Source organism: Mya arenaria, chromosome 7, assembly GCF_026914265.1.
Source record: "Mya arenaria isolate MELC-2E11 chromosome 7, ASM2691426v1".
Taxonomy (NCBI): domain Eukaryota; kingdom Metazoa; phylum Mollusca; class Bivalvia; order Myida; family Myidae; genus Mya; species Mya arenaria.
In genome coordinates, this window is record NC_069128.1 from 69,462,049 (window position 1) to 69,566,729 (window position 104,681).

At 34.0% G+C, this 104,681-nt stretch overlaps 3 protein-coding genes across 7 annotated transcripts; 2 read left to right on the forward strand and 1 right to left on the reverse strand.

Moving 5' to 3' along the window:
• The first annotated feature begins 2,998 nt into the window (after positions 1–2,998).
• LOC128241380 (EGF-like repeat and discoidin I-like domain-containing protein 3) lies at positions 2,999–12,250 on the forward strand. The gene is made up of 7 exons (XM_052958302.1): positions 2,999–3,129; positions 4,424–4,599; positions 5,915–6,067; positions 9,830–9,968; positions 10,091–10,269; positions 11,605–11,765; positions 12,067–12,250. The coding sequence occupies exons 1-7, from the start codon at positions 3,009–3,011 to the stop codon at positions 12,248–12,250; spliced, it is 1,113 nt and encodes a 370-aa protein (XP_052814262.1). The 5' UTR covers positions 2,999–3,008.
• A 19,709-nt stretch (positions 12,251–31,959) lies between these two features.
• LOC128241815 (EGF-like repeat and discoidin I-like domain-containing protein 3) lies at positions 31,960–42,646 on the forward strand. 4 transcript variants are annotated; one of them, XM_052958908.1, is made up of 9 exons: positions 31,960–32,780; positions 33,503–33,581; positions 34,220–34,384; positions 34,983–35,158; positions 36,633–36,785; positions 38,130–38,268; positions 38,430–38,608; positions 40,639–40,832; positions 42,018–42,646. In XM_052958908.1, exons 1-8 carry the CDS (start codon positions 32,457–32,459, stop codon positions 40,798–40,800), a joined length of 1,377 nt encoding a protein of 458 aa, XP_052814868.1. In that variant the 5' UTR covers positions 31,960–32,456; the 3' UTR covers positions 40,801–40,832; positions 42,018–42,646. The 4 variants fall into 4 exon arrangements, with proteins under 4 accessions (XP_052814868.1, XP_052814866.1, XP_052814865.1 ...); XM_052958906.1 differs by having other exon boundaries at positions 40,639–40,811; XM_052958905.1 differs by having other exon boundaries at positions 40,639–40,792.
• Positions 42,647–75,946: 33,300 nt separating this feature from the next.
• Positions 75,947–88,848, reverse strand: LOC128240781 (hemicentin-1-like). 2 transcript variants are annotated; one of them, XM_052957659.1, is made up of 10 exons: positions 88,812–88,848; positions 88,535–88,558; positions 86,694–86,773; positions 86,150–86,218; positions 85,341–85,470; positions 84,804–84,926; positions 82,328–82,498; positions 81,726–81,896; positions 77,143–77,438; positions 75,947–76,185 (listed from the first exon to the last, which is right to left on the reverse strand). In XM_052957659.1, exons 1-10 carry the CDS (start codon positions 88,834–88,836, stop codon positions 76,090–76,092), a joined length of 1,185 nt encoding a protein of 394 aa, XP_052813619.1. In that variant the 5' UTR covers positions 88,837–88,848; the 3' UTR covers positions 75,947–76,089. The 2 variants fall into 2 exon arrangements, with proteins under 2 accessions (XP_052813619.1, XP_052813618.1); XM_052957658.1 differs by lacking the exon at positions 75,947–76,185 and having other exon boundaries at positions 76,966–77,438.
• Positions 88,849–104,681: the final 15,833 nt, after the last annotated feature.

Below are 104,681 nucleotides of genomic sequence, written 5' to 3' on the forward strand. Positions count from 1 at the left end.
ATGAGCTAGACGCAAGGTGACTGACAAAGAAAATCCCACAATATTGGCGTAGCGTCTTGAGAGATAACACGCAACAAGAATGAGCTATTTAACTTTCTGGTGGATAATTTGTGAAGATGTGTCCAAATTATAGTTAACAGTTGTAGTCACTCAAGAAAATGATGTTGTCTGCAATCAGTCATTAAGTCTTGAAGGACACAAACATTGCAAGAGGAAGCAGCCACATGAATCTTCTTGCATGCAAAACACACAGTAGCAGACGGTTACAAAATCATTATGTTCAAAGCCAGCTTCACAGACGTTCTTGTCATTGCGGTCAATGTTATGTCAATTCTACAGCTTCTTGATGTAGAAAAGCAGCGGGATGCATTTGGTCAAGGATAACACTTGAGATTCCATACATGATACATTGGCCCAGAAATCAAACGGTCTTCTATATTTCCATACTTTTAATAATGTGATGTCGTATCTGCATTCTGTTACAAAGAAAAATAGAGTGCATGCCAAACATGAAATGTATGCTTCTTCTGTTTTTATAAGACTTACCAACAATTGACAAAAAGGATCATAATATTCATGAAAAGTTCGTAGTCACTATGTGATAGTTCTAGCACCACTGATAGTATTGACGAAGCAAGACTGGCATTGTTTGCTCACAAACAAAGGTCATATGAACAAATTCATCTAATGCAAGAAGCTTTTATTCAACATGTTGAGTGTGCTGCATACTAAGCATAAGTTGCACATGGGCCTATCAACTATATGTCAAACGGAAATCGAAAGCCCTGCTGACAAGGGCTTGAAAAAGCACGGTGATATGTGGCAAATATTTTGAATCTATCGATTTAAACTCCCGCGCACAGCTCTGTGTCAATACAATTGTGCAGGCTAGAATGTATTCAAAGTCAGAACTTGTTCTTGAATAAAAAAGAGAAAATAATAGAGAAAAAACTGAAAAAAATAGAAAAAAGCTTATACTTTTTAATGAAACACCTTAAAACATAAATACAAAAAAATACAAAAATAACGTCACTACCAGGGAAATTAATATTTCTATTTTTGTAAATTTTATTTTTTTTAAATATGCATTAAATAGTTTCTGATCAAAACCGGTTTGGTTTGGTCATGCATGTCAAGTGAAATGATAAAAACAGTTATGATTAACTTGAATAGCGGCCATTTTGAAAAAAATAGCGGCCATTTTGAATTTTTCGTGGCTATCGGGATTTTCCGAATATATAGATCCAAAAGAGCCTCCATATTAATTTTGGTGCTTGTACCACAATGTGAACGATTTTATCACTAATCTGCCGGGCTATTAGGAAATACAGTCTTTGCCGATTTCTGGACCATCTGTTGTCTATTCCTGTTAAAGACCAACACGCACTGAAACCTATCATTTCTTCTTACAGACCACCACAATCTGCAGCTGGTGATGACGTTTTAGTATGATTTTACAAACCAACACAAACTTTTACCTATTACCTCTTTTTAAGGCTCTATACAAGTTGTTCCAACGACCCTTTGTAAGAGACCGAAACACAATGTCACTTATGGCCTCTATTTAATGACCAATACACAATGTTTGCTTTAAGATGCACTCTTACTCCCACACATTGATGCCCTTCAACAAATGAAAAACCTAATACTGAGACAACACAGGTAGCGAAGCTATCACCTATTTTTTGTTCATCTGAAAGATAGACGTATGAACAAGAGCCGTATGAGGTTTATAACATATATACTACTATCACCAATGATGTATATTGCCCTTGATTTGTTTTGAATGAATTGGAGCGAGTGTGTCTTAAATGAATGGAGAAATAATAGCACATATAACGAAACATTTCTCACAATTGTTTGTTTGTTCAACCGTTTTCGAGTACAGTGTCGCTTTCTCTTAATGTGCTTAGACGTGTTTATGAATGGTTGCATACTCGGTTATGAAATGTAAAACATGTAAAAGATAAATCTTAAATGTGTGATCCTGTAAAGCGCTCTGTGTTGTTAAATACACTAAAGTTATACGAATTGATCAACTTACGAAATCTGTCAATGGGTTCCTCTAATCTTTAACATTATTTTGTAAAATAAGCGCCTGTTGCGAGATTAATGATGTTGTTTTTTCATGTATATACATTGAGTTGTCGTGTAACTTTTCAATATACATTGGCAAACGTGTAAAGTGTGTTTTTGTTTATTCTATTGCGAATTGCTGTAACGAATGTCTGTTAATTGCTGGGGTTTGCTAAAAGTCATATGGAATATATAACGAAATATGTGATAGAGTTTTGACTCTGTTTTATGCGATAAACATTGTTTACTCGAATTGTGAAGCTTACTTTTATTGTGTACAGACGTTGACTCCAAGTGATATTGTTGAAATAGACGTTGACCTGAATTGATATTGTTGAAATACACGTTGAATGGAAGTGATTTTGTTTAAATAGACGTTGATTTGAATTGATATTCTTTAAATTGTCATTGCAATAAGTTTAAGGGTGTGTGGGTAGATACCTAATAAACGGTTAAATCCTTATAGAGTATGTTTTCACATGAAGTTATACAGTTATTGATACATGAATTTTTCTTTGTACACCGACTTTAAAATACACGTTTTATTTTATTATAAAAAATGTGTGTGTATTTAATTTTAAGATTTAATAAAAACATCAAAAATATGTTTTGGTGTTCATTCGCCGAAACCTCTTTTTCATTAGTTATTATTTCGAGAAATCGTACTTTATATTTCGTGATGATGATGATGATGATGATGATGATGATGATGATGATGGTGGTGTTGGTGTTGGTGGTTGTGGTGATGATGATGATGATGATGATGATGATGATGATGATGATGATGATGGTGGTGGTGGTGGTGTTGGTGTTGGTGGGTGTGGTGGTTGTGATGATGATGATGATGATGATGATGATGATGATGATGATGATGATGATCCATTTTAGATTGCCCACGTTTTAATGATCCAAACGGCGTTGTCAGAGGGAACATGAACAGGAACCAAAGTAAAGTCAGTGTGAAATGTTACTGGAAGATGCTGGATGGAAGATCAACCTATACCACAACATGCGAAGCAGGCACATGGTCGGAAAACCATCGCTGTATTAATGGTAGGTCTGATTAAGTTGAAATATTGTTTGTGGATATTCAGCAGTAAACAGATACTGATCTAAACGGCGATGAAACACGTGTATAAAACAAAGTACAGATTGTATGAACTGTCTTTTAAAAACGAGGGTTGGAATACAATTATATACCACAACATGCGTATCAGGCACATGGTCGGAAAATCATCGCTGTGTTTCGGTAAGTTAGAGACGTTACTAGGTTAACTTCAATTAATTGTAGTGGAGTTTGAACCCACGATAGGTCGGACGCATAACCGATATACAACTCTGACGCCCTCTAGGTCTAGGGAGCTTTTGTATGGATTGGGTAAAAAGAGGACACCTTAACCATTAGATCACATTCGTTCTAATGGGAAACAAACCCAGAAGCTATAGGATGAGCGGCGGACCCCTTGTCTATTAGAACACTCTCATCATAGAAGGGTCGAACCCACAATCAATTTTGTGAGAGAAAATTCAACGCTTATTTCCAAACGGCATATTGCCTTTGTTCATATAATTTATAGCGTTAATGAAAAGATTACAAAATAACTTTGAAAATAAGGAATTTCATAAAAGAGTAGAAAAGACACTCCGGATATCTCAAACTATCGGAGAACTCGAGGTTTTAGCTCGGACCCAGGTGATTTCAAGGTATCGCAGTTTTATTGTATGATTAAATGTTCTTGCAGTTCTAATTGATCAAAAGCAGCAGCTAAAGAATTGGGTTTTTTTACAGTATTTACGCTTTAACGAAATATTTTGATATTAATAAAATAAAGTTAACATTGCAACTTGACATAAATCATGTAAGGTTATTTAGGTAAGGTCAGGTTGACATTATTTTTAATGAAAACTAGCATTCACAACTGTAAAAATCCCTTTAATGAACATATTATAAGGAGGCTACATATTTATTACAGGGCCCCATTTTATTATCGAATCTTAGTTGTAACTTCAATATATAAATCTTAAATCTCTAGCCGCGTCACGAATGTAAAACATGAACATACATATATAAAAAATCCTCAACCAAGTGGTTATTCCTACTACTTGCTAAAGTTCGAAGGTGCAAACATATCTAGTAAAATGATGAAAACATGACACTTAAGTAATTTTAATTAACGCCTACATTGTATTTCTTCATTGAAACGGATCCTGATAAATCATCGATTGCGGATGATAAACTTAGGATTCAATGGGAAACCAGAATGATAAGAGTATTTAATTTTAATGATATTTTCTTGATTATGTCAGTATGATTTTAATACATTTGATAACTTTCTCACCCGAACAGTCTCAACGTGTTCCAACTACATCGGAGCCTTGGTTCCAGACTCATCTCTGACCGCTTCGTCAATGTTCAGACCGGGATGTGCTCCAAATAATTCAAGACTCAATATACAGAAAGAGGGTTATTTGTATGCAGGAGCATGGTGCGCAAATGCAAGCGACCAGAGTCCATATATTCAGGTAAATGAATACATAAGAACTATAAGTGTTTTTGGGAAAACGTACAATCTGCACTCTGACAGATTAAATGTTTTGACTTTTTAATATATTTTGTCTTGGAACGAGCCAATATTTGCGAATATGTTTCGAAAATAGTGATGTAAGACAGATGTCAAAAAAAGATTGCAGGGTTTCATATTTGTGTTAAATAAGTCCCGTTCAATGCATTTTCTTCAAGCATTAGTAACGCTTTTAGCCATAATACATTATTATTCGAACGGAGAATCTGCGATCGGATCTTTGTAGTTGAATTTTTACTAAAAAATTGACTCACCATTGGCTCATATTTTTATCACAAAAAAAAAAAAAAAAGTTGTAAAAACGCTAAATTTGTGAGAGTGCAGCTTTAATATTACGGTAAATTAGAGCATAATGTTCAAGTTATAAGTAATAGTAAGAATATATTGTATTAATGCTTAATGATTAATAAGGGTGGTGCTTGAGGGTTCGAGTTAAACAATCTATCATTATACAGGTACTTCTTTATGTTAGTGCTTAAGATCACAGCTTCAAAAGATCAATGCTTGTAGTTTTATATATGTTTTTTTTATGAATATGCATTACGAACTTATGAAGTATGTTTTTACTGACTGATCGAAACAAGGGTCCGTGGTGTTTAAGGTGAAGTGAAACGTTACGGAACCCTCAAAGTGTCCAAATAGAACTCATAAGTCAACTTTGAACATATACACTATTTCCAGTTCCATGTTTTATTCAGTGATTACAACTAACATAGTTCGAGTAAGACTTTAAACAGTCGCGATCTGGCTAACTCCAGCTTGCCCCCCCCCCCCAAAAAAAAAAAAGTAAAAAAAAAAACTAACTGTAGTACATCAAAGTCAATCTTAAATTCTTGACTCATTAACACACAAAGCGAATGCGTATAAATACTCTGAATATTGGCAATACTGTCATAAACACAATTCAACATCGTATCGTGATTCATGTTTTGAATGGTCACATTCCATTAGACAGCCATATTTTGTTGACATTTAATATGCCCACTATGTGCGCTTAATAATAGTTTATTACTCATTAGTTCTGAATTAGCGTCGGTGCTTATGTGACTATTCAATGTTACCTTGATGATATTAATTGTTAAATCTATGTTAATTATATAAATGTGAAATAAAATAAAAAGGACTCATTTGCTTTACCATTAATAACTAATAATGAGCCACATTATGCGACAGGGGTCTATGATATTTCACTCCAACCGTAGTCCAGCCTACACGTACAAGTAATGTTTAGTAATCTGAATAATCTTCCATTTCAGATGAAACTTAATACGCCAAGTTTTGTTAGAGGAGTTGCAACACAAGGCCGGAACTCGTATAACCCTGCTCAATATGTCACAGCGTACCAGGTGTCCTTCAGTGAAGATTGCAAACATTTTCAATACGTTATGAATGAAACGAACCAACCGATGGTGAGAAATGACATTAATCTTATTAAAAATCTTTATCTGACTAATCTGATCGACATAATATACTCCTGACCCATATATCACGAAAATACTTAAGTCAAATCTCAATCTCAGTCTCAACTCATGTTTCCACATAACAGTATGACATTGTTATAAAAAATACAAATGTTTTACTATTTTCAAAAGCACATTTTCATATATAATATGTTGATTATCATTATTGCTCAATATTTTAAAGAAGTTTATTTTTTTTACAGCACAAAATGAACTTGGGTAAAACACAAAAATAATATATTGGACTCAAATACAATCTTTGCTCTCATTTTTTTTCTATAAAATATTGACCATTTTTTATCGACATAATGAATGAGAGAAAGCGATTTTAAAAAGGGTAAAACATTTACAATTTTGAATCATATGATGCTGTAATTTGATTAAAAGAGTTGAGACTGAGATTGATATTTGATTGAGTATTTTGGTGATATTGGGGCCTGGTACGATATTGGGCCCCTCGTCATCCACCAAACTCCGAAGGCTATCAACAACTGCTCTTAATGATTTTATGTTTTATGAACCGGCTGTCATATCACACAAGGTTTACGTTGAGTCGTTTTTGTTTAAAATTTACCTTGGGTAATTGATAGAAAGACAGATAAGTGGTGAGTAACAATAAACTGTGTACATTTATAGGCTGTAAATTGAACGCAGATGATAGGTTTATGCAACAGTCAATTGTTATCACGACCCCACCAGGTTTGGGGATAAACCGGGGAAAGCGGGGAAAATGGACTGAGTTTTACATTCAAGGTTGCCCCGCAGTGCCGAGTGAATTCGGAGGTTTTGTTAAATATGTACATTATATGCCTTACAACATTGGTTGGACCTAAAGTGAAAGTCCCCGCTGTACCCCTGACCTGAAGGGGGTGGGGGATTGAAATTGACTGGTACATAAAATGCTGTAAAATGAAAGCAAATGAGAGAAGTGAAGTAATTAATGTGTCAGTTTCTCACAAGCACGTAGTGAATTCGAATTTAATCCCTCTAGTCATCAATAATATGAAATAAGGCACTGCCTTAGACGGGCTCTAGGTATGTTATCAACTACAGAAACTGCTAATGCAGTACATTTTTTCTTAGGTAAACAAGTGTCAAAAGCAAAATTCATTTTATATGACATACTATGACTTTGACTACACCAATTAGATTATTAAGGTGCATAACAAGTAAGGTTAAAGCAATGCAAAGCAAATTTAATATTTTAATGTTTGAAAAAACTCATAATAACAAACACAAGTATATTAATTTACCTAATACTGAATATCATAATTACAAGCATTTACAGTACAAATAAATGATTCCTACTTTAAACATAAGAAGGTAAACGAAACAGATTGAGCTTACTTAAAACTAATTATTACAGTTATCTGACAATTAACCTGTACTAAACTATTTTAATATGTAAAACAGCATTGTGTATATTTTAGTTTTTTAAGGTTCTGCAAATAACCTGGAAAAATGGTTTGACCAACTCAGCAGTTTGAAATGAATATAAATTCCATGTAGATGATATTGTTAGCACCATTCCATCATTGAATATAACGATGTATGCAGAAAGTATGAAAATATTTAATTATTTAAAATATGAGTCTTTAAACTGAATTGAATGAAGGCCCTGTATCGCTCATCTAATCCAATACAGATCATCAAGAATAACAAGCTGATCAAGTTCCATGAACATATGGTCATAAATGTGGCCTCTAGAGTGTTAACATGCTTTTCCTATTACTTGACCTGGTGACCTAGTTTTTGACTGCACATGACCAAGATCGAACTTGGCCTAGAGCTAATCAATATAAACATTCTGACCAACTTTCAGGAAGATACAGTCTTAAATGAGACCTCAGGCCTCAATTTCTCGAAACTTCTTAAGTCCCTTATAACCAGATTAAGCTAAACTCACTATTTTTGGTTTTCAATAATTTGGATAATATTTACTTCTTTAAGAGTTTTTATACTTTAGATAGGAATTATCTATATGTTAGTTAAATTTAACCATTTTTCATTTATCAAAATTCCATTCAAGTATGTATTTTGAGTAACTGAAATATTAAAAGCTACTTAAGCCTGTTAAGCTTAAGAAGTTTCGAGAAATTGGGACCTAGAGTATTAACAAGCTTTTCCTTCAATTTGACCAGGTGACCTAGTTTTTGACCACACTTGACCCAGATTCGAACTTGACCTAGAGATTATCAATATTAACATTCTGACCAAGTTTCCTGAAGATACAGTTATAAATGTGACTTCTATAGTGTTAACAAGATTTTCCTTTAATTTGACCAGGTGACCTAGTTTTTCACCGCAGCTGACCCAATATCGAACTCCTCCAAGATTTTATTGAGAGTAACATTCTATCCAAGATTCATTAAGATATTGCCCAAACTGTGACCTCAAGAGTATTAACAGTCAAATTGTTGATGACGGATGACGACGGACAACTACGACGGATGACGGACACAGGGCTATCACAATAGCTCATCTTGAGCACTTTGTGCTCAGGTGAGCTAAAAACAAGCACATATATTATACAACAAAACATTAGTTCTTGTTATTGATACATATATATTTATGTTGTAAACTTGTAATATATGCACAATAAAGCAATTTAACTGTTCACAACATTATCAGAACAAAAATGTACTAAAAATATGCTTACATTAGCTCATTCATAAGCTCATTCAGTTTAAAACTACAAAAAGTATATACTTTGCCAATACACTTAATTGTTCAGAACATATTAGGCTTTGTTTTAATTTTAACAATGTCACTGTATTTTAGACATATTAAATTGCCCCCTCCCCCCAGCAAAAGTTTAGCAGCGTACTGACAAGATGACTGTTATGATGTATTGATCTATTGATAGGGGAATACTCTCCAAGAGAATTGACACATTTCTCTGCATTTGATACATACATGTATGCAATTCTTGTCTCTTATTTCAATTGTTCATGATGATTACAATACTGAAGTCATTGGTCCTAGATACATAAATGATTGCTTTGAATTGCATTATTTAATGGATGGAAAGAAAAATATTCTGATAATAATGGATAAACTGTTTACATCCCCTGTATATATGTACTCAGTTGTTTGTGGAATTGTGTGCTGTTGGTCCATGTTTCGGGTTCGTGATTATCTTAGTGTTATTTGTCTTAGGCCTTGACCATGTGCAATTTTACGGATTTTATGTTTCCTCAGCTTTATGCAAATTTTGATCAGATTTTCAATTTACGTTTTTACTTGATTCAGGATTGTTGGGATGAGAGTGATGTTGTGCACACAAACTGGTTTAAACCCCCCAGTAAATTTACATTTTACTGACCGTTCCAAGGCGGTATCTAACAATTCTTGATAAACATACCTAGATTTTATGTATGTATACACTGCTGTTTGTGGATTTTTGTGCTGTTCTTCTATGTTTCTTGTTTGTGATTTCATGTTCTTTGTCTTTGGCGTTTACCCAGTGCCATTACACCGGGTTTATGTTTAAATGTTTCGCTACTGAGCTTGTTTCTGCAGCTTTTTGCATAAATATTTATATGCTAATCAAATGCTAGCTGAACAGAGAAATAAAATGGTAAATGTGCCAGCTTCTCACAACATATGTTGTTAACACTCATTAAAGCGAGTATTAGTCGCAATAATAAGTATACGAACTGAACACAAGCAGTTTAACACACTGACGATTGTATGGATTTCATGTTTAAGGTATTTGAAGGAAACACTGACAAGGACACGGTAGTTATTCATATGTTCAATCAATGGGTGAAGACAAGTTGTGTTCGAATTTCCCCCAAAAGCTTTTTCGGACATATATCGCTTCGGTTTGACGTCATTGGATGCCCAGGTAAGGCTTAGACGTATTTCGTACCAATATAACTATTGCTTTTTATCTCAGATTATTCGTTTATCAATGTTTAATAACATGAATAAATTATTTAATATTCTATGTTTAACGTGTTATTTCAGACTGGAAAATCATGTTCATTGCAGTCCCTGGCAGAGGGGGACTTGTAGAAGACTGGTTGACAACGGGTAACAACACAACTTCTGACCTATTGTGTTTCTATGAAGGAAATGAACCCAACTGCCCTCTACATTACAGAAACACTTTGGTGGATAACTGGAGAAACCTGGATGTGGCAATGGTAATAAATCATGTTGTTTAAGTTTGGTTGGTGGTCACCAAACCGTACAAATAGATACTGGGGGTTTTCCTCACAACAGAAGTCCACACTCGCGTGTGACATCGTGTCAACGAGAGTGTTTAATATAATGTTGTAAAAACTTGTTTCAAAGTTCTTGCAAAATATTTCAGTCTCATAATATCATGTTTGCAAGATAACATATAAATGATTGTTTTGCTATTGTATGTATTTGGTTCAAGAAGAATATGTCACAAACGGGCTCTTTGTTATATATATACATGCCTAAATTTATGACTTAGGCTAGGCTGTTCCAATACATTGAAACAATATGTAAATAACGGATACTGTAACAGACTGCAACCTGCCATTAGCTATTCGTTTGATACTTTTTACAGCAATGTAGCAATCTATTGCAAACACATATACAATATAAAAAAGGTTTAAGATTGTATGACCAAAGAGTTTCATAATGAAAAGCATCATCGTACTAAAACTGGGAACAAACAAAGAAAACATAATTAAAAATATAAACACAACGTATATTTGCTAAAAAAAATTTCTTAAAATCAATGGACTGAAAGCTAAGTTATGTAAGTATTATTCCATATTCAATTTAAGGTACACTTTTATTCAGAATCAATACATACACATGTATAACAAATATAGATTTTGAGTGATAAACCTTTAACTACTTACTAAATAATGCACTAATGGAAAATATTTATAACTGATATCAAGATTGTGTATGTAACAGCTGAAAATGACAAAATATTAAATGATTGATGAATGATAAAATATTAACTATGATCTATTAAAGTCTCATAAGGTAGAAATTTCATGTGTTATGCACATTTCTTTTAAATTTAACTCTGTATCCTTCGTAAGAACCATTGTGTCCGACATTTTTATATCCTTTTTGGAAAATAAAAATAATAAAATTAAATTGTGGTAAACCTTATGTGGGAGTAAGAGTGCATGTTTTATACATTTTTATGAGGAATTCATCTTCAAAAAACCAGAAGGCAAATACTCTTCAAAGTATTGCCGTTATATCAACGGTTTATATGAGATCCAATACTCATTAGCAAATCGGATTTCGTTTAACTATTAACGATTTTAAAAGCGTTTACACTGTGGTGTTCCTAAGCTTAGATGTCACTGATCAAATATTAACTCTATATGACAAGTTGCTGCCTTCTTATAACACATATTTGTTTATAAATACATAATGCCCTGATGTTTTGAAAGAAAATCATTTTCGAGAGATCAGTTCAAACATATTTCAATCGGATGTCAAACCTAGCTCGATTTTCCTTGACACATTATTGTTTTCAGGTCAAGTATGCTCTATACAAGAACGGAAACGAGGTAGCCTACGTCATATTTAATGCTACCGGAAGTGACGTCACAAGTTGGTTTCAATCTGAAAGAATTCTTAACTCTTCATGGACAGGACTAAGCACAACAGCCGCTTTTCGGGACTTCTCCATTGTTTCGTAAGTTGTTTAATGGTCAATGATTAACTTCTGTCTTGACATCTATGTTAAAGGTTAAATGATTATGAAATATAATAAGGTTATACCATTATTATAATATAGCGTGGATACATTTAAAAGTATGTGGAAACAAACGTTTGCTTTAAACATCGTAGGCTTAACGTTTATGACACATACACACATTACTATTTAGTTAATATCTTTGTTAGTATATCAATAAAACTATAATTCAATTAATCAGTTTTCATTCCTTATTCCCCTATTGTAATATTTATATTACTAAATCTACATATTGATATAGCAAAACCGGGCTACGCCGGTTTGAAATATCAACACAATATGGTGGGTGTGATAACGACAAATATTTCACGTTAACCGTCAACAGACAGATCTGCCCATATGAAGCGTTTGAAACTTATCCCCAGTTCTACTATTCAGTCCTACCGGACGGTGGAAGAGCATCTCAGCAACCAACCGGTAAATAATGTAAATATATAAGGACATCAAAGCAATCGACAGGTATTTTTTATATTAAGCGTCGCAGGAAGCAACCGGTAAATAGTGCTACCAAAAACAAAAAGGGCGTAGTAAACTTTCAGTTACCCTTTAGCAAAACCTCTAATATCAAAATATTTTGAAGTACACAGTTGAAATTCTCGTGTATTTGTCCTTTAATGCAGAAGTTTCTCTAGCTCAACAATGATATATTTTGTATATGTTTCCAGTAGTTCATAACATACACCTGTCGTTATTGTATCCAGCTTTCAAGAAGATGCCCTAGCTAAAAAATAAAACCAATCAATTTTTCTGTAATTAAGAAATCCCCTTTAAACTTGATCCATATCTTTACTGTTTCCTGTAGTTAAACAATTGCCCTCAACCTTTATTCATGTCTTTAATGTTTCCTGTAGTTAAACAATTGCCCTCAACCTTTATTCATGTCTTTAATGTTTCCTGTAGTTAAGAAATTGCCCTCAACCTTTATTCATGTCTTTAATGTTTCCTGTAGTTAAGAAATTGCACTCAACCTTTATTCATGTCTTTAATGTTTCCTGTAGTTTAGAAATCGCACTCAACCTTTATTCATGTCTTTAATGTTTCATGTAGTTGAGAAATTGCCTTCAACCTTTATTCATGTCTTTAATGTTTCCTGTAGTTAAGAAATTGCCCTCAACCTTTATTCATGTCTTTAATGTTTCCTGTAGTTAAGAAATTGCCCTCAACCTTTATTCATGTCTTTAATGTTTCCTGTAGTTAAGAAATTGCCCTCAACCTTTATTCATGTCTTTAATGTTTCCTGTAGTTAAGAAATTGCACTCAACCTTTATTCATGTCTTTAATGTTTCCTGTAGTTAAGAAATTGCACTCAACCTTTATTCATGTCTTTAATGTTTCATGTAGTTAAGAAATTCATGTCATTTTTTGTTTCCTGTAGTTTAGAAATCGCACTGAACCTTTATTCATGTCTTTAATGTTTCATGTAGTTAAGAAATTCATGTCATTTTTTGTTTCCTGTAGTTTAGAAATCGCACTGAACCTTTATTCATGTCTTTAATGTAAAATGTAGTTAAGAAATTGCACTCAACCTTTATTCATGTCTTTAATGTTTCCTGTAGTTAAGAAATTGCACTCAACCTTTATTCATGTCTTTAATGTTTCCTGTAGTTAAGAAATTGCACTCAACCTTTATTCATGTCTTTAATGTTTCCTGTAGTTAAACAATTGCCCTCAACCTTTATTCATGTCTTTAATGTTTCCTGTAGTTAAGAAATTGCCCTCAAGCTTTATTCATGTCTTTAATGTGTCCTGTAGTTCAACAATTGCCCTCAAGTTTATTCATGTCTTTAATGTTTCCTGTAGTTAAACAATTGCCCTCAACCTTTATTCATGTCTTTAATGTTTCCTGTAGTTAAACAATTGCCCTCAACCTTTATTCATGTCTTTAATGTTTCCTGTAGTTAAGAAATTGCCCTCAACCTTTATTCATGTCTTTAATGTTTCCTGTAGTTAAACAATTGCCCTCAACCTTTATTCATGTCTTTAATGTTTCCTGTAGTTAAACAACAATTGCCCTCAAGCTTTATTCATGTCTTTAATGATTCCTGTAGTTAAACAATTGCCCTCAAGCATTATTCAAATCTTTAATGTTTTCTGTAGTTAAACTAATGCTCTCAACCTTTATTCATGTCTTTAATGTTTCCTGTAGTTAAGAAATTGCACTCAACCTTTTATTAAGTTCTATAATGTTTCATGTAGTTAAGAAATTCATGTCTTTTTTGTTTCCTGTAGTTTAGAAATCGCACTCAACCTTTATTCATGTCTTTAATGTTTCCTGTACTTAAGAAATCGCACTCAACCTTTATTCATGTTTCTAATGTTTCCTGTAGTTAAGAAATTGCACTCAACCTTTATTCATGTCTTTAATGTTTCCTGTAGTTACGAAATTGCACTCAACTTTTATTCATGTCTTTAATGTTTCCTGTAGTTAAGAAATTGCACTCAACCTTTATCATTTCTATAATTTTTCATGTAGTTAAGAAATTCATGTCCTTTTTGTTTCCTGTAGTTTAGAAATCGCACTGAACCTTTATTTATGTCTTTAATGTTTCATGTAGTTAAGAAATTGCACTCAACCTTTATTCATTTCTATAATTGTTCATGTAGTTAAGAAATGCATTTCTTTTTTGTTTCCTGTAGTTTAGAAATCGCACTGAACCTTTATTCATGTCTTTAATGTTTCCTGTAGTTAAGAAATTGCACTCAACCTTTATTCATGTCTTTAATGTTTCCTGTAGTTAAGAACTTGCACTCAACCTTTATTCATGTCTTTAATGTTTCATGTAGTTAAGAAATTCATGTCATTTTTTGTTTCCTGTAGTTTAGAAATCGCACTGAACCTTTATTCATGTCTTTAATGTAAAATGTAGTTAAGAAATTGCACTTAACCTTTATTCATGTCTTTAATGTTTCCTGTAGTTAAGAAATTGCCCTCAACCTTTATTCATATCTTTAATGTTTCCTGTAGTTAATAAAACGCACTCAACCTTTATTCATGTCTTTAATGTTTCCTGTAGTTAAGAAATTGCCCTCAACCTTTATTCATGTCTTTAATGTTTCCTGTAGTTAAGAAATTGCACTCAACCTTTATTCATGTCTTTAATGTTTCCTGTAGTTAAGAAATTGCCCTCAATCTTTATTCATGTGTTTAATGTTTCCTGTAGTTAAGAAATTCATGTCCTTTTTTGTTTCCTGTAGTTTAGAAATCGCACTGAACCTTTATTCATGTCTTTAATGTTTCATGTAGTTAAGAAATTGCACTCAACCTTTATTCATTTCTATAATTTTTCATGTAGTTAAGAAATTCATGTCTTTAATGTTTCCTGTAGTTTAGAAATCGCACTGAACCTTTATTCATGTCTTTAATGTTTCATGTAGTTAAGAAATTGCACTCAACCTTTATTCATGTCTTTAATGTTTCCTGTAGTTAAGAAATTGCCCTCAACCTTTATTCATGTCTTTAATGTTTCCTGTAGTTAAGAAATTGCCCTCAACCTTTATTCATGTCTTTAATGTTTCCTGTAGTTTAGAAATTGCACTCAACCTTTATTCATGTCTTTAATGTTTCCTGTATTTAAGAAATTGCACTCAATCTTTATTCATTTCTATAATTTTTCATGTAGTTAAGAAATTCATGTCCTTTTTGGTTTCCTGTAGTTTAGAAATCGCACTGAACCTTTATTCATGTCTTTAATGTTTCATGTAGTTAAGAAATTCATGTCTTTAATGTTTCCTGTAGTTTAGAAATCGCACTCAACCTTTATTCATGTCTTTAATGTTTCCTGTAGTTAAGAAATTGCACTCAACCTTTATTCATGTCTTTAATGTTTCCTGTAGTTAAGAAATTGCCCTCAACCTTTATTCATGTCTTTAATGTTTCCTGTAGTTAAGAAATTGCACTCAACCTTTATTCATTTCTATAAGTTTTCATGTAGTTAAGAAATTCATGTCCTTTTTGGTTTCCTGTAGTTTAGAAATCGCACTGAACCTTTATTCATGTCTTGAATGTTTCATGTAGTTAAGAAATTCATGTCTTTTTTGTTTCCTGTAGTTTAGAAATCGCACTGAATTTTATTCATGTCTTTAATGTTTCATGTAGTTAAGAAATTGCACTCAACTTTTATTAATGTCTTTAATGTTTCCTATAGTTAAGAAACTGCACTCAACCTTTATTCATGTCTTTAATGTTTCCTGTAGTTAAGAAATTGCACTCAACCTTTATTCATGTCTTTAATGTTTCATGTAGTTAAGAAATTGCCCTCAACCTTTATTCATGTCTTTATTGTTTCCTGTAGTTAAGAAATTGTACTCAACCTTTATTCATGTCTTTAATGTTTCCTGTAGTTAAGAGATTGCGCTCAACCTTTTTTCATGTCTTTAACGTTTCATGTAGTTAAGAAATTCATGTTTTTTTTTGTTTCCTGTAGTTTAGAAATCGCACTCAACCTTTATTCATGTCTTTAATGTTTCCTGTAATAATAAAATGCATTCAACATTTATTCATGCCGTTATTGTTTCCTGTAGTTATGATATTGCACTCAACCTTTATTCATGTCTTTAATGTTTCCTGTAATAATAAAATGCATTCAACATTTATTCATGTCGTTATTGTTTTCTATAGTTAAGAAATTGCATTCAACCTTTATTCATGTTTTTTTTTTGTTTCCTGTAGTTTAGAAATTGCACTCAACCTTCATTCATGTTTTTTTTTGTTTCCTGTAGTTTAGAAATTGCACTCAACCTTTATTAATGTCTTTAATGTTTCCTGAAGTGAAGAAATTCCCCTTCTACCTTTATTCATGTCTTAACTGTTTCCTGTAGTTAAGAAATTGCATTCAACCTTTATTCATGTCTTTAATGTGTCCTGTAGTTAAGAAATTGCACTCAACCTTTATTCATGTCTTTAATGTTTCCTGTAGTCAAGAAATTGGACTCAACCTTTATTCATGTCTTAACTGTTTCCTGTAGTTAAGAAATTGCATTCAACCTTTATTCATGTTTCTAATGTTTCCTGTAGTTAAGAAATTGCATTCAACCTTTATTCATGTCTTTAATGTTTCCTGTAGTTAAGAAATTGCCCTCAACCTTTATTCATGTCTTTAATGTTTCCTGTAGTTTAGAAATTGCCCTCAACCTTTATTCATGTCTTTAATGTTTCCTGTAGTTTAGAAATTGCCCTCAACCTTTATTCATGTCTTTAATGTTTCCTGTAGTTAAGAAATTGCACTCAACCTTTATTCATGTCTTTAATGTTTCCTGTAGTTAAGAAATTGCACTCAACCTTTATTCATGTCTTTACTGTTTCCTGTAGTTAAGAAATTGCATTCAACCTTTATTCATGTTTCCAATGTTTCCTGTAGTTAAGAAATTGCCCTCAACCATTATATGTATAGTTTGTGTGTCCGTGTTTCTGTGGTGGCACTAGTTCAACAAATGTTCAGGTAGTGTATGAATCCTGTATTTCAGAAATAGACCTTGCTGATAAGATGGTGATATATGTAGCATTCGACTAGTTTGTTCGACTTTGATGCCCTTCAACAAATGAAAAAGCTACTACAGAGACAACACAGGTAGCTAAGCTATCACCTATTTTTTTGTTCATCTGAAAGATAGACGTATGAACAATAGCCGTATGAGGTTTATAACATATATACTACTATCACCAATGATGTATATTGCCCTTGATTTGTTTTGAATGAATTGGAGCGAGTGTGTCTTAAATAAATGGAGAAATAATAGCACATATAACGAAACAATTCTCACAATTGTTTGTTTGTTCAACCGTTTTCGAGTACAGTGTCGCTTTCTCTTAATGTGCTTAGACGTGTTTATGAATGGTTGCATACTCGATTATGAAATGTAAAACTTGTAAAAGATAAATCTTGTGATGAATAAATATAAATAAGATAAATAAGATGTGTGATCCTGTAAATCGCTCTGTGTTGTTAAATACACTAAAGTTATACGAATGGATCAACTTACGAAATCTGTCAATGGGTTCCTCTATTCGTTAACATTATTTTGTAAGATAAGCGCCTGTTGCGAGATTAATGATGTTGTTTTTTTTTGTATATATACATTGAGTTGTCGTGTAACTTTTCAATATACATTGGCAAACGTGTAAAGTGTGTTTTTGTTTATTCTATCGCGAATTGCTGTAACGAGTGTCTGTTAATTGCTTGGGTTTGCTAAAAGTCAGATGGAATATATAACGAAATATGTGATAGAGTTTCTTTAAGTTTTTACTCTGTTTTATGCGATAAACATCGTTTACTCGAATTGTGAAGCATGCTTTTTTTGTGTACAAATGTTGACTCCAAGTGATATTGTTTGAATAGACGTTGACCTGAATTGATATTGTTGTAATACACGTTGAATGGAAGTGATTTTGTTTAAATAGACGTTGATTTGAATTGATATGCTTTAAATTGTCATTGCAATAAGTTTAAGGGTGTGTGGGTATACCTAACAAACGGTTTAATCCTTATAGAGTATGTTTTCACATGAAGTTATATAGTTATTGATACATGAAATTTTCTTGGTACACCGACTTTAAAATACACGTTTTATTTTATTATAAAAAATGTGTGTGTATTTAATTTTAAGATTTAATAAAAACATCAAAAATATGTTTTGGTGTTCATTCGCCGAAACTTCTTTTTCATTAGTTATTATTTCGAGAAATCGAACGTTATATTTCGTTTTCTTTTTGGTATAGTTCAAGCATTTCATCAGATCCAATAATTAATTGTGCTCATTACTATTGTGTCATTACTTGAAAAGTTCGAGTATTGTGTGAATATCGGTAAGTAGGTGGGTAGCCAATAGTGATTTATTATTTCCTGATATGTGCATTTATTATGTATTTCATTAACACAATGGCATTGGAAATAACCCGACAATAGTATGTCCGGAGTCATTGATCTTGCGATATATGTGGGTAATGTCTATTGCAACAGGTGTACTAAGTTTCCTTTAAAGTGACACTCGTTTTCAAAAGCAGTGCATTCACATGTATAACAAACATACATTTTGAGTGATAAACCTTTAACTGCTTACTAAATAATGCATTAACGAAAACTATTAATTAATGATAACACGGCTGTAACTGTGTATTTAATTGCTGAAAACGCAAAAAATATTAAATGATTGGTGAGTGCTAATTTTTGTGTTTAACTTACGTCTCATAAGGTAGAAATACCATGTTTTCTGTACATTTCTTTTAAATCTAACTCGGTATCCATCATAAGAACCATTACCTTCGACATTAATTAAGTCTTTCTGACATATTCAAATAATTGTAGTAATTCTTATTTGGGAGTAAGAGTGCATCTATAAGTTATCGCGAACATATTTTGAGTTACATGCATAACACAGGTTAAAGTGTTTTCACTATGATGAAACAAAACAACATATGCTTTCATTTTATATACAACAACACGTACAATGTGTACAAATATGTGTAAAATACATATACAGAGTTCCAAATGCATTGGACCAAGGTTTCCACAAGTTGAATATAATTCCTACTCCGGAAGCCGGTTTATAGTTATATCAACACCAACAATGACGGGAAACATCCTCTATTCGAAGCTCTGCCATAAAGACCCTGAGACGCTTCGGGCATTGGCATCGACACAACTTTCACGAGTACATCTTCATTAGTTATATTCTCAGTAAAAACTGAAACAGACATTTTCTGAAATATCGAAATTTGATCTCAAATCTGTAGAAGTAAGTTATTAGTATTTTCAAGAAGTTGTATACAAACAACAAACAGTTTATTTGCTAGAAGGCCACCAGCCCATACAAACATCACACAATACATACATGAAAACTACTTGTGCAAATTAGTGAGCACGGATAAAATAATAGTATCTGTCAAAACATAGAAAAAGTACATTTTGATACAATGACATTGATAACTAATATAAACAATACGATATACTAACAGTCAAAACTTGTAACGAGTATGTAATGTTTATTCCTGGAAAAGTGAATTTCTCTTTTCAAAAGCTGAGTATAAATAGTGAGCAGCTTTTTTCACAACATTTTTAAATGTACACATTTAAGTTCCAAGTTGTTTTCGGCAACACAAACGACAACTTTTCAGGACAGTTACACAAGACGTCATATATGACGCTCAGAGAGTTCTGAAGTGTTGAGAGTTCAACAGCTTGCAATAGTAAAGTGAAAAACTACAAAAACAAGCTCAGTAGACAAACGTTTAAACATAAACCACGTTTAATGGCACTGGGTCTACGCCAAAGACATTGAACACAAAAATAAAAAACAATCACAAAGAAGAAGCATGGAACCACTGCACACAAACTTCACTGTGGTATATACAAGTGTAAACGTGGAAAAAAGACTGAAACTAAATGTTATGTATACTTACAGAATAATGACAAATAGTGCAATTACATTTATTTTTATAACATTTTTGAAGTCAATTGTTTTTAAAGTCCCTTTTATGAGCGATATTTACTGCGTGCCGAGTTTTAAGTATTTCAAATTTAGTCAATCAGGCAAACAAAATATATTCTAAAGTTATAATCTCAATTGCATAATCATCAATTTCGTTTTAACATTTGAACCACTGATCTGGAAAACTTACCTGAGAAACTTGTATTGTCACTTAAATTATTTTGCACGTTGCACTTTGGGCTATAATAGACTGTGCTTTAATAATTGATTATAAATTATCATAAAATCTTTACGTTTCGCTATTGAACCAGACAACAAATGACAATTTTGCAATAAAATACACATTTGAACATCATAACAACCGAATAAAGGAAATGATGGATGGAGGAGTTGCACTTTGAGTATGCATTACAAATGGTAGAAATCTAACCTAACGGAATGAAACATGTGGATCATTTATCAAAAGCGGAAAACAAACATTCACATGTTTAAAGTTTTAATTTGAGTTTAAGTGGTATATGCATATTTAAAAAAATAAAGCTTAGCTTCGCTTATTCTTATTCGTGATGAATTATTTCAGCAGGCTACCTTGCAGACTTACATAAACTGTACTCAGTTCGTTCCTGTCTTGAATTGATTGTTTATTATTATTTGTATAATTCAGAAAATGCTAACCACCATTGCAAAATAAACAGAGAGGCACAAATCACTGAAATAACATCCTTAGCTGCCTACTTGTAACTGATTTGCGAACTTGGTATGGAATTTCCAGCTATGGGCCATCTGGTCCATGCCAGTGATAATTCCGACTTTTTACTGATTTGCAATATGGGCATTCCCCGCATTGCGCCACAAGGTCCACTACATAGAATGCGCAATTTATATAAGTACGGAATTTACCGCTCTGGGCCACGTTTATACAATAGTGAAAGCGACTTCTCGCTACTGCTTTGCGATATGAGTACGGCATTTCCCTCGTTGTGTCTCTAAGTCCAAGCTAGTAATAGTGGCTTTGCGATACTGATTTGCTATTTGGGTATGGTATTTCCTACTTTGCGCCTCCTGGTCCTTGCAAGCGACATCGTCTGCTCGCTAATGATTTTATAACATATTTTGAGTAATTGGTTAATCTTAAATTATATTACATACGAACAGTATCCTTGGCGCGAAATTACGAACAATGTTGTGTGTTGAGACCTGGAGGAAACCAACTTACCGAAATAAGTGGATTATATATTTGTGAATTACTTTCAAAACCTGCAATAGTCAACCTTTGAGTTATAAATAACTTCTAATTGTGTCATGTAAGTCCGATGAATAGTTGGAGCATATGTGATTTACTCTAATGTTAGTCTTATTAATGTACATATTCATTTAGGCGTCATTGAACCATATTGTGCAGACTGAATATCTGATTAGTTTTCATAAACTTTAAAACATTTCAAAGTAAGCAATAGGCACTATATAGGATGAAATGGTAAAGGTTTAGGATAAATCGATGTATGAATTAATCATGTTGCTGAACACTTATGGTGCTCGTACGTTCACGCAAGGGACCCATACAAATCTAACTCACATTACATTAGTTTGTTACCGTAAAATGATAAAAACAAACTCCAAACAAATACATGCAATATGAAAATAAACAATTCCAATAAAAGCTCTCTTTTGTCAAGAACATAATAAGACACATATTTTTAAACATGGTTGATTTTATAGATCCACATCGCGTCATATTTAGGTCAAAGATTTGCAAATGATATTAATTTGTGGTTGAAATTCGTGTTTATTGATATATCTTCGCTTTTAAGACTAAAACATCCGAGTGTCAATTTATACAATTACAGAAGAAAGTTACCCAAATATTGACACGGAAAGATGCTTTAGAATAATTGGACAATAAGAATATAAGGATCGTTATCGGAAAGTTTCATTAAGCCGACCTTCACTAATCAGATTATTTTTCAGAGTAAATACCAAAAATAGCGAAAAGTAATTTTAACTAAATTCGACGCCGGTTTTAGTTAAACATTTGTTGGCGTCTAAATAAACCCAAATGTATTCTTAGTAGGATAAATACTTAACATGTCTGAAACTTGAAATATTTCACGTTTTGAAGCAAATTAGTACATGCGTATACAAATAACTATTCTATAAATATAAAATGAATCACACAGCACTGTAAACGTTGTTCATGCGTAAACAAACCAGTAGTGTTTCGAAACATCACTTATCATTTATTCAGGTGAAAATTAATGCACTTAGATTTGTAAGAGGAATTGCATCACAATGCTGGAAATATGAAAGATTTATTCAATATGTCACGTATTCTTCGGTGCAGATAGCGTTGAGTTACAATAAATTATTGATGAAAAGTACCAACAAATTGCAAATTTTAAAATGTTTGTAATTGAAGAACATTCATAGCTGATTGCCCAGCTTTCCTGAATTATAACAATTGTGTTTACAGTAATTGTAGTATGAACCTCAGTTCAATTATGAACAGCAGAGCAACTGGGATGTCAGGTATTGAATAACATTTCTGCCTCGTTAAATATTGTATTCGGCTTTATCTGCCTCGGCACACGAACTTCATATAAGGCATAACACAATGTTATGGACTGGATTTACATTATGTTCGGTTACAATGAAATTTAAACACTAATCTATTGAGTATATTTTGTTGAATATGTCAAATAATTAAACACATACCTGAATATGGTGTCAGCAGTTGGTTAGGAGTCTGTAGATTAGCGAGAATATTGTGGTAAAAATGTCCCATTCAATACTTACGTGAACAAGTTTAAACCTAAAAAGGTGTAGGTAAAAGTCCCAGAACGGAAATAAAGCAACACCTTATTTATAAGGACACTTGCTCGATATGATAAGCAGCTATGTCAAATCAAGCTATTACCAAAGACACTTTAAAAACTTAACAAAATACACAATGTTACATAATGGTACTTGGTATAAACTTAGGGCGTGTTTGTTGGTTATAAACTGGTTTCGGTTTTATTTCGGTTTCACGAACTGTGCATTTGTTACTTCAAGCCAAACTATCAAAACCGAGTTCGAAACTGCTGAAACCATTGACACCAAAACTGAAACTGGTTTGGTATTAACATAAACGCCCTTAGTTTACATCTTTGTATAGCAAGTTTGTTTTTCATCGACTCTCCTCTACAAACAAGTATCAGAACACTATAGAACACACTTTATTACAGGTAAATTTGATATTTTTTGTGTTAAATCAAGTATCAAATGAATGAAAATCGTAGTTTGAAGTGTGCTACTAAAATTGTTTTAAGCGTAATTCAACAACTTGTAATATTGTCCAAACAGTTTATAGAAGCTTGCAAGCATAAAAAGTACTATAACTAATACATTTTACAATTCTTTTATATGGATAAACTATTTTGACTTAAAAACATATATTTACTTTAATTATATAGCATTATAATGATACATTCACTTTTTTTAATTAAGTTCAATCAATCATAATAAAAGCCATCCGGATTTCGGTTTCCATTCAACGCTTTCAGGTAAAATATGCTCTATACAAGAACATAAACGACTTTATTCACTTATCCATTGTTTCTTTCGTTGATAAATGTTAATGAATATAATATATTAAGAAGATGTGCTTTACAAGCATGGTAATTGTTCTATGATCGTGAAATATAATTAGTGAGGACCTTAATACTAATGATTCATGGATTACTTTAATATTGTATACACAAAAACGTTTAGATTTACGAAAGTAACATAATGGCTAAACCTATATGCATTGAAAAATGTGCATTTCTTGTAAGTATATTTTATAAAACCAGTAATTTCTCATTCCAAATCTACCTAATGTTTTATTATGAAATATTAATTGATTTAGATAATACGGGTGTCGCAGGTTTGCAATAATTGAAGGTCAAGATAGCTGTTCAGATGATATACATTTCATTGCCTTTAGAAGTAAGTTCATTGAATGACTTGAATAGTTTGAAAGCTTTAACAATAGGCAATATCAAATATTGCAACAATTAAGCAAAACAATTTTGATCAACTACGCAAATATTCATTACGGTATCGACCTATGTAAAATATTAATTTATGCAATGCTGTATGAATTACGTCACGGCGAATCAATGTACGGAAATTTTCGCAATATCTAAGACATAAAAAGTGCTGCCGTATGTCAACTAAACATATGGTGCGTGCATAAGAGATTGACGTTGCATTCAATGTACTGACTGCTTTTAAGTCACACATATCACATATTGTATTATACGTATTTGGAGCATTGCCGGTCTGGGGTGTTGTGTGGCTTATGCTCCTGGCCACATTGAGCTTTAAATTTGACGTTCTGCAATTGGTCGCCAGCGTCCGCGGTTTCATCAATAATACAATGGGAATAGCCTAACTGAAAATACCCAAACAAAATAGCAGAAAGGGACAAGGCTATACATTAATTGAAATAATCCTGTTTTTCTGAGCAATTACATATATGACAAGGATATATGTTTATATTTCAAACCAAAAGCGGAGTTGAATATTGGCGGTGTTTTATAATTATAATACAAACTAATTGATAAATCTTAAAAACATTTTTTCTACAGCGTCTTGGTTGACAAGAACATTTGACCATTTGGGCGTATTGACTGAATATCAATGGGAGTGGTGTATTGCAACAAAACCAAGGTGACGCGCACTGCCTCATGTCGGCCTCTATAAGTCATCGCTATTACACAGACATTTGTTTTATGGCCACAACTGACGTTATACCTTGTTCAAAATAGGTTTTATCTCCCTTTCAGATTCTTAATTCATCTTTAATCTGCTCGGATCATGCTTGGAACTTGTACCAATAAGGCGCGGGCACATCTTAAAATCTCTTAAACCACCACATAGGCAGATGCTCAGATGCTTTATGCTAACACATATTCCAGAGATAATTTTCAATTATTTTTTTTTCAGAATCACGTTCGTGTCTTGCAGTGCATTTTTAGTGACTTAAGATTGGTAACAATGCAAAACAAATCCGATAGTTGTATTCAGATTTGAATAATGTATCGTTTCAGTGTCGGAATAACACCGTACCGGTGTCGGAATAATACCGTACACAAGGTAGACACAGATTATCTTTCAACTGTGAAAAGCTGCCAAAATACACCTTATTCACAGTTTTGTATTGATTGGTTGTTTTGGGCGTTCGAAAGAATTCTGATAAGTAAATATTTTTTTTTTACTCACGAAATCAGAGTGAGTAAACAGGGTTACATGTGTTTAATTTGCCTTATGTTCATGGCTTTATGACCATTAATTAGATGGCAAGCGATTCAGGAAACAATAACACACATGACGAATCAGGCACCTGCCGACGCAAGTCTAGTCAGTATGGATTTATTTGATTTTCACAAAATTGTATTTCCTGTTTAAATTATTCAGCGAACATTATGAGTGAATGCTTTTGTGAGGGTGCACAATTGTCATTAATGAAATTATTCCTGATTGATAGGATAACATAGCTTTTGCAATTACCTAGCAACTTCACATTACTGGGGATTTTCCACAAGGCTGTACTTGCATTTCAACTTTCTAATTTATTTATATGTTTTGTTTAAATTAGCAATTTGGATTAAAACGTTCAATCACATTTATTTGCCTTAAACCAATTGCTATTTAAACTATTGACTAAACATTTATAGCAACGCAATAATTGAAAACAACCTAATGTTAACAGTATTAAAACATATACTAATTATTCCTTACCTTGCTGACTTGAGTTACTACATAAGTATCTTAAGGAACAAAACCATAATGTTTTATTGCTAAAAGCGTTACTAACGGTTTAAGGAAAATGCATAAAACATCAATTTTTTAACTTTGATATGAAGATCTACGATCTGATTTTGTCAGCAGTCTTATATCACTGGTTTCCATGCATTTTCGCATAAATTGGCTAGTTCAAAGACAAAACATTAAAATGTTGTCAAAGCGTTCAATCTGTGAGAGTGTAAAAATCCAAGAGTCGTCTCTTTTGGGGGTATGATTTAATGGTACTAATGATCTCTTTATCTGTGCACCATAAAAACATATAGCCCGAAGTCACGAATATTTATCTTCCAGTTTTCAAAATTATATTAACACGAAAATAAATGCAAATATGTACTATAGGAAAGTTAATTTATTATGTTTGTTAAATATGTGAATGTTATAAGATACTTGGTAAATTTCTCCAACAGAACAATAATTATTGACATATTTGCCTTAAAGCTGCACTCTCACAGATGATAGGTTTAAAATATTTTTTGGCTTGAAAATAGCGAATTTTGCTTAAATATCTGCAAACCAACAATATGAGATTGCTGACAACAATTAGGAAAGTAGATTTTCATACTTCTGTTAGAAAATTAATGCTTTATCGCTTAAACCGTTACCAACGACTGTAATCTCGAAGTGGGCTTGAGAGCGCGATAGGAAAACAACACATACTGTATACTCCACTCAGAAAATATAATATATAATATTATGAAGAGCAGTCAGTGGTGGGTTAGCATTGGTAACTGTAATAGTTGTTCATTTAAATGTACAATTCTTTTACGTTGTTGAACTTATTTTAGTGAATCAATATAATGTTATGACTGTGTTCCAATACAATATGTATCGCTTAGAATGGCTGGTAATAAAAAGATAATATTTATATGAAAAACTATAGAAACAAGCCCATTAGCAAAACTCTTAAACACAAACCACATTTAATGGCACAGGGTAAACGCCAAGGACAAATAACACAAAATTCAAAAACAATAAAACAAGGAACAACAGCACAAAACTCCACAAACAACATAATGCATATATACAAAAAAACTAGGTATGTTTATCAAGGATTGTTAGGTACCGCATTGTAACGGTCAGTGAAATGCAAATTAAATGTTAAATTAGCCTTGCGTTACAGGTGTTCATAAATGTGACCTTCTTTTCAGCTAGGCTGAATTCCGAATACGCTTACGCGCATGAGGGCTCTTATTTATGGGGAGATTATGATGTTCAATACAGACCGTTGTCCTGTGTTGCCAAGTTTGTGGTGTTGAGTCGTGTTTGTTGTCCGATAGCTTTCTTTCTTTAATTACGCTCAACACATTAAACATGTGGATAGAGGTAAACATGATATAATGTGATATAATAATAATATAAAAAACAACAACTAATAAACCCGGTTTTTTAGGGTCAGTTGTTAGTGCATAATATATTTAAATATAAAAAGACATAATATAGCATAACTAATTATAGCCGAAGTACTCATCATCTTTAAAATTCTAGGTTATATTGCCAAGATGGTTTCGCAATGTTTTAAATACAAAATATATTAATTTGCTTGTGAGTATTAGCTTTTGACAATCATTCTCATACATTATCCTATGGAAGGTTATAATATTGACATAATTTCTATGAATAGCTGGTAAATATTTCATTCATTCATTTGCAAAGTGGGCGCCTTTAAGAATGTAATGACCTTCATCGCCAATGTCATTTAATTTACATTAAAAGTACATTATCGGTCATTTCTTTTAATACCATTCCAGCGACCAGTCTAAACGGGCAAATAATTATTGAAAAGTCTGAAATGTATGAGCAGCTGGATAAACATTTCTGGAATTGAACTTTAAAATTAAAACTAATGATCCGTTTTGAAAATCCAATACTTTAATTTTTACAGTACTTTTCCAAGATTGCTTATTTTGATCATTTAGGGAATTTTCAAAACGAATTTACAAAGATTCCTTTGTACTGTCAAAGTACTGGTTTTGCCATATAAAACTAAGCCAATATTCATAAAAAAATTCTTAACATTGTCTAGCCACATATAAAGCCTATTATTTCTAATTGACTCATTATACAGAAGTTATTCAATATCGACGATAAATTGTATAAAATGTAGTTACCAAAATCCTATAATCGGTTATTAATAACAATACTACTTTGGAATCTTCCTAAGTCGCCATACAGCACAATATGATGTGTACCTGTCTTTACTTTTAAAACATGCTTTATACAATCAGTTTGATTTTTTTAATTGTGCTAAGGTCTCCAAATCCCCACACTTCACAGCCATATAACAAAATTGGTACAACAGTATCAAACAATTTCAATTGGCAATCAATTTGTAAATCAAAATTTCTTATTTTAACATACAGACTAAATACAGCTGACAATCAATGTGCCTTTCAAAAAGCTCATTGTTAATGTTTAATATAGTACTAAAATAAACACAGCTCATTATTGAGGGTCTCAACACACCCTTCCCAAAGAGACTAGTTGATGTTTTCAACAACAGATACAAGGGGGTAACATAACTTGATAAGTATTTTCAATCACTATTAATTCCTCGGCAATTATATAAGGCCTCTCCACCATTTAGTAATTGTCAGTATAAAAATATTCCATTTAAATCATAAACATGTACATAGATCACCCTCAAACTGAGCATGCCACAGCCTGATCCGTGAAAGATAAGATTGAATATATCTCTCTTGGATATTTACTAACCAGGAAAAACCTCTTTTATCTTTTATAAATGATCAAGGAAACCTGTATTCGTAACATGCACGAAACACGTTTAAATGTTATTTTCATTATAACCCTCTAAATATCAGACAACAAATACATCTCAACATGCTCAATTTAGCAAATACAAAATAACTATCGAAAAAAACATTCAACTATAAGGAGTTTATGTCACATAAAAACAACAACAAATGAACTTGATTAAACGGCACCAAGAGCCGTCTCGGTAAAAATGACCACCGCTCACCAAATTCCACTTAACAACGTCACTTTTCCACGCATTACAAACGCCCCATATACTAAAGACCAAACCAGCTTTTTTGAGATAAACATTTTCCTCTCTACGGTGTAACGAGGAGAACTTTACATAAAGAGCTGGAATCGTGCCTTACGGTTCTTCCTTATTACATATAAAAACATATGTATTTTATTATACGCTATGCATTGTGTCCGGTTTAATATAACCTATTATTTGTGTATTGTACATATGTAATATAGCATAGCTCAGTTTATATCCGTTTGCTAAGAACATTGTTAATCTGACTGTTTGTATACAACCTTATGGGAGAAAGAAATGCATAATGGACGGTCACAAAGCAAAAGTGGGTGGGGAGGGTAAAAACTAAAACTTTTCTACAATCCTTGTGTGGGAGTGAAACCTTTATTCTTTGTGACATGTTTTCGGGAAGTAGAGAGTTATACAAACTTAACAGAACAAGATTTTATCATATTTTGGATCTAAAAGCTTTCACATTATTTCAGAAAAGTCTGTCGACATTATTGCTATGTTTTTTTATGTCAAAATGCCCCAGACTTCCTATTCAACAATGCCTTGTGAGTTCTTGATGATATATTGTCAAATAAGAAAGTTTTTCAGAATAATAATAAAAAATTGTGGATGAAATTTATTTCCGGGTTACAAAAATACATGTATCTTTTCTAAAATAGCTGCAATCAACACAAAGCCCCAAAACATTGTTGATTGGGCATTTCCGATAAATTTGATTCACAAACAAATTATTTCTGTATTAAGACATTTCCGAGAAAACGTTAATGTGTTTTGATTGGAAATCTGATAAAATATTGTTTCGTTAAAACTGCTGAACTCCTAATTACAGCTTTTCATGTTACAACGGATATATGAATCATTCTTGTAAAATATTGAACCTCAAAACTAATTTAATCGACTTTTGCAATTAGAAATAATTCAGCAAGTCTTGCGTTATTTCTCATTTTTTATAATAAAGATTCACTTGATTTCAAATAGTTCAATTTCCATCAAAATCTGAAAAGAAAAACGTGACATTTCCTTTTGAATTGTTTTTCATATTCTTAAATACATTATAATTATAAGACAAATCGTGACGGAATCTGTACAAACAGCTACAGGTTAGTTTTGTTTATCATAACGGGAGAGCTGACACAAATGCTGTTGACAACTTCAGACCAAATCTGGTATATCGATTATAATTGACAGTTATTGTTCAATTAATATGTTTGTGTTTTTTTATCTGTATACAATACATCCTCACAATTATATGCAACGAAATAAGACTCAGTATAAAGAAAGAAACATTAACATAACGAAGTTTAAGTTCTATACAAATAATGGTAGATACAAATGTCAATATAACTAAAACATAAATAATCATACAAGCTTGCTTTGCTTTTTAAAAAAAACAGGATGCGTGTATCTGGTCAAAAATTACGTTTGGAAACAGGATGATGTTGACCGCAACGTGTCAATAGAGAAGATGGACAATGTTGATTATGTGTTAATACTTTAAGAGACATTGAAGATGGGTTTCATTTTGTTTTAAAATGTGATTGACATTAGGAAACGTTATATAAGCAAGAATTACACTAATAAGAAATTTGATTACAAATACTATTCTTTAATTACACTTGCATGTCTTAGCATGTTTTGATTCTGAATCATTTGTGTTTGTATAGCAACCTTTTATGCTATCATGATTTGTGTTGTTGAGATACATTATGTTTAAATCCAAATAAATCATATTTCTGTTCTGTTCTGTGCATATAACGTTTTGGCGTTACGGTTTCCACAGTACACAATACACAATACACAGTTATAGAAAATAAGTGACATCGACGTTATGCGCTGTCCAATGACAACACGTCGTTTAGCGGTATAATCAATGACGTTGATAGAAACATTATGAGAGAAAAAACAAACAAAGAAAACACCTAGGGTTAGGTTAGGGTAACGGACATAGAAACTGTTATCTTCAGTTTCAACTTGCGTTGCAATATCATCCTTAGACATGAGTGGACACACTTTTGGTAGGAATAATTGGCCAAAAACAGTTTTATACTTAAAAATATTTTAACACACTTGCTTCGTTTGGTCTGTATGTCTTGTAAACATACTTGTATTATGATCACACGTGATAAAATTATAATTGGTGTTTGAAATCGCAATCCAATTACCAATTGTTATGTTGCGACCTTTTTCCTTTCATTATAACTCAGGTTAAAATCCTGTAGGTTAATTTGTTTTCTTGCTGATGATGAAACTTTGAAAAATAAACTGCATGACCTTTGAATACAACATGTTCTTGTATTATTCTCTATATTTGACGTAGTTGAGATCACAAATGCATGGAATACAGACATGGACGGCAATGCCATTAAACACAATGGACTAACTCAACTCACAATGCAGGTTCATTTTGTATTTACAATGATTTAATTATGGGTAGTTAACACTGCGAGCCGAGCTTCAGGGAACTTAAAAGTGTTTTATCATGCAAAGAGACAGTATCCAATGCTGTAGTCACATGTTAATTAGCATACATGATAATTAATTATTCTAACTTGCACAATCAAGTTGTAAATGAAAAATAATTAACGATGCCAGTATTAATAACATTTTAAATAGAATTCATCTGTGGAACACGGCATTAAATGACAAGTTTCAATTTAAACACAAACGAACGCGTTATCAGCTGTATAAATAATTTACAAGATGAAATAATTGCTTTGGGACTTCGCATTACAACTGCATTGTTTACCATTGCAAACAGTTAAACAAAGCGAGCAAACCCTTATCAGAAATGGTAAACCAAAACCTTGATGAAAGAAACTGAGTTGCAGCAGCATTTGTTACCATTTGTTAGAAGAAAGGGACTCGAACGCTGCCGTATAATGTGTGCTTGAAAAGTGATTTTGAAAATATCGAAAACAATATTTTTGAATGATGTCGTAAGCTTAGAACCACATACAGGATGCAGGAGTTGGAAATTGATGTGAAATTAACTTAATCCCAACCTTAAATTAAAATAAAAAAGTTATGTCAAAAATGGATAACATTTAAAGGAATTGTTTCTTATGTTTTATATACTGAAACATTAATGTTTGGTTTGCGGTATTCGACTGACCTTAAAGGGGTGAACGGTAAGCCATAAGCTGATATTTGGTACACTACGGTAAGCCATTGGTTGATATGCGGAACAAAGAAAGTAATAGAAAGAGGGGAAGGGAATACATACACTCTCTTGTAATAACTTCGAAAGTGATGTAGAAGTAAGAAATACGTACCCTTTGGTTCACTTATGAATGACATTAGATATAATTTCCTTATTCGGGTAATATAAGGAAGACAAGGAATAACCTCCTTCAACGAAAATGACAGCTTATCCGAAATATCGCACAATACTTTGTCTTTGGAATATTTTTGTCTGGTTAAGTATCTACCATGTGCTTGGAATTCATTTTGACGCGTGTTTAGACGAAAACTATCCGGACGGGACAATCTTTGTGAAGGTTTCACTTGAACAATGCAAAGAACATTGTGCGGTCCGTAACTGGTGCAAGGTTCTAGCCTACCGTCGCCTGTTTACCCTTTGTACGCTGTACAGGGAGGAGGACATTATATCCAAACTTGATGGAGATGAAGAAATGAAAGTCAAGTCTTGTGTATATATTACACGCGAGGAACTTAATCTTCAGGTTTGTTTTAACACATGTTGAAGAATAATTACAACTATAATTTTTGTTCCTCGCTACATGTGCGAACTAACCATCTTATAGTTTTGGGCATAAATCATTTTAAGCATTACCGACGGGGAAAAAATATTGAATCCTCACATCATTCGGAATTCTAACGCACGCTTATTACTATATATGTTATGCTTATTGTTTAATTCGCGTTATATTGTTATATATGGTACAAAGAAGGGGAAAACAAAACAAAATTATTGAGCATGGTACTTCAATCGAACATTGACGAATATAGGTACGGCAATATCTTGCTTACTTAGCGCATTTGAAGCCGCTTATAGTGTCATGATATTCCATTAAATCGTGTCTCAGGTTTTAGTGTCAGTACATACAATTGAATCATGTCGGTGGTAAAAGTGTCATCACATACCATAAAATTGTGCCACAAGTAATAGTGTCATAACATACCGTTGAATCGTGTCACCGGTAATAGTGTCATTACATACCACTGAATCGTGTCACCGGTAATAGAGTCATTACATACCACTGAATCGTGTTGCATCTCACAATGACAGATATGCCCAATGTCGTAGTCAGCGATTTAAAATGTGATTCAGAAAAAAACAAAACTGTTAATTGTTTTGTCATATCGATATTTGTTTTTACATATCGTTCAAAAACAAATTTTGGCCAAGATTACAGCTATATAACACTTTTTTTGTAAATTACAGGAATCATTGACCTGTGACAATCTTTGTCCAAGTTATCCTGCTACATGCGATATTGCAGACCAGAAGTGTTACAAAGATGGTACGTAGAGTTGTAACATCTACATTTTTCTCTGTCCTTTCTCCTTATTGGTGAAACATATGATTCATTACAATTAAGTTCTACATATATGCAAACAGAACTCTGTCAACCCTGAAACTATTGTAGGGTTAAAGGCAATCACTGTACCACAAATCAACTATTGTTTAACTATATAAATAGCTAGATATATTACATTTTGTACTTTTATAACGTAGGACATATGTCATCAATATACCACAAGAGAACATTTTCCGGCGTGTGATATTTAATTTAATTGAAACTATTGAAACATGTAGGGTTTAACCAACATCCTTTCCAAAGTCCAAAAGCAACGACAAAGTAAAAAGGTTCGATTAAAGCAACTTCGATCGTACACGTGATTGATTGTTTAAACCTTGTGTATTTATTCTGCTTAAAATTGAATAGGAAGGAATGTGCAAAAAAATGATAAAAAATCACTAAAAGGATGAAATACGACACCAAGAAAAAACAAATATCAAAACATCGTAGTCAATAAATTGTTGAGTAACAAGGCTTCCATTAAAATCCCAAAATTTGTGGTGGTAGTGATGATGATGATGATGATGATGATGATGATGATATCTACTATAAAAAAATCGTACTTTAATCCATTTTAGATTGCCCACGTTTTAATGATCCAAACGGCGTTGTCAGAGGGAACATGAACAGGAACCAAAGTAAAGTCAGTGTGAAATGTAACTGGAAGATGCTGGATGGAAGATCAACCTATACCACAACATGCGAAGCAGGCACATGGTCGGAAAACCATCGCTGTATTAATGGTAGGTCTGATTAACTTTTTACGTCTTTACGCTTACGTATTTACGCTTTAACTAAATAATTAATTGAAAATAAAAATAAAGTTAACATTGCAACTTGACATAAATAATGTAAGGTTATTTATGTAAGGCCAAGTTGACTTTATTTTTAATGCAAACTAGCATTCACAACTGTAAAAATCCCTTTAATGAACATATTATAAAGAGGCTACATACTTATTTCAGGGCCCCATTTCATGACAGAATCTTAGTTGTAACTTCAATATATTAATCTTAAATCCCTAACCCCGGCACGAATGTAAAACATAAAAATAAATATATAAACATCCTCAACTAAGTATTTATTTTTAATAATTGCTTAAGTTCGAAGTTGTAAACATATCTAGTCAAATGATGTAAAAATGACCCTTAGATAATTTCAGTTAACGACTACATTGTATTTCTGTATTTAAACGGATCCTGATAAATCATCGATTGCGGTTGATAAACTCCTTAAGTCTCAATGAGAACACCCGATTTATCAGAGTATTTAATGTTAATGATATTTTCTTGATTCTGTCAGTATGATTTTAATACATTTAATAATTTTTCACCCGAACAGTCTCAACGTGTTCCAACTACATCGGAGCCTTGGTTCCAGACTCATCTCTGACCGCTTCGTCAATGTTCAGACCGGGATGTGCTCCAAATAATTCAAGACTCAATATACAGGAAGAGGGTGATTTGCATGCAGGAGCATGGTGCGCAAATGCAAGCGACCAGAGTCCATATATTCAGGTAAATGAATACATAAGAACTATAAATGTTTTTTGGAAAACGTACAATCTGCACTCTGACAGATTAAATGTCGTGAGTGTTTTATATATTTTGTCTTGGAACGAGCCAATTTTTTCGAATATGTTTCGAAAATAGTGATGTAAGACAGATGTCAAAAAAAGATTGCAGGGTTTCATATTTATGTTTAATAAGTCCTGTTCAATGAATTTTTCTTCAAGCATTAGTGACGCTTTAAGCCATAATACACTATTTTTCGAAAGGGTTTCTGCGATCAGATCTTTGTAGTTGGATATTTACTCAAAAATTAGCTCACCATTAGCTCACCATTGGCTTACCATTGGCTCATAGTTTTCACAAAAAATAAAAAAGTTGTAAAAACGCTAAATTTGTGAGAGTGCAGCTTTAATATTACGCTAAAATACATGTTAAAGTTCACGTTATAAGTATTAGTAAGAATATATAGTATTAATTCTTAATGATTAATTAGGGTGGTGCTTGAGGGTTCGAGTTGAACAATTTATCATGATACAGGTTCTTCTTTATGTTAGTGCTTAAGATCACAGCTACAAAAGTTCAATGCTTGTAATATTATATATGGTGCATGTTTTGTTTTTATGAATATGCATTACAAACTTATGAAGTATGTTTTTACTGACTGATGGAAACAAGGGTCTGTGGTGTTTAAGGTGAAACGAAATGCTACTGAACTCTCAAAGTGTCCAAATAGAACTCATAAGTCAACTTTTAACATAGACACTATTTCCAGTTACATGTTTTATTCACTGATTTCAACTAACGTAGTTCGAGTAAGACTTTAAACAGTCGCGATCTGGCTAACTCAAGCTTGTCCCCCTAAAAACCTAACTGTAGTTCATCTTAGTCCATCTCAAATTCTTGACTCACTAACACACAAAGCGAATGCGTATAAATACTCTGAATATTGGCAATACTGTCATAAACACAATTCAACATCGTATACATTTTGACACACATAATAACTAACCTAAGCTTATTAAAGCTTTTATAGCTATTAAACGATACATTTCGTGTAAAAATAGCATTGTTTTATACACATGTATACAATGAACTGTCAACAATCCTTTACTATAAGAGTTTATGTTATGATTAATGTTTTGAATGGTCACATTCCATGAGACAGCCATTTGTTGTTGACAATTATATGCCCACGATGTGCGCTTATTAATATTTTATAACTCATTAGTTCTGAATTAACGTCGGTGCTAATGTGACAATTCAATGTAACCTTGATGATATGTATTGTTAAATCTATATTAATTAAATAAATGTAAAATAAAATAAAAATTGAACTTTAAAAAGGACTCTGTTGCTTTACCCATTAATAACCAATAATAACCCATATTATGCGACAGGGGTCTATGGTATTTCACTCCAAACGTCGTACAGCGTACACGTACCAGTAGTGTTTAGAAATCTGAATAATCTTCCATTTCAGATAAAACTTAATACGCCAAGTTTTGTTAGAGGAGTTGCAACACAAGGCCGGAATTTTTATGACCCTGCTCAATATGTCACAGAGTACCAGGTGTCCTTCAGTGAAGATTGCGAAGATTTTCAGGACGTTATGAATGAAACGAACCAACCAATGGTGAGAAATGACAATACTCTTATCAAAAATCTTTATCTTACTAAACTGATCGACATAATATACTCCTGACCCACACACATATCACTAAAATACTTAAGTCAAATCTCAATCTCAGTCTCAACTCATGTTTCCACATAACAGTATGACATTGTTATAACAAATACAAATGTTTTACTATTTTCAAAAGCACATTCTCACATATAATATGTTGATTATCATGATTGCTCAATATTCTAAAAAAGTTTATTTTTTACATCACAAAATGAACTTGGGTAAAACACAAAAATAATAAATTGGACTCAAGTACAATTTTTGCTCTCATTTTTTCTATAAAATATTGATCTATTGGACAATCATATGATGCTGTAATTTGATAAAAAGAGTTGAGACTGAGATTGATATTTGATTGCGTATTTTGATGATATTTGGGCCTGGTACGATATTGGGCCACTCGTCATCCACCAAACTCCGAAGGCTATCAACAACTGCTCTTGATGATTTTATGTTTTATGAACCGGCTGACATATCACACAAGGTTTACGTTAAGTCGGGATTGTTTAAAATTTATCTTGGGTAATTGATAGAAAGACAGATAAGTGGTGAGTAACAATAAACTGTGTACATTTATAGGCTGTAATTTGAACGCAGATGATAGGTTTATGCAACAGTCAATTGTTATCACGACCCCACCAGGTCTGGGGGATAAACCGGGGATAGCGGGGAAAATGGACTGAGATTTACATTCTAGGTTGCCCTGCAGTGCCGAGTGAATGCGGAGGTTTTGTTAAATATGTACATTATAATATGCCTTACAACATTGGTTGGACCTAAAGTGAAAGTCCCCGCTGTACCCCGGACCTGAAAGGGGTGGGGGATTGAAATTGACTGGTACATAAAATGCTATAAAATGAAAGCAAGTGAGAGAAGTGAAGTAATTAATGTGTCAGTTTCTCACAAGCATGTAGTGAATTCGAATTTAATCCCTCTAGTCATCAATAATATTTCTTATTTGAAAATATATCATCAAAAACTCACAAGAGGTAGTCTGGGGCATTATGACACAATAATGAAGTAATAATGTCGAAAGACTTTCTGAAATAATGTGATTTAAGTTATATAGTTTTAATGTTTGACCTTTATCACCCAATTCTGCACTGTGGCCGGCCCTTAAATTGCATTGGGTAATGAATAGAAAGAAAATGAAAGCAGTTGATAAAAGTGAAGTAAGTTATGTGTCAGTTTCTCACCAAAAATGTCTTCAAATTCAATCCCTCTTGTTATCAGTATTCGGTTCAGAAAATGAACACAAATGTGTTCACACAATGGCAATTTTCAATGTTTAAGATATTCGAAGGCAACACTGACAAGGACACGGTAGTTATTCATATGTTCGAGCATTGGGTGAAAACAAGATGTGTTCGAATTTCCCCAAAAAGCCATGTCCGACATATATCGCTTCGGTTTGACGTCATTGGATGCCCAGGTAACGCTGAAACGTATTTTGTACCAATATAACTACTGCATTTTCTACGATAAAACGTTTATTAACGTTTTATAACATATTTCTGGTTCGAGAGTATAAACAAGATACATTATATAAGATTATAACATATTATAAATGTTATGTTTAGTTTGCTCTTTCAGACTGGAATGTCATGTTCATTGGGATACCTAGCAGAGGGGGACTTGTAGAAGACTGGTTGACTACCGGTTTCAACACGACTTCAGATCTATCTTGTTTCTATGAAGGAAATGAACACAACTGCTCTCTTCATTACAGAAATCCGTTGGTGGATAAGTGGACAGAACTGCATGTATCAATGGTAGTAAAATATGTTGTTCGAGCTAAGATGGTGGTCACCAAGTCGCACAAATGGGTTTACTCCGGGTACTCCGGTTTCCCCCAAAACAGAAGCCCACTCTCACGTGACAAGGGGTGTAACATCGTGTCAACGAGAATGAATAATATCATGTCATAAAAATCTCCTTCAAAGTCATTGAAAAAATATGTCAGTCTACTAATATCATGTCATAAAATCTCCTTCAAAGTCATTGAAAAATATGTCAGTCTACTAATATCATGTCATAAAAATCTCCTTCAAAGTCATTGAAAAATATGTCAGTCTACTAATATCATGTCATAAAATCTCCTTCAACGTCATTGAAAAATATGTCAGTCTACTAATATCATGTCATAAAATCTCCTTCAAAGTCATTGAAAAATATGTCAGTCTACTAATATCATGTCATAAAATCTCCTTCAAAGTCATTGAAAAATATGTCAGTCTACTAATATCATGTCATAAAATCTCCTTCAAAGTCATTGAAAAATATGTCAGTCTACTAATATCATGTCATAAAATCTCCTTCAAAGTCATTGAAAAATATGTCAGTCTACTAATATCATGTCATAAAATCTCCTTCAAAGTCATTGAAAAATATGTCAGTCTACTAATATCATGTTTGCTAGATTACATGTGTATGTTTGTTTTGCTGTTTTATTGTATTTAGTTATCGAAAGACATGTCGGAAACAAATCTGTATTATAGAGGGCTGCTAGGCTCGTCCAATACATCGAGTCCTATAAACGCATTTAGTAGTTAGTTTGGTAGAGATTCGACTACTGTACTTGTTTCTATAATTTTCCATCTTAATATTGGTGTCTGTAATAACGAAAGGCTGGTGTGTTGATGATGTCTGACTCTTAGCAAAACGTTGTTGGTTAATAGCCCATTAGTACAATATCTCAAAATGATAATCCTGATGTTAATAGCTCGAAACGACATTTATCAGCAAATAGCTATATTATTAATCGAGTTGTATAGAAGAACGATGTAGAATCCCCCCCTTCCCCGGATACTTTAATAGAATGCACCAACTAGCCATTAGCTATAAGTTGAGTATTTTTTACAGCAATGTAACAATCCATTGCATACATATATTACATGAAATGCAGTGCTCAGTTTAGAATGTTCATCAAACAGATATGTTTGCGAACTTACAAAAATTAAAGACATATCGAAATATGCATACATTTGACAAAGATAAAACTTCTTGCTGCCTATACGCGAGAACGCGGCTGAATCCACATGATTCTGACAAAAATAAAAATAATAAAAAATAGTCAAAGTTGACTAGATGATCCTATAACTGTCCATTTTCCTAAAACAAGTACCTCAAAACGCCCAAAATGTACCAGATTGTACCATGGTTTTCAAATATTTCCGAGAGGGCATCCCGCACGGACCCCCTCCCCATAATGCACTATAATGAATCCACATGAATAGAGGGCTAGCTACGCCCTTGGTCATATTTATTGGACTCGACGTAAAATCTGCTCAAACTGAAATGCATAATTTTACGCCAGTTTAGTAATATTTCCCCTTCATATCAACATGAGTATATATATTTAATCGCGAATACAATATCTTGCAAACTTCAGTAAAATGTCACTGTAACGCCCATCTCATTTATATTCATGAAATATATGCACAACTTTAAACAACCATTGCTACTTCAGCTGATATATTATTAAAATGATTTATATACATTTCGATCCGTTTAATCAATCAGAAGAAAAATTAGCAATCCTGATTACGGTTTTCCTTCAGTGCTTTCAATATCGTTAACACTAATGTGTTCCTTAAGCTTAAATGTCACTGATCAATTCTTAACTCAAAATGATAAATCGCTATCTTCTTTTTACACATATTTGTATTGCAAACTTAAAGCAACCATAATGCCATGATGTTTTGACGAAAAATCATTTTGGAGAGATCAGTTCAAACATTTTTTAATCAGATGTCAAACCCAGTCCTGAGCTCGAGTTTCCTTGACACATTATTGCTTTCAGGTCAAGTATGCTCTGTACAAGAACGGAAACGAGGTAGCCTACGTCATATTTAATGCTACCGGAAGTAACGTCACAAGTTGGTTTCAATCTGAAAGAATTCTAAACTCTTCATGGACTGGACTTAGCGCAACAGCCGATTTTATTGAAGCAACTGGTATATAATTTGTATACAAGTACGTCTCAGTAACCAACCGGTAAATAGTTTATATAGACAGGCATTTCAGGGACCGACCGGTAAACGGTTTATATCGAAAAACCTCTTAGTAACCAACTTTTAAATATTTTATATAGAACGGCCTTCTGATAACCAACTGGTAGACAGTCTTTATATAAAAGGCATCTCAGTTACCAACCGGTTATTAATGTATATAGAAAGGCATCTCAGTAGCCAATGTGTTTATAGTTTATATATAAGGGCACCACAGCATCCAATGGGTAAATCATTTATATATACGAGCATCACAGTATCCAATGGGTTAATCATTTATATATACGGGCATCACAACATCCAATGGATAAATCATTTATATATACGAGCATCACAGTATCCAATGGGTTAATCATTTATATATACGGGCATCACAACATCCAATGGATAAATCATTTATATATACGAGCATCACAGTATCCAATGGGTAAATCATTTATATATACGAGCATCACAATATCCCATGGGTTTACCATTTATGATAACGGCAGAAAGGTGCTACGAAAAAAAAACAGGGTGAAGCACCCATTCCCTAACTCCTTAGATAAACCTCTACTAACAAAGGATTAACAAGTACACAATTGCAATGTTCGTGTATTTGTCCTTTAATTAAAAAGTTTGTCTAGCGCAAAAATTGTATTTTTGTATATGTTTCTTGTATTTCAGCAAATGACGTAGTTCGACAATAATAAATGTCGTTTATATGTTCTGTTGACCTATAAATCGTATACGTGGTCTGTATTTTAGCAATTGACCTTAATCAAAAACTGTATTTGTCGTTCATGTGTGCTATCTTCGCCAATTGACCTAACTCATCAATTGTACATGTCGTATCTGTTTTCTGTCTTTCGAAGTTGAACTATTTATTGACCTTGCTCAACAATTTAACGTACGGTATAAATGTCCTTTATTTAAAAAAAAATATTTTATTTAAAAGTTCATCACCTGTCCTCAATGTGTCCGATTTCCAAGCATATGCCCTACCTCGATAATTAAGCCAGTCGTTTCCTGTTGTTAAGAAGTGGCCCTCAACCACAATACGTGTATTTTATGTGTCCTGTAGTTTAGAAATGCCCCCAACCATTGACAAAAAAGTTTCTGTGTCTGTGTGTGTTTCGTAAATTGCCCCTTGTCAACAAATGTACAGATTGTGTATGATACTGTATTTCAGAAATGGACCTTGCCGATAAGGTGGTGATATATGTAGCCTTTGACTAGTTCAATCGACATGGTTGCCCTTAAGCAAAAGAAAAAAAGCGTCTTCCTAGACAACACCAGAAGCCCATCTGTCATCTATCTTTTGTCCACCAGAATAAAATACGTATGGACTACAGCCGTACACTTATTATTGCACATAAACAACTAACATCAATAATGTATTTTGTCTTTAGATAGTTTACGATTGAGTGTTGCATGCGTATTTGGAACGAGTGTATCTCAATCTAAAAGAAAATGAAAAAAATATTAAAGGGTCTTTTAAAAAATTACATTATGTTGTTTGTTCCACTGAGTTTTCGAGTAAATTGGCAATTTCTGTTATTGTGTACAGACTTTATTGGTTGCATATTCGATAATGAAATGTTACTCTTGTATATTTTTCTTTTTATTATCCGTGCTGTTTAAAAAGACGTTTGCCTGAAGTGATATTGTTTAAAAAGACATTGACTTGAAGTGATATTGTTTAAATAGACGTTGACCTGAAGTGATATTGTTTAAATAGACGTTGACTTGAAGTGATATTGTTTAAATAGACGTTGACTTGAAGTGATATTGTTTAAATAGACGATGAATGGAAGTGATATTGTTTAAATAGACATTGATTTGAAGTGATATTGTTTAAATAGACGATAAATGGAAGTGATATTGTTTAAATAGACATTGACCTGAAGTGATATTGTTTAAATAGACGTTGACCTGAAGTGATATTGTTTAAATAGACGATGAATGGAAGTGATATTGTTTAAATAGACGTTGACCTGAAGTGATATTGTTTAAATAGACGATGAATGGAAGTGATATTGTTTAAATAGACGATGAATGGAAGTGATATTGTTTAAATAGACGATGAATGGAAGTGATATTGTTTAAATAGACATTGACCTGAAGTGATATTGTTTAAATAGACGATGAATGGAAGTGATATTGTTTAAATAGACGATGAATGGAATTGATATTGTTTAAATAGACGATGAATGGAAGTGATATTGTTTAAATAGATGATGAATGGAAGTGATATTGTTTAAATAGACATTGACCTGAAGTGATATTGTTTAAATAGACGATGAATGGAAGTGATATTGTTTAAATAGACGATGAATGGAAGTGATATTGTTTAAATAGACGATGAATGGAAGTGATATTGTCTAAATAGACGTTGAGTGGATACCAGATATACGATTAAATTTCACAAGGGTATGTACTCACATGAAATTATACAATTATTTGTACATGCACTTTCCTTGAACACCAACTCTATTAACCATGTTTTGATTTATCATTAAGAATACCTGTGTTTGTAGGCGATTTTGAGATTTAATAAAATTATTAAAAAACACATTTTGATATAAATTGGCCAAATCATTGAACATAACCATCCATCCATATTTACACCTGAAGTTCCATTCTTTCAATGAACTGCTTTTCGGCAACTGCGGTTATCATTCAATGAACGCAACATCTTCGGATATGTTCGGATCGCAATTTATCGCATAAAAATATACATGGACATTTTTGTTATTATTTGTATTGTGTCAGCAGGTGCGGTAAAATATAACTCAACATTTTAAAACAGTGATAAATTATGATATGTTAGGTGTATCGTTGCCATACGTTTTTCAATTTTACGTTTTAAAGTTATTTAAAGTGGTTGATCTTTTCCCGCGTTATTGTGTCGACATTTGATAAAACGTTTCCGGTTACAGTCGGGTGGTTCTATTTACAGAATGGGTAAGAAAGGATTACTGAAAGTTTTTTTTCAATGAAATTGAAACATTAATCCCGCAATTTATTCCTTAAATGGTCGACACACTGAAAGGCTTTCTTTATTGAAATGAAGTAATTTTTTAACAATTCATGAATGAAATATTGCACTATTGGTGTAAATATAAGTAATGAATTGCGGTATTGATGTCATTATCGGGGATATGAACGCAATTGGGCTGGTCAAAGTGTGTGGAGTCCGAAGAACTCAACGCATGACCAGCCCAATTGCGTTCATACCCCGATAATGACATCAATCCCCCAATTCATTCCTTAAATGGTCGACATTTTCACCAACATTTCGTCAACTGAAAATTATATTTAACATTGAACCTGATATTTTGAAGTAAAAACTCCAAGTTACTGAGTGCAAACCCGTATTTGCATTGGAGATTTGATGCACAAAAGTGATTTTTAAATAGTTAATGGTTTTGAAAAAACAACAACATTTAGTTTATATTCATTTTGAATCTGGTTTTATTTCACAAGCACATCATCGGATCAGATCATTAGTTTTGTTTCCTTACTCGAAAAGTAAACTTGTCTTTGGCAAAGAGTCTAAAGGTCCCGTTTTCTCGACATTTCTTAAGCGTGACCAGCTTGTTACATATAGCCAATTTTCTTCCATTTAATTTTTATGTTACTAAGATGTGGTAATGATTATCATAATGAAAAAATCCGATCAGACCAGAGCGCTGAGTGATTCACTACAGAAGTTAAACCATAACCAAAAACAGCGAGCTTATTGTTATCCTGTTCAAATAGACTTAAGATGTTTATAAAAATTAGAGTCAATTTATACATTCAATTTTTCATCATAAACTAACACTGCAATCAATGATTAACACGTCTACAATGATATCGGAGGCTCTAATAATGTATACACATTCATTTTATTACAAATACTACGGAGGCTGTCATAACGTACACACTGTCAATTCACGCAAATACTACTAACGCTGTTATAACTTTTATATGCGAATCCCTACTGATGTTGTTTTAACGTTTACCCTTTTATTATTATGTAAATACTACCGAGGCTGTCATAACTACGCACTTGATTTATATACGTACTCATGTTGTTTTAACGTACACACATTTATTATTATAACAATACTACCGAGGCTGTTATAACAAACACCTTCAAGTTACAAAAAAAATACCACCGACCGGTTGTAACGTACAAAATAATGCGAATATTAACTTATATGAAAGTATGCTGTATATGTGATCTGGTAACATGTGTACCTAGTTTAGTCATTATGAAAGTATGCTGTATATGTGGTCTGGTAACATGTGTACCTAGTTTAGTCATTATGAAAGTATGCTGTATATGTGATCTGGTAACATGTGTACCTAGTTTAGTCATTATGAAAGTATGCTGTATATGTGATCTGGTAACATGTGTACCTAGTTTAGTCATTATGAAAGTATGCTGTATATGTGATCTGGTAACATGTGTACCTAGTTTAGTCATTATGAAAGTATGCTGTATATGTGATCTGGTAACATGTGTACCTAGTTTAGTCATTATGAAAGTATGCTGTATATGTGATCTGGTAACATGTGTACCTAGTTTAGTCATTATGAAAGTATGCTGTACATGTGATCTGGTAACATGTGTACCCAGTTTAGTCATTATGAAAGTATGCTGTATATGTGATCTGATAACATGTGTACCTAGTTTAGTCATTATGAAAGTATGCTGTATATGTGATCTGGTAACATTTGTACTTAGTTTAGTCGTTATGAAAGTATGCTGTATAAGAGATCTGGAAACATGTGTACCTAGTCTAGTCGTTATGAAAGTATGCTGTATATGTGGTCTGGTAACATGTGTACCTAGTATAATCATTATGAAAGAATGCTGTATATGTGGTCTGGTAACATGTGTACCTAGTGTAGACAATATGAAAGTATGCTGTATATGTGATCTGGTAACATGTGTACCTAGTTTAGTCATTATGAAAGTATGCTGTATATGTGGTCTGGTAACATGTGTACCTAGTTTAGTCATTATGAAAGTATGCTGTATATGTGGTCTGGTAACATGTGTACCTAGTTTAGTCATTATGAAAGTATGCTGTATATGTGATCTGGTAACATGTGTACCTAGTTTAGTCATATGAAAGTATGCTGTATATGTGATCTGGTAACATGTGTACCTAGTCTAGTCATTATGAAAGTATGCTGTATATGTGGTCTGGTAACATGTGTACCTAGTTTAGTCATTATGAAAGTATGCTGTATATGTGGTCTGGTAACATGTGTACCTAGTTTAGTCATTATGAAAGCATGCTGTATATGTGGTCTGGTAACATGTGCACCTAGTTTAGTCATGATGAAAGTATGCTGTATATGTGACCTGGAAAAATGTGTACCTAGTCTAGTCATTATGAAAGTATGCTGTATATGTGGTCTGGTAATATGTGTAACTAGTTTAGTCATTATGAAAGTATGCTGTATATGTGGTCTGGTAACATGTGTACCTAGTTTAGTCATTATGAAAGTATGTTGTATATGTGGTCTGGTAACATGTGTAACTAGTTTAGTCATTATGAAAGTATGCTGTATATGTGATCTGGTAACATGTGTACCTAGTTTAGTCATTATGAAAGTATGCTGTATATGTGATCTGGTAACATGTGTACCTAGTTTAGTCATTATGAAAGTATGCTGTATATGTGATCTGGTAACATGTGTACCTAGTTTAGTCATTATGAAAGTATGCTGTATATGTGATCTGGAAACATGTCTACCTAGTTTAGTCATTATGAAAGTATGTTGTATATGTGATCTGGTAACATGTGTTCCTAGTTTAGTCATTATGAAAGTATACTGTATATGTTATCTGGTAACATGTGTACCTAGTTTAGTCATTATGAAAGTATGCTGTCTATGTTATCTGGTAACATGTGTACCTAGTTTAGTCATTATGAAAGTATGTTGTATATGTGATCTGGTAACATGTGTACCTAGTTTAGTCATTATGAAAGTATGCTGTATATGTTATCTGGTAACATGTGTACCTAGTTTAGTCATTATGAAAGTATGTTGTATATGTGATCTGGTAACACGTGTACCTAGTTTAGTCATTATGAAAGTATGCTGTATATGTTATCTGGTAACATGTGTACCTAGTTTAGTCATTATGAAAGTATGTTGTATATGTGGTCTGGTTACATGTGTACCCAGTCTAGTCATTATGAAAGTATGCTGTATATGTGGTCTGGTAACATGTGTACCCTGTCTAGTCATTATGAAAGTATGCTGTATATGTGGTCTGGTAACATGTGTCCCCAGTCTAGTCATTATGAAATTATTCTGTATATGTGGTCTGGTAACATGTGTACCTAGTTTAGTCATTATGAAAGTATGCTGTATATGTGGTCTGGTAACATGTGTACCTAGTTTAGTCATTATGAAAGTATGCTGTATATGTGGTCTGGTAACATGTGTACCTAGTTTAGTCATTATGAAAGTATGCTGTATATGTGGTCTGGTAACATGTGTACCCAGTCTAGTCATTATGAAAGTATGCTGTATATCTGATCTGGTAACATGTGTACCTAGTTTAGTCATTATGAAAGTATGCTGTATATCTGATCTGGTTACATGTGTACCCAGTCAAGTCATTATGAAAGTATGCTGTATATGTGGTCTGGTTACATGTGTACCCAGTCTAGTCATTATAAAATTATGCTGTATATGTGGTCTGGTAACATGTGTACCCAGTCTAGTCATTATGAAAGTATGCTGTATATGTGGTCTGGTAACATGTGTCCCAAGTCTAGTCATTATGAAATTATTCTGTATATGTGGTCTGGTAACATGTGTACCCAGTCTAGTCAATGAATGTATGCTGTATATATGATCAGGTAACATGTGTACCATGTTTAGTCATAATAAAAGTATGCTGTTCATTGTAGTAAACTGTAGATGCTTCTTATTACCTCACAGTAATAAAATCTCGCTGTAAAAATAAATAGACCATTAAACTCGTTGAGCCACTAGACCCGGTTGATTTCAATTGCCATATACTTATAATATTAACACTTTAATATAAGACAATGGTTCATATAATATGCAAGTGTTTTCAGAAAAAATCCATTACATATGGTAATGGTCTAGTACGAACTTTCAAATAATGTAGGATTTAGTCTTCTCATCACAGTACAATCATTCTTAGGCGACTGTACTTATTTATATTTTAAAGCACTTGACTTACAAAGTAAAGTAGGCTGCCTTATTCGTACCTGTTTATTGCCCGCGGAGAGCTAAATTTCTCTAAGCAAAGTCTTTGTTATTTGGGTACCATAATCGATTTTAGTTCGACCGCGCTGACCGTACAGTGATAGTTTGTATATAATCGTATGTTGTTTGCAGCATGTTTAGAAGGATTGCCATTTTTCGGAATGTAAATATTATTTTGCGACAACGAGGATCAAAGTATAACAAAATCGTATACAATTCTAAATTCTAATACCGGTTTTCTTCATCTATAATTGTTTTTAGAGAAGAGTTGTCTTTGGTTGGAAAATAACTCAAGAAGACAGTGTTTATTACATAAAAATAAGCAACATTTAAATAAGGTTTCTATCTTGGAGTGCGTGTGTGGCGTAACACTTTTAAATTCCTTTGTTTTATGATTGTGTTTCCGCGTTGATAAATTTATACGTATTTTCGTGAGAGGAAGTCCGGATCTTTGCTCCATTATTAGTTCGTAAACACGTTTTAATTAAGGCAAGAATACATTGTATTCACGACGAAAAATTCCTTACTATTAATGTTTTTAAGATCTAGAAACAATTAGTTTTTTTAAAGTATATTCATCCATAGACTCACATTAATTATTAGAGAAAAAAAGCCTCCAATAAAAGGTTACTTTAACATCATACCATAGTCCTAATTTGATATATCGGACCAGTTTCAGAAGTCAACGAGTTGTACATTAGTATCTGCAGTTCTTAACTCTCAGTTATATTTAACATAACATCTGACCCATTTCAAGTCAAGCATTAAAGATAATGAGTGCAGTAACAGTTTCGAAACAAAACAAGAACAAAAAATAAAATCATATTTAATAAAAATCTGATTTTATTTTACAACCAGATTATCGGAACATATCTTTACGTTTGATTCCAAAGTTTTTGGTGTCTTAGGACCCGATTCCAACAGTTCCTAAACGCATCCATCTTTAACAGCTTTTTCAATGAGGATAAACTTCTTAATTGATCTTGATGATCATAAATAAAAACAACTATTTCCCACGATTATCATAAAGTTTATATTCGATCAAAGAAGAAGAGCTGGATTTAGGATTTACATATTAGACTGACTATACCATTACTTAGACAGTGAGCTTCTTGTTATCCTGTTAAAATGGATTAATGATACGTAAATACTACCGAGGCTGTCAAAACGTACCCACTTCTATTATTTGCAGATACTACCGAGGCAGTCATAACGTACACACATTCATTATTTGCAGATACTACCGAGGCAGTCATAACATACACACATTCATTATTTGCAGATACTACTGAGGCAGTCACAACATTCACACATTCATTATTTGCAGATACTACCAAGACAGTCATAACATACACACATTCATTATACGCAGATACTACCGAGGCTGTTATAACATACACACATTCATTATTCGCAGATACTACCGAGGCTGTTATAACATACACACATTCATTATTCGCAGATACTACCGAGGCAGTTATAACATACACACATTCATTATTCGCAGATACTACCGAGGCTGTTATAACATACACACATTCATTATACGCAGGTACTACCGAGGCAGTCATAACATACACACATTCATTATTCGCAGATACTACCGAGGCAGTCATAACATACACACATTCATTATTCGCAGATACTACCGAGGCAGTCATAACATACACACATTCATTATTCGCAGATACTACCGAGGCAGTTATAACATACACACATTCGTTATACGCAGATACTACAGAGGCTGTCATAACGTACCCACATTCATTATTCGCAGATACTACCGAGGTTGTCATAGCGTTCATACTTACGTTATATGTAAAGCCTGGCCTTACTTATTGTAATGCCATACAAAGGTCAGTTGGCAATTAAGGCCCCTCTCACCTTTCGCCATCCTGTATCCGACAAAGCTGATTTTCAATGCTGAAACCAGTCTGAATAAATGCGCCGCGGAGCGTCTGGTAAACTCGAAAAAAATAATTTGAGCACTGCTCGATAAATGGTAAAGTTAAAGTTTTGAGGTTTTGATATACATTGCGTTTTTGACCTGGTAACGTGTGTTCAAAGTTTAGTTATTATACAAGAACTTGCTACTAATCGTGGTAAAATATATATGCTTCTCATTGTCTCACAGTATTAAAATCTCGCAGTTAGATAAATAGACCATGGAACTCATTGAGACACTAAGCCCGGTTGATTTCACTTACCATTTATTTTTAATAACCACCTTTAAGTATACACACTGTATCATGTTATAATCACATGTTTTTAGAACGATCCATTAAGCTCCAACATGAACCTTTAAATTATGTAGGAGCTATTCTTTTCATCACTGAACAATCATCATCGGCCGACGTTAATACAATATACTAATTTATCTTTTAGAGCACTTGACTTACAATTTTAGTAATCTGCCTAATTCATAAGTGTTCATTCAGAGAGCAATAGTTCTCTATGTCTCCAGTCTTTATATCGGGATACACTTATGTGTATATATGTGTGTTATAGCTTAGGCGCTGGCCGTACAGCGATCATTTGTTTATTAGTGAAAGCTATTTGCATGTTAAAACGGATCGCTTTTACAGATTGTAAATAGTTATGTACGGTAACGAAGAATACATATACAATTCTCACATCAGAAATCGTCAACTTTCGTTGGTGGTGAAAACTGACAAATAAGTGTTCATTTACAGTAATATCAGCCACATATATTTTTTTATTATATATATGTTTTCTCTTTTGGAGTGCGTGTGTGGCAAACTCATTTTAACTTATTTTTTCATAACTGTGTTGCCACGTCGATAATATAAATAAATATGTTCGTAAGAGGTAGTCAAGCTCTATATTCCTTGATAATTTTGTGTGCACTTTTTAATCAAGGCGAAACAAAAGTGTACAAAAAGTGTGTCACTCTCAAAAAAAATACAAATGTGGTGTTCACTGTTGTTAAATTGTCGAAATGCGCGGATCTGTGTTCTTTAAGAAGTTGGTGTCAACTCATGAGTTACAGACGACATTTCCAACTCTGTGTTTTGTACATGGATCAAAGTATTCTTCAACAAGACACTACAGTTTACGAAGAACATAGCGCTTGCGAATTTTACTTCCGTCACGAACTTGGTACTCAGGTCAGTTCATAGTTTATACAAATATACGTTTATACCTACTCAATTAAAGCTAAGACAATATAATCGAAAATATTTAATGCAAGGAAACACAAATGTGCAAAAAATGTTTGCGCGATTAAGATAACTGAATTGTTAGCAACAAAACAGTATATGTATACTAATAAGTTCGCCCGTCCTTTTTTACACTCAATCCATCGATTTGCTCTTATCTTTTCAACAGAATTGGAATTTCAGTGGTTCGTTATAAGCTTTTCCTTTAATGCGATCTATAATGTTCACATTTGAGTTTGCTCAAACTATTTGCTTAAAAATATGCAAAACCCTGAGACCTGAACAGGTCAAACGTGCATCCATAATTTTATTTCAAAATTTAAAAGTAAAGAAGCATAGTTAGGAAATATTAGTGTGTGTTGTATACCAGCGTACTAAAGAAACTGTGTATATGAAACAAATCTGTTCTTCAATAACCCCAAAACAATAGTTTTCAAAGATGACTTACTTCTGAAAAGTGTAACAAACATTTATGTTGTACCACCCTGTATCATCTTTGAATTTATGTCTCAAACAGACGAGGAAGCATCATGTAATAATCCAGACGCTATACCTTATTTTAGACATATTTTGAATAAGGCAAAGTTTTTTTTCCGTAAGTATATTACCATAAGCCATGTCAATGAGGAGGTGTTGACAGAAGCCATATCAATGAGGAGGTGTTGACAGAAGCCATGTCAATGAGGAGGTGTTGACAGAAGCCATATCAATGAGGAGGTGTTGACAGAAGCCATGTCAATGAGGAGGTGTTGACAGAAGCCATGTCAATGAGGAGGTGTTGACAGAAGCCATGTCAATGAGGAGGTGTTGACAGTAGGGCAAAAACAGCCTCAATAAAACAGACATAAAGTGAGGTTAACTTTTTCGGTCCTGCACCTGACGCCTTCAAGTTGTTAAGTTTGTATTGGGCACAATGGAAAATATTATTCTGTATGTTTCCCCTAATAAAGTTAGGTCAACATATTCCGTCCTGCACCTGACGCCTTACAGTGGTTAAGTTTGTGTTGGGCATAATGGAAAATATTATTCTGTATGTTTCCCCTAATAAAGTTAGGTCAACGCATTCCGTCCTGCACCTGACGCCTTCAAGTGGTTAAGTTTGTGTTGGGCACAATGGAAAATATTATTCTGTATGTTTCCCCTAATAAAGTTAGGTCAACGTATTCCGTCCTGCACCTGACGCCTTACAGTGGTAAAGTTTGTGTTGGGCACAATGGAAAATATTATTCTGTATGTTTCCCCTAATAAAGTTAGGTCAACGTATTCCGTCCTGCACCTGACGCCTTCAAGTGGTTAAGTTTGTGTTGGGCAGAAAGGAAAATATTATTCTGTATGTTTCCCCTAATAAAGATAGGTCAACGTATTCCGTCCTGCACCTGACGCCTTCAAGTGGTTAAGTTTGTGTTGGGCACAATAGAAAATATTATTCTGTATGTTTCCCCTAATAAAGTTAGGTCAACGTATTCCGTCCTGCATCTGACGCCTTACAGTGGTAAAGTTTGTGTTGGGCACAATGGAAAATATTATTCTGTATGTTTCCCCTAATAAAGTTAGGTCAACGTATTCCGTCCTGCATCTGACGCCTTCAAGTGGTAAAGTTTGTGTTGGGCACAATGGAAAATATTATTCTGTATGTTTCCCCTAATAAAGTTAGGTCAACGTATTCCGTCCTGCATCTGACGCCTTACAGTGGTAAAGTTGTTGTTGGGCATAATGGAAAATACTATTCTGTATGTTTCCCCTAATAAAGTTAGGTCAACGTATTCCGTCCTGCATCTGACGCCTTACAGTGGTAAAGTTGTTGTTGGGCATAATGGAAAATACTATTCTTTATGTTTCCCCTAATAAAGTGAGGTTAACTTATATTGTCCTGCACCTGACGCCTACAAGTGGTTAAGTTTGTATTTGGCACAATGGAAAATATAATACTGTATGTTTCCTCTTTTAAAATAAGTCAACTTATTGGAACACATTATTGTTAACGTTTCCTCTTTCGAAAGTCAGACTACTTATTCCGTTTTTCACCAGACTCCTTATATTAGTATAACTCTTGTTGGCCTAAATGGAACTTGTGACAAAGTAAATTCATCCATTCTTGGTAAACTGAATAAATATAGTTAGAGTTCACCAATTACGGCTTAAATTGAAAAAGAAATATTTATGAAGTGCTTTTTAAGTTTGTTCCATATTAATCATGGCAAAAATTAATTGAAGTACTTGTTATACTGATTTGAAGATATAAAGTGCTTTTATGCTTTGACGCGTTGATTCAGTTATGAATTATTTAAAGAGCAAATGGAATTGGCAAGGATTCACAATTTAAAAGGCGTTGGTGTTTAAATTCGAACATATATACCACAAGGACCTCTCATTTAGGAGTAGGAAACCAACATATATACCACAAGGACCTCTCATTTAGGAGTAGAAAACCAACATATATACCACAAGGACCTCTCATTTAGGAGTAGGAAACCAACATATATACCACAAGGACCTCTCATTTAGGAGTAGGAAACCAACATATATACCTCAAGGACCTCTCATTTAGGAGTAGGAAACCAACATATATGCCACAAGGACCTCTCATTTAGGCGACGGACATGAACACATATAAGGACATCTCAATTAGGAGTCGCCCATCAACATATATACCTCAAGGACCTCTCATTTAGGAGTCGCCCATCAACATATATAATTTAGGAGACGCCCATCAACATATATAACTCAAGGACCTCTCATTTAGGAGACGCCCATCAACATATATACCTCAAGGACCTCTCAGTTAGGAGTCGCCCATCAACATATATAACTCAAGGACCTCTCATTTAGGAGTCGCCCATCAACATATATAACTCAAGGACCTCTCATTTAGGAGACGCCCATCAACATATATACCTCAAGGACCTCTCAGTTAGGAGTCGCCCACCAACATATATACCTCAAGGACCTCTCATTTAGGAGTCGCCCACCAACATATATATCTCAAGGACCTCTCATTTAGGAGTCGCCCATCAACATATATATCTCAAGGACCTCTCAGTTAGGAGTCGCCCACCAACATATATACCTCAAGGACCTCTCAGTTAGGAGTCGCCCATCAACATATATACCTCAAGGACCTCTCAGTTAGGAGTCGCCCACCAACATATATACCTCAAGGACCTCTCAGTTAGGAGTCGCCCATCAACATATATATCTCAAGGACCTCTCATTTAGGAGTCGCCCACAAACATATATATCTCAAGGACCTCTCAGTTATGAGTCGCCCCACCAACATATATACCTCAAGGACCTCTCAGTTAGGAGTCGCCCATCAACATATATACCTCAAGGACCTCTCAGTTAGGAGTCGCCCATCAACATATATTCCTCAAGGACCTCTCATTTAGGAGTCGCCCACCAACATATATATCTCAAGGACCTCTCAGTTAGGAGTCGCCCATCAACATATATACCTCAAGGACCTCTCATTTAGGAGTCGCCCACAAACATATATATCTCAAGGACATCTCAGTTATGAGTCGCCCACCAACATATATACCTCAAGGACCTCTCAGTTAGGAGTCGCCCATCAACATATATACCTCAAGGACCTCTCAGTTAGGAGTCGCCCATCAACATATATTCCTCAAGGACCTCTCAGTTAGGAGTCGCCCATCAACATATATAACTCAAGGACCTCTCAGTTAGGAGTCGCCCATCAACATATATACCTCAAGGACCTCTCAGTTAGGAGTCGCCCATCAACATATATACCTCAAGGACCTCTCAGTTAGGAGTCGCCCATCAACATATATACCTCAAGGACCTCTCAGTTAGGAGTCGCCCACCAACATATATACCTCAAGGACCTCTCAGTTAGGAGTCGCCCACCAACATATATACCTCAAGGACCTCTCAGTTAGGAGTCGCCCATCAACATATATACCTCAAGGACCTCTCAGTTAGGAGTCGCCCATCAACATATATACCTCAAGGACCTCTCAGTTAGGAGTCGCCCATCAACATATATATCTCAAGGACCTCTCATTTAGGAGTCGCCCATCAACATATATACCTCAAGGACCTCTCAGTTAGGAGTCGCCCACCAACATATATACCTCAAGGACCTCTCATTTAGGAGTCGCCCATCAACATATATATCTCAAGGACCTCTCAGGAGTCGCCCACCAACATATATATCTCAAGGACCTCTCAGTTAGGAGTCGCCCACCAACATATATATCTCAAGGACCTCTCAGTTAGGAGTCGCCCACCAACATATATACCTCAAGGACCTCTCAGTTAGGAGTCGCCCATCAACATATATACCTCAAGGACCTCTCAGTTAGGAGTCGCCCACCAACATATATACCTCAAGGACCTCTCAGTTAGGAGTCGCCCATCAACATATATACCTCAAGGACCTCTCAGTTAGGAGTCGCCCATCAACATATATACCTCAAGGACCTCTCAGTTAGGAGTCGCCCATCAACATATATACCTCAAGGACCTCTCAGTTAGGAGTCGCCCACCAACATATATACCTCAAGGACCTCTCAGTTAGGTGTCGCCCACCAACATATATATCTCAAGGACCTCTCATTTAGGAGACGGACATGAACACATATAAAGACCTCTCAGTTAGGAGTCGACCAGCAACATATATATCTCAAGGACCTCTCATTTAGGAGTCGGACACCAACATATATATCTCAAGGACCTCTCATTTAGGAGTCGGACACCAACATATATATCTCAAGGACCTCTCATTTAGGAGTCGCCCATCAACATATATTCCTCAAGGACCTCTCATTTAGGAGTCGGACACCAACATATATATCTCAAGGACCTCTCATTTAGACGTCGGACAACAACATATATATACCACAAGATCCTATCAGATAGGAGACGGACATGAACACATATAAAGGCCTCTCAATTAGGAGTCGACCACCAACATAAATACCACAAGAATCAGACAGGAGACGGCCACTAACATTTTAACCACCAAGACCTTTTCATCATCATAAACCTCCTACAAAGGAGACCTACACTAACGTATATGTAAACTCTTACATATATGACCATTCACGACTGGTTAAGAGGGATCTCGTGACTTGAAATATATTCCTTACATCTCTTGTTATTTTAAAACCTAGAAACAAAACAAATAAAATTACGACAAAACAAAATCGTCGCTTCACACTTTGTTTTGATGTGTGGGCGACACTTCTAAAGGTGACGTTACTTTTGTTCGCTAATTTATGATCAGTTTATCAGAAACAATCATACGAGCGTATAAGTGTAACCACGAGATGTTTCTGGTTGAGTATATGAAAAATGGTGTTTTTAAGGGTTTTACTTTAGTTAGACTCGAGATGAAGCCTATGGTAAAAGAGGATAACTTTACATTAAGATGTTCTTTGAAGTTACGTTCGTAAAAATGATGCAAATATTAAATTTGAATAACATTTCGTGGTACAGTTCAATGAATTGTAAGAACAAGTTAACAATAAAATAAAACTCTTAACGTTGTAAAATATATATTGACAATTTAAATTATCATTGATTATATTTGATTTTGTTAATCGCCAAAAAATGTACAAACTTTTATATATTTTTATCTTGATTACATGCCAACAACTGACTATTTAGCAAATGGAAAAAATGAATGCTACCGATAATATTTATTCCAATTCCAATTCTTGTCTAAAGGTCATCATTTCTTATAGAAATTGTCTTTGGGGATAGATAAGCCACTTCAATTGTCTTTAGTATCTTTTTGTCCGTGATTTCTGTTAGTTCTGTATCAAATGTTTATGACTCATCATAGTGTCTAATAAAAGTATAAGTTATTCAAATAGAAATGCAAATAAATTACGTAAAAAACAGTAGTAATATGCTCGCGACGAAGCGATATGTTGATTAATTAAAATCCCCTAGTATCTGGGAACAAAAAAGTCAAACCAACATGGCCTCAAGGAATATGGCATATATGTAATAGCGAAACAATAACTGTGGTATAGTAAATAGATATAGCAGAAAAGCCTTTTAGTATACAATTACTTCCTGGTGGTTTGTGTAACAGCCAAACCTGTTGTCTCGAGTAGGAGTGAACATATGAACTGTTGACCGTGGCCCATGGGTAACATTTTTGAATGTCATTCACGACACCAAGGGGGATCAGGTTTTACTTTTATTAAATAGCCATGATTCAACTGTTATAATTTTATCAGACGGTTATCTAAACACAAAACAATGTTAATGGTTTATTATCTTGTCAAAGTTTTGTTGACAAAGTGTTAAGAATATTGAAGAACCTTAAAGATTAGCTGTCTTTAAATCGAAATCCGTCGACGCAATAGCACGAGGTAGGGAAACGGTGTGCATTCTTTACCGGGTAATAGTTCAATCAAAGACAAATTGAAAGCTTTCATATAAAATAGTAAAGTATAACTGACTTGTATTTATATAACCATGCAGGTAATGATATATATCTCTAATTAAAGGTACAAATCTCCCATTGAATAAAACCACTCAGTGTGTACATGCAATACAATCCCAAGCAATCCATAGTGTAACGTATACTATACTACTGTGACCTATTACAGAGCTGAGTGACAACCACTTATTTATGGCTATACATCACGTGATAACATTACAAGAAAATAAAGAAATCAGGAAATGATAGTTAAAAAAGTACATACAATTAAAATTGGTGTGTACATCGCATTGAATCATTTAACTGATGTATCACATCGCTCATTACACTTTTGTCTTTCACTGTTTTTGTGCATTTTCTAAATTCGAAATATTGGATCTGTCTTTCACGTAACGTGGGTATATTCATCTAACAGTACTTCACATGCTTAATAAACACACTCTACATGTGGAAACCAGTGTGCGCTTGTCTTAGAATGTAACGCCATATATGTTATAAACCGTCGAGACTTCTCCGATAGAGACGAAAACAAACATTTATATTACCAGTTATTATGTATTCATCCAAATTTCAGTACAGTTTATATAATTATAGATAAAAAACACACCAAGAAATGTCGATTGAAAACAGATTTGGTTGACCGAGTACTTTTCGTGAGATACAATGAACTGTCACTTATGAGCTTTACTGAACGTCTATGAACTTTCCAGACCAACACACTGACCCCTTCAATGGACAACATGTAACAAATATTTATATGAAAAACTTAAACAGCGAACTCAGTAGCCTATGTTTTAACATGAACCCCGTTTAATGGAACAGGGTAAACGCCAAAGACATAGAGCACACACACAAAACAAATCACAAACAAGAAACATGGACCAACAGCACTAACCCCAACAAACAACACAGTGAGTATAAACAATATATAAAATAAGGTATGTTTATCAAGGATTGTTAGGTACCGCCTTCAAACGGTTAGACAAATGTAAATTTACTGGAAAATTAAACCAGGTTTCGTGCACAAACCTCACTTCTATCCAAACAATCCTGAATAAAGTCAAATCTTAAAAGGTGAATCTTATCATAGTTTGCAAAGTATGCATAGTGAAAGTCACCTTTGGCATTCGTGACAGTCACCTATGGCCTCCGTGACCTGCAAACTGTCACTTCAAACCACCCTTGACAAACACTCTGTCCTGCATTGTCTTTCCTGGCCGACAAGCTGTCAGCTTTGACTTTTTGACATACACAGTCTCACCTTCCCTGACCGAGCTTCTGTATTTGATAACCTTTCCTTGCAGACACACAGTCACCTCCTGACCAAGACATTGTCAATTTTGACCTATGCTGCCTAATATTTTGTCATCTATAACCTTCCTTGCCGAAAAACTGTCACCTACGACATTCCTTGACCAACAAAGTTTCATCTATGCCCTTCCTTGATAACCACATTGTCTCTTAAGATATTCACTGACAGAAACATTGTCACTCATGACCTTTACTCACCGACACACTGTCACCTACGATAATACATGTGAAGAACCACTGTGACATTTTCTGACCTACATACCGTCATGTCAGACATTTTCTGACAGACATCCTCTATGATATGTCCTTCACTGACAAACAGGAAATAATCTACACACTTTCAGCTTTTGTGTCTTCTATTACACCTACACATTTCATCTCATTAAAAGAATAACCAAACCGCCACGAAGACAACTTGTCACCTATAGCATTTGAATAATTTTTCACCTTCTATAAAAACCAACATAAACTATCGCTTAAAATATTTTCTAAGAGACTAAGGCACACTGTCACTGATCACCATTTTACATAATTCCCTCTTTAAACGACCAGTACCACACTGTCCCCAAATATCATTTTTAAGTACTTAATGACCTACAAAAACTGTCACCTATAACCTCTTCTTAAAGACCAACGCAGAATGTTACCTTAAACCTCTTCAAAGAGGCAAACACACACTTTCACCTATGGACTCTACTCAAAAACCAACACAGAATGTTACCAAAAACCCTCTTCAAAGAGACCAACACATACTGTCACCTATGGTATTTACTTGTCACACTGTCACATATAGGCTCTACTTAAAGACCAGCACAGACTGTCACCTAAAACCCATTAAAAGAGACCAACACTCACTGTCATCTATATGCCCTATTTATAGTCCAGCAAAGACTGTTACCTAAAACCTCTTAAAAGAGACCAACACATACTGTCACCTATGGGCTCTACCGAAATACCAACACAGACTGTTACCTATAACCTCTTAAAAGAGACCAACACACACTGTCACCTATGGGCTCTACTTAAAGACCAACATACACTGTCACCTATGGGCTCTACTTAAAAACCAACACACACTGTCACCTATGGGCTCTACTTAAAGACCAACACACACTGTCACCTATGGGCTCTACTTAAAGACCAACATACACTGTCACCTATGGGCTCTACTTAAAGACCAACATACACTGTCACCTATGGGCTGTACTTAAAGACCAAAACAGACCATCACATAGGTGCTCTACCTAAAGTCCAACAAATACTGTTACCTAAAGCCTATTCAAAGAGGCTAACGTACACTGCCATCTATAGGCTCCTTTTAAAGATCAAAACAGACGTTCACATAGGTGCTCTACCTAAAGTCAAACACAGACTGTAACCTAAAGCCTATTCAAAGAGGCTTACGTACAATCTCACCTATGATTCCTGGTCAACGACAAATACACACTGTCTTCTATGATTCCTGATCAACGACAAATACACAATCTCACCTATGATTTCTGATCAACGACAAGTTTACACTGTCTTCTATGATTCCTGATCAACGACAAATACACACTGTCTTCTATGATTCCTGGTCAACGACAAATACACACTGTCTTCTATGACTCCTGATCAACGACAAATACACACTGTCTTCTATGACTCCTGATCAACGACAAATACACACTCTCTTCTATGACTCCTGGTCAACGACAAATACACACTGTCTTCTATGACTCCTGGTCAACGACAAATACACACTGTCTTCTATGACTCCTGATCAACGACAAATACACACTGTCTTCTATGACTCCTGATCAACGACAAATACACACTGTCTTCTATGATTCCTGGTCAACGACAAATACACACTGTCTTCTATGACTCCTGATCAACGACAAATACACACTGTCTTCTATGACTCCTGGTCAACGACAAATACACACTGTCTTCTATGACTCCTGGTCAACGACAAATACACACTGTCTTCTATGACTCCTGATCAACGACAAATACACACTGTCTTCTATGACTCCTGGTCAACGACAAATACACACTGTCTTCTATGACTCCTGATCAACGACAAATACACACTGTCTTCTATGACTCCTGGTCAACGACAAATACACACTGTCTTCTATGACTCCTGATCAACGACAAATACACACTGTCTTCTATGACTCCTGGTCAACGACAAATACACACTGTCTTCTATGACACCTGGTCAACGACAAATACACACTGTCTTTTATGACTCCTGGTCAACGACAAATACACACTGTCTTCTATGACTCCTGGTCAACGACAAATACACACTGTCTTCTATGACTCCTGGTCAACGACAAATACACACTGTCTTCTATGACTCCTGGTCAACGACAAATACACACTGTCTTCTATGACTCCTGATCAACGACAAATACACACTGTCTTCTATGACTCCTGGTCAACGACAAATACACACTGTCTTCTATGACTCCTGATCAACGACAAATACACACTGTCTTCTATGACTCCTGATCAACGACAAATACACACTGTCTTCTATGACTCCTGGTCAACGACAAATACACACTGTCTTCTATGACTCCTGGTCAACGACAAATACACACTGTCTTCTATGACTCCTGATCAACGACAAATACACACTGTCTTCTATGACTCCTGATCAACGACAAATACACACTGTCTTCTATGACTCCTGGTCAATGACAAATACACACTGTCTTCTATGACTCCTGATCAACGACAAATACACACTGTCTTCTATGACTCCTGATCAACGACAAATACACACTGTCTTCTATGACTCCTGATCAACGACAAATACACACTCTCTTCTATGACTCCTGATCAACGACAAATACACACTGTCTTCTATGACTCCTGGTCAATGACAAATACACACTGTCTTTTATGACTTTTTTCTTTCATTCATATTGTCGTCTATGCATTTGTCTTTTAAGACCAATAAAAACTAATTTTGAGAATTCAAGTGGTGTTATCTACTATGACCAAGACAATGCTTGTTGATTGCAATTCATATAATCGTGTTTTATTATGTTTGTTTATCAGTATATTCTCTCATCAAACTTGACACATGGCAAATAATGGGTTGCTGACTGAGATTAAGTGCTACAAACACATGGGATAAAACATGTGTGTAATTTGCATTGATGAATGCTGTATGAACAAGAGGCATGTTTACATTTGTATCCTTACAGTATCATCTTTGCTTAAAACTACAATACAATTTGGCCCGAATTACCTACTTGTTTCAAGCCCATATGTCGTTATTTGTATACAACGGGAGCTTAATTGTTGAAGGACATTCAAGGTCTTATAAATATGTAATTCATTACGCAGTATCCATATATAATCATCTTTACTTCAGACTCTATCAAAACTAAGTTGACCGACGTGCCTTGGCACGTTTTAATGCATCCCTTTATGCTTGATAATATTCTATGTTCCAGTGTGTTCACCATTCAGTGACCCTTACGGCGTAATCAGCGGAAATTTGCGTGTCGACAAAAGTGTGGTCAAGGTTGACTGCGATTTCAAGGCGTTGGATGGCAGGACGGGCTGTTACAGTACATGTGAGGCTGGTACTTGGACAGAAACGAATCTTTGCCTTCCAGGTAATTGTCTGATACATGCTGAATAATTTAAATAAACACTTACAAAACATCCCCTTACGACCTACTCACTGTCACATGTCACCTATTCTAAAACCCTTACAGACCGCCCGCTACGAACTTCTCACTGTCACATGTGATCTCTTATTAAACACGTACAACATGTCAAATATGACATTTTCACTGTCACATGTGACCTCTTATAAAACATCGCCTTAAGACCTTCTCACTGTCTTAAACACGCACAAAATGTCACCTATGACCTCTTCTAAAAGATCCCTATATGAGCTCTTTAAAGCACATATTGTAAACTTAGATCTCATTGTAAAGATCAGCATGGACTGTCAAATATAACATCGTTATATAGAACAGCACAAACTGTCACTAATTACGACCTCTTCCATACTGATATCAAGTGTGATGAAACTGTGTGGTAAAACATGTGTTAAATTCCATTTCAAAAAATGCTTACTTTAAGTGTCTTATTGGCTTTTACATCTTTTCATTTTGCTCTAAGTTAACTGTCCCGAATGTATAAACCGTTTCAACACCGCGACTGGAACTTAATAAGTGAAGAAGCTATATTTTGTATTACGCATACCCCATACTGTGTTATCTATGATTCAGCCTGTTTCAATACTACGTGGATCGGCTTGCCTTGAAAAGTTTAAATACATTCCTTTATGCTTTCTTAGTTTCCGATGCCACCTGTAATGCATGTATGGGTCCGTTCGTCCCTGATAGCGCGCTTACTGCAAGTTCCGCTTTGGACTGGTTTCATGGTACGGCCAGGGCAAGACTCCATACGAAGGAAAGCTATATTAATGGGCAAGTTTATAGAGGAGCATGGTCAGCTGCAATAATCGACCGAAACCAGTATATTCAGGTACGGTTTACTTTACATCTGATAAAGTATAAGCTAATTTTGTGATGAGAGATTAATTTCTGTACCGCTATGGTACGTAACCAATGGGTCAACAGAACATGTAGGTTAAACATTTCATAATTGTGAGTGAAATCGTGAGGTCGTGTGGTAGACGTCTAAAATGTACACATCACAGTTATGTTCAGATAACAAAACCGAGTGTAATGACGTTGTGATAAGCTTACGTAACATACACCATCAAATGTTTTTATGTACTTAACCAGACTGAGTGGAATTTCAATGATGCTGAGAAAAGCTTAAACAACTTTCACCATCACAAGTATGTTAAAGTACCAAACAAGATGGCGCGTAAATCCATGACGTTGTGGTAAGCTTAAACATTATATACCATGGCATGTGTGTTCAGGTACATAACAAGACTGAGTTGAATTCCTATGACGTTGTGATAGGCTAAAACAACATACACCTTTACAAAGTATGTTCAGGTACTTAACAAGACTGAGTGGAATTCCTATGACGTTGTGGTAAGCTATAACAACATACACCAACACAAGTATGTTCGGAAACTTTACTAGACTGAGCAGAATTTCTATGATGCTCTGATAAGGTAGAACAACATACACCATCATATGTGTGTTCAGGTACCTTAAAAGACTTAGTGGAATTCCTAGGACGCTGTTAAGTACCAAATTAACATACACCATAACAAGTATGTTCAGATATTTAACAAGACTAAGTGGAATTCATATAACGTTGTGATAAGCTATAATAACATACACCATCACCTGTATGTTCAGGACCTTTACAAGATGAGTGGAATTCGTATGTCGCTTTGATAAGGTAAAACAACATACACCATCACAATAATGCTCAGTTACATAACAAGACTGAGTGGAAGAATTCCTCTGACGTTGTGATAAGCTGCAACATCATGCACCATACCAAGTGGGTTTGTGTACTTAACAAAATTAAGTTAAATTCCTGTGACATTGCGATGAGCTTAGACAACATACACCATCACAAGAATGTTCGTGTACTTAACAGGACTGAGTGGAATTACTATCTCTACATAAACCATCACAAGTATATTCAGGTATTTTACAAGAGTGCGTGGTATTACTCATTTTGTTAAAGATGCTACCTTACTCCTAAATAAAATTTACCACAATTAATACATTTGCTTTAATATACCAAAGAGAATGATTAAATGTAAAAAACAATGGTTTTTATGAAGGATATCATGTTTATTTTGAAAGAAATATGCATAAAACACGGTATTTCTACATCATGTGACAATAGTAAATCGCAGTAAATCTTTTAGCATTCACCAATCATTTAAGAAAAATTGCGCTTTCAGTTATTAAATACACGGTTACAATAGTAATTATCAGTAATAAATATTTTCCATAAATGTATTATTAAGTGAGAAGTAAAAGGCTTATCAGTCAATTTATGTGTTTTGTTTTACAGGGGTTTGTATTGATTTTGAATAAGAGTGTCACAGCATCATTAGTATGTTCACGTGTTTAGTAGTAGTCCGTGGAGGTTTCTTGTCGGTGTGGTTTGCATCAGTAGAGGTTGAAAGGACAAAGAAACATTCACGACAAATGATCAAATATTATATAAAAATACCCCTCAATGTAATATTAGTTTATTGTTTTATACGGATACCGATATTTATTACCTTTAAGAAAATTTCAACGTTAAGTTTTTTTCCAACTTGTGTGATATAATGCTACAACCTATTACCATCAAATTGCATTCATATATCTGCGTTTTCATAACAAATTTTCAAATGGGCGAATGCGATATGCTTGTGTTATTATCGTTATGATGTATTATCTTTATACTTTACAGCTTCATTCAAGATAAAAACTATATCCGCAAATTATATTATGTTTCAGATGAAGTTATCATCGAGCAGTTTTGTAACAGGTGTCTCAACCCAAGGACGCAATAACGTCATTGACAGTGTTTACGTACAGCGTGTAACATCGTACCGAGTCCTCTACAGTCAAGATTGTACAGTGTTCAAATATGTGGCGGGCGAAAACAATTCACCGCGTGTAAGTATTATGTGAACAGGAATGTTGAGTTGATTTTTTTAATCTGTTGTTGACGAAAATTACAACGAACAAGTTTGGATGGATGTGTTTAATATAAGTGTTCAAATTTGAAGGCAACGAAAACGATTTACCACTGTATGTTTAATGTGTAGACAAAAGTTAAAATTGAATGTTTTTTAACGAGTCGTAAATATAATGGTTTGATAACTATCATATTGTTGCAATAAGGTAAATTAAATCCAGTTGAGTGCATTACATGTACAAACACGTCATTGAAAAGATACACTAAAGAATTATTTGTGTCAGAGTTAAAGAGAAAACTAAATAGACAAAAAATAAGTATATTGTATCATCTTGTATCATTTTCACGAAATATTTAAAAAATAAACGTAGGCCAAGTAGAACAGATATTTGAACAATGAAAGTTGATTTTTTGTAAATTTATTGTGGTACTTCATATGGTAAAACATTAATAAAAGTATGCTGGAGGGTGTTTTTCTGTGTTATTTGTGTACATGCTTGTTTACTGTAGGGCGGAGCTATGACCAGGCAATAAATTACAACTATATTTCAATACCGTTAGCGCTCTGCATTGCTTGCATTGGCGGTGTTAACGTGTGTATTTCCTGCTCGATTCGGCCCTTACCATATACCCGATCCGAGTGATAATAACACTTTGACATACTTCGAAATAATCCATTGTTGAATATGCTTTCCTGTTTGCCTAGGTGTTCCCTGGAAACTCTGATACCGACACGGTGGTAAAGCATATGTTCGAACGACCATTGATTGCTAGATGCATACGAATCAACCCTCTTTCATGGCGTAATTATATTTCTATGAGATTCGATGTCATCGGCTGCCCAGGTATGTATTACTTATGTTCTAGCAGTCAACTCTATAACATTGCTGTGAATATACGTATTGTTTCATGATTGATTGATTCATTCATTTATTTAAACATTCATTGATTTATTCATTGATATAAAAGTTGTGTGATAGAGATTATTATTATACTACGTTTATCATTTTTTGCATTCATCCCTTACCACAAATAGTAACATGTTCTTGCTGAAAATGAATCAAATCATATCAAACATGTGCTGTTAGTTTTGTCTATTATCCGAACTAATGTGCGAAGTTAATCGACAAGATTCGGAAAATGTGCGCAAACTACCCAATTCAATCTTATAATCATCATTTACATAAAAACGCTTTGGGAAATAATAAGTCTACATAAATAACTAGTCGATTAGTCAAAAATTCCAGAAATTATCTAATCCTTTCCAGACTGGTCAGTTGCATTCATTGGTGTACCAGGTATTGGGGGTGATTTCTACGAGTCATGGACATCTGGAGATATGGCGACGAAAGATTTGAGCTGTTTTCTCGGCGTAACACAGCAACACTGCCCTCTGCACTACAGAAATGCCTTAATCAACAATTGGAATGAGCTTGGCGTAACAATGGTATGTGGTATGTTTGCCTTAGAGCATTTGATGCAAGAAATGTACAGTTAGTAATATATGAGCATACATATATGTATATAGATATATAGGTACTTTCCTAAAATTAAACATTGTGAGTTTTACCTGAATTAATTATTTATTGTATTGCAAGTTACTGTCCTTTAGCTGTATTTTACTACATGTACATAATCATGGGCTTATGTCTAATGTATATCTCCATAACTACCGCTTGGAGGCGAAAAAGGGCAAACACTATAAATATTATATCATATAACATGATAATGCATATCTTGAACGGTACATGTGATAACATAACCAATGCTGAAGTTGAAATAAAGTTGCTGAATAAAGATGAAAAAATAAAAGTTTAAATCCATACGAAATACCGTGCAAAAATTATTGTCCGTTATATCGCAGGAAATGTTGAAATAGGCGTTATTTTGGCAGTTTTTTTAACTGGAAAATTTGTGCCCGCCTTTCTTTTAATTTAAAAGAAAATCAAGTCCTAAAGTGTTTTTTTTTTTATATTTACCTAAATCATATTTTTCTGAGTTTCTTTTCATAATAAACAGTCAAATGAGTAAAACATGATAATGCTTTAAAAAATAAACATTTATTTCGCATCAATGTATATTGCGCTCCTTTAAATAAATTGAACTTTTTTGTTTTAAACTATGTCATAGTGATGAAAACTTTTTGCAACAGTGTTCTTTAATTAACTCGAATAAATGGCAGTTTAATAAGCAAAAAGGCAAATGCTCAGGTTTGGCTAGAACATTATATTCATATATATATATATTAATTGCTTGAAAACGATTAACAAGTTATACACATTCTTATAAATAACGTCCATGTGCTATAAAGATTTGTTGAGTGGACGATAAACAATCTACGAGTGTCTATTCTGTACTATTGCAGGTCAAATATGCTCTTTACAAGGACGGAAATGAAGTTGGTTACATCATCTTTAATGCAATCGGAAGTGATGTCATGAATTGGTTTGATATCAACCGGGTTCTAGACTCTTCTTGGTCAGGCTTGACAAAGACGACAGCAATGTTACATTTCTCCATATATGGGTAGGTTGTTTATGCTTGTTTGGTTTTGTCTCGTATTTCTTGTTATCAACTTGGTTAGTGCTCTGCCTATTGTGGTTCAAATCAATGAAAATGCGGTTCTTTCAAATATTATCGACAACAAGCGTGTCTGAAAATATGGCACGAGGAGGTGTTTGTACTGAACTATTACCTTATCTCAATGGTCTGAGGTCATGGTTTGAGGTAATGTGTATAACCTCATGTCGGAGAGGATGGCCTGCCTTTATAAGAGGGTATATTCGTCGTGTCTGTACTCTGTATTACTCTATGTCGGGCGGCCCGCATTTAACTATAAGGTCCGGATTCGTATCTGTCCTTTCTGTTCTCTGTATTACCTTATGTCGAACGTTCTTCGGTTATTCGTCCGAGTTTACAGTTTCTTTTCCCGGTAATACCTCATGTCGACGGTCTGCCTTTAATCGTCATGGTTCGTATTTTCTGTACCTTGTAAACTCTTTTCCCGGGCGGTCTACATGTATTCGCCAAGGTTCGTTTATCCCTTATCGGTATAACGTTTCTTCTATGGTCTGCCTTTATTATACATGGTTCGTATTTTCTGTCTTCGGTATAACCTAATTTTGGATGGTCTGACTTTATTCAACATGGTTCGTTTTCTCTGTACTCTGTATTTTTTATGTCGGTCTCTCTTCACTCGAGATTGTTTGTATTTTCTCAATTGTATGAATAACCTTTTGTCGATCGGTGTGCATTTATTCTTCATGGTTAGAGTTATCTATCTCTGTTTAATTTCATGTTGACGGCCTGTATTCATTCCACGTCGTTTGTATTTTTCTTAATCGGTATTCCTCCCCAAATTTATGTCGTACCTTAATGTCTTCTATTTTCCGATTCAGATGAATATTCCGATAAATAACTGAAACATTTAAACATGCAAACAGGTTATCCACTTGATATATACGTTACGGGGCTAGGAGGTGACCCGATATGGGATATACCGGGCGCAAAAAACACCTTTGTAAGGTTCGAGCTTCGCTCTCACTCGATATAGTCTCATTTGCCCCGTATATCACATATCGAGTCACCTACTAACTACGTACTTTATAATGCAAAACAGTCTGCCTTTATTTCTTATGGTTGAATTTATATATCTCTGTATAACTTTATGTCGGACGGCCTGCATGTATTCCTCCTAGTTCGTATATTTTTCCCTGTATTATCTCATGCCAGATGAATTGCATTTATTCAACATGGTATGTTTTTCTACACTTGATATTATAACCTTATGTCGGTTCGACTGCCTACATTATACAGGGTCAGAATATGTATCCTCATATTTTCGGTCTCGGTTGCAATATCTAATTAATTTCATGTGAACCTACATGTAATAGGATATAATAATAGAAGACCATCTATTTATTGTATTTATCAAGTATATTAGTTATACATATTAATATATTTTGTTCTTATCATTGGATGATTTTCGAGCTTATGCAAATTAGACTTTCTAAATTAAGATCCAACTTAAGGTTTCGATAATGTGACAATACAACTTTATTTTTTTTAAATAGTACGTTTATACACATGTCATATTTAGGAATAGCATACCTTTCTTAATTTTCTTTATTACTGTTTGCTTGATTTACAGAAATATATATAAAAAAATCAGGAATATAACTCCTTTAAAGTGCAGTATAATTTAAAAACTAGTACAGTCTCCTTAGGACTACTAACGTTATAGAGATAATCCATTTTAATGGTCTGAAAGTAGGTAAAAGGTCAAGGCCACAAATATACTTGTTTTGAATGCCAATTTATGAAACGTTAGTCGAAATTTAATCGAGAACGGGTGACCCTCAGATCAAAGACCAGGTTTGATAGCAATTTGGTCCATTGGAAGACTACGTCTAGTTTGCACAACACTCACAATCATATAAAGCATGTATTCATCCCAGATGATATTAAAATCTGTCGGTTATTAAAAAGAAATATACATTCTTGTTAATCTTGGTTGCCAACAATCGCATAAACAATTATCGGAAGGCGAATCATTTTAGCAATATTTAATGTTTCCTGAAACTGTTATGCCACTTTTAATATTCAATGATTATTTTTGAGCAACTTCAATATTCGACATGTTCCGTATAGCGATTATGTGTGTCAATCTTCTTTAATTTATTAATGTCATTTGTTTCAGAGGCTGATTTTGCTGACCGGATAATGATTTACCTGGCAATAGATAAAAGAGATAATGGCAGAGAGTTTAGTATGATCACATAATGATTTACAAGGCAATTGATAACAATTCACCTGGCCAGTGATAAGAGAGAGGATGAAACAGAGCTTCATAAGGTTGACTGGATAATGATTCACATCCCCATCAATAACAATTAACCTGACAATTGAGAAGAGAGAGAATGAAACAGAGCTTCATAAGGTTGACTGGATAATGATTTACCTGCAATTAAAATGAAGGCTGGTGAAATGCAGTTTGATATTATTACATGTATAGGTACTTTCTGTTGGTATTTGAAATTAGGAAATGTTTTGCAAAGTGTTTATTCTCTCTGTATCGTCATTTGTTCAATAACGTAGCTTCAACTACATGATGACCTAGATTAATAAATAACATGTTTTCCCTTATGAAATTTCAAGCATGAATTCATTGATCAATATTTATTTTGAATATTTTTTTTCATGCTTTTCGATGAAATATGGGGTTTTACCAGTGATATAACAACAGTGAAAATTTTCACTGCAAAATAAGGAGTGAAAATATCAACTTTCAGAACTACTTTAAATTCCTTTGTTGTTACATGTACTTGCCTTAATCAAAACAGAACACTGGACTTCAATAAATTATGTCAAAAAATGTTTAAAAAAAGAAAGAAATGTTTTATAAATTTAAATAAATATATAATTGGAAATTAACAACTTACCGTTTATTACCGGTTATCCCGTTTATCAAACATTTTACTGATCTTTGAAGCTGAATGTTCGAACATTTGCTTTCATACCAAACAAATTACAGACAAAAACAACTGTTCGAACATAGATAAAATTTTATATCATCGTTCAAATGTATTTTGAACTGTTAACCATTGTAGTACGTAAAATGAGCTTCCTGGAGAATTCACACAACAATTTACAGATAGATCCAATATTTTTTACCCCACCCACACCTCAAAATGTGTCAACAAACTAGCGTGGCATTTACTCTTTATCTGGAAAACAAACATTTTAAAGCGAAACAGACTGGTCTCTGACAGCAAGATGACTAAATATTAACTTACTATAAAAACACGCGTACATGCAGTCTTAAACTTAGAAGAATGGTTAAAATCCAATGAGTATCCACATTTGTTTTGCTAACACATTTGACCTTCCAATTTTCCATTCTTTAAACAGCAGCGTAGTAATTTGGTTATGTATTTATGCCCATCTTAAAATAAAAAGTGTTTTCATTATTTTTGGAACATATGTGCACAAATAATACTTCATTGTTTACTGTTCATAAAGCTTTGAAATAAAAAACGAGCGAATATTAAGCTATAAGAATGAAACGCAGAGAACTATTTCTCAGCAAACCGAAAGTAGAAAAAACGACAGCTATAATTATGCATGAGGGGCGACCCACGGGTAGCGGCGTAAAGCCCACCCTTTTCAAAAAAGGGGGTAATTCACAAATAAATAAAAAAACAAACAAATAAAACTCCGAAAATAAGCATAAAAGAAACAGAAAATTTGTTTATTTCAGTGTAAGATCGTATTTTATTTCACGAGTGTCATAGAAAAACATATTTTCACGAGTGTGTCCTCTATATATTTTTTTTGTAATTTACTTTTCTTATAGAATATTGAATTTATATTGGTTCTGTTTAAAAATGGATATATATTTTTTCATGATTATTGTAGTTTGTTCGGGGTCACTTTCATTGCTAAATAAGACAACTACTCACTGATCTTCGGTTCTGGATAAAACTAATGTTTCTTCAAAATATCTAAAATTCTACAGCTAGAAGACCATTTTTGTGGATCCGATTTATTTTGAATAATTATGTTAGTATTGTCGGGTATGATCAATATACATACACTTTGTATAATATTTCAGGTGGCTCGAAGTATGTGATCATTAATGATATTGTTTGATCTTTTCTTTTTCACATAGCATTTTTTAAATTATGTTTTCTAAAACTGTCTATAAATAACTTTTGTTGTTGCTATTTTTAAAATGAATTGCTGGGTTGTTTCATCCCTATCTTGTTGACCGGACATGTTTTACCTGACATATATTTAGAAAGTGGTTGAAATATAAGATAGTAAATATATATTCAAGAGAGGATGAAATAGATGATAGGTAACATGTTTCAAACAGAGGATGAAACATTAGACAGTTAATATGTACTAGAGAGAGAGGATGAAACAAAAGATAGTTCAATTATATTAGAGAGAGAGGATGAAACATAAGATAGTTCAATTTTATTAGAGTGAAGATGAAACATAAGATAGTTCAATTATATAAGAGGAGAGGATGAAACATAAGATAGTTCAATTGTATAAGAGACAGGATGAAACATAAGATAGTTCAATTGTATTAGAAAAAGTATAAAACAAAATGTAGCTTATATGTATTAGAAAGGGTATGGCACATAACAAGTGTATATGTATTCGAGATATTCACTTTAAAAGGACTCTTTAAATTACAACCTGTTTTATCTCTGTGCCGATGTTTTAGCATTTTTATAAGCAGTTCTTTTACATCTTACATTTACATATTAAAATATTTATATCCAAGTCTGACCATATAAAATGTTAATTTGAGTGCATAACATCATAGAATGTTTATAACGTCATTGTCATTAACTGTGTGTAATTGAGATTTGAATGATTTAAAAAATAGATATTTTGTTTTATATTTCGAATGTTCAGTAACTTTACTCACTAAGTTATACAATCGACATTTAGTATTGAGTTTCAACTTCAGCTTTGCCATAATCATGTCATCAAATAATAGTCTATGTCATTGATAAGTATCTTCTTACATAAATGACATTTTGGTGCTTCCAATTCTTCATTTATTCATTTATTCTAGTACCACTAAGTTGATTGCTTTGTTTGGTATGTCTCTTTCATTCATAAGTTTAGTTTATCAAATGTGGGAATAATTTTGTTTTGTATTTTGACATCTTCATGGTTTGTTGTATGATTAGAACAGAACATACTTTTAGTTGTACTTATTTCATTATGCCATTCTCTGAAGTGTAGAATTACTTCAGGTTTTTATTTATTTAAGCATTTTGTATGTATGCCATTAATTCTGAATGGAAAATTTATTTAAATGTATAAGTGTGTACATTTTGCTCCCTTCTTCTCATGGTTATACATGTATATTAATTGCCTATGTTAAGCTAGTATAAATTTGCATATTTACTCAACCATGTACATTGTTTTTTATTTATGCAACCGTACCTTTTTGATTATTATATTGGCTCTTCTGTATTTGGTTATTTATCCGTTGTATATATCCGTGTGTACAAATCATAAGTAATGCCTCTTACATCGGTATCAGGAAATGTTGGTCTGAAGACGTAACAGTGAGATCCTGTCTTAAATTGTTGTAGTGTCAGCGCAAATGCTACATTAAAACGTTCATTGTAGCCATATGACATTGGCCCATCAAACAGTCATTGGTAGTTTACGCCGGCCTTAGTTAAATTGTTGCAGACTCCCATTTGCTTCTCAAATGCTAATTGGTAGTGTAATGACATTGACCAATCAAGCTCTCATATACGTCATATTGCGATATCTGGGTTTGTAATGGTTTTAATCAAGTAGATCAATATTACATATGAAATAACATATGTCTAGCAAATAAGCATTGATGGCTTCAAATGCCCATTCATTGTGAGATTGCATGATGGTTAATAGACAATGGTCTCTAAAACATTTCTTCAGTGTATCAATCACAGCTCATGGCGACTCGCGGCAAAGGTCTTCCATACATTTATGGCAACTTACTGACAACGACTTTATATTGCACACTTACATGACACCCTCCAGTTTCTATTTAATATTTTCATTGGTTGCAACATGGCCGTCGTCTCTTAAATAACAACCTTCGTTAACACTGCGTCATTGTTCATTGTTAGCGATTGGACACTGGTCCAACACCACACGTTAATTGGTAGCAATTTGCCATTGGCATAAAACAACAAGTAAATTGCTAGCGATTGGACTGGTTGACAAAACCAGCGCGCTCATTGGTAGCAATTGTGACATTGTTTTAAAGCAACACGCTCTTTGGTAGCGATATAACACTGATCCGAAACAACACGCTCATTGGTAGAAATGCGACATTGGTCCAAAACAAGACGCCCATTGGTAGCGATGTGACACTTGTTCAAACTAACACGTTTATTTGTAGCGATGTGACATTGACTTTGTTCCAAAACACCACGTTCATTTGTAGCGATGCGACATTGTTCCAAAACAACACGCTCTTTATAAGTGATTAGACATTGGTCCGACACAACACGCTCATTGAAAGCGATGCAATATTGGTCCAAAATAGCATGCTCATTGGTAGCGATGAGACATTGTTCCAAAAGAACACGCTTATTTGTGGCGAAGTGACATTGGTCCAAACTAACACGTTCATTCGAAGCGATGTGACATTGTTCCAATACAACACGCACATTGGTAGCGATGTGACATTGGTCCAAACTAACACGTTTATTTGTTGCGAAGTGACGTTGTTCCAAACTAACACGCTCATTGGTAGCGATGCGACATTGTTCCAAAACAACACGCTCATTTGTAGCGATGTGACATTGTTCCAAAACAACACGCTCATTGGTAGCGATGCGACATTGTTCCAAAACAACACGCCCATTGCTAGCGCTGTGACATTGTTCCAAAACAACACGCTCATTAGTAGCGATGCGACATTGTTCCAAAACAACACGCTCATTGGTAGCGCTGTGACATTGTTCCAAAACAACACGCTCATTAGTAGCGATGTGACATTGTTCCAAAACAACACGCTCATTAGTAGCGATATGACATTGTTACAAAACAACACGCTCATTGGTAGCGCTGTGACATTGTTCCAAAACAACACGCTCATTTGTAGTGCTGTCACATTGTTCCAAAACAACACGCTCATTAGTAGCGATATGAAATTGTTCCAAAACAACACGCTCATTAGTAGCGATATGACATTGTTCCAAAACAACACGCTCATTAGTAGCGATGTGACATTGTTCCAAAACAACACGCTCATTAGTAGCGATGTGACATTGTTCCAAAACAACACGCTCATTAGTAGCGACATGACATTGTTACAAAACAACACGCTCATTTGTAGCGATGCGACATTGTTCCAAAACAACACGCTCATTGGTAGCGATGTGACATTGTTCCAAAACAACACGCTCATTAGTAGCGATGTGACATTGTTCCAAAACAACACGCTCATTGGCAGCGATATGACATTGTTCCAAAACAACACGCTCATTGCTAGCGATGTGACATTGTTCCAAAACAACACGCTCATTGGTAGCGATGTGACATTGTTCCAAAACAACACGCCCATTAATAGCGATGGGACATTGTTCCAAAACAACACGCCCATTGGTAGCGATGTGACATTGTTCCAAACTAACACGTCAATTTTCTATTTCCGGTTTGTTGAGGAAGAGTTATCTGATATTCATATTGACAGTTTATTATTCGCTCATATTTTAGTATTTTAAATATTTTATGAACCATTATCAATAAAGTTTTATAAGTGCATCATTGTTCCAAAATATAGCGAAAACATTTTTATTTTAATCGTGGTATGAATACATAACCAAATTACTAAGCCGCCATTTATTGAATGAAAATTAAAAAAGGTCGAATGTGTTGGCAAAACAATTGCGGATAATCATTGGATATAAAACATTTCTCTTAGTTTAAGAGTGTGTTTCATGATACGTGGCTATTCAGTCATCTTACTGTCAGAGCCCAGTGTGTTTTGCTTGTAGACCGGTCGATTTCCAGGTAATGATGAGGACCACGCTAGTTTGTTGACAAATTGAGGCACGGGAAAAAATCTGTAAATTGTAAATTGTTGTGTGAAATTCCAGGAAGTTCGTATTGCGTATTACAACGACAAACAGTTCAAAATACATTTGAACACTGTTATAACATTCTATTTATGTTTGAACAGTTGTTTTCGTCTGTAATTTGTTTCGTATGAAAGCAAACGTTCGAGCATTCAGCTTCAAGATCAAGAAAACGTTTTAAAAAAAACGGAATAACCATTTTTCTTATAAACGGCAAGTTGTTAATTTCCAAATATATTTTTATTTAAATTTGTGTAACTTTTCTTTACATTTCAAATATTTTCTTTGCAAACATATTCTGTTTCAAAAGTGAAGTGTTCTGTTTTGATCAAGGGGAATTATATATGTATGGATTTTAAAAGTAGTTCTGAAAGTTGATAATTTCACTCATTATTTTGCCGTGAAAATATTTTCACTGTTGTTATTTCACTGATAAAACTCCATATTTCATCGAAAAGCATGAAAGAAATATATTTATATATATTTATAATGTGATAGGTTGCTTCCTGTTCTTCTAAGATTTAAACATTTAAGATTTAATGGTAGCTGCAAATGACAGACATTCATTTTTATAAATATTTGTTATATTTTCGAATCGAGTTCAAGAGCAAAACCATAACCTCCCTTGTAATAAGGCATTACAGTACAAGGCTAAATGAGCGCCACTTTTGTCTGTCTGAAAAGTTTCAGGCATTGTTTTATAACAAATGGAAAGCAAACGAGTTTAAGATCGTTTTTAGAATTTTGTGCATATATTTATTAGTTCAACCATATACATTTCTTACAATAACAACATTCATATGATTTTGTATCAATGTGAGCGTTCATTCAGAACAATAATACACCTGAGAAAAAAGTGAGGTCGGGGGAATATAAATAACAGCCATCACGGTCAGATGTAACATATACAGTGCCGCCTTTGACAAGATCAATAATATAGCTCACGCTAGACTGGCTATATCCATTTTTTCCTGAATGTGTGTCACTCCAGCTTCTCAAAACTTGAGTTGAGCCTTTCATAAGGAAAAATCCGCACTCATTGTCGGTGGAAAGGGGCGCATAAAACATGATGCTGAAACCGAACTGGTATGTTCCTGCCTGCGGTGCGGTAAATTGTCCGGTAGATGAAGAATAGCCATTTCCATGGTTCACAGTAATCCTGTCAAATACAATTGTTTGACCACTACTTCTTGTTTGACTAGTACTTAGAAGGGCGCTGAATGCAATCCTTGCACCATCACCTGAAAAAACATAAAATTGAATCTTATTCACTTGTTAGCTACTTCTTCTTTACATTTGATTGTAAATGTAGGTGCCTAAAGTTTATGCTCCTAACTACTTTTGTATTTGTTTTTCAAAGATCAAGCTAAATATTGTATTTTATCACATACCAGCATATATATATGTATATAGTTTATATAGTTTCTACTTTAAAACAAACATTGCTTCTCTTATGTAGCTGTGGAACCCACGTAATAATTAGTGTTTTGATTTTTTGGTCTTGTAAACAAATAGGTCGATTGGCTGGGCGCAGGGATCTATGAATTAATGCAAATGATTTGCTTTGTTGCCAGGGCTCTTTTAAATGGCAATAGTGTTAATGTGATTATGACTTACTTTACAACTATGTTTGCTTATAGAAAGATGAACGTAATATGTTTTAGGGTAATGTATTTGCGTAATTAAGTTTAACATCAACGTATATAAATATAACATCGTAACGCTTGATCTACACGCGTACATATACATAATATTACTAAATTTACTAACGCATATTCCATGATTGTATTCTGATATCGTCATGGAAGTATTATTATTATGTAACATCTCTCCAGTCTAGTCTTGTTTTGACTGCGATCTAATTATAACACAACGGAAAAGTGTCTTAAACTTCCAGCTGACTGTTTTATTATTGTTACCATTATAGCCATATTGTCAATAATTTGATTATAATGATATGTCTTGTTCATCGCTGTATCAATGCATTATACTTCATTACCATTTAGCAGTTTGAATAACTGTATAATTACCGAACGCCTTAAACAACAATAACAAATATTTCTGTAATAGTTTGTATACTTTATAACATTCCGTATCCGATAACTTATCTTGCTATTTAATATCAAATGAACAGATGTGGGTCAATTCCCGGCCTTGGCGTATGTGAGTATGGTGGTCGCTAGGCCTGACAAGTAGTTTTTTTCGGGCACTCCGGTTTTCATTAGGACTACACTCCCGTGCAATATCGTGCCAACGAGAGTGACTTAGGATGTGCTAATGTGCTAATATACGTTTCCCTTTTCTAAAATAAATAAAGTTTAAAAAAACAGGGACAATAAAAAATACACCCGTATTGTTTCTGTTTTCAGTTCACATTCATAATCGAAAAGAACAAAGTAAAATAGTGAATTTTTGTGTGTACATTTATGTCATAAATGACGTGAATTTCATCAAGTTTAAATCGTTATAAAGTCAATGCGTATTTTGTATTTGTAAATAGTAGAAACTTTTTAGCACGTGACGTCATGAATGAAATCGCGCATAATGCAACCTCTTGTACTTAGCGTAATAAATCATCACGAAGTCAATATATTACAAAGTACGGGGTTTAATGGTGACCCTAAATGGAATATACGGGGTAAAGAAAACTATATCGAGTGAGACGAAAAATAACGAATAGTGACGCAATGTGGACAAATATTGTGTTGCGTCATTTATGTTGGATGTGGGGTATAGAAATAATTTCAAAGTCTTGGATATCTAATACAAATTAGTGAATTTACTTAAAAGAAGGTTTAGAACACGTTAAATAGAATCCGTATTAAATGACCTATTTTCAATATAGTCAATACCTTCCCAATGGTTTTAATTGTTCACTATATGGTCCAAATATTACGTACAATCTGAACTCGGGAGTTATTTATTTGAAATTGCCTTCCAAGAACCAAATAACTATATTCTAAAGTTAAAATTAAATAAGTTACCTGTCGTGTTTGCAATATGTTTTTGAATAAAATCAATCATATCCATAGATATATCTATTTTCGTTGATTGAATCTTATTATGAAAATCAGTTCTTAAATCACCCAATGTTTTATCAATCATGTCCATTCGTTTAGCATATTCTTGGAGTTTAATCTCAGCCTCAACCATTCTCTTTTTCGCCGATTGAATCTCATTAAGGAGATCAGTTCTTAAACCACCTACTGTTGCATCATTCAAGTCCATTCTTTTAGCAAATTCTTCTTGTTTAATCCCAGCTCTAATCATTTCCTCAATCATTTAATTATCATAAACGAACCTTAAATAACATTTTGATTCGTCAGCGTTAGCCTTGTTTGATAACATAAAATAAAGTGCAAGTATTGCAATTTTCAATATGAGAGTATCCATATTGACAATGATTTGAGGTAAAAGGCAAAACTGCTTACCGTCTCAGTTATATATATCTTAAATACTAGTATACCGCGTGATTTATTTATTGTAGAACAAATGTATTTTAAAAGTGCTATGTTAAATAAATCAATACAATTTGGGATTAATGTATGTGCTTTATAATGTTTTTTAGAGATTCATTAGTAAGATAAAAGTTTATTTACTTTCCAGTTCTCATTTCTAAAAGAAACGTCAGCGCCCACAGCGCAGAAACACAACTTCAACAACGATTGTTATTCTGAAACGACGTTTCCTTTCAATACAATTTTGAGGTGATTTTCTATTGAAATACAATACACTGTCATTTTTATTCCCTTTTCAAACATATACCAGAAAAAAACACAACATATCACCGTGTCAGTTTGCATAATATTTAACCGACTGAGCACATTAGATAAATATTGCTTTTGGTGCTCAACCGGTGGAAAATAAAATTGAAATATTTCGACAGAACAATCAAGTATCCTTAATATATTTTAGACGTCACTATTCCATTTGATTGATTTTCTTTTTGTTTCGTTTTCAAAACAGACGTTTAAGGACACATGCTTTCATTGGATCAGCCAGAAAAAAGATGTTTACTCTTTTGTACATGAATCCATTAACCAACGGTCAAATGATGTAGTTAAACTGAACCAATGCTATGAACAAAATTCCTTTCATTTATAAACTGTTGTGGTAGTTTTTTATATATATGTACTCATTCCAAAAATTCTCTTTTAATATGAAATACAATCAATCAAAATGTTTGAAACTAAGATTCTGCAAAAAAAGTTGGCTCTACATTAAGTCATTATTAATAGCTGCACAGCCATTGATGTCATATATAAAAAAATATCATCTTTCATCCTATAAGCGTGTATACATTAAGTAAGAATACGTAATGTTTACGGAACTCAGAAAACATTCAAACGTTACCTAGAAGAACTCAAATTTATGCACAGTCTATACTTCCATCCGCATTGGGGATGTAAAACGATCTTGACGCCTATGTTAAATATGCAATATAATTGCCCGCGTTTACAGTTAAAATAAAATCTATATAATTATATTGTTTCCAATGTCCCTTCATTTTATATAGAAGGCGACAGATCCGCTTCAGTTCATATGCCCGAATGCGTAATAATTGCAGCGACTTAAATTCCGATCTTTACAATAATCATATCGCAATTTCCCCTAACTGTGTCTGTGGTACAGACATTGAAGATGCTGAACACTTCCTATTCAAATGTAGTCGGTTGCGTGGAGTCCACATTCTTTAACCACCCAACTGTGTTTATACCCCGATAATGACATCAATCCCACAATTCATTCCTTAAATAAACCACCGAAACGCATATATAATCAGTCTATAATAACGTAATGAATTGCCCGCTACTTAAGTAAGATATAAACGCGGATAACCATATTTGAAGGTTACAGCAAACGAGAAGCATTACATCATATTATATTTCTTATATTTTCAAAAATAGTTCAAGTGTCAAATTATTCACCACACTTGTGATGAAGCATTGCAGTTCAATGGTTAATGTGCGTCATTTTTGTCTTTCTATAACGTTTAGAAAATGTAAGTTTATTTACACAGATAAATGAAAGATGTATTAGTGTAATATCAAACTGTATGCTCATGCAAACGCCAATATATATAAAGTTCTAAAATTAATAAAGACAACAACAATTACATGTTCCGTTTCAGTGAAACAATTCTCTAAGAACAATTAAACACCCACGAAAAATGTGTAGCTAGAGGCTAATATATAACAGCCAGAATTTGAACTTTTAACATATACGTGCTCGCCTTTTGTTAGATCAATGCTGTAATTTACGCTAGACTGGCTATATCCAGTTTTGTATTGAGTGTGTTTGTAATGCTTTCGAACCAAGTGGAAAAGTTCTTAAATATCAAGACATGCTTTAGAATCATTATGCTTCCACTTAATTATGTTGTATGTATCATAATTGTGTTTAAACTAAATTAGAAAAAAAGTTCACGTTGTGCACGTTGGCAACAGATTCACGTCTTTTATTTGTTGGATTTTGTTGGTAACTAAGAATCACTTATTATATAAAGTCAAGTATCGAATCATGCATACCTGCACATGATGTGTTGCGGCAAACTCTATCTTCATGGTTATCTCCAAAACAGTGGTCCCCAAACAGGTCAGGTTTTGGATTGGTACAGGTCCTATCTCTTCTCTCCAGACCGACGTCACATGTCGCTGAGCAAGCGCCCCAACTTGACCAGTCACTCCACCCACCATGGACTGGAGAATCAATGACATAATGTTGACATTGTAAACATAGCTTAGACAGGCGTATATCACAGTAGAAATAACTCCCGAAATATTCGGTTAGTTTAAACTTTGTTTGTATTACAAAGCTTATGAAGAAAGTAATATTAAGTTATGATGGTGCGCGTGTGTGGTCTTGTGTTGTAGGGGGACACCAGAGTACCCGGAAATTCTCACTTGTCCGGCCTGGAGACCAAAATAAATCAAATTCACATACACCCTGCATAGGCATCGAACCAGGGATACCCTGATGAGAAGCGAGTGTGCTTACCACTGTGCTTACAAGCCAACCTAATAAGGTTCGAGTTTAGTCGAGCAGTAGGACGCCAACGTCAGTTGAATTGTAGTAATGTTGTAAGTACGTTAAATGCCAAGCTACAGTTGGGTAAAAAGCAAACATTCACCTGGACATTTGTCTAGCATACAATCCCTGTTTTGTTTATCCGCCCCTGTGCAATTAAGGCCTCCATTTGCAGGTGCAGGGTCTGTACAAGTCCGCGTGCGGGTGTTCGAACCATTTCCACACGTGACGTCACAAGGCGACCAGTGTGACCACGCGGCCCAATTTCCATCAACTTTTTATGTAATGCAAACAAAACCTGATTACAAAAAGAACGTATCTTATCGAAATAGTTCGTAATCCATATTGAATTTTAGCAATGGTTAACGATTGTACTAACAATATTATATAGCTTGACGGACGGAGACGTTTAACATTGTTTGTAAGTACATACTAACAATCTTTTACTTTAAGGTTGTCAATATATATATATATATATATATATATATATATATATATATATATATATATATATATAATAAATATACATCATATTATATAAACTACGCACTCATTGGACCAGTTACTGCTTTTATCTACCGTTTCACTCGATTAATTTAATAACGGCTGACTGATAATCTATTAGAATATTGTTTGGGCAATTGTAGTATATTATTTTTTAGTATAGTGTATTTGAAGTATTACGCCTTCTAATCGGAAAAAAACCCTGAAAATTGACATCTTACATGAACAACATTATACAGGACAGGAACAAGTCTAAGTGTGGATAACATTAACCAAAGCATCTGTACTAGCAATGGTGTTATGTGTGAGTTGTATTATCTGTACAATAATTTTATTAAAATATGTTTATCTTGTACTTTATCCATTTAGGTTTCTTGTCTGAGTACATGGTTTTATTATTTTGCTATCAAACAACATGGAATATTTTATTATAACGGATTTAGTACGAGTGTTACATTGTTTAAATTGTATGATACTTTATTATCAAAACAAATCATTTGGAATGTACACACTAATAAGTCATACGGAAAATAATTTCAGTAAATTAATGGAACACGCTTGGTTTTGTTAAGTTATGAAAAGGTATATCGTAAAGACAGATGATTTATTATAATGTAGCCATTTTGACGTGTGTTATGTTGCCAGTGGTCTCTGCCTCCGTCTTTTTGGCACTCCTTTGACGCCATGACTTGATAGCTCTGACGAAAACTCTTTTCTTAACGCTTCGTACTCTTTTATTGTTAAATGCACGAAATCTTACTTCTCTTAGTAGGAGTATGTACATGTATAATTAGTAATTTTAAGTCGTTCAAGCAACGTATGATTACGTGTTTCAATATGGATATTGTATATATATATGCATAGAAACCTTACACTATCTGCATATATAATAATTGTTTCATAGTATTTACTTTCTATTGAAAACATAATCTATTCCGTGTTCATTCCAAATACCTTCTCTTATATATTTAATATTTGTTGCATAATTAAACATCAAACAAAAGTTAATAAACATCCTATATATATGTTTATTTATTCATCGATAACTTTTGTATCTGTTTTCCTTATTATATATATATTCACACATCTTTATTATTGAATGCATAAAGTATTGAATATAATTTAATTGAGGTTCCAATAATTATGACGACGTATGTAGTTAATAAGTGAACAAGGCGAAACAGTTATTGCTACATGTTGTGTTTAAACTCACAAATGAGCCGAAATTGAACATAAATAGCTGTGTCAACTTGAAAGACTGCACGAAAAGATCAGATTGTTGTTGACTTGGATGAAATTTACACCGAATTAGAACGTCTGTTTTCAATCCCCGTAAAGAATTGTATGACTTTGATGTAACTGCCAGATAAAACAAACTAGAAGCGATACTGTTCCTTTACATATGCTAAGCTGATAGTGTCAGGAATATCCTCAATGTTGGACATAAACAGAGCTACTACCCCTAATTTTCGGGACGTGGCCTATCGAGCGAAGGGTAAAGGTCAGTTTTTGATGGTAGATTTTAGTGAAGATAAAACATAAACCTCACATACTTTGCATGCTGCACGTCCTTACAGATACTGACCTAGGTTGCAAGGTCCACAGTAGCGAGGAAAAGCGACCTTTGCATGCTTCACGTCCTTACAGATACTGACCTAGGATGCAAAGTCCATGGAAGCGAGGACAAGCGACCTTTGCATGCTTCACGTCCTTACAGATACTGACATAGGTTGCAAAGTCCACAGAAGCGAGGACAAGCGACCTTTGCATACTGCACGTCCTTACAGATACTGACATAGGTTGCAAAGTCCACAGAAGCGATGACAAGCGACCTTTGCATGCTGCACGTCCTTACAGATACTAACATAGGTTGCAAAGTCCACAAAAGCGAGGACAAGCGACCTTTGCATGCTTCATGCCCTAACAGATACTGACCTCGGCAGCAAAGTCCACAGAAGCGAGGAAAAGCGACCTTTGCATGCCACACGTTCTGACAGATACTGACAAAGGTTGCAAAGTCCACAAAAGGGAGGACAAGCAACCTTTGCATGCTGTACGTCCTTACAGATACTGACCTAGGTTGCAAAGTCCACAGAAGCGAGGACAAGCGACCTTTGCATGCTGCACGTCCTTACAGATACTGAAGAGGGTGTTTGCTTGTGCGCAGTCAAACGTTTCTGCATCCACACACGCTGTGGCTGTTGAATTAAACATGTATACATATTATGATGACAGCTTTAATTTTAATAGAAATAGAGGACGATTGCGAAACACTCATTGTTGCTATTTGTTTTTTTTAGTTAACTCTCTCGTACCAGGCAATTTCAGCAGGTACACCGAAAAGATATATTCGGTTTTCTGCGCATAGATCAAAGACAGAATGTAAACCTGATTAAAGCTACCCTGTGTATCATATATATTGACTATTAAATGATTACTATTTTGTCAAATAAGAGTATATAGAACAAATGAAAAGGAGATCGCTTGTGTAAGAGACGTGACTTTATCATCATCTCTCACATTTTTGTTACAACGAGTGCTGAGGAAAACCATGAACTGCATACTACATAAACGTAAACATAATGTACAACTGTATCGTGACAAGCTCTTACGTTTGCTGTGCGCGCATAACTGGTCGTTACACATACTCTTCGAGCAGCATTCATGGCAAGAGGTTTGTTGTCGTTGTATGATTGAGCGACCAACGATCCCAGGCGCGTTAGTATCTTGGATTGTGCACATCTGTTAAATGCAAAATATCACACAATTACATTATGCATTTGTAAAAGACGGAATGTCAACGAGACGAAAAATAAAAATCAATTCAATTTAATTTAATTTAATTTTTGTATTTGCTTAAATAACTGTTTGCGCGAAGAAAGCATGGATTTAAATATAGCAGATTTAACTTACAAAATAACTAAGATTGTTAAATGGCACTTTCTTACAACAAAATCGGGCTTAATACTGAGGGTTTCAATTAAATAGTTGGTTAAATGTGTTTTATTTTTTCAATCAACAAGTTGGTTAAAAGTGTGTGTGTTTTTCATCAACAAGTCAGTTAAATTTGTTATGCTTTTCTTCAAAAGGTTGATTAATGTGTTGTTGTTTTTCGTTAAATATTTGCTTAAAATGTGCTGTTGTTTTTCATTAAAAAGTCGGTTAAAATTGTGTGTTTTTATCTTCAGCCCAGTAAAATGTACTTGGTTATCGTTAAGACCCCCTTAAACCCGATATCAATTCTATTATGTTATACTCGAATTATTAACGGATTAACAACGCGTTTGCAACCTTATTTGGAAATGGGTTATTCATGACATACATGACTTATCATAAATGAATAGATATATCGTACCTGCATTTTTGGTGTAGAAAAGGTGGTTTATTTTCTTCTACTCGAAAAAATGTAATAACAACTTACTGCATTGCTTAAACATCCCATCTGATATAATACTCCATGGGCTGTATCTGTTGCCTCCAAAAAGCATGACTGAAAAGAATCAATGACGAGGTGAATGTCGAGATATGTAAATAAATGGGAGGAGTTTAGTCAACAAATATCATATCGGGTACATACTGCTTAGGAACATGTCGTAATACTAATACATTATTGCTTAAATTAGAATAGTTTTTAAATGCCGAATTCGTGTTTTAATTGATCACTTCGAATTGTATATTTATTCTCCCTCATATGTATGTTGTAGCAACGAAATGAAATGGTTTTTACTGGTGGTAATTAAACGTTTTTCTCGCCCCGGGAAATACTCTCAATTTGACAAAGAGAAATGCACCAACATCTGTATGATGTGGTGACTAAAGTATATCAATTGCTACGATATGATTAACATTTCAAAAAGCCTTTCTTGCCAAAAGGACTTCTTGTTACAAACATTGTGATTTGGATTCGAATTAATTTTCGAATACACAAAGATACGTTATATTGTTTTATTGTTTACACTCCTTACCTGACCTACAGTACACAACTGCGACTGATTACATGCTGATGGCGTCTCTATATTCTGACAATTATAACACTCGAGGGCACCTGCAAATCAAGAAAACGAAGAATATCAGTTATATCACTTAGATGCACCTGCACATCAAGTCAACAACGAAGAGTATCAACTATACCACTCCGGTACACATGCAAATCAAGTAAACAAAGCAGATATGCAACTAAAACACTCAAGGGGACCTGCAAATCAAGAAAACCACAACGTGTGTTAACTATATCGCTTAGAGGCACCATCACATTATGAAAACGAACAGAATAAACCATCACTTAGGTAAACATGCAAATCAAGAAACCAACGAAGAGTGACAATCGCTAACACCCGAATGTTAACCGAACATCTTATAACAAAACAGCATTTTTGACCTTCAAATATTGCAAAATATGTTCTTAACATCCAATACTAGTTCAAGTAGAGAGCCACTATACTTTTTACGATTTTATCAGCATGTATTTTGGTCATTTATTTTAAATACAACAAAGTCGGATTCTTAAATTAGTCAATATCAAAATGTCTCAAAAAATGTCATCAGCAGTTATTCATACTAAGTTTAGGCAAATTGAATGGATCTGTCTCTTCTGACGAATGTAGTGGCTAGGTCATGTGTGCCATGCAACTGGCCTACATTGCTAATATTTCATTGCGTAATTTTCTATCATGATTGGTACATTTTGTTTAAAGAATATCATTTGTTATTTCATTTTCTATGTAATCTCGTTCAGATTTGGTTCTTTGTATATGTATTAAAACGCAATTTAATTCTAACAGAATCACGCGGCGGGTCCAAATATAATTGTTTTGCACCTTCCAACTACCACAAATATATTTCAACGACGATACGATGGGTTCATTGTATAATTGAATTGTTTACCCACCCCGCCCCCCCCCCAAAAAAAAATACACCACCACACCCACAAACATACTGCAACGATGATACGATTGGTTCTTTGTTTAATTGTTTTAACCCACCCCCATCATTACAAACATACTACAATAATGATACGGTGGGTTCAATGTATAATTGTTTTAACACCCCCACCACCACAAAACAAACATACGAAAACGATGATACGGTTAGTTCAATGTTTATTTGTTTCAATCCCACCACCACCACCACAAACATATTACACGATGATACGGTGAGTTCATGGTATTATTGATTTACCCCCCACCCCCAACCACCACCACAAATGCACTGCAACGATCATAAGGTTGGTTCATTTGTATTATTGTTTATCCCCCACTACCTCCTACACAAACAAACTACAACGATGATACGGCGGGTTTATTGTATTATTGTCTTAACCCCCATACACCTCCACCACCATAACCATGATACGGCGGGTTAATTGTATTCATGTTTTAACCCCTTGCCCCACATCATCCCCTCAAACAAACTACAACGATGATACGGCTGGTTTATTGTATTACTGTTTTAACACCGAACACCCCCTCAACCACAATCATACTACAACGACGATACGGCGGGTTTATTGTGTTATTGTTTTAACCCCAAATACCACCACCACCACCACCACAACCACCACCACCAACACAAGCATACTCCAACGATGATACGGTGGTTTTAGTGTATTATTGTTTTAACCCATTCTCCCATACACCAACATACAACAAAGATACTCTTTTAACAGCACACACATACTACAATGGTGGTGCGGTGGGTCTGTCCGGGCTTTTGCGAATGCAGCGGTTTATCTACAGAAAAGAACTTAACTTTGTAGGATTACTTAACATTTTAAGATAACTCCCTTTATGATAATAAAATCACTTACCGGTACCGTGAATCAGGCCCAACACTGAAAAGAACAGATATTGATGAACCAAAGAAATAAAACAATTATACCGTATTTGCATGATGATTGTCAGCAGCAAACATACTTCTTTTAAATAGCTTTAATTATTACAATTGTATTTTAACAACACTCTTTACCGCTTACAGTTAAGAACGTGTCTTCATAAATAATTGATAAATATTACGCATAGCAAAACTGTTTATTTTAATACTCTTATCCACTTAGGCCGAAATATTGATAATAAAGCAATATTTACAAATGATCGCAAAAATGGACCGCATTTTGCGAAATAATGAAGTAAAGCTTGCCGTTGATTTATATACCAAGACGATCCTCATGGTACAGACACCTTATCTTGTTATGTCGCAGACATGACATTCGTTTCCTAAACGGTACAGGATTTCCATGAAAGGTGATTAAAGTCAAATTTCAAATTTTAGAACACTAAGAAAATGCCAAGGAGTGCTCGCGATAAAGTGAACGCAACATGAGCACTCAACAAAACCTTTTAGAGTTTTGAAGATTTAACATCGAAACAGGAAGTAGAGAGCCAAATAGTATTTTTTATAGATTTCTGCAAATTTAATCATTATTCTTCTACAGTTTATTTTGATCTGCCCGCGCCTATATGGTTGTATCATAGCTAAATGAAGACATACTTTTAGACCTTGTCGAACTTTGCCTGATAGATGTCTTTGGATGACCTTAGCGTACCGTTCGGTTTGTCTTAAGAGATACTAGGACATGAGGGCACCATTTTCAGACCGAACCTCTGTCAGGTCATATGTAATCTTCAAACCTATTTAGCTCACGAGTTGTTGGGATAAGATTGAGGCTTGTGCACTTAAACTGGTTTAAGCCCCCAGTAAATATACATTTCACTGACCGTTCTAAGCCGGTCCCTAACAACCATTGATAAACATAGTTCTTTAATATAGTATATATACACTGTGCTGTTTGTGGAGTTTTGTGGTGTTATCCATGTTTCTTGTTTGTGAAAAAAAAATTGTGTTCTGTGTCTTTGGCGTGTACCCAGTGCCATTAACCGGGTTTTACCTATTGAACATTTCCATCATTCATAGGTGACCAATATGCGAGAAGACGTTTTCTTAACGCGGGGCCGCTTAAAACATTTACGAGCACGTTACACCGGAAAACCACGAACACGCCCTCATCAACGCGTCATGCTATTTCTTTTTCTATGGTAGTTTCCGACCCTCACAGAAACAATTACAATCATGATATCACGAGGAATAGTCCTTGCTTCTACTAGAATGAATTATATAGTGTTACGGATAATGGCCAACGCTACATAACACGACTAAAATTTAACGGATGTCGAGTTGGCCAAGGGACATTACTGAATTCCTCGGCAGCTCCGATTTCAACAAATCAAAATAAAACGTATCGTATTAAATGATCTGATACAAAAGCTCATTTCGACAGGAAAAACATCAATTTCGTACGCAAAGCTGGCACAATAGAATGATTTTCGTCGTGTAGTCAGATTCGAGTATAACAGAAAGTAAACAGACACGCTACCGGTGGTTTGTCGTATGGTTTTGATTCTCAAAACGCAACCAATAGCAAAAAGAGGCTTCAGTTACGTCTAAAAGAGCCAAGTAATACGCTTTTCACCCATCTTAACGTAAGCGTAGACCAGTAGAACTCATTATCGAGGTTGTTTTTGTGAGCAGCGCTTATTGAACTGACCATGAGGTAAGAGTTTCCATTAAAATTCCAAACCCAGATACACAATTTTTGAAGTTAAGATGTGCATTTAATCAAACAAATATAATATGAGTCTTTGTTTAACTGAGATGTCGCTATATTTCTATCACAATATTTGAAATGTTAATGATATATCAGCTTTAAAAAACATGTTATTTTTGGAAATCACTACTGTAAAATAGATTAATCTATTCTCGAGCGTACTAAGGGAGATGTGGGATACTTGTTAACAGCCGTCACGCAGGGCTGAGAATGATCTAGTTGTATAGCTGTCCGCTCGTGCCACTACAGTTTGGGGGTTCTATCCCCACCAGGGATACTCCAGGTACCTTCGAATGGCACATGAAGAAGGAAACAGTACTGGTTCCTGCCCAGGATCAGCTGTTAGCTGTCTTAACAATCGAGATCAAATAAATTAGTACAAACCAACCGTCATGCAGCGCCGTAGTGGTATTTCACATTTAGTATGTCAGATAGATAACTTTAATACAATCATACATACAGTTTTGTGTCGTCTGGTTCAGACTTCATTAACAGCCCAGTTAATTTTTTTCAATTAGTAGAGCAAATGCTGCTGAATTAAACTATTCTCGCGTCAATTACTGTGACACGCGGGAATTAGCATTGCTACACTAACATATGCTTATGTTAAAAATATGCATGTTAAAATTGAATAACGGAATATATTTTCGTTTTACAAATCGTACTTAGTGCCTGAACACTGGACACCAAAATTCCATCAGAGCATGACGACACTAAGTTCAATAGCTTCCGTCATCGCCATATCGGTCTTTTCCGTAAACTATATTTACATGATAACTGATATTACGTCATACTTGTGGAGGATCTTTTAAAATTTGTTAGCTGAATCGCGTAGTGTTTTTCATACAATTAGACACAAACGTATTAATTAAATAATCTAATTCGTACATGTTGGTAAATATTGTCTTCGATGACTGTATTCTTACGTAATGTTTCCGAAATTTAGCTGTCGGCCATTTCTATGGTGTTCGAGAATGTGAATCGAGTTGTGAGGAAACCGGTCAAACTGGAGTTTGGTGACCACACACATAATTGACATATGCCCAGGCCGGGAATCGAACCCTCAAATACACAGCAAACAAGTTTTTGTACAGAATCAGATTCAGGAATTATACAAGCAATATAATTATGCTTACTTTTTCATGTAATGATAAACCAGATAACAAGTGAGCTAAAAAGGATGTTTCCATAATGTTAACGTCCCTTTGTTATAAAAGAAAAGTGTTAACATTCCGATGTTTAAGGTCTGTTTATCACCAGAGGATTTTCCTTAGAGCATTTATTGTTTGTTTCAAAACAGTGATATAGATCCTTATGTCATATGCTTTAATTAAAGATTAATTAACCTTATTTGATCAAAAAGTAGTTGACTCTCCATGTAGACACAGGTTATTGCAATAAAGGTTAACTTATCAACTTAACATCGCTTAAGAGCGACATATCAATTGACAGCTGATTTTTGAAACTTGTGATTCGATTGCTACATTTTCTTATCGCATTCCCAGTCACTCGGTCCAACATCAGTCAGACAATGTCACTGTTGATAAGGGCACCATTTCAGTCGAGCGGCTGTCAGTTTTAATGTTATCTACCATGTACTGTAGTGTCTTTTAATAAATTTTAATGTTTTCACTATACTTTTAATTTCTTGAATATCGCATAACCTAATAACAGTAATTAATATTTTCCATAATTGCATTATTTAGTAAGTTGTTAAATGTTTAGCACTCAAAGTTTATGGGTTGTGTATACATGTGTATGTATTTCTCGTATGCAGAAAGCAGTCTGTTAAGGCCGCTGTATTTAATTCATAACAGCCTGCAAGTAATACTATAAATCAGACCACAGTCACTGTAACATAACAAACAATTGTGTTACAGAACCTGCCGACAATTAACAGCAACATTTTGGTACTTAAAATTCATTCCCTTTAACCTTCAACGATGCGATTTGCAATGTGAACGCCATGTTCGCGAATATTCCATTTAACGTGTATATACAATGTTTCGTTATAGGTTTATAACCAATTTGTTATTATTTAATGGAAATCCCGTTCAGTTAAAAACCGCCGTATAAGTACATCTGGTTTTCTTTCGAAGACAACAGTCAACGTGATGTCATAGACATAGTTTCGGTTTCTTCTTTGTCGGTGGCGTCGTCGTCGTCGTTATGAATACATTTTAATCTTTGAAAACAATTAACGAAAATCAAGATGAACTTAATAACACGTAAGAAAATACGCACAAGTACAACATAACTGTAGCTTTATTCATTGTTTAGTTAATCATTATTTATATTCTAGTATGTCACGTGATCATATATATATATATATATCGCGTAAGGCATATTTCTTTTGGATTTAGTCCGTCTGATTATGGTCGCTGCCCAGGCTCATAAGTAGCTCAAGCAAAAGACATTTCTGCTAATAAAATATGTGCGTCTATGTGTAACTACCATATCGCCACCTAAGTGCAATAATAAGTCAATCTGCTTCTATTCCTTTATGCAGTTATTGAGTTAATGCACTAAGGTGACGATATGTACCATGCGCTTCGAAAATCGAAAGCAAGCTCAGCCTAGAAGATACTGCATTGCCAAGCACCTCCATTGGCTACATACTGCATACAGTATGGATAAAGATAGACACAAACTATTTTAATCTAGACAATGATATGTATTTGTTATGCATATATTTCTCCAAACAATTCCATTTATTTTAAATCGCATGAGGTAAGTTTTTTCGAACAACTAGAAATTGGAATTAAGAAAAATAGTAATATTGGTAAGATTTCAGTCATTGGTGATCTCAACGCTAGGCTAGCTTCTCGTGACGATTTTTCATACGATGCTTTTGAACGATATCTTCATACTATAGATACTCAAATAGACGATAATAACATTAATGTACCTATTAGAACCAGTCAAGATAAGATATGTAACTCATCTGGGTTAAAATTACTTGATATATGTTAAAGTACGGATTTAAGAATTGTCAAAGGTAGGCATCGGGACGATGGTGATATTGGGCGTTTCACATTTATGGCATTTACCGGGAAAAGTGTAATTGACTACGCTATTGCATCGTGTGAATTATTTCCTTTGATTGAAAATTTTATAGTACATGACAAGTTTTCTTGCTCTTCCCGCGTGCCAATACAGATCAATTATAAGGTTATGTTAAATTATCTAAATGAAAATACTGACCCAGTTAGCAAAGATAAATTAGTATGGGATAATATTAAAGCTGAAAATTTTAAAGAAATATTGTTAAATGAACAAAACATCTTAATGAAATTGTCTCCAATATTGTATCATCTAATGTTGATATAAATAATGGTATAAATACTTTTGCAGAGGTGCTGTATACAAGTGCATTTAATAAATAACCGTTAATTATGCATCTTTGTTCCAAATAATTTTATGTTCAAGCAGTTGTTTTCGTCTGTAATTTATTTTGTTTGAAAGCGAATGTTCGTCTGAAAAAAAAACTGAATTACCTTTTGATTGTATCAACGGGAAGTTGTTAATTTCCAAAAATAATATATTTTTAAACTTCTGCTACTTTTTTTAAATTTTCAGATTTTTTTATTCAAAAGAGATGTGTTAATCAAGGGGAAGTTACTACAATGTGCTTTAAATGTAGTTTTATAGCTGATATTATCACTCCTGGTTTGTAGTGGGAAAAAACTGATAAAACTTTGGATTTCACCAAAAAGTATGACAGAAATAACGCGTTTCTTTTTTTTTTCAAACCAAATATCATTTTGTAAATAGCAAATGAATACATAACACTGATAATTTACTATAATAGAATATTAGACTTAATTCCGAATCAGAAGTGTTTGCATCTGGATTTGTAAAACAACACTATGTATTTTTGTAAACTTGTGCTGTTAATCCTGTTACCCATTGAACATATTAGAAAGGGTCTTCCATGGCACATTTTAACCTTTCAAAAACGTTTTTTTCCTAAAATTGAAACATCTTGCATCACCGATTCGCTTTTTCATAGTGTATGCCATTAGTTTGATCATTGTGTAATTGTTGACTAATATATTAGTGTAGCTTTAATCCTTCAACGTTTAGAATTGCATAACAATAATGTTAAGGATTGCTATTACTTGCTACGGTCACTAATGGTACTATAGTATAGCCATTGATTATCTACGTTACCATTTTCGTCTTACAGGCAAACATATGTACAGAAATCCGTGGGGTTTTCAATGTTTTGCAAACGAGTTATCGAAAGGCAACGTGGTGGCATATATTGATGGTGTTGTGGAATATTTCGCCTTTGAAATGCTATACAAAGCTACAAAGTATCTTCCTGAATCAAGTATAAATGTTTCAATATTTATCAATTTGTTTCTTGTACTCTTGACAAAAATGGCGTTTATTTACTTGTTCAAACATCAAACCTAGTGCGCCTGCGCTCGGACAGAAATAGTATCATTTTGTTATCAATACCAGGTCAGTACTACATATAAGTTCGGTACTGTGGGGTTACAGAAAACCTTAACAACCGAACCTTACCGATTTGTTTTTAAACTCTAAAAAAAAGATGTTTTTCATTAACAGTAGAATTGTCCATTTTCGTTCAGTGTTTCTGATGTTTCGGGTGTTGTTTTAGTGTAAAAGTATAGATTTCCTACATATAGACAAAAATTAGTTTCAAACTACAGAATTATAAAGTAGTAGGTAGTCACTATAGTATAGTATAGTCACCCTGTCACAATTTTCCATATTCGGCTCTACAACAGCTTTCTATAGTTTCAGATCATGGGAGCAGGTTCCAGTAAATAAATTTCAGATTGTTCCAGTTCGTAATTATAGTCGGGACCGTTTCGGTGGCCTTGACATGAACGGGAGTTGCTGAGATCTACATGCTGATTGTTCCTGCATCGTAAATAGGTTTGGTCAATAAAACCAATTAACTACTAAGGCTATCTATATTGCAGGTTTAATTAATTATATATCTCTTATTTAGGGCTTTATACATTAATTAGTGTCCATTTCTTTAGATTTCAAGAAATTCATCATCAGCACTATTTGTTGTTGTTGCAAGCACCAACTGCTGCTGTCGTTGTCATCATCAAGTGTCAAAAGTTGTCAGATTCATTATTTTCAATTCAGTTTTATATTAAGACTATTTAGTTGTATATTTAATACTTTTTTGGACAAGATAAACCATATTTTTCTGTGGTATAGAATAATTGTTGTTGCTGTTACAATTATCATTGCCGTTGAATGTAATTTTGTGTTGTTGTCACTTATTTGTCTATACACTTACCTTGTATCCATTTTGGTTGTATTTGTGCTCAATATTTGTTCAAACTATCCCTTTGTAAAATGATTATTGCACAGCAATTTAAATAAATATTTTTTGTGAATATTTTGAAGAAGTAGTCTACCCTAGTACTCAGTACTCAGTAGTCATGTCAGACTTAGAGTGATAGTATTGTAGATAAGGACTGGGCCCACAGTTAAGTTAATGATAGCTAGTGTAGTTAAGTAGTCTATTTGGAATAGTTAAATAGATGATTTTGTGAATTTTTTTTTGTGTGTGAATTTGATTGTTAATTCACGCATTTATTTATTAGACATTAATAAAATATCAGGCTGTGTGATGATCATTCATTCTTTTATGATTTACTTGTTTTTACATTTTATTAATTGTGATAATGTGTGGTGATCAGTGTTTGAATATTGAGAACTTGTGTGATAAGAGACACTATAGTGTGAAATAAGGTGATAGAGACACTTGTGAAATTTAATTGAAAGAGACATTTATGATTTTATAGTGAGAAGATATTAAATCAATCTAAATCCAAACAATAGTGCACTATTAAGACAGCAAGGACTGTTTATTGCAATTGAAATATTGATTTAGTAACATTGTGAATTAACTGAGAAACTATCTATTACTTGTGTGATTGAAAAACTTTGATAAAGTATGGCGGAAAAAGTTACGGAAGAAGATATTGCAATGGTGGAACTTATGAAAAGGTTTAAGATCAATACAACGGAGGATTTAGAAGAGTTGTTCGGCGCTAAAGTGAAAGAAAAAAAGCCAACTATGATAGCTGATGTCAAAGAGACATTAAAATTTCCACGTATCAGCCTCTTCTATGGTGAAAGTGGTAAAGGTGAAGTGTCATACCGTACATGGAGATACGAGGTCAACTGTTTGATTCGGGAGAAGGCGTACACCAAAGAAGGCATTCTCCTGGGCATACGCCGTTCACTCCGGGGAGAATCAGCAGACATGGTTACGAGACTTGGGGAACAAGCCACCATAGATGATATATTGAAAATGTTTCAAAGCACATATGGGAATGTTGAAACTCCTGAATCTATATTAAGAAAATTTCATAGCTCTGAACACGACTGCGATCCAGTGAATACCTATGCATCCAAAGTAGAAGAATTATTTTCACAAGCTGTGGAACTTGGTGCTGTTCATAGGAGTCAACAAATTTTATAATACTGAATTGAAGATAGCATCATCATTTAAATTTGAAACAGTTGCCAATTATCATGATTTTAAAACTGAGATAAGGAAGTTGGAAATAGAGTTAAAAGCGAAACCCAAGAAAGAAAATAAAACCAAATGCAACGCCACCACAAAAAGTGAAGTTAATTAAAAAAAACAACATCGGATCCAGACCTAAAATCAGTACTTGAAAGTATAAATGCAAGACTTGAAAAGCTGGAGAAAGAAAAGGAACAGACTACAGCAAGCATGCAACAACAGACTAAGCCACAAGACAGCCAAGAACAACAACATGGTTACTATCCTGGGCAGTCAAGTTACCAGTATACTCTAAGAGATGGACGCGGTCAACGACATTTTAGAGGTGCCAACAGTCAATTTCGGGGAAGAAGACCGTTCAGAGGACATGGCCGGGGTAGATCATCCTATATGACAAGAAGGCCTCCTGGAAACTGTTACAACTGTAATGAACCAGGTCACTACGCCAGAGATTGCCCCTCAAATCAGTCTGGAGCTTGTTACAACTGCAAAGAAAAAAGTCACTACGCCAGAGATTGCCATTTAAACCTGTAGGTACCACTTCCGCGGGTCAAGAAACTGGTACAAAGAAACACGCCGACCCACACCTTATTGGTGAATCAGCTGAAGTTCAAATTAAGATAAATGGTATAGATAGTTTAGCTCTTTGCGATACAGGTTCTTGTGTTTCCACATGCTCTGAAAATTTCTACAATGAACATCTTTCTAATCTTGTATTAAATCCTTTGAAAAACTTGGTAAAAATTGAATGTGCAGATGGAAATGAATTACCCTACACAGGCTACATTGAAGTAAACATCCAGCCAGTTGATATACCAGGTGCTGAAGAACAAGCTTGTTTGCTACTAGTCGTTCCAGACACAGAATACAACACCAAAACACCAATATTACTTGGGACTAACATACTCTCAGAATTTTTAAATATCTGCAAAGAACGAAATGGCAAAAAAAAATAAAAATTTACGTGCTCGGTGTAAAGCACCGATACACAGGGTACAACTTTCCTGGGTTAAACCAGTACTGAGTACACCACTTTTCCAAGCACTACCCTTTAAATGCCGAGCGCCAGGCAACGGAGCTACTTGTACCAATTTTTAGCGTCTTTTGGTATGACGCGGCCAGGGATCGAACCCATGACCTCCCGCTCCGTAGGCGGACGCTAAACCACTAGGCCACGGAGACGGCCATGTGATATTTCTAAGAGTTCATTGAGAGTGATGATACTTAAAATAGACGAAACAGCACAGGAAGAAGTAACAAACAACTATAAAATGATGGGACTCTCAGATGAAGATTTTTTTGTGCAGATTGTACAAATTGAACCACTTGCGAAATTCAAAAGCGGCTCCCAAGCAAATGGTCGTGGATCACAAGGTAGAGGAACTCTCGGAGGTTTCGCAAATTTTACATCTTACCACACAGATACGACTCACGACGTTGCAATTACTGTCAGACATGTTGTTGATGTCTACAAGCCATTGGAACTCTGTGTCAATAACCAAAAAATTGGGACGGTAATGGAAGATGAAATCACATATGACATTTCCATAGCAACAGTTACTGCTTCGAAATCATTTTACGACACACGTTTCCGTAAGGAAAATGGGGATTTGTGTTTTGCGGACTTGTACATTGCAGACCTAGAGGCACTGAAATATGCTGCAGTCCATATGTATGGTGCAACCACTGGTCTTGTCAAAGCAAATATATCGGAAATACGCATCGGGGACTCGTTTGCAGGTGGCTATATCTTGATTGAAATACGTAACCAAGGTAATTCATCATTTGCTGTGCCAGGAGACAGTGGAGCGATGATACTTATGGAAAGAGATCCGCGGTGTTCAGAAAATATGTATGCTATAGGAACATTAGTCGCATAAAACCTATTTAATTGTTCCCCTAAAAAAGCATTTGATCAACTTTCAAAGAAACATGGTGTTAGTCTTTCACTTTTAGTAACAGGACAATATTCGTAAACGTATTTTTTTTTTCATTGAATTGTACAAGGTTACAACAAGTGTAAGCCTGGATACCCATAGACTAGTACAATTCCCTCTTCGCCATTGAACCTTGTAGTTTAGTTATTGTATTAACAAGGCATACACAAATGTCATTAAGAAACGAAAAAAGGGTGTACTATTTTGACAACGGTTTTAACAATTTCTGCTCGATACGGCATAAATGAATTTGGTTTGAATTGAATATCAAAGGACATCCAGTAGCGGTTTGTTCTGATAAGATTTGTATTATTGTAGCTGTCTATTAGTTAGGTTGTATGCTGTAATAATTTAATTTTTATACATATTTTGTAATTGTAAACTCGTGGTGTCATAATCGTATTCGTTTAATATTTTGTCAAAAATACATTAACAATGAATATTATTTTATGTCATATTCAGTTCGCTTTGTTGGTTTATATATAAACTAATAATTACATTGTTCGTGAAATTTCCAATTCTGTTACTATTGTTATACCTACATTAAATTTGGCGACACGTTTTTTTTTTTATTCTATATCAGGGATGTTTCAGCATCCCAAAAGGCAATCAGAAACTATATTATTGTTTGTTTTAGACTTTTATTGGGAAAATGGTATATTTGTCGTTCATAGGTCATATTTCAAAATTAGACCAATTAACTTCTAAAAAGCACTCCGATGGCGACCGCAAGATTAAGGTAATGTTTGCAAGCAGAATTGAAGCCGATTTTATTCAATATTAAATACTGATGAATAATCAAACACGAATGGAATTAAATAGTGAGTTATTACCAAGTTGAACCCTGTATTTCTTTATTTTCGGTCATTGTGTGGCAATCGATAGTGTCGTTAACTACGCGTTCAAATATTCGATAAATCTATTATGATCAATATTATTTACTAGTGTATACTCTTAGAATTTGTTATTCTGCACGTCATGGTTTTATTTGTGATCCCAATCTAAAAATTGTTATCGAGGTAGTTGTAATGTGCTTTTAAATAATAGGTATGTGGTTTTCCATTTTACGAAAATCAAAGTCGGTGTTAACAAGTTCTCATATATTCAGAATTATTTCATAACGGTCGGGATTGATATATGAAATATTCATTCTGTATACTGACATTCAAGGAAAACGCTCCACAAATTGATCCAATGTCAAATGTTTTTTTTTTACTTTTACTTTGCATGTTAGATTAAATTTATTATGTTTATATTCAGCACAGTTTCAGTGAGCATGTTGCGTTTTGTGTACCTCAATGACAATAAGATGGGTCAATATACACAAAACCTGCAAGCAATTGTCACAAGTCTGCTGGAAATGGAATGTAGATTGTTAATGTCTTAACACGAATTTAAAGCTTGTATTATTTTCCGTGTTTGGTCCTCAGAACCTCCTAAACGTTATTTTGGGGGATATGTTAATTCTTCCGATGAACACCTGGTTGGGATTCAATACTGATATTAATTGGATCTAAAAATGATTTAGATATTAAAATTGTTCGATATAAAAATGGCCTATACAGTAAAGTTGTCTAATGAATACCACGTTTGAGTTTAGAAATACAGTTTAATCTCCGAAATCAAATATGTAGGTCGAAGGTCAAAGTCGTTCGCGTTTGGTTTATTTTGATGCACGATTTGATGGATGTATACATTAATTTTAGCGCCCTAATTAGTATTGAACTAATATTCTCTTTCAGTTATTTTTGCCATAAGAAGGTTTTATCAATTTTGTCGAACATTTTCTCCCAGTCTAAAAAGGTCAAATATAATTTCCTCTTTTTTCAAACGTTTGAGTGTCTATTGCATGTAGAATAAAGATACAGTCGATTGTTGACTTGCGTTTTTGAAATCCAAATTGATTGTCGATAAACATGTTTGTTTCCTTTGCCCATTTGGATAATCTTTTGGATAATCGAGTTGAGTATATTTTTGCGATTATGTTTATAAGCGAGATGCCACGATAATTGTTGGTTTCATCTGGATTCCCCCTTTAAAAATTTCTTTCTGTTGTATTTTCATTTTGTCGGTTGTTTCTGTTTGGTTCGTCTCCGTAAAGCGAATTGGAATAATCGAATAATTCATTTGTTCGCGGTAGCTTTTGTGTTACATTTTTAGTCTTATTTTGCTTTTTAATGAAAGTTTTTTCGTTTGACCAAAGGTGCAAGTTTTGCACGGCAACACCGACGACACCAAAGATATGACCTCGAAACTAATTCTTTGAAAACAGACAAGGTAACAATCTAATACGGGCTAGAAGTCCTGCACAGTGCAGATATAGCTAAGGTTCTTGTATACTTCATATCCCTTTGTTATGCTTAACTTAAGCATGTTATCTTATTAAAATTCATTATTCATTAAGAAATTATGCTGCGGACAAGAAAACGTGAAAAAGGGGCAATAACTCAGTAATAAGACATTGATATGGTTTTCTGACAAAGTACTTTCTTCCATTGCTCTTAATCAATGTATGAGGATTTACAAAACTTCTTACAGTTGCTTGAGATTTATGCCTTGGATGAGAGAAATATACAAAGAGTATTACCTCTGAGATAAGCTGAAAGAAGTTGAAGTTCCTTACAATGCATTTCCTGCCATTGTGCTTTATGATTGTTTGAAGTATCAATCCAGTTGATTTGAGGTTAGTGTCCTGACGAATGTTTGACAAAAAGGGCATTAACTCTGTTATTTGCTAAAACAGAGTAATGGTTCTTGTACACTGCACTTTTTTGTACACTGCACTTTTTTGTGCACTGCGCTTGACCTTTGTAATGAGATACAATTAATTACAGTTCTTTCAGTAATTTTTAATTTTCAGTAAGTTATTAACCGGAGAAGATTAACAACAAACAATACATTACAAAGGGCATTAACTCTGTAACTTTTATAATGGACTTATGGTTCTTGTACAGTGCATTTTCAATCATAATGATTAACCATTGTATTTAGTAATATCAAATTACATCGGTTAGTTTTTAAGTCATACTCCGGACAAGAAAAAGTAACGAAGGGCAATAACTCTTTAAATAGCTAAATTGAGTTATGGTTCCCGAACACTAAGGGCAAATTACTACAATTCAAAAGTGACTACTCAGCGTCACATGCCTTTTTATCAATACATGCCAGTGAATAAACAAAATGGTAAAACTTCTCGTGTTTTGAAACTGAATGGTTAACAGGCTGAACATGTTTGATCTACTTTTTTATTTTTTATGTTTTCATTTTCAGTTTGTACTCGGATTCCCTCAACTTCAACTAATTTACGGTGGTAACGTTCAACCGATCATAAATATTATTCTTATACGGGACTTAACTGTTTTTCTAACATTGGATTTTAAAGGACACATGTGGAACTTTCTACCCAAACATATTTAACAGGATGCCGAAACCCTTGTCTTTTTATCGAAAGCAAAATTGAGGAGTGGGGGGATAAACAACGTCAACTCAACATCTTCAGACCATTTACTTGTGTTTAAAATACATGTATATATCATCATTATCAGTATATCTGTACAAACAATTCCAATGAAAGTTAACACATTCACTCACCATTCAATACAGAGAAGATCCTAAATGACTAGAATAATACGGTTTTACACACCGAGCGATGAATCCACAAAAGTTCTATCTGCATTCAACACAAGATACATTGACAAAATGGCATGGAATAAAATTCCTTCTAATGCTGCTTTGTATGGGTAAATGAATGAACCAGGTTCTACCAAAACAATGTGAATATTTCTAGTGAACAAAAATTAATCTTAATCATGTTTTCGATGCGTAGATTAAATCCTTCTTGGTAATTTCATGATTATATTTAATTAAGAGTAAATAAGCAATTACTTACAAATATATTTGATTCCGCATCCAATAGATAACAAGCAATATTTAAATAATTGAATTCAAAACTTATACAAATTGGAAATAATACAAATGTCATCAGAATGTTACTATGCATATTTAAAGCTGGTAAGAGAACACAAAATATACTGACATATTTACAGTCAATTTTTGTCACGGAGAGGCTATTATATTTGGTCTCCAATTCAAAATGAAGACTTTCTATACATGACCAAGTTTACATATATAACAGATATAAATAGATATGCTACATGAAACTAGTGGGAAAAAAATCATGTTTCAATAAACAGTTTGATTATTTGCAATTAGCGCTGTTATTTGCAGTAAATTGAACAGGGTACAACTGCACCCGCACATGTTTTTGATTGTTGATGGATGTACACCTATGTCCCAGATAACACCATAGGAGCACCCTCGGTTTGAGACACATCTTAAACATGTGTTAAATAAATTAATTAATCATCACCTTAAACTTCAAATACACATTGCAACATGGGTCTATAACTTAATTAATTAAATAAAAGCACTCTAATATTTGTAGATAAACTAAACTGTTTATCTGCAATCTATATACACAATAGACTAGCCTTTCACATCATATATGTTTCACTATTCTTTCATGACTGTACATAATATGGTCAACTTAATGCCATTAGCACTAAATCTTAGTTTTATCTTGAATATATTATACATAATTCTAGTTTATCCGATCTAAACTTCTCATATAACCCTTTATAATTAACGTTCTGCCTGAGAGTCAAATACTAAAGGGATTGTACAGTTATAGACAATTATACACACTATGGAATAATTACAGTGACAAATCATACTTCAAATTCAATGCAAATTTCTGTAACATCTGTCCATACTCTTAAAGGGACTATTTTTCACGGTGTTCAAGTGGCAACATGTTTTCAAACTTAGTTCAAATAGAGTCAGCTGACTTCCTTTTCACGAAAAGTAAAAAAATGTAAGAATAACAGTCATTAAAAACAATGACAAGTTCTTCTTGAACAGAATTTTGTAAATCAAAGCATGAAGTCAGTGAATTTTTGGTAGTGTTACAAATGCTTTTGGGCAAAAAAAGAGCATTTCCTGACCGTTTTTTATAATTGTTAGTGATTTATTTTTGCTTTTAAGTTTTGTTGATACTTTATCATTATAACCAGCAGTGTGTAAAAAATCACATCAAAATAAAAAATAAATACATGACTCTATACTGATTTCCATTAACTACTTTGCAAGAAAAGGCAACAATATATAGAAGTGAAAATGAATATCCTCATGATGGAAGCACTTAACATTTCAAATAATTGTGTATAAAATTATTGAATAGTGTCTACCTACATAACAATGCCATAACTTTGTGAGTTTTACTTTTGTGAATATTTGCAGTTTAAGTATGTAGCAATTTAAATTTAGAAAAAAATACCTAAAAAACTTTCTGTATATAAACACCACTCATAGATTTTTTTTCCAAATATTTGAATAAAAGTATGTAGTTAATTTATAAACATATATATGAATTAACATATATATAAACATATATAACAAATTGGGTGTAAAAAGAAGCCATTCAGGATGTCACATATTCTAAACCTTGAACAGTAGGTCAACACAAATATTAAATAAAATACTATCAAAGTATCCAATTAGAGCAATCTGGTATTAAAAAATAAATGGATGATATTCAGGTGTGGGGTCTTACATACTGACAAAACAAACCTGACAAGCACAAGTATTCACTCACAACAGATATCTGACATCATACATTTTACAGTCAAAATTGTAAAATTGAAATAAACAATTAATATCAAAATAATGCTTTTTATATCTGATTTTTTTTAAATCTGATTCATTCAATTTCTATCTAAAATTTGAACTTATCACAATAAGGGCTTTCCATTGAAACATAACCAATCCCCATTAAAGGCAAATTAAACAAGATCTGAAAGAGGAGGTTCTTATTCATTTTTGCTTA

Excerpts from the sequence above, each read along its gene's own strand:
- LOC128240781 (XM_052957658.1), bottom strand. The coding sequence starts at position 88,836 with ATGCGGTCCATTTTTGCGATCATTT. Across the intron at positions 84,927-85,340 it reads GTTATGCGCGCACAGCAAAC|CCACAGCGTGTGTGGATGCA; the intron begins GTAAGAGCTTGT and ends TTAATTCAACAG. Across the intron at positions 82,499-84,803 it reads CTGTGGACTTTGCAACCTAG|TTGATGGAAATTGGGCCGCG; the intron begins GTCAGTATCTGT and ends TTACATAAAAAG.
- LOC128241815 (XM_052958905.1), top strand. The coding sequence starts at position 32,457 with ATGACAGCTTATCCGAAATATCGCACAATACTTTGTCTTTGGAATATT. Across the intron at positions 32,781-33,502 it reads GCGAGGAACTTAATCTTCAG|GAATCATTGACCTGTGACAA; the intron begins GTTTGTTTTAAC and ends TGTAAATTACAG. Across the intron at positions 34,385-34,982 it reads AAACCATCGCTGTATTAATG|TCTCAACGTGTTCCAACTAC; the intron begins GTAGGTCTGATT and ends TCACCCGAACAG.
- LOC128241380 (XM_052958302.1), top strand. The coding sequence starts at position 3,009 with ATGAACAGGAACCAAAGTAAAGTCAGTGTGAAATGTTACTGGAAGATG. Across the intron at positions 3,130-4,423 it reads AAACCATCGCTGTATTAATG|TCTCAACGTGTTCCAACTAC; the intron begins GTAGGTCTGATT and ends TCACCCGAACAG. Across the intron at positions 11,766-12,066 it reads CGGGACTTCTCCATTGTTTC|CAAAACCGGGCTACGCCGGT; the intron begins GTAAGTTGTTTA and ends ATATTGATATAG.